We start from the raw sequence: 137440 nt of genomic DNA, 5'->3' as shown, positions 1-137440 counted from the left end.
GATACATTTGCCTATTAAGTGGTTTGTTTTTATTTATTTGTTTTCTCTAGTGCAATACCTCGCTTATTACTTCCAAAGACTAAACAAAAGGAGTCCCTCGGTATCCTCTTAAACTCAGTCCCTCCTGGTACACTTGGTCAAACATGGTGTCTGTGATGAAAGCCCGTCCTTGCTTTTGCCTCCCATTGAAGTGACTTGTTGAGATAAACAGTTGGTAAATAGTCCAGATAATGAAATGTGTCAGTGTGGCAGCTATGTGGACTGAATGTGAATAAGACGATCAGCATTCAGTCCCATACGCCACTCTCCGTCACACCGGCTGCTTTTACATATTTGCAAAGCTGACAGCAACAGCTCTGTGGACAGTGGGAGAGCTGGAATACCAGCAGGAGAGTGCCAGGATGAAAGGACGAGCCTCACACCAGATATAGTGATGGGATGAGGGGACTGAAACCTTAATGTCATTCCCTCTGTCTGTTAGTTTCCCTGTCACTCAGCTCGTTTTTATCTTGTTTAATGGGCTTCAGCAGCTGTGAAGCATTTTCTGTCTTTCATCTTCAATTCTATCGCAACCCTTGCTTAACAACGAAATGTTCACTGTCAACACTGCTGCTATTCTAACAGTAAACATTATGTCAGGTCTAATCTAACTGCAATTATTAGTTACAGCAAAGAAAAGAAAATAATACCTCATTGCAACACTGATTTATTTATTTTTAATGTATTTATTTTGTGTGTGACTCATCATGAAGTGCTTTTTCTGCACTGTAAAGAGCACCGGTGTGGTGTTTGGAGCAGTTTTGGATGCACTTATGTCTGTGCGAGTTCAGTGGGTACTTGGATGGATGGGTTAGAAAGGAGACAGGCTGTGAAGCACATTGACAACGTCCACTCAAGTGTTTCATTTGCAGCCACAACCACATTAATGTTATGTATACTAAATTGCTGTTTTCATCAATAAGAAATTATGTACCGTACTCCTGGCTGCTGGAATGTGGCAAAAGTGAACTTGTAATCTTGAACACACATTGCTTATGATGGGTTTGTATGGACACTCCGCCGACGAGAAAAAAAAAAAAAAAGTTAACATGTATATCTCCTATTTCAATGTTTCTCCTAAATGTGGTTAGAAATTCAAATAGCTTCATCTATCCACTGTGTTCTGATTGGTGTGCAGCATTAGGGACAAAACATATGTAGATTTTTCTCTTCATAAGCAGAAAAACAGTCCTGTTTCAGCCCTGCTATGGGTGTAGATTAGATGCTTCAACATCTTTTAAAATCACGGGCCAAATTACAGACCAATTTGATCCAAACAAAGACAGAACAGGTAATTTCAACATGAATGTGTTATAGTTTGCACTTCCATGTAAACAATAAATAAGGTGTGTGGCACCAACAATATCCAAGTAGGTGACAGATATCAAATTTTCTTGATTTTGCGTCCATTTTTTTTTTTTTTTTTTCTAATTTGAGGGAATATTGTTGAATAGTTTGAGGTAAATGTTCTATCAACAATTTGGGATTCTAAATGATGCCGCCATGTGTAATAAGCATTGGAAAACTGCAAAAATGTTGTGGACTTTAACGACGTTAAAGATTTTGTATTTGGAGGGGCTATCTACAACTGTACTAGTTGTTCATTCATACAATAATTCATGTTTTCTCTGTCATTTTTACTTCCTCCTATGGACCCGATTAGGGCAGGATTTGGACTTTAAACTGACACATGTGGTGTAGATGGTGTGTTCCCATCTACACAGCCTGATTTAATTCTCTCATTTAGACAGAGGCATAGGGTGCGTTGGGAGTCCGTCCAAGTTCTAAACCAATCAGAAGCCTTGAGAGAAAAGCACTTACAGTAGTGTGTGGCTAGTTTGATTGTAATTATCCATAGCGAAGGGAAGCAGGTCCTTCTATTTGAAATATGCCACCAAATGTGACAATAGGCAGCCACACTGACCAAATATGAAAGCTTGTCAACTGTGCACAGTGTGTGCTTTTGCTTTACACATACAGACCCTTTTCAAAAAATTTGAACATCGTTGAAAAGTTGTTTAATTTCCATAATTCCATTCAAAAAGTTAAGCTTTCATAGATTGTAGATTCAGGGCCCACAATTTAAACTAAGTGTTTATTTTGACATAATTTTGGCTTCCAGCTCATAAAACCCACAAAAACAGGATTTCAAAAAATTAGAATACTGTGAAGAAATCATCATTTACTTTTCAGTTTTTCAGAAAAAAAAAATTGGAGAAGAAAGACTGGAATGTTGGCCAGTGGTTGGAAACAATTTTTCCATGAAATTCTTATTTTATTTGAAAGGGTCTGTATGTGAATGGGTTGGTGCAAGGAGGATTCATTATATTTCTACTTATGCTTCACCCTTCCTTGTTTTAAACTCATTCAGTTATTTATTATTTGTATAATGTGTCACTTTTAGTGCAATAATGATTTTTATCAAAAAGTCAACAAATTTGAATCTCGATTTGTGTGTCTCAAAACTGTATTTCATTCTTCAAGTTCGGGGTGAAATTGAAATTTGTCAACGTATTTTAAAATGTTTTCCTTTTACGTATTTATTTGTCATGTTTTTGGACACATCATGACTTTTTAGCGCATTCTATAAACACGTGGTAATAACTAGCATTGCCAGTCACTTTAACTGTAATTCCTAAATGGGTTTTAGGCTTCCGCTTTAAGCCTCGTGTGAGTGTGGATGTCATTACTGTAGCCACAATTTTTCCTTAAGGCAAGTCCAAAAGGCCTGCTATTAATGAAATGCACTGTCTCACTTCATGCTTTTATTTTTAATTTACCTGGAATTGATGTAAAACAAGTTAAAGGAAGGGGTAAAGCAACTAATATCAGCTCTTACTGCATTATGACAAAATCACAATACTGTTAGTAACATAAGCCGAGAGTACTGAACCCTAATGACGTACAATCTGTAGTGCAATCTGTGGAAAAAGCCCCTCAGCTGTTAATGAAACGCCTTAAAACTCGTTGAACCACCAGTTTATACATATTTATCCTGTTTGCGTGTTTTTATGTGAAAATTGGCATATGTGGGTCGAGTAATTGTGCATTTAGTCTTAATTTGTATTGCACATTAAAGCCCTTAGGACTGTCATATTAATGGAGGGAGGTACTGCTGGTACCGAAGCAATTTTACATTGTTTCTCTTTTGTCTGCCTTCCACACAAATTATATTAATGGGCACCATTTCATTTTAAAGTGGTTGAAAAAATAAAGCCATCATAATAAGCTGCGGGATTTCTGTTATCTTTACTTTCCATTGCTGTTTGCACCTTTTCAAAAGACGATTGAAAGAGAGCAGTTGTAAAATACATTTTAAAAAATCAGCTTTAAAATTGAAACTGTGCTGAAGAAAATGTTTGATGAACTCATACTGCCACTTTATGATATTATTATTATTATTACTATTATTATTATTATTATTATAGCGCATGTCCATCTAAAACTGGGCTATCCGCTCACTTTATTTGTTTAAAACTCAAAAGTGTCTTTGCTGGATGGTATTCTGTGGAAATGGAGAACACTTTGTTGGTGTAGGAAATGTTGTGTAAATAGTAAAAGTCTTGTTATAAAAAGAAAAGAACAATCTACAAGCCTTTTTTGGGCATGTTATATTTAATCTGTCTTCTTCTTCTTCTTCTTCTTCTTCTTCTTCTTCTTCTTCTTCTTCTTCTTCTTCTTCTTCTTCTTCTTCTTCTTCTTCTTCTTCTTCTTCTTCTTCTTCTTCTTCTTCTTCTTCTTCTTCTTCTTCTTCTTCTTCTTCTTCTTCTTCTTCTTCTTCTTCTTCTTCTTCTTCTTCTTCTTCTCCTTCTCCTTCTTCTTCTTCTTCTTCTTCTTCTTCTCCTTCTCCTTCTCCTTCTCCTTCTCCTTCTTCTTCTCCTTCTTCTTCTCCTTCTCCTTCTCCTTCTTCTTCTTCTCATCAGACCTGAAAAAAAATTTGCTAAACAAATCAAAAATAAATGCTGGAATGTCAATGACGTTATGCTGTGTCTTCTTTTTCTCACCTTTAGAATGTGATGTTTACTCTTTTTGTCAACAGTCATAAATCTATAGTCAGGTGACACGTTTGCTCGCTATGTTCTCTTATCAAAGTAGAGGCATTCGGTGTCTGTCCCAACATGCAACAGATGGATTCAAGCCTATCAACAAAGAACCGTCAGTGAAAGCTGTTTCTTCAAAGTACAGAACAGTGGGTAAATAGATGAGGAACAAACACAAGACATAGTTAAAAATGTTATGGAATGTTTCTGAGATTGCATTGAGATGAGCTGAAGATAAAGAAACACAGAATTCATGCATGTAGGTGTTGGTTTTAATGCAAACATGGGAAACTGGTGGGCCCCAAAGTATATGCACAAACATTGCAATTCAGTGAGCTGGAATGAATATAAAAGCACCCATGATACAAAAAAAAACTATACAAACATCAGAAAAATGCAATAAATGTCAAAAGTATGCAAAATATCAACAAAAACACATCAAAAGATTGAAAAGATGCACAAAATGACTTTTAAAACACACAAAACAACGAAAATTACTATAAAGACGCGCAAAATGACAAAAAATACACAAATCAACAACAAAAAGACTGAAAATGACTCCATGAAAGCACAAATGGACAATAACAAATCAGACAATGACAGAAAAATACAGATTTGATTACAAAAATGCACAAAAAGGATATTCTAAACAAACAGAACAACAACTAAAACACACAAATCATCAACAGAAATAAAGAAAACCACACAAAATTACTTTTTAAAACACGCAAACCCTTCATACTTTTCTGTGTTAATGCTCAGATTGGTCATTATTCTAAATAATGAAATGATGATGATGTGACTCTCAGATCAGACAGTCACATGTTTGTGGCCCCAGCTGTAATCAAATTTGCCCATTTTTACCCAAATTTGTTGATCAACAATATTTGATCTAATATATCTCATTTCATGCACATTCAGACTAAAGTACTGCCTCTTGAATATATTTAGTTTCCTACCTTTGACCTATCAAAAGAATAGATGCTGAAGAATGTAGCCTTATTGTATTTGTGGTTTAACTTCCTATCCTAAGATCCTTCAAAGGTGTTATAAAGTGCATATTCGTGTGATTTATTAGTTTTCCCACAAATAAAAACAGACAAAATAAGGCTTCATCATAATGTGTATCACAAAAGTCTTTCTCATTAGTTTTCCATCATGGCTGATGATACATGGTACTAAAAATAGATTCAAATTGACATTTTACCATTTTTCATCATGAAATTCATAGACTCACACTGAAAAAATATGACATATGACCAGCTGTTCCCAGTAAGATCTTAGATCATGTATATTAGTAATGGGTTTTTTCAGAATCAGAATCAGAATCAGAATCAACTTTATTGACCAAGCAATGTATGTTATACACACGAGGAATTTGACTTGGTGAACTGTGCTCTCTCTAATAGTATAAACATTAAATAAAAACAATCAACTAGAAAAAAAATGATATTAAATATAAACATAAATATAAACAGTAGTTAGACTAGAATGTGCAAAACTAAATAAATAATAAGATAATAATAATAATAATAATAATAATAATAATTATAATAATATGAAAATAGAAAAAATAAAATATAATAATAATAAGATAATAGTGCAGTAGTGCATTGATGAGGAGTGAGTAGTGAGTAACCCAATACTACAAAAAACCCCTGAATGATATGAATTGTGCTCTCATGAAATAGCTTTGCTCTCAGATTATCATAGTTTTTCTTTTAACCACATCTTGGCCATACTAAAGCACACAATGGCTTATTTGATTATCCTGCAGTATAAAACTTACTCTTCCTATACAGAGAGTTTGACTAATATTTGCTATTAAATGATCAAATCAATACACTTGTGTCTCGCTCTGTGCATCATTTCTTGCCATCAACCTAGGGCTTGTTGTCATTTGTGCAAATAATAGTTGAACAAGGAGCAGTTTGGGACACGGCAGTGTACTTAACATGATAGTTGTCTCTCCACCAATAAAATCAGCCTTCTGCTTGCCTTCAGGTTATATCTTACAGATGACCAACTCAGCATTCCAAGCAGCGACTGCAGCAAGTCATTTCCTCCCCATATGGTATGACCGTGTAATTGTCAATATCACCCTTTGCAGGACTACTACTATTACAGTTTTATATTTCCTGGGTTTTATTGATTCACTAGAATTAACTAACAGAGATTTAGCTCTATATCCATGTGGTTCAACATGCCTGACATTGAAACAAAAAACCAGCTGTCATCATAAGCAACAAAGCACATTATAGTCAATACTAATGTTACTTGATAAAATATTAAAATTGTACATGTTTTTTGTACTGTGATGATGCATCAGGCTGTTGAAATGTAAACATGTATTTTAAATTTTGTGATGCTTGCACAAATTGAATAGAAATGCAATATTTTCATTCTAAATACAGTATTATTAATAGAAATACTGACATGCTTGTTGTGGTCTTCAATGACTCCCATAAAGGGAGGTTACACGTTGAGCTGTAAAAGGGTTCGCAATTCTTAGACTACACTGACATCTACTGGGCATTATAAGCAAATGCTGCTGCTGCTCATCTGCCTTTACACTATTTATTCTGTCTGTGCTGCTACAGCTTTTTATAGACATGACAAAAATCAAAACTGATTTACAAATATAGGTGCATTTATATGCAGAAATTACACTAACGGCATTGATTTTAATTAACTCTGGACGTTCTTACGAAAGCAGAAAACTGATTTTTTTTAAACTGAATTTAATAAACAGGGAGAATGATGACTTTAACTGGCCTGTCAACAAGTAGAAACTATTTTGCTTTAATTCTAAGCAAGGTACATAGATGCATTTGTGTTTTATTTTATTTTATTTATTTTTTTAGTATATTTAGACTGGGGTTATGTTTTTATTCACATTTAAACCAAATATGTAAAAGTGAATACTACAGCAATGAGCAATTGTAGTTTGGGGTTTGTCGATCTCTAAAAATAAGTTTTGCCTAATCACACATAATGATCTAAAGTAAAGTAAAGACTTTTCAAAAATCCAAATCAAAACAATGGTTACTGACGTAAATCAGATGATGCATACTGAAGGGAAAGGTCAACTCAGTAAAACCAAGTTCCCCATTTCAACTTTAAGGAAAGCAAGATTTGATGAAGCACTTATTTTGTTGTTCCATGAAAACTGGTGATAGATAACCAATGATACATTATACATTTAGCACTAATAAATACAAATTAAGGACTTCGGGGCTTCTATTTCCCTATTGTCCACTAAAAATGAATAAACAGCTAACACAAACTTGATTTCTGAAGTCCAGAAACTTCAATTGTCTTTTTTACAATTTGGAAGGGCAACTAAATATATTCACTTGTTCTTATTTTTATTTTTATTTTTTTTACAGCTATAGTAGTAGACACTGAGAAATGAATTCTAATTGAAACAACCACAGCCATCACAGAAATGTAAAGCCTATAATATAAATGACACAACATAATATCTTTGCTGATTCATAGTTATTGTTCTTTTTTGTGTAATTATTGTGACTAGTGCAGTGCCCGTAGGAAGTATGTCTTGCTATAGAAAAGTAGGAGGTTAAATAGATTCAGAATAAAAGTAAAATCCTCTTTAAACTGAACTGGTAAACACTTAAATCCTAATGCAAATGTCATTCTGAATTAAATTTGCATTTAATTAACATACACACACACACACACACGCTCCAGTTCTAAAATTGTGATCAAAGCCAGCAAAGGCTCAATCCACAGTGATGATGTTATCAGTTCTAAAAGTACATAAAATTGCTCGCTCCCGGTGGACAATTTTCACTGCAGCCCAAACAAACCCGACGTTGCACACCTTTGAACCAAGCAGCAGCCATGTTGAAAGTCTCAGGTCAATCTCAGCCTGATTCACAGAGATATTTGAGGAACACACACACACAGAGACAGACAGACAGAGATTCCTTGCTTTATAGATAGATAGATAGATAGATAGATAGATAGATAGATAGATAGATAGATAGATAGATAGATAGATAGATAGATAGATAGATAGATAGAATTTTAAAAGTCATTTAAAGGAGTGGCTCAGATCAACCCAGACTTGTGACCACAAGTGATTTAAACTAATTATAATGCACCTTAGGGCTATGTGCAATACACTATAGCACTTTAAATAAACAAAATTAGAAAAGGAAGCACGTTAGGGCTGTGTGCAATGCACAATAGCACTTTAAATAAAATAAAAAATAGAGAAAGACGCACCTTAGGGCTATGTGCAATGCACTCTTGCAATAAAAAATACATATTCTTTTATTATTATTATTATTATTTTATTTTAATTGTTATTATTTTTTATTAAAAGGCAATTCATTGCTATTTGCAATGCACAGTGGCACTTTAAATAAATTATTATGAAAATGAAACTCAATAATGTACATTTATTGTTGCACTCCTGTGACTGACCAACTCTGAGTATGTGGAAGTGAACTGCTTTTCTTTCCTCTGTCCTTTTCTTCGCCCTACAGCATCCTATTTATTCTCTTGAGGGTGTAGTTGTTCTGGTCCCAGTGTTCCATTGACATGAAAAGTTACTGTGTTTTATGATCCCTATGTTCTTTGTCCTGTATGTAATCCTTTTGTATATTATTTTGTGTCTCGCCATGTCTCATTGTTAAGTGTGACATTTTATTACATCGGCCTGTCTAGGGACAACAGATGCAAATTAGCCGTTGGCTATAATCTGGCATATTTACATTTTTTTGAATGTTCATTAATATGTACTGTCCCTACTTAAATAAAGAAATAGATAGATAGATAGATAGATAGATAGATAGATAGATAGATAGATAGATAGATAGATAGATAGATAGATAGATAGATAGATAGATATTTACAATTGATCAATTTGAAAGAGCTCAAAGTACTTCAATGAAAAATAACTTTAAACATTTTAATCATGAAATTGTATCACAAAAAAGCCTAGAAGCACTATTTTAATCTATATTTCCTCTCTGTCTGGTTTGATCTGGATTATCATTCATCTTGTTTGACCTTGAGCAATCTAATCTATTAATCTTTTTGTCTGTTGATATAGTTAAGTAATTTAGTCATTGTATTTTTTTTCGTCATATTATTGTTAATACACGAGATTATTTTTGGCAACTCACCATAACATTAAGTATATGCGTTAGTTATTAAAGCGCTTTAGAAGAAGAAAAAAAACACTTTCAGACCTTGAACATATATTGCTGATTTTCTGTTTGACCCTGTTACATTTATTTAATTTACAAACTATAGTTAGACTTATATAATACTATTATATCGATATGAACGTTAGGACAAACAACGCACTGAGATCACATGGTTTAATTGCTGTTCCCTTGGTAACAAGCAAACCCTTTTGCCCTTTTAGCCTACTGGTATTCATGTGGATTGTACCACTCTTGGACTAGAGGGGGGGGGCAGGGAAAGTAACTCATTAAATGCACTTATTTGGATAGATTTTGGGATTTTAACACATAAATGTGTGTTTTTAGTTTATTTATTAAATGCAATCTATTAATCTGTGATTAAAAACACCGAATAATAACGCATCCATCGTGTTTAGTCGTCCGTACATCCTTCCAAACCCCTCTATCGCCTCACACGGACGGTCGTACTGTAAGCTGTCAAAAGCTTGTTGCTTAAATCTGTGCAGTGCAACAAAGTGAAGCAGGGCAGAAGTCACAGGCGACGCCGAATACGAGCTTTCGTCGTAACTGAATCCGTATTACACGTCGGAAAGTGTTGACATGCTGTTTAATGTGAGTTAAGCCGCCGTGTCATCTGCCCTGGCTGGTGCGGGAGTGTCGTATCCTTCAGATAGCGGCTCGTTCGTGACGATGAGGTAAGCTTTAGCTACCCGTGTCCGCAGCTAGCGGCGAGGCTAACATAAGCTAATAAACGTGTGCTAATGTGCCATGACAGTGCTGTTCTGAGCCCGCTAAACCAAGGGATGATACTGAGCTTGCTTTAGCAGCCGAAGATATTAATGTTTAATGGTGACTTAACGTTCATTTGTTATCATCCTGTCAGTGTGTTAATGAGGCCCTGTTATTTAAATAGATAAAATAATGTTTTTAAAACGTGTTGTAAAATGTGTACAATATATAGGCCGTATATGTATTTTTAACCCTATCCCTAACCTAGGATACCCTAAAATGTTTTTTTTAAAAAATGTTTTATATATATTTTTAAAGCTGGAATTTGCCGTCTTAAACATGTTAAAATTAAAAAATATATATGACAATAGTGGGATTCGAACCCAGGTTAGCGAAAGGAAGGATCCGAGGCTGATTTCTGGGGTCTATTGATACGTTTCCGTATCAATAGACACTAAGTACACTATATATCCAGTGTGTCTTCTCATAATGTAAATTTTCTGCATTAGGTCATTCGTACATTAAAGGAAAGCACACTGTTAATCGATAATTATGAGTAACATCTTATAATACAAAGTAAGCTTTTTTTAGTTGGTCGGTATCTTACATTATAATGCTTATTAGGGCAGGGTGATATGAACCAAAACTCATATCTCGATATTTTTCCCCAAAATTGCGATATACGATATAAATCTCAATCAACTTAATTCAAATGAAGTCTGACCAGAAAGACAATTTCCGGGTTAAATTTGCTGATGAAAAATGCCACACTGGATCATTTATTAACAACCATTTGCAGAAAATGTGATACTTTTGCCTTTTTCTCCTATAAAGGAGAGCATGTGTGAGTGAGTTCTGGAGTGTGGCTTGTTTCGAGGAAGGTCTGGGTTAGGATGCACTCAGAAATGAATCTAACTGTGCTTTTTAATGCTGTTCTGAGAAGTAGAGAAAGCAGCGACTCCTAAAACAAGTATTTTAAAACAAAATAAGCTATAATATATCTATATATTGATATAGGCAATATTGTAGTTTTGTATATCACCAAAATAGAAAACGCAATTTATCTTGAATTTTGATATCTCGCCCAGTGCTAAGGCTTATACTTATTTTGAACATCAGCATTGCAGTAAAGAAGCAACCAAACTAAAGATGCATCTTCCTTTTACATAGATGTTACTTAACAATACCTTGTGGCAAGTGATACTGTACTATAAGGTACTGTATATCTTGTATACCTCAACAATGTTGATCCACAATAAATACCTAAAGGTGAAAATAAATAAGCAATTTTATTTGGAATAACGTTATCTAAGTTTTTTGTGTGCGTAATAAGTGTTATTCTTACGTGTCCTCTAATAATAACAACAATGACAATTCATTTTATTTATAAGCGCTTTTTAAAAACTTAAAGATACAGTTAAAACAATTACACACACAAGTCAAAAAGGAAACTAACGACAACAAAGGAAAATATGGAACATACTAGGGATGTCGCAATACAACTTTTTCACTTCCAATACGATACTGATATTGCAGCCTTGAGTATTGGCCGATATCAACCCAATGCGATATCAGCACGAATCCTACATACTTTTATTACTTATTTTGTATTGTGGAATGTTAGAAAATGTTTGATCAGGTGATGTTACTGAAACAGAGAACAATAGTCAACAATTCAAGTTCACTTCAGTTATTTTTTACTGTCAGTATATGTGGGAACAACTGAGGGCAGGGACAAAAACAACAAAAACTTATTGTAGCTCTTATATTGGAGATTTTAGATGCAGTTCCATAAAATCCAATATTCGTTTTCTGGCTGATATCGGACCGATATCAATATTGGATCGGGACAGGCCTAGAAAGTACATAACACTCATAAATTAAAAGCTTGTTTAAAAGGGTGAGTTTTGATGTTTGTTTTTAGTTTTAATCTTCACTGTGTTCTCCCATCCATCCATCACTCTTCTTTACTTGCTTATCCTTCATGCAGACAGTACTATATTGATTAAAAGATTTTTAAAAAGTAGTATGCAAATACCCAAATGGTTACCTTAACCTGTGGATAACATCACTTTTTTTTTAAACTAAAACATTTAGCTTTTAGCTTTGGAGTAAAATTGGTTCACCTTGATCCACTGAATGATCAACTGAATTATTTTAATCTGACAGAAAGATGTGCGCATGTATTACTGTGATCTGACTGTTCCTCTCAGCTAATATTACTTACTTGCATTTTTTTTTACTGTATGGAAACCGAAAACTGTACGTTATGGAAGGGCATGCAAACGCAAAGCAAAGAATCATCTTAGAGCAAAAGCAAACAGGATAACAGTTTATGTTTATTTTACTCTCACTAACAAATGTTAGCTACATTGATAAACATTTAAAGCTATTATTTGCACATTTAAAAGCTTCTTGCACTGTCACTTTACATGAAAAAAAAAAATAAAAAAATATATATATATGTATTGATGCAACATAGCAGTCTGTAACATGACATAATGCTACAATCTTCTGTTGTCGTGCTTGGCATTATAAACCTGTTGTCTGTACTTGCAGTAATTCTCAAGGTCCAAATCGAATGTGGAATTCCATCTTTTGCATGTAATCTGATTCTAGCCTGAGATAAAGCATCTGCAGGAAGCTTTTCCCTCTGTATACCAGCAGCTCAGCTCCTATTGGTCCATTTCTGACTGGGAGGGTCTTTTGGAGGCCAGCTCCCAGACAGAAAGGGGGTGGCCGGAAATGTTTTAGTCAGAGGTAGGCAGAGAAACAGGCGGCTTTACTGCGGTGGTGAGAAGATATTTGCTACAAGATCCATGAGACAGGAAGGACGGTATGAACTAGTTATTGCTTTGTCATGATCTGTACATGGAAGCTATCCAAATGCTGTGTATTGGGCCTAGATCTCAGGCCTTAGACAGGAGGGTGTTTTAGTGCTACACGAAGAGGGAGGTAGGTTCTCCTACTCTGTTTCCTGACTTGCGGCTGAAGGAATGTGCTGCACTATGCTGCTGTTGGATCCCACAGGCTTTTATAAGAAAGCAAGAATGGTAGACTGACTCTGTGTCTTTTGAATTGCATTGTGTCACAATGTACTTAATGTCGGTACAAAAACTTTGGAGCTGCGCAGATTTAGTTGGCACATGAGCAAACCTTCGTTTCTGTTTGCTCAGCAACTTCCTGTGTGGCTGCGGGTTTACTGCACTGGTCTTACTTTGTTGTTTTTGGCTTGCACCATGTTTTTGGCTTTGATTTTGTATGTCATTAAATTGGATTATTCATAGTAGAATTGTGTGAAGTAAGTTACAATGTATTTGGAGAATGTAAATGCAAAATGCTACGTCAAAGTTGTGTCTTTTACTGTCAGGGTGGGCTGGGGGATTAGGACTTGTTTGCAGTGATTGTTTCTTTGTTTTGTATAAAATATAACACAAAACATGTTGGATGACTTTTCCTTCAGGATTCTTAAAAATAATGTATTTTGACTTAGAGCTGGGTGATATTTCAATATTCAAGGTCTAGCGAGTTTTCTATTTTGGCGATATATAAAATTACAATATCGCTTTTATTGATATACTTTATTTTGTTACAAAATACTTGTTTTAGGAGTTGCTACTTTCTCTACACTACAGAACTCACTTACACGTGCTGTCCCTTAGAGGAGAAAAAGCCCAAAGTGGGTGTCACATATTGTGCAGCTGGTTTTTAATAAAAATGTGCCCGTGTGGCATTTTGCATCAGCTAATTTAACCCAGAATTGTCTTTCTGGTCAGACTTAATTTGAATAAAAATTATCAAGATTTTTATTGCATATCACCATTATGAGAAAGAAATATTGAGATATGAGTTTTGGTCCATATCGCCCAAGCCCTATTTTGACTATTTTCCAAATTGCAGCTTTTTATGATTGAGAAATAGTATTGGATATATATATATATATATATATATTTTTTTTTTTTTTTTTTTGTTTTTTTATCCAGCCTTATAGAAAGCTATGCCTTATGGATAAAAATATTTTTTTTTGTTTCACCCTATGTAAGGCCTCCAATTTTCTGTAAGCAGAAAACCAATAGAGATTATAGAAATCACTTCCTGAAATGTAAATGGCGATAATGTTATAATTGTTTCCTTTATTATAATTTTTTTAAATCAAGCAGAATTTGCAATATGACGCAGAATATATTCTCCCTCACATGTGTTTTTGGGACAATATCACACATTTACATACAATTTTTTTCCCCATTAGCGAGTGGTTAAAAAGTGAAACTGATCAAATGTTGCGCCGAATATGAAAAGGACGCAATATGATATGATGCACCTCCTAAAATCAAAAGAGCTAAATGTCACAACCTAAACCCTCACCTACATGTTTAGGGTCAATATTAGCATTTTCATAATATTTGTCGCTGTGAAACAAGTGACCTAATGTCCAGCAAGTAGAGCAAAAGCAGACAGACTTTAAATCGTCTGATTTTGGCCCGATAACGATAGTAATTTCATACACTCTACATAACCTTTGGTTTAGCTTTAGCCATAGCTCGACGTGATAGATTTCACAGGACTTGATTAGTCACATTAATAATTGAATTCTAGATTATCATCTTTGCATTCATACAGCATGTGCAAGTGGCCAAAAAGCAGTGAAACATGTTGAGTAATTTTTTTTTGTTTTATTTTTCTTGCAGATTTTTAACAGAAAGTGCCTTTGAGAAGATTCCCCCTACCTGATATCGCGCCATCTGCGTAACCAGCCAATGCTATTTCATCAATATACCTCAGCTGACAAGGCCTCTCCTAATAATTTGCACAACAAAAAAACCCATTTTGCATTTCAAAATGGCGAGCAATGACTCAAGAGAATGTATTGATAAAGAGAGAAGCTAATGTAATTATTTTCCTGCTTTGAATGTTTTATACAATATTGTTTGTGGAATATACAGTAAGTCAATGATAATACAACGCTTACATTTTATTTGAGATATCATAGAAAGCCTTATTTTCTAGCCTCACTTGAAAGAATCATAACAATTTTCTTAAGAGAGAAAAGGACCTTAGCTAGTTTAAGACATTTTATTCCTATAAAAATATATCACACATATTTATTTATATATATATATTAAGGTGTAGGAGTCTTTACATAAATTTTATTCTTCATATTAGTGTATGGTTCAAACCTTTGGACATGGCTTTAAATATTTCTTCAATAAGAGACACCAAATGGCTCACTCTGGAGGTCTGCCGACAGTTTCAGAGAGGAAACTGTTCTCGTAGTGATGAGGAATGCAAATTTGCTCATCCACCCAAAAGCTGCCAAGTTGAGAATGGAAGGGTGATTGCCTGCTTTGACTCTCTGAAGGTAAGACATTGACTGTTCACTGAATATCCTAAGCTGCTGTCTTTGTTTGTGATGCCTGAACCTCCAAAAAATTATGTGTCAATTATTAGTTTAATAGAATGATTAAATGTGTCTTTTTGGAACAAAGAAAGCATCATTTGTAATTTTTATTTTGTTGTTGTTTGTGGTTGTTAAAAACAGGCGAGCCAGTTTAAACATTTTATAAATTAAGCAAAACACGAACACACAAAGAAATACATTTAATGATATTTTACTCAATAGAATAAAATCACGTCATCAGCAGATAAATTGGTTTTCTTGCACAATGCAATATAGGGGATAAAAAAAAAAAGAAAAGCATCTGTCAGTTTGTTGGATTAAATCCTTTTTATTCTCCTCCGAGCTCAGTTGCCCTATAAGAGGCCAGAGCTGTCTTAATCCACTCTCACACATTCACTATCACACCACAATACAGCTTTACGGCCCGGATTACTCTCATGTTGAGCCATGGTTTTATCTCCTCACTGTAAGTCTATACATAGCTATTCACTGCTGTAGTGGTCAAGGGCCTGAAAGTATTAGCACAAAGTAGCCACCTTAATACATTTTCTATAACAAGCTTCATTTTTCAGGTTTTTTTATGTTGTAGTTATTGATTGCATTTGATTTCTTGATTGGTTTACAGTGATAAATTGTTATAATTTGTAATCATGTAGGTATTGTAAGAATTAAAAACAATGCTACAGCAGATAGTTCCCACAATATTTTCAAAAACCAAACATCTTCCACAAGGTTTGTTCCGGAAGTCAGAGAAAGTTGGAATGGAGTCGGGTCGAGTCTACATTCTCTACAAGAGCCCATTTCAGGTTATAAGTTAGAATTAGCTTGTTGATGGATCATGTGAGGAGTGTTAACTGGTTGGTTTTTTTTGCTCTCAGGCAACATTGCTCATCCATGCTTGTGACCACACAGCATTGATTGTTCTAGTCTAGTATGCAGTATCTGCATGCAACTTAGTATTATTAGCGAAGACACCACATTTAAAAACAAAAAGCTGAAATGTTCAATTTGCTACATTTCTATTTCTATTTCTGCACTTAGATTTTATTGGTTATTGCTTAAGAAACCTTTAGTGCTCCAAGTTTGTGTATAAGTATTTATTATCCTCATATTTTGGCCCAAATCTGAGGGAGTTATCTAATTATGTGTCTTCACCTTGACGTCTTACCTAAGACTCAAAATATGTATCATGTCTTTGCTCGTCACTGATCTTATTACCAGGGTGCAGTGTAGGTGAGGTGGAAGGAGATTGAGGACCCACCCAAAAACTGTGGGAGGCAATCAAGGAATGAGACACACCTTTGTGGAGGGCAGCGTAAGCCTCATAGATTAATAAAACATAGTTCATTGGCTTGAAAAAAAGTTGTAAAATCCACTGTTTGTGTTTATTAACATTGTTGGAAAAGTTTTGTGCATTGGAGTCATGGAGACTGATGCATGGAATTGTTTTCACTTGATTCCGATATCACGGGGAATACTGGGAACAAACGAGAGTGAAAATGGTGTCAAGTGAACCACTGACCTTCTTGTTGGGCGAAGAAAAACAAGAATTCACGCTAAGAATGAAGTAAAAACACTTCCCTGCGTCCGTTTGAGACACCACATCCCACAATTCAATGCAGGAAATTGTCAACATCTGATTTGAAAACAAACTTTCGAGCAGCAATTTTTTTTCAAGCGAATGATCTACGATTTTTTGATCTATGAGGCCTGCAGTAGGGACTTAGAATGAATGTCCAGTAGCTTTAAACAGAATTCAGAGCAAATCCCAAATAGTAAAAGAGTCTCAGCAGAGCTCTAAGTAAAGACCAACCTACATTCCTCTAACCCAACCCACTGCTCCAATTGAGTACATGAAATGAAAAACCAAAATACACCCACAAAAGCCCAGACGATGACACTTTTCATGTCTTTTGCTAAATTTAAACCTGTTGCTATGAACAGATCGAAGCAAGTATTTCAACATTCAGGTTTCTAATTACTCCATTATTATGCTGAAGAATGTACACTCCCTATAGTGTGAGAATATTTCATGACTTCTACTACAGTGGCACAAACTCCTTTTGGGGAAAATGTAAACTATTCTCAATGGCATTTGTATGAACTGTTAATGTCATGTTGTGGACTGTGTGTGAACCGTGCAATTTGGTGGCAAATGAGTTTCCCCATCGGAGATTAATAAAGTTTATCTAATCTAAACAATGCCATTATTACATTTAGTTATAATAAAAATTTATAAATAAATCATACATAATGTATAGAGAGAGTATGTTAACTTCTGTAGTTACTGATCCGTCCCAGTTAGGTTTCTTAATGCAATCCAGTTCTCCATCAGTTCCAGAGCGATTCATTGCTATTTGTATTTTATGTTCCATTGCTACAGTGTAATTTCAGGTCAGGTGCTGCTGTGTGTGGATGTTTATCTTTTCACGCCAACTTTTATGGTAACTTGGATCCAATATAAGACAACTTTTATGATTACTTTATGGAATAAGAATGCACATTTCTGACTTTGTTCTCGGCACTAGAGACACGGTGAAGGAAGTCTTTAAGACAATGTGTGTATAATAAGGCAGTAAGATTTAATGTTTTCCACATTTTTCTAGAAAACTTCAGCAAGAGTCTTATGTCTGATCGATTGAGGCCCCTTTTAACTGCTGTAAAGACTAAGGAAATGGGTTTCATGGCTTAATTTGTTCTTGTGTTCTGACATGTGAATGACTTTAATGACTCTAAGTGGAAGTAAAGTGCAGGCAGAAAAAAAAAATCCACATTGGTTGTGTGGTGATAATGGCCCTCATTTATCAACCGTTCGTACATTCAGATCTGTGCGTATGACGGGCGTATGGCCATGTTCACGCAAGTTTTGGTATTTATCAATTCTGACATGAGCGTACGCTACGATCGGATCTCACGTCAGGTCTGACCTTGTGTACGCAAATCTGAGTGTGTGGATTTGTGGTGCAGGGGCCAAATCTGACTGAAAATAAAGTATTAAACAAACCTCAGCTGTCATTGAAGCATAATCAGACTCACTTTCAGAACAGATTAAAACTGATTATTAATGAAAGAATTAAACACAATGAAATTAATTTAAAAAAAAGCCCACATTATTACTGATACCACTTTTTTGGGTTTCCTTTCACAGAATACTGTATAACCCAGCTGGTAAACTCTGCTACCGAGCAGGAGCGCATAGGTTCACCCAGTACGCACACTGGACACGCTGTTATGTTCTGTCTTGGAGAATGAGGTCCTATTTCCTCCGTACAGCCCCCAGTGATGTGCTGGACCTCATTTACGCTTTTAGATTTACATAGTTCCTTAAACTCTTACAAATGCATTACAGTAATCAGTAATATGATGAATTATTGGTGAAATGGCTGGCTGAAGACATAATAAACAGACAAGGAACAATATTTAGTCATTTTTAGGTTTTTTTTTAAGCATTTCGGTCATCAATTTTTTCTTCTGTGATATTTGTTGCCTAAAACGTGCGGACTGAGGTTGATATAAATATCCATCATATCGTGTGTGTCTCCAGGATCTCGGCTGTGAAGTTTCTTGCAGCGCACACGGGGGCAGACGTCACCTTAGGAACTGATCCTTTTCCACAGAGGGTTCAAATGTGCTTCTTTAATTCCAGTTTTCACATGTTCAATAAGCAAATCTTTGTTTTGCTTCACCTCAGTTTTTCATCTTTGAAAAGTTGCTTTTCTTGTTTGACCTCAGTGGGCGGGGCCTCTGAAACGGGGGGTTTTAACATGATAATGAAGATTAATTCAGTTGCTGCAATTTATCGACACTCAATCATTTGTACACTGGGATTGGTCAGATATGAATGTTTCATAAATCACTGTCGTACGACCAAATGGTTGATAAAAGAGGACCAATGTGTTGCTTCTTTTAGGGGTAACTGGTACATTTTCTTGTTCTGGAGAATAATGTTACCAAAAGCTTGGTATTTTATTTTCCATCATCATGTTTTGAATAGTAGATGTTGAAGTTTATGAGAAAGAACAACAACTTCCTTCAGAAAGACTAAGGGTTTCCTTTTGTGTGTGTGTGTTTTCTGTTTTGTTTTGTATATTAATTCAGGGTCGTTGTTCAAGAGAAAACTGCAAGTACCTTCATCCTCCTTCACACTTAAAAACCCAGCTGGAGATAAATGGGCGCAACAATTTAATCCATCAGAAGACTGCAGCAGCTGTTCTCGCCCATCAGATGCAGCTGATAATCCCGGGACACGGCCTGCAGCCTATGGTGAGCTTGTGAGCTTCTCGTGGTCATTCAGGAGCTCCTCGTGTTTGTCATTTGATGGAGTTTGCTCACTTGTTTTTTTTTTCTGTGTTCTTTTCATAGCCAACATTCCCTATCACACAGGGACTTGGCACTAGTACGGGTCTTGGTTATGGTTCATACGTGACACCCTTAAGCCATGGAATGAGCCTCGTTCCATCAGACATCTTTTCCAGCACGCCAGTTCTAGTTCCTGGAAGCTCAGCCGTTGCAGCCCAGTGCTCCTCCTCCACCTCCTCCTCTTCTTCATCCTCTTCTTGTTCCTCATCTTCCTCACAGAAACTCCTGCGTGTAGACAAATTAGAGGTATACATTATCGACAAAGTATAACTTTATAAACATCCCTGAATTTGTTTAAATACGCTCATGTTTTCACACATTTATTTTTTCTTCAGGTGTGTCGTGAGTTTCAGCGAGGAAACTGTGCAAGAGGAGAGACAGATTGTCGCTTTGCTCACCCCAGTGACAGCCCAATGATTGACACCACTGATAACACAGTCACTGTTTGCATGGATTACATGAAAAGCCGATGTTCCCGAGAGAAGTGCAAGTATTTTCACCCGCCTGCACACTTGCAGGCCAAAATCAAATCCAGTCAACAACAGCAAGTTACTCAGACAGGCGTAGCAGCGCAAGCCACAGCTGCAGCCATGGTAAGACACACTTTAGTTTTATTTACCACATTTTTCATGCAAACAATTTGAGTTGTGTCATTGTGTCCATCATAACATCACAGCACATGGAGCACAACCAGCAATCACGCATTTAGCATCCAGACTTCCACTGATGTTCATAATCCTATAAACAATGCGCTTTGTACAGAAAACAGAAACTACTGAACTTCTCTGATCTATTTCTCACAAATATTTCATTCAAATACAACCTGATCTAAAACCTTGGACTCATATTTTTATTTTTATTTATGGAACTCAAATTATATGACCTTCCTGTAGAATAAATGCAATTTTCTGTTTATTTGTTTTTATCAAAGATGTCGAGCATTCCTCGGACCTACATTCAGGTGTGTAAGCCCTGTGTCTATTCTTAATGCTATTCTTCACTGATCCAATCAACAGCAATTTTATTACCAAGTCTTTTTTCTTCCCTAGTCTTGTGATGCCATTACTTAGAACGAGAGCATTTTTCCTATTTATAATTTTGCTGAAAAGTCATTCAAAAGGGTCTAAATAAAAACTATCCATCATGCTTACTTAAAGGGTACGTGTAGTGGAAATGTATATAACAAAAAATGTGTTTAATGTATTACCAATAAACAAAACGGGTGCACCTTTAAAAAAAAAAAAAAAAACACATTAAAAGGACTTTTTAGAATGATTTTATACCTTGGGACATAACCTATGGGAAGTCGCCATTTTGGTCAAGATATGACGCACTTTCCCTGTTAGCTGTTGCTAGGCAACTGTGTTCCATTGGTCTACAGTTTCTGAAAAATGGCGGAGTGTAAAGCCAATGATTGCAACAAGAGAAAAACCCTCCAGAAACATTTCTTTTTTATCTCTAAGCCATACAACGACACTAAGTCAGAGTTAGCCAGACGTCTGCTCCATAATATCGGTACGGGATACACACTTAAAATGTTTTCATTTGGACAAAATTCTGTGGTTAGCGAGGAGCGCTTCAAGCCAAGCTGCTATGAGAGGGTTCTGCAGGGGCCGGTGTCCTCGGAGGTGGTCATGCATCATCTCGTCCATGAACAGATATCCTTTCTCGCAGCTTTCATTGCAGTTGGTAGCTATATTTTTGCACTTCCAACACCTAACTACACAGCTCTATCCATCAAGTAGTTGCTGAGAAAGGAGATATTTAATCCTCTCCTAATATACAACCTGGATGCTGCACTTTATCGCAGAAGGAAAGGTTACGCACTGCTGCTTAACGCCCAGAGCGAACAGAAAAACTACACTTCCCACAATGTAAAGAGACTTGTTACATCTTTACCTCCCACAATGCACCATTTCTTTAAAGCGACAGACTATGGCAATCAACAAACGTGTGTCATATCCTGACCAAAATGGCGACTCCAGGTAGTTTATGCCCCAAGGTATAAATTCATTCTAAAAAGTCCTTTTAATGTGGGGTTTTTTTTATTTTTTACTTTTTTTTTTTTTAAAGGTGCACATATTTTGTTTACTGGTAATAAATGAAACACATTTTTGTTATCAATCAATCAAATTTTATTTATAGACCAATTTTCATATATACAATATAATTCAAAATGCTTTACATCATTAAAACCTTACATCCACCCCTGTACAAACCCCGTCCACCGCACACAGACACACAGGTTAAAATAAGGACAACATTAGCACATGGCTGGGTACAAAGGATCTTGGTAAGGAGACATCACAGGGAGCCGTTTGCACCAGGGGCAAGATACAGACCACGGCCACAGGGCCACACAGCAAAATAACAAAAGGTTTTTACCATCACTGAGCAGCACCACTGCAGCCACGGCCCGTCACAGCCCCTAGTGCAGAGGAAACATAATAATATTAATAATAATAATAGTAATCCTAAAAGATAAACCTAAAACTATGAAAACAACATAAAAGAACGATCCTAAAAATATAAAAACAACATAAAAGATAATGATCCTAAAAATATAAAAACAACAAAAGATACCGATCCCAAAACTATGAAAACAACATAAAAGCCAACAATCCTAAAACTTTAAAAACAACATAAAAGATAACGATCCTAAAACTATAAAACCATAAAAGATACCAATCCTAAATTATATACATTTTCACTACAGGTGCCCTTTAAGTTTTTCCTTTACTACAGGTTTAGGAAACATTTATTCTTTGATGAATGTTAAAGTGTAAATGGGTGCTCCATGTTCTGTGCTGTATGACGTGGGATGCATGGATATTTCAGGTGTTAGTTTGTGAGTTTGCTCTCATTAAAACTAAGCCATCTGTCATTTAACAATAGAGTAGCGTACCTCACTTACCACTGTTCAAAAATGTATATGTACAATTCTGTGTACTGTAGATTTGTATTGAAACTTTGTGTAAAACGTTTAATATCTGTAAATGTAGTCATAGTGAACTTCTGTTGCCAAAGTTAGTCAAAACTTTTCATGATGAGCTATGAATACAAATACATTTCTGGTTAGCCTTTGCTTTAGCCAGCTGTTTTTCTGACTATGCATGTATATTGTGTTTTACGTGGTAAACTACATTCAGATTATTTTGTGTTGTTTTCCCCTTCTCACCTATCCACAATGCTGTCCCCCATGGTGCACCTCTGCTTGCTGTTACCTGTATGTTAATACGCTTGAATCCCATTGGCCACCTGCCATCATGTGCTCGCTGCCTGCTTTTAAAAGACTCAGTCGACTGCCAAAGCAATGAAGCGACCCCTCGAGGCGACTGTAGACCTGGTATTTTCACATTTTGCTTTGCATGTAGCTAATATTTGTGATGTAGTAACTAATTTTTTTGTCCTTGTGGTTAAAAGCTTGTCCAAATTTCATATATTTCTTTTGTGTACATTACGAGTCACCATGTGAATCTTTAAAGTGTTTAAAATAACAAAAATGTGTTACATTTTATTGAAAACTTCTACCTACTCCTGTATTTTCATTTTATCTTTATGTGATAATTTTTCTAATTCAGAACTAGAACTAACAATAAGTATGTTGTATTATACAATCTGATATATTTGCAATATTTTATTGTACCTTTTGTCTCTCTTTTTTTTTTTTACAGGCCTTTCCTCACAGTTTGCTCCAGCCCTTACCAAAAAGACCAGCACTAGAAAAAAGCAACTGGGCCAGCTCGCTCCTCAGTCCCAGTCTGCTGCACTACCAACAAGCTCTGGCCAACGCTCAGCTGCAGCAGCAAACTGCTGCCTTTTACCCCACAGGTGAGCCACAAACATGTCAGCTAGCACTTCTACACAAATAAGATTTTCTTGCACCATCTCTTTCTCTCAGAAACATGCATTCATCTTGGCATCTACAGTATTTTCTAGATTTCAAGCAAAGCAAAAAAAGACAGAAAGAAAAAGTAGCTGAATTACTAACACTGACCCTGTGTTAAAGAAGCCTTATGTCTATATCATCTTCTGTTACCTGCTTATTCCTGTACAAGCGAAAGGTCAATGCCTGAGGTTTAGCAACACATAGCGACAGGAAGATTTACATGGGTGAATACTCATGTAAATGGAGAGAACATGCAAATTCCACACAGAAAGGTCCAACATAAATCCTCGCTAGCAATTGAACCCATTAGTTTGTACTTCTTGCCTTACGACAGAAGTTTTAACCACTACACTGTGCTACATATTTCCTATGATTGTCTAATCGCACAAATCCCATTTTTTCAGTTTCAGTGGAAAACCACTGCAGGAATGACATCCTTGGTCAGTGTCATGAAACTATAACCCAAGTTCAAAGTGTTTTTCTTCTTATGTGCATTCAGAAAACCAATGTCTGCTGCGATAGGCTCCAGCATCAGACCAAACGGACTCATGACTTAGCAAAACCTCCATCAGATGAAAGCAAACACCATCAAATGAAATGGCCTCAGGCTTCAAAATAAAAGTAGTCAGACTTAACGGCCTCAGGCCATTAAACACGACAATACCATTTTATTTTGAAGGAAGCACACATGACGAAGCAAGTTGATAAGGCGTAATTTCCCAGTTACGATATATAAACGTGTTGTTTGATGAACAAATACATAGTTAAATGAAACGTTGATATATCTTAACCTTTAAATAAAAATAGAAAATAACGGCTTTCAACGTACTCTCGTATCTGAAGCAGCACATATTGATAACGTTGTGTATTTACGGTTTCTTCACAATACGTCATGTTGTTTTACGCCGTGAAAGGCCATTTTATTTGTTTGATGACTTTTATTTTGAAGCTTGAGGACATTTCATTTTGTCTTAAAATGTACACCATACCTGCAACCCTGTACAGGATAAGCAGGTATAGATGACCCTATGTGCAGGGTATAGAATTGGATGGATAGATAACCTGAATTTAGCACAAATAATTAATGTAATTCAGGAACAAGCTGGTGAGGTGATTTAATGTAATTTTGAAGTCATTGTATCTACTCTGTATAGTGTGTAGTTCAGCCATTAATCAAAGCATTTGGTTTAAATGGAAATTCTTTCCACAATTTTATGTTCAGCATGCATTTTATTTTTCTTAGTGAGTTTGTTGTGGTTGTCTTAAGTTTCTCCGTTTGACTTCTCTGCTTTCCAAAAAACACATTTTGAAGATGTTGTGCCTCTGTTGTGTGTGTTTAATCTTGGATCACAGCATGTAAACTGATATGTGCTCGTCACCTTAAGACACCTTTGCTCTGTGCGTTTCATAATCCCACAGGTTCTGTCTTGTGCATGGCCCCTGCTAACAGTGTCGGTAGGTTCACACCTTTTTGGTTATCTATGACATAAATGTACTTTATTTAATGGTGAACACACGTGAATAAGATCATAAGAAAATATGATCAAACTCTGCAGAGAAAAAAGAAAAAGGATAAAACTTTTAAATAACTTTCATTTTAAAGGCATTGCTTGCTTTGTGGCTTTTTATTGTACTGTTTAGACCCCAGTTTTCTGTTAATATAGTTGCTTGTAACATTTGATTTGAAGCACAGTTTAAGTTTCTCAGCACTTGGAGACAGAATTATCATGCTTCATGAAGGAAAATTAGGAAATTTGGTCGGTCAGCATCCCCAGGGTTAGTTTTATACTCACGTGTTGTTGTGAGATAAAATATGTTAAAATGTTACAGAAACATTTTCTGGTCTTCTTTGATCACTTGTGGGATGTCAAATAATGAACAAATTTCCTAATTCTAATTTTAATCAGCAGCTCCTCTATGTTCTCCCCTGCTGTCTCGCTTCGCTGTGTGATTACATGCCATCTGCTGGTCTAACCCAATGATGGCTTGCTGCTAATTTCATTGTGTTTTTGCTTGGCAAGAGAGAGAAACATTGCTATGGTTACCATAACGCTCCACCTCCCTTTTCATTGCTTTCATGGTTCCCTTCCTGAAAAAGTCCCCATGATGTACAGTGCTACGCCTGCTACTGTCTCTGCAGCAACTACTCCCGCCACAAGTGTCCCCTACGCAGCAACAGCACCAACCAATCAGGTTTGCTCCTTTTTAAAGCTTTCCGTCATAAAACCTTGAGCTCTGAGTAAGTGCTTCATCTCTGAATCAGAGGAGAGGCTCTGTCAGCTTAGAGGTGCCCTGCTTGCATTGCCATCTTGCAGCTTTGTGTACGAGTAGATCTTTACTAGAACGACTAGACTGCATCGCATCTCCTTTCTTTATGACAACGAGCAAGATTTCTTCTTTTTTTATTTTTAAGTTGTAGATGTTTTAATGACTTAAAAGTTAACGTTTTATATATATTTTTAATTGCTTGTTCTTTGCTTTGTTCAATGTCTGTTTTTTTCTTGTCACTCAGGATCCAAGCCTACACGTTATGAAAGTTACATAATGTGTGTTGTGCGCTTATGCAAGAAGAATCCGATTTTTTACAATAAGATTGGTATTAGTGATAGGAAGATCACTTAATCCTTGAAAATATACATCTTCCATCTGGTTATCAAGTCAATAGTTTACTCTCATTTACAGTTTTATTTGTTTTGTGTGTCACTAATGGAATGATTTACACAATATTAACCATTTCAGATTAAACTGTTCTGTTGCTCATTCAAAGTAAAACAGTGGAAACAGTTTAAAAATAAGACTTTTTTTTTTTTTTTTTTTTTTTAAAGATATTTGCATTGAGGGATGAAAGTCATGGTTTGTCCCCTTTAGATGTAAAACTGTACCTTCTGGCCTTTAACAGGTCATTACAAGCTAAAATGGACCTTTATTATCATGGTGACAGTGATTACAGTATAGTTAATTAATAATTAACAAATAATTCACTTAAAAAAAAACAACAAATAATTAATTTGTTGTTTTTGTTTAGCACTTTTCGAAAATAAACTCAAATAAAAGTGGAGGAGATGATTTACTGGTAAATGCCTGTGTGAATAGGTGTGGTTTTACTGTATTTTGAAAGACTGTAGTTAGTTAAGTAGTTACACCTGTTGTTTATTATTAGTGTGTGAATTTCATGTTAGAACATCTCACTCTAAAATTAAACTTGTATGTTGCCTGTTTGAACATAATTAGGTTTAAAATCTAGTCTTTTAAAATAAACTTCCTTTCTTTACATGTTCACTTTTAATTATTTTATGTTACAGGTTGTTCAGAAAGGAATGTACTTATTACATCCTGTTTAATTCTACATAAAGTTGTAATACTGCGCTATAAAATCTGCGGGTGTTTTGATTTTGTTTTCATCAACATTTTAAGACATATTGTAATAATATTGTGAGTGGAATCTTTCTTGTTTTAATGCATATCATTCCATTACAGCCAAAAGCATATCTGCCCTTTGTGATGCCTCAGTGACTGTGTTTTGCTTTGAAACAGATCATCCTCAAGTAACCAGCAGAACCAGAAGTCATTACTGCATCGCTGCTGTTAAAGGTTCCCAACAACCAATCTGTAAATACTCTGTCAACACCACCACACACAATATACCACAGACTGCATGCTGAGTAAAATCACTGCCCACACAGCTGGAATCCCCCTCTAAAGATCAGCTACATTTTACAATTGGATTGTCAGAATGATTCTGTACTTTGTGACCCACGAGACTGCTGTGTATATTCACCTTTGCTCCTGTGTTGACGTCCATATTCAATGATTAGTGTGTTGTATTGGTTGACTAATTCACAAAGTAGAAATGTACATTCATTAGAATCTCAATCACGATATTGAACATTTGTAAAACAAATTTCAAAACAAAAACACATAAGAACTAAAACCATAGTCATACACAGTTGTATTTTCCTTTAAATTAAAAAAAGTATGCCAAACAAAAGGAAAATTTCAGACAAACCATTTATATTAAATTGATTTTAAGAGAAATAATCTGTTAAAAATTAAACCATTTGCATTCTGATGTCAGGTAGGAAGAAGCTCTGTTTTGGAGATTGTTACAGTATAGATGTATTTTAATTGAATGATGGTCACATTTCATCTTGAATGTTTTTTTTTTTTCTTTTTAAACCAGGTAAAGCATTTATTTTGGCTCAGTAATGATTTTTTTTAATGCCAGAATATATTGAAAAAAAAAAAAAAAACTGGTGCAAAGCACTTATTTTACTTTGACGTTAGATGTGATATTAATGTGTTTTAATCGCCGGTTGATTAACGACCCTTTAAAGCCCTTTGGATGGTAGTGCATCTCCACACCTGTTATCCCACAGAACTGAATCAGTGCTCCATCTGCTGTTGTGCCTTTGCATTGCATATACAGGCTCTATGTTAGAATACGTGTGTTTGATGCTAGTGCTAGATGCTAAATGACTCCCCCCTTTTAATGTTCTGAGGACAGTGCAAGCAGACTCATCAATGAAATCTCAGAGTAGATTTCACTTGTTCACTTGAATGCAACCAATCTTACACTGCAAACCGCACTTTTAATTTGAGCGCCTACAGCCATCAAGTTTATGAAACAACTCTCGCTTCTATTCCAACTCATACCCTGGTGACCGTGCTAAGCTAAGCTAAGCGTTATTAGTGTTATTGTGAGCAGTCTTTATTGTTAAAATCACTTGTGAGTGCTGTATGATTTAAATGCATCAAGTGCCTAAAGAGCGGTGCATGCAATAACATCAAAGCATGTTTAAAAAAGCTCACTGTGAGACTCACTTAATTTGAACTCTAAAACTTCGATCACAGACATGAGAAATAAATGTACGTGTTTTGCATTAGCGACGTCAGTGCTTTAGTCTTTCGCACATGCCTCAGCAGATTTAGTCCTGAGATTAATTTATACTGATTCCTAAATGTATATGTGTATGATATAATTTTAGTTTGTTTAGTACATAATTTTGTGTACTCTAAGGTAAAACACTTTTATTGTAAAGTAGAAAGAGGTAAATAGTTCGGTGAATGATATTGTATACGATTAATGCCGCAATTATGCAATTTTTCATCTTTGTTTGAAACTTATGGCAGACAAAGTGTTTGTTGTGTCTTAAAGAGGAAAAAAACAAGTGTGGTTGATAAAATCTGGCGTTGGGGAAAAAAGTGTTTATTATATTTTACTTTCCTATTTTGTGAACAGCCTGTGCAAAGATATGTTTTTGTTTTTTTATTGTTTTCATTGAATTTTAATGAGTTATAACATTTATTCTCTATCTTCACTATGTGCTTTCCTCGTAAGATGTTTTACACACAGTTTATAGATAATGAGTATATTCCCACATCTTACTGTTTTAGCATTAGCTAAGAACACTTTTCAAATGTGTATGCTAATATTTTGACATGAATGTAATTTATTAAACTGACTTTTGCTCAGCCGAGGGGGTCCTCGAAGGATCTCGTGTGCAGGGATCAAAAGAAGAAAGAAAGAAAAGAAAAAGAAGCTAAAAGCATTTCACCCGTTTCGCTGCCTTGTCAACCCGTAAAGGAAAAAAAAAGAGCACTTGCATGAGCAAGGCCACAGAGTTACATTTTGCTGACAAAAGTGCAATATACAAGCTACATATCCTCCAAAACGTGGTTTCCATAATGGTGCAGCAATAGCTCCTCATTAAACCATTTGCTGAAACAATCTGGATGTGCTGTAAGTAAAACTGCATTTTTGTTCTTTTTGATATATTTCTCTGAGGGATAGTTTATCCGGCTTTCAGCATGCTGTGGTGAAACATTTTGTGTGATTTATTACTTAAAGTCGTCTTGGGTTAATTCATTCTTTTTTTTTTTTTTTTTTGAAAGTGGATATTTAATAAGATATTGATTTTAAAAAAAAAAAAAAAAAAAAAAATGCACAAATTGTTTGGACCATTTGTTATAGTTGATTAATAAAAATGTTTTTCAGTTTGTTGTTTTTTCACAGTTGGCATCTTTTGGTACCTGCTTTCGACTGCATAATCCAGTTCTGTCACAAGGTTCCTGATAATTTATATTAAAATTTGAGTTTTTTATTTCAGCGTGGGAAATATTTTGCCACCTTACCCTGGCCCACGTGTATTGATTTTAGCCCAGCATACAGTACCAGTAATAACCACAGTCAAACACTGTCAAATTCAGTTTTTCCCACTATATATTTTGGCCGCACATCAAAGGCATATTCCTGAATGTTTGTGCATCTTTGGGGCTATAATCTTGAATGTTGAACATGGATGTAGTTGGAGTTCATGATCACGCAGTCATAAAATAACCTGGGCAAGTAAAGAATGTTGGCTGTGACTGACAAAGAGAAACATTTCTCTTGAGCACTTTCTCTGACTGAGAAGACATGCTTTATGTGAACTTTGCCTTATCTTTGCCCTACTCAGCTTGTATTTGTTCAAAAAGAAAAAAAGTCAATCATTGTTGTCTAATAAGCGATATAGAAGTATGATAGGTCAAACTTACCTGCTGTGGCTGACATAGCACAATTATACAATTTGTGATTAAAATCTAAATGAAATGAGAAGATCGAAGCTTCTAATAAAGAATTTGAGACGTAATAAAGGGTCACCTGTATTTCTTAAGAACATTGGTGGATTTGTGACTCAATAACTCTACATTTCATGTGGCTCTTTTGCTCCTGTTAAATTCTAAAGTGTGTTAAATCTGACATCGCAATGAATAAATGTTGTGTAAATACAATAGTTAGACTGTTTGTCTTTATTTTGCATTTTAAAAAATTATATCAAGGACATTTTGACATTGTTGAACAAAAATAAACATTGATTCTTAGTGATTGGGTCATTGGCCTCAATCGTACAAATCATACTTTGTGGTTTTTAATGCTTTGATAAAAGATTTATGTAATTTTTTTATTTTCCAAAGAAGATAGTCACCTTAGCTGGAATATTGCAAATCTTTTTGTCACCATTTGTATTGTTTTATTGACATGTGACACGAAACATGTGAACATGAAAATACATTATTTAATAAAGGGGGGGGGGGGAAAGAGTAGTTAATAGTGAATAATAATGACCCAGTTACAACTTGTCCTATCAGACTCATGTAAATCTAGACCACGTGTCAAACTTAAGGCCCCTTTAGAGCAAAATTTGTGTAAATCCAGTTGTAATCCAAATTCTCTAATTTAATAAAACTCCACATTATTTTTAGGGGCTTGCATTATTACTTTGTATCACATGAATGCAGTCAGTTTTAATTGCAAATTGTGGAATTAACTCGTTTTTTATGCAAGTCTTGCAATTTCTCAGATAAATCCACAAAATTCCTCTAAATTGTACAAAATCAAGAATTTTTGAAGTGAATTGAACTGATATTGAAAACTAGGGCACCATGGTGGTAAAATTGTTCTAATTTGTGGCCCACTTGAGATCAAACTGGTCCATATTTGGCCCTTGAACTGAATGTTTGACACCCCACACTAGCGTCCAGGTTTTGTATAATATAGATCAGGGGTTTTCAACTGGTCTCACCCTGGGATACACACTTTGCCAACTTTTTTTTTTAGAATTCGACCAACCAAACTTAGTATTTAAAAAAATAGCTTGCATATATATATAAAGTTTTTTTTAAACATAAATCCATATTTTTTTATGTGCAACATGTGCCTGTCAAAAGAAAAGTTTCTTTCAAAATAAAAGACAAGTCCATTATGAGAGACATTAAATATTTATTTTTGACCAGACGTTTCCGACCCACCCAGTATAGGTCTGTGACCCACTTTTGGGTCACGACCCACCAGTTGAGAATCACTGATATGGATGATCTATTATTATTATATGATATGTATTTAACATACATTTACATTTTCATTCCATGTTATTCTAGTTACACTAATTTGGACAAGACTAAAGTTAAGTATCTATTATAATAATAGATTATATAATATTCACACAAATAATGAAAAATTCTAAAAAGCAGTATGGACATCTTGTGTTTCCGGGGATAATTTTTTTTTTTTTTAATTCAGCGTTTCCATAGCAACAGCATCCCGGTGCATTTTTCCTCCTCTTGGATACACATCCTGAAGCGAGCCCTGTGATTGGCTGAGCCCTCTAAGGATGTCACTGGGGCAACCGAACGATGGGAATCTTTAACACATGAGCGGAAATGTCACCGCGGAATCTCACCATTCACACGCCAGCGGAGGGCCCAGGCGTCCATTGGGCGGTCCGCGGATCTATCTGACGGAGGAGGATCCCCATGCAGGCTTGTTTTTTCCCCTTCTCCTCCTCCTTTGCCTCGCTACGGTAGCCGAGCGGGGACCGGCTGGTCACTCAGCGGGGCCGTCTCCACCCCACAGAATGGCGGGGCCCGCGCAGCAGAGCAGAGGACCAGCTAGAGATGGTGGAAGAGAAACAAAGAGAGCCCAGTTGTCCCAGTACGGGCCCTCGCCTCCGTGTAGCTGTCAGTGTGGGGCCTCCGAGGGGACATTTCTACCATGAAATCCACCAAGTCTTTGTGCGCTGCCAGGACTGATAGTGACACGCGGTTTAAAATGAGACACGGGCTGTGATTTGTGTCGTCAGGACGTTTTTTTTTTTTTTTTTTTTTTTTTTCATTTCAATGACGTTACCTTACGGTGGGTTTTAAAAATCCACAATGCGCGAGTATAAGGTGGTGGTCCTGGGCAGCGGTGGGGTTGGAAAATCCGCCCTCACTGTGCAGTTTGTCACCGGGACGTTCATTGAGAAGTACGACCCGACCATCGAGGATTTCTACCGCAAGGAGATCGAGGTGGACTCGTCGCCCTCGGTGCTGGAGATCCTGGACACCGCTGGGACGGAGCAGTTCGCCTCCATGCGGGACCTGTACATCAAGAACGGACAAGGGTTCATCCTGGTCTACAGCCTGGTCAACCAGCAAAGCTTCCAGGACATAAAACCAATGAGGGACCAGATCATAAGAGTAAAAAGGTGAGAACTATGTCTCTATACCTGAGGAAGATTGTTGCGATTTATGAAAAACACGAAATTGTCAAATAAATTTACTTCAAAACATTTGTTTGTGTCATATTATTTGGTACTAAAAATGTCAACAATGACGAGACAGATCTTCAACATAACAATTTGGGTCGTTTCTCAATCTATTTTCGCCGTCAGATGACAAAAAGTGACACAATAATAGTCAAAATAGTTTGACTTTGGGAATAATTTGCTCAAGATTGTCCATAACATTGTCAATATACATGACAGAGTATTATTTAAGGTCTTAAAATCATCCTGGTCCATTCCCCAAACTTAGAAAATAAAAAAAATTGGCAAGAAGAAACAATTATTGCGTTACTTTATAGGGGTGTCCCGATCGGATATCGGTCTGATATCTGAGTATCGGATTCAAATTTCCAAATTTACGATTTTTTTCCCCAATTTTTTTTTATTTTATTTATTATATTCAATTGTATAATACTGTAGATATTATGTTGTCATCTATAATTTCCAAGATTTTCCACAGTTGACAGATTTCTGTGGCAAGTAATGCAAAGTTAAAAATAAATACATTGAAAGAGTTCTGGTTCAGACTACACAGTGTGGGGGTGATTTAGGGAGCAACAACACAAACAAAGCCTTTTTTTTAACCCGTAGTTTGAGAATAAAGGCTCACGGGTGAACAGGATGGGATCCATAACTAGATCTAGATCATTGTAATACTTTTAAGTCTAGGTTTCTCATGAGACAAGAAGTGGTGATCAGTCCTGTCCTGGAACACTGTTTCTTCCTGTCTGTCCCAGCAGGACAAGCTGCTGTGAAACGTCCACTCTGCACAATGCTGCAGCCTCTCAAGAATTACCACCAACGAGTCAGTGTAACACAGGTTCTGCAGAGAGCTTCAGGAAAGCAAAAGGACTGAGGGGTGACACACTTAGCTGAGTTCACACAGATGATCCATAGTTGAGGTCAGCACAGCGTGCTACAGATTGATCCATGAGAGGGGGCGTAACGGACTTTGTGATGGCCGATGAGCTGTGGTGGCGCACCAAAGCTTGCTGTATGTTCACCTGCTAGCATGGAATGAGGGGGGTGGTCTAAGTGTACACTGTCATACCGTACGGACAACCCCCGGTGCTATTGGTACGGTTACCGAAGTACAAGCACGTAGCGTCTTAGAGTTAGGGTTAGGTTATAACCCAATATCGCAACAATTTTTAGGGTTAGGGTTAGAGTTAGAGTTAGGTTTAGAGTAGCGTTTAATCGTAGTCACGCGACCTAAACTGGCCAATGACTGACATATCACGTGCCCTAAACTGGCCAAATAGGGGTGCTGCGTACGGATAGAATGCTGGTATATTCATACGGATAGCCATTGGTAATGGAAACACCTGAATTTTTCGAAATAGCGCGAAAAAGTTTACACGCTTTCATGAGGAGAAATTTCAAACATTTCACTATTGAAATGTGTCGCAAAAGTGCTATGGAAACACTTTTCCCGCAAATACACGTCACAGGACATGGCCACCTCTCTCCGAGTAAACATGAGGTGGTACGTGTAGACAGAAGAAACCGGGACATTTCTTAGCATTATACTTAAAAATGATTACTACCACATTAGGCGAGAAACAACAAAGGAATATGGAGTGTTATAAGGAGATTTGGAGCGTACATCATCCTGTGGCGAGATTTCACGGGAGTTGCGAGGCTCCTCCCCAAAACAGCCTTCAATGGAAACACGTTCCAAGCGCAATTATACTTTGTAGACATTTAGAAATATCGCTTTTATTTTGTGAAAATCTGTAAAAGCCCAGCTACTGACTACTTTAGATCTTAACTGGCCTTACTTTAGGATCTACCATCACATCACCTCCAAGTTACAAAATGAAACCCAAATGAGGAAAATGTTTACTTCCATTTTGAATCAAATCTAAAGTGCATCTGAATGTAAATGTCAATGATTATTTTGTAACTTCATCCTTTTTAAAACCCAGACTTAAAAGGTATAGTTTGTAATCCTGGTTAGAAACACTTGTTGTTATTCTGGATGAAATGGTCCTTCCATTCTGAGTAGTCAATATATTATGTATTTAGAAAAGGAACGAAAAAAATCAGACCTCTGTAGCAGCTTGTGTCCTGTGAAAACTGTAACCAATCACTGCCATTTGGTCCCAATGGAAAGAACCAATCACCGGCCTTCATGTCTCGTGTACTGAAAAGGCTGAGTCGGCTCTTGTCTCTTCCACAGTCCTATGCGCAATCAACATTGTGGGGGTGTGGCTTTAGATGGAGCAGTGATGGGAGCATACAGGAGGGTGGTGGAGCTTAGAGAAGGTCTTGCTAGCTAAAATCATGCGAGCTTTCCAACATTGCGTACTGCACCTTTAATACTGCTGTCTTGCATACAGGTGTAACTACAGCTCATGTAGAGTTGTTTTAAAGGCTTAAAGTAAAAAGAAAACTTTTGAGCAAACTTCAAATCATAAAGATAATTATAATAATAATAATAATAATAATAATTATTATTATTATTATTATTATGGTTCTTTATGTCTGCTGTTTTTGTTTTGTTTCCTTGGACTAGATTCAAGCTTTTTTTCCCAACGCGCCCTCTAACCAATCTTATACATGGCACCAGATGAAAGAATGAGGTCACTGTGTTTTCCCCATATGAGTTGAGAATAAAGCGGAGCGATGCTTCTGTCTGCTCTGTATGTGAGTGTTTTTGTGCCAAAGTCTTATTTTACATCTCACACCGTCTCCGGTGTTGTTGACTGTTATATCAGTGCAGAATTTAAATCCTATTGCAGGAAAATATCACAGTTTAACACTCAGGCTACTCCCACACAGCTTACTTTAGATTCTCATTTGGCTTCCTGTCAGATTCAATGGAACGTAGCATTAGAAACTGTGTATTTCTGTTAAAAAGGTGTTTGCAGTGCTTGTAAATTAAAAAAAAAGGTTACTTGTGATATCTTTGCTTTATGAAGGCAGAAATGAAACTCCTTTAGTCCTGAGGAAACTTCCGGTGCACATGCGGGTGTAAAATGGAAAAATAGGGAATGTAAATGGATACTTTCTCATTATAAATCAGACTAAACTTAATTTTCTTTAAATGACTAGTTTAATCTATGACTAATTAACGTTGCTCACACAGTAAAATCATAATTATTCGTGAAAAATAAAGTTGCAATATTTCGAGATTAAAGTCTTAATATTTTGTCAATAGAGTTGTGATTTTTTAAGGATAAAGGCGTAACTTCAAAAAAAAAAAACTTGTAATGGCATAGCGCTCAGAATTCCCTGTTGAAGTGAACGCAACTAACACCGAACATTGTAAACTATTTGGGGGAAAAATAGATTTTGTGTCCTTTTTTGTACAAAAAAACATAATATATATTCTTTAAACCTAAATAAAATCCTTCAAACACTAAAATCAAGTTTGTTCACTTTTGTAGAAAACAAAACACTTCTTGCAGGTGATGTGTCTTTGCTCTTGGCCTTCATCATCAAACCCAAAGTCTTCCCATATAAGAGAATTTGTCTTGCCTTGCTTGTTTACTAAGTGTTTTTGCTGCATTTCTCTTGCCATGTTTAAAGACCAGTAGCAACAACTTTCCTCGTGTTGGCCTGCAGGCTAGCTTTGGCTTTGAGAGGGGCGGGGCAGAGGGGAGGAGTTTGCATGAGCGTGAATTAAACAACTCAAAGTTAGTATTAATAACATGTGTGCCAAGCTTTATTACTTGTAGGGTGTAGATAGTGGGTTTGTTTTATTTAGTGAATAAAACATATGTAAAATATATATATACAGTATATATATATATATATTTTTTTTTTTTTAAAAATAATTGTAATTGTTGGGTGTAATTATCAAAATCGAGAGCACAAAGTGTAACTATTTAACATAGGTAGTTGTATTGACACAATAGCAATCAAAGCAAGAGTTTACAGCTATTCTCAGCAATTGAATCCTCAGCAATTAAACATTTAAAGGAGTTTTCATCTTAATATTTTAGCAAAATATGTTTAAAATACAAAACAGGTGAACTTGTCAGTTTTCCGTCCAAATCTCATTGAAGAAGTCATTATTTGCAGCTCTGTTTGCCCCCCGTCTGAAACACTGATGAGCCGTCATAACCACATGGGCCCGCCATGGCCCATGTGGTCAGAGGTGCTGCTCTGCATCACTCACACTCTCCGCCCTGTCGGCACCTGTCAGGAGTCGCTCATGGCAACAAGATGTCTTTGATTACACCTCAGCACTGCTTCATCTTTATTCAAGCCTCAGTGAACTCAACAACTGGGAGCAGGTGCTTTCAACTTGTGATTGTGCCTTTTTACGGAAGATCTAGCAGCAGTTCAGTTCATTTATAATCTTTTTCTAAACTAGAGAAGTCGGACGTATGAAGAAATGAACTGTTAGCAAAGCTTTGGTTTCACAATATTCCCCAGATACACAATGACTTGGAGGACAGTGACCCTATCAGCTGCATGCCATTAAAAAATGGAGAATAAATAAACAGCTCAGTCCATTTATCATCCAGACGCACTAGGCTGGTCCTTCCCCTGTAAACAAAATGTCTTTTTTTGATAAGGAATGTAAACATCTCTCTGGCTCTCAGCTGCCTCGGGTGTTATGAAACTAGCGGACATGATGCTTTCAACTGACCTCATCTGACTGTATGTTATATTTTATGATACACTAAGTTTAAATACAGCCTAGACCATCTGTCCATATGGTCCCACTGCCATGACAGGAGAACTTCCATAAGGGTACGATGTTTCCCATAGTGTAAACAGTTTGAACTTTATAAACACTCTCTGATTAACAAGAATCCAACATGGCAGTGGTGTAGCAATTTGGGAAAATGTAGCCTACAAGTGAACTGTAATCACTAGAGGATTTTTTTTTTTTTTTGTACTGTAAATTTGTCACTGATGTAGCAACCCAAATATGGACTCATTCAAGATTAGGGATGCAAAATTCCAGGAATTTTTCAAGTTGGAAACTTTCCATGGAAAGTAATGGAATTTTATGGGAATAAATAAACAGGGGATTTACTAAAATAATGGTTGACCCTTAACATGGATGTTAAATATAGTTGGCAAAATATATCTTCACTCAAACTCAAAGATTAATACTCAAGTATGCACATGTAACTCTGCTTACTGCAGTGTTATTGAGGCCACGCCCCGTGCAAATAAGAGATCAGGCAGATAAGTCATATTACATATTTAACATTGATGTTTTATTGTGAAAGAATTGATTGTTCAATCAAATAATGTCTGTTAAAACAAACACTGCTCTGTTTGTGCTTGAAGAGCAATTATTGGTGTCAGTGACGCTGTGTTTGCCTCTGAATATTTTGGTTATAAAGGTACTATTATTATAAAGGTTTTGTTATGTTTTTTAATTGTTTTATTTTGCATGAATGCGATACAGTTATTTTAAATTACTACCAATTTGCGGTTATTTCCATTAAATAACGCCCAAGATGGCCATACCAGTCTGTCATTGCCCAATCCCGTTAGATCTTGGAAGATCCAGGTGCCACAGTGGGGTGGCAGTCACCCCAGTGGTATCTGTCACTGTGTCCTTTGGCAAGGCACTTCACCCACATTGCTTAGCATGAATGTAGCGAGCGAGTGAGTGTTGGTGGTGGTCGGAGGGGCCGATGGCGCACTTTGGCAGCCTCGCTTCCGTCAGTCTGGCACCGGGCGGCTGTGGCTACAATTGTAGTTTACCACCACTGTGTTGAGTGAAAGAACAATCCTTTAATTCTGTAAAGCGACTTTGAGTGTCCAAAAAAGCGCTGTATAAAATTGATGCATTATTATTACCTGAAATCTGCAACCCTAGTTTCGAGTATTTATGCCAACACAGCATGACTCACTAAACCTAAAAGTGTTGTTTTAGTTTAGCAACAAAACAAGCCTGTGAACTATTTTTGTCGAGGAACATTAGGAACCCCTGTGGACTTGCAGCTGCTATCAAAGATAATGGAGAGGAGGAACGAGCAATTAATAAACTAACCAGGGACCTGCCGAGACATCGGCGCCTGATAGCTTTCCTGTTATTTACCAAATCACACAGTGAGTGTTTATGCAGAATTCCCTGGAGAGCAGAGGCAGGACGTTAATAAGCTGCTTTATGCATCTCAATCAAAAGAGGAAGTGTTTTCGGAATGTATTCATACATTATGAATGAATCCTAAATGAAACATTGTCTTGGTTTGTAGTCCAGTGAGAAGTCTAACGCAACACTTCTCAGTTTAATCAGAGTTCATATGTAAATACTGCTTTGATGTTATGGTAATAGAAAGCATCGTTTTGGGACATCAGAGGGATGTGTTGGTTACTGATTGTGTGATGTAGAGTTTAAAAGTGTTATTATGAGTCTATTTTTTTTTTCATGAGGATAAAGTTGGAAAACTACGACAGTGTATTAGGGCCACATTAAAATCAAAAAGAAATCTGAGCACTACGAGAATAAAGTCGCAATATTTCGAGAAAAAAGTCGTAATATTTTGAGAATAAAGTCGCAATATTTCGAGAATAAAGTCGCAATTTCATTAGATTGAAGTTGTAATATTTTGAGAATAAAGTCTTGTAAAGATATAGCGCTCAGAATTCCCTGTTGAAGTAAACGCAACTAACAGCGATAGCCATGAAGTCGACCACTTCCCGCCAGTTCCTTCTTCACTAAAGAGGCTTTTTGCTCCAAATCAGTTTGGTTCTTTTGCCGGAACAAACGCAAACGTATTCATAGTATCTTTAAAGTTGTGAAACTGATAACAGTGTGGTTATGATGTGCCAAAAGGCTCAGAATTTCACCATTTCTGGAACCTAAGGAGACGTATAATCTGACTAAATGCTCCACATTCTCCATAATGCACGAGTGACAGCAGCACAGACAAGATACTGTTTGTATTTCAACTTTTTCTCACTTTTTTCTCAAAATATTACGACTTTAATCTTGAAATGTTATGACTTTAATGTCGTAATCTCGTTTATTAAGATATGACTTTATTCTCATCTTTAATCTCTGAAGGTATAGATTTTTTTTTTATTCCTGTCGTAGGAAATCTGCTGAAAGTGACCAGTTGGTAATGTTCATTCCCATTTTATCTGCTCTGGTCTGATTTCTCTTGCCCAGTTATATCGGATTCAGATTTCCGAATTTCCGTTTTTTTTTTTTTTTTTATTATTAATTTGTCATTTATTTTATTCAATCGAAAAATACTGTTGAAATTCATGTAAAATTCATGTAACCAATTGGCTAATAATAAATGGGTCAGTTTTTTCTCATACGTACTGTTGCTGACTATTGTTCTCCGTTTGAGTAACATCACTTGATCAAGTCTTTTCTAACATTCCACACTACAAAATAAGTCATTATTTTTTTTTAATTAAAGAAAAAAAGGTAATAAAAGTATGTACGATTCATGCTGATGTCGGACCAATATTGGTATCAGCCGATACGCAAGGCGGCAATATCTGTATCATACTGGAAATGAAAAAGTTGTATTGGGACATCTACCAGCCGTCAGCGAGCTCAGTGTGAGCTGGTCTGCATTATTCATTCTAGATAAGATGTGTCTGAGCGAGCTTGAATGAATGTTTGCAGTCATGGTGCTCTAGTGCCATCGGCGTCAGGCTAGCCGGTTGGTTCTGTTTGAGTCACAACAAAAACTACGTTTACTCATTTTTCTCTTTGAGTTGTCTTTTAGATGAGCCCTTTTCCAGAGCCGTTCACTCCCTACCAAGACATTTGAAGCCTCGCTATCCGTGGCAGCCACAGCCTTGCACCTCCTGGGATTGCTAGTTTTCCCCTCTGTTATTATGGTTATATATAAATATACAGTATAGACCCTGGCCTTTAGTACCAGATGTCTTTGTCATGCATTCCGGTTATGATGAGACCTCAACGTCTTTACATCATGGCTTTAAAGCACAACCTTTATTAAATGTATTCACTTTTCACAGATTGTTTATTGTTTTTGCCTTTTACATACAGGCAAAATTTCAATGAAATTTTGTATTAGTATATAGCCTAGATCAAGAAGTTATATAACATTTGTTAAAAAAAAATGTAAAAGGTTAAAATTACCCCTCAAAACTTTGTTTTCATCCTCTCTTATTGACATTTTGGGAAAGGTTTTACACATTGCATTGTGGGATGTGGAGCTCCGTAAACGGATGCATAAAAGTGTCATTCTTATCGTCATTTCTTGTTTCCCGATATATTTCTGGTGTTTTCACAGACTGAAGGTTGTGGCAAAACAATGGTGAACGTTTATTTTGGGGTTTATATGGAAAGATATCACAGGGAATACTGGGAACACACTAGAACAAAAATGGTGTCAAACGAATCTCTGGTGACACAAGGAATCACAGTACGAATGAACTAAAAATACTTGCATCCCTCTATGAGACTCCACATCCCACAATGCAATGCAACAAACTTTTCTGAAAATGTCAAAAAGAGAGTGTTTACAGTAGAGATAAAAACAAACTTTCGAATAGGGCTGAGCGATTAATTGCATTTGCGATATTATCGCATTGTCATAAAATAACATTTACTAATTGCAAAGGCTGCAATTTTAAATTTTTTTACATTTTTTAAATTTATTTATTTATATTTTTTCTTGTTCTGTCCTGTTAAGTTCGTTAGATATGTTGAAGAGGTAAAGCCACAGATTTGTTTGCTTTATTGTTGTAATCTGTGCTTTGAAATTTATATTTTATATTTATTTAAAGTTTAAATAAATCTGAAATTGTTTACTATGAAACAGATTGATTTATTGCTTGTGTTCATTGAAGAATACATGACAAGAGTCCCTTGAAAAAAAATAATCGCGTATTAAATCATAATCACAATATTCAGGAAAAATATCGCAATTAGATTATTTTCCAAAATTGTTCAGCCCTACTTTCGAGTGGCAATTTGAACCTTTTACGTCGAGGCTTCAGGATTCAAGCTGCACCAAGCAACCATTCTTTGCATTACTTCCTGCATCAGTTTTATCTGGAAAAGTTAGGCTTAGTTAATTAGACGGTTGGTCTATATCACAAAGTGCATTTCAATGTTGTGAGCTGCCCACATGCATCCTCAAGAGATTCATAGTAGAGGACACGAGGGGAAACCACAGACTGGTAAATAAAGACTTCTAGAAGAGCTTTAGAGATGGCAGCCTGTTATCCTAACCCTGAACCCCCTGTGGCTTCTTCTAAATGTGCACATCTATAAAAGTAAAGGATGGGCTTTTAGATTTGCTCACCCACAGCTGTGTTTAGGGGCTTTTTCAGAGAAGGTGGGCAATGTAATTTACAGTTTGTGATAAAAGCAGCCTCGCCTTACTAAATGAGGTCCAGAGTTCTCAGGGAAAATCCCCATCTTTCTGTATTTATTGACATTTTCATTGCAGTAAAGGGGACTTGGTGACATGTTTTGCTCACGTTTGCCATTTTTTGTATCACGTTGATGAAAATCCATGGGGTTTTCTGTGAATTATTTCAGATTATGTATACCTCATGGAGCAGTGAGAGCAGCATTTCAAACCCCTAATGATGCTGGGTGGGTGTTGGGTTTGACTGAAACATGCTGCCCATTGATTGGAGTGCTTTTCAGTTCAAACAATAGAGTCGGTCCAACAGATGGAAAGTACTCTCCTGATAATCTTCTAAACATACAGCGATGAATGGGCCTAATCTGCTATTTCTGTACATGTACAGTATCTACGATCAAAAACATTGCCCTGATTATTTCAGAGAACTGCTGTGATGCTGTTTCCTTTCAAAACTGTCTAACTTGTGATCAAAGACATCCACGTTTTACAGTGATACAGCTTCAGCCACAAATAAATGAAAAACACAAAGAAAAAGCTTGGTTGTCTAAGGCAGTGGTTGTCTTACTTTTGAATGCAAGTATCCCCTTATGTCCGACAACTACAGTTTTGCTCAGAATATTATGAAAAAACAACAATAGAGCATAATGGTGGATGAATAAGTAATAACACATATTTTAAAGAATCCTAAATAGATTTATTTCTATAGTTTTAATCATTTACGGTCATTTCCCTCCTGATGTGAGACCAAGACTGAGCCTTGTATTTTCTGCTCATGTTTTAATCAAGTTCATCTCTATCATCATTTTGTGTATTATGTTGTTGTTTGTCTGTGATTTTTTTATTATTCTGTATATTTTTTGCTCTTATTATGTGTGTTGTTGCTATAATTTATATTATTCTGTCTCAGTGCGTGTGTGTTTTTTGGTGTTGTTTGGTTGTATTGTTTCTTTGTTATTTGTGTGTATTTTGTAGTGATCTTGTGTATTTTTCTCTCATTTAGTGTGTCTTTGTTGTTGTTTTGTGTGATGCTGGTAACGGTAAGTATTTTTCTTTCTTAGTATGTTGGTTTTTGGTGTCATTTTGTTGTTCTTTGTCTATTTTTCTCTTATTTTTGTGAGTTTCTGGTAATATTCAATAAACATTATAAAACCTCATATTTATAATGCTTTAATTTGTTAATTTCTCTCTCTCTCTCTCTCTCTCTCTCTCGTACCCCCTGTAGTGCCATTGCATACCCCTCGGGGTACACATACCCCCATTTAAGAAACATTGGTCTCGGAAATTGGCAACAATAATAAGTACTTGAATCAGTAATATTATTGCTGAAACTTGTACTGGAAAATTATTTTTAGATACTTTTTGTGACTGCTTCCTTTTATTCCTTTGAAGAACCGTTCAAAAAACACAAATATTCTGCATTTAAAGTACAGTACAAGGTAAAGTATACAGTAAAACATGTATTACTGCTCAAAATCAACTCTGATTATTCCTGTATTTTGGTATATAAAGGTGAGGTAGAACGACAAATATTAAAAACAGGACGTAAAACAAGAACAAGTAAAAAAAATATTTCTGCTCTCTGTAAATAATACAGATCGGCGTTTTAATTTGAAAAAAAAACGCAAAAATTGGCCAATATTATTGGCCGGCCGATGTATCGGTCTATTACTAACATGCTTTGTGGTTCGTTCTCTGTTTGCGGTTCGTATGTGGTTCATTTGTGGTTTATTCAAACCACAAAGGAAGCAGAAACCAGGACCCACAAACAAACAATTTATGCATAAATCTGTAATTCATTATTTACGATCATTGCCTTTTGGCGTTAACTTGTTCACATGCCAAAGAAAGTTAGTCTTTTTGATTTGTTATTTCAAAACACCAAAGAACTCATACATTTGTGACTCTTTGAGAAGTCTGCACCAGCATCTGATTATCTATTTGTGTTGCTAGCAACTTATTATGGGCCTGCGTGTGCATCCGTAGGTATGAGAAGGTTCCTGTAATCCTGGTGGGGAACAAGGTGGACTTGGAAAGTGAGAGGGAAGTGTCATCCAGTGAAGGCCAAGCCCTGGCCGAGGAGTGGGGCTGCCCGTTCATGGAGACCTCGGCCAAGAGCAAAACCATGGTGGACGAACTGTTCGCTGAGATTGTTCGGCAGATGGACTACGCCGCTCAGCCAGACAAGGACGACCCCTGCTGCTCCTCTTGCAATATACAATAGCCCCCGTGGGCCGTCCAATAAGAGGCGTGGGGAAAGGACACGTTTAGAGGAAGCTCTACTGAAACAGAAGATATCTTTATGGTTAAACCCAATGGATTTTTCACTTTTGGGAGCATACAATTTACTGTGACATGATTATTAATGAAAACATATGAGTATTGCTGAGGAATGCTAGAATTTTTTGCCTCAAGACAAATTGACAAAGTTAAAAAAAAAAAAGGAACCTTTGCCTTATGTTACTCTGTTGTTATTTATATCCATATTTCTGAGGTAAAAAAAAAAAAAAAAAATCACCTGCAAATAGTTTTTGAAACAATCTGCTGTTGAAAAAGTATTTTCTTCTGTTTTTTTTTTTTTTTAGTTTTTACAGGGTTTAGTCAAGACACAAAGGTGTTTGGTGTTTCTATGACTTCATTCCAGGTAGCTAATTTGCACTCATATGAAACGAGGATTTGGTTCATGATGGTATTTTTTCTGATTAAAGGTTATTTTCCTACTCATCACCAGGCTGAACCAAAGAGGTGTTGGAAAAGCACCTCCGTTTTATTTCATTTTAGGCTGCTAAGAGACAAATGGAGAGAAAAGGAAGTTAGTCGTTCTTAAAACTTTGGTGCAGTTACTTCCTTCCTTTTTTCTCACATTAGAGTTACAATAGTACATTTAGGAGACTTTCACATATCATGCTAAGTTCTGATGTCCTCTTTGGAGGAAACTCCAGCAGCACTTTGCTGACCAGTGACAGAAAGAACAGTTGGCAAACAGTGTTTATCATTTCAAAGTGAAAATGCCAACATTTGTCAGAGTTTGTTTATTTCCCGTTCATTTGCTCATACTTATTGGCTCCAAGCATCAAAATACATTGTAATGACGAATTACAACTAAGGTGACAGTGTAAGGAATATTAAATGGAAGTGTAAATATTTTGTATCAAAAGTGCCAGCGATAATGAAGACTCTGACTAAACACATGTGGAACTGTCAACTGTATGCATGGCTAGTAAACAAACAAGGACTCATGTTTGAGATTACAATAGGCAGAGGAAATGTGCAAATCAAAAACACACATCATTTTCAATCCCCCATCTCAACTGTACATCTATGTTGCCAAGGGAACCAGACTTCCCCCTGTGTGATTATTTCATTGTTGATTTTATATTTTTTTTGAATGTGACCATTTACTGTCTATCTCCTTCTGCGAATGGTGACACTGTTACATTTGACACCTAAACAATAAAAGTGTGTTTAACACTCGACTGCGGCTGCCAACAGTGGAACTAAGACATTGAATGGATGCACCTTGAGGATTAGTTTTATAAATGTACGGTAATTTTCCTACTTCTCTTTGTAAGGGGATAGACAAACATTTTTTTAATGATGCTGTATTTTTTATTTTGCTTCATACTGCTGAGCTTTTTCTTTTTTTATCTTTAAAAAAAAAAAAAAAACATTTTCCGTTAAACGTAAAGTTTTACCACTAATTTTTTCGCATCAATAAAAAGCGGACAAAGTTAAAAGTAAAAACTGTTACGTATGCGTTAAAAGTTGTGTCTTTTATTACTCTTTTGAATTGTTTGTTTTATCTATAATCAAGTTTGTAATACATCATACAGAAAAAATGATTGTCTACATCAGTGGTTCTCATATGAGGGTACGTGTACCCCTAGGGGTACGCGATGGCACTACAGGGGGTACTTGAGAGAGAGAGAGAGTGGAAAATTAACAAATGAAGTGTCAGACGGTGAGAGAAAAACTATAGAAGTAAATCTATTCAGGAGCCACTAAATCATTGTTTTTCAACTTTGGGGTCAGGACCCCATGTGCGGTCACCGGGAGTTTAAATGGGGTCGCCTGAAAATTCCGAAAATTGAAATAGATTTTTGAATCTTTTAAAATGATTATTCTTTAAAAAAAACACACACACCCAATCTTAAAGGTAGAGAAGATGATTTTCCCGAAGTTTAGAAAAGAAACGCCCTCTGCACATGCGCAACACTCATAAACATATCATCAGAATGCTTGACAATAAGAAGGACCAATAGTTAAGATGATCCCCTGGAAGTTGAAGCCAAAATGACATTGTCCACAATGCCTTTAAACAACTGTATTTCTATACTTTCACTTTTTATGAAATATAAATCTAGTTCAACTAAAATGCAGTAAAAATCATCATTATGCTCTATAGTTGTTTTTAAATAGTTTTCTAAGCAAAATGAACCAAACGTGAACCACGTGGTCTACCTAAACAAACATAATACACGTTATATCAAACTTTAAAGTTGTTTTGTAACATTAGTTTGTGCTTTTTTAATTGAAAGCTGAAGATACCAACAAGTGCAGACATAATCACAGTAGATCCAAATGTATGTGCACCCCGATTTTTTCAATAAATTGTGACAAAATGCACAATCTGTATCCAATCTGAAATAAACTAAGTTAGATAACATTTCATAAAGATCGGTCAAATATGAACAGACATTATTTTTTGAAATTTTGCCAACAATTAACGATAAAGACTTTTTAAATGATTGAAACTGATCTATAAGATTACCTACAAAATATAATAGAATCTTCCATGATGTAAGGTCTATATTTAGTTAAAAATGACATAATCCTGCAAACAGACAAGAGAAAAAAATAAACGCCGGCGAAAATAGCTCAACTTTTATAAGATGGCCCTAAATCTGGAGGGAATGAAAAAAATACCCCCAGACTTTTTTGACCAAACAAACTTTTAGTGATGTCAAAGGTTAAAAACAAACAAACTTAACTAATTCACTTAAATGTTAATGATTACTTTGCTTTAGCTTAAATTTTTTGCAGAATGTTTCTTTGTTTATCAATTTTAGTGTGTGTGTGTGTGTGTTAGGGGTGAGTATTGGCAAGGATGTTGCAAGTATCACTACTTGGGTCACGATACGATATTATCGCGAGAAATCGCGGAGTCGCAATACACCGTGATTTTCTACCCAGTTAATATCAAAATTAAACGTAGAGATGGAAAATCAAGTTGCTGTATATGTTCATCAGCTGATCAACATGCCCAGTAGTTAGGCTGTCTCCAGCAGTAGAAAACACGTCCACAAAAATGTGAAAAGCACAATAAGAAAAATATCGATTATAGAAAAAATAGATACTGTATAAAAAAAATTAATCAATTAAAAAAATGTAGATAAAAATTTAAAAAATAAATAAAATCGATTTATAATCGGCACCCAAAAAATCGTGATATATTGTGAAATTGATTTTTTTTTTTATACCCCTAGTGTGCGTGTGTGTGCGTGTGTGTGTGTGCAACTTTTTTGTCGGCTGCATATGATGTCAAAGGTTAAAAACAAAAACTATTTTTTCATGTTTATTTATTCGTCTTTTTTTATTTGAATTAATTTTTTTTTAATTGTATTTTTACTCATTTCCAGCTCATATGCATTTTTAATTAGCCTTTTGTTTGAACTTATTAATGGAGCTTAACTGTAACCATGCAGAAACACAAGTCAATTGGACGTTCGTCTTCATGCATCGAAGGTTCCTCTCTGCTTCTATCTTCATCCTCTGACAGGAAGGGGTAGCAATATGAAGAGCGTGTTTTGGTTTTGTGCCATGCAGCTTGATGGGGTGATATATCCGCCCTGATTGGACAGAAGCAATCGGCTGAAGGACTTAATGTTGAAAGGTCTCACTGGGGTTCATTAGGAGCCAGAATCCCTCAGGCATCCCTCCTTCTTCAGCCGCTGCATTTGTTTGGGGTAATTTAATCTCATGAAGCATAATGTTCCTGCTGTTTGGGGATAAAGGTTCATTGAGAATAGAGCAGCACATGCTTCACCATAATGAGCTTGAACAATCCATAAAATTATTGTTTTTAATGGATGTGATTTTAACTTATTATTGTTTCTCCTTCCAAATTCACAGAGCAGAAGCAAATGTTACTACTACTACTTACTTTAATGGCATCTGAAGTGTTTTTTTGTTTTTTTTTTAAATAAAGAAATACATTTCAAAACCTTTTGTGTCTGAATTAATCAATTAAAGTGTGCAGACACATTTCTGGACCAAAGTGCCCTGTTGCAGTCAGCCAAATATCAAGAGAAAAGAGGATTAAATGCTTTCCACAGCTATGATATCACAGAGGATATGCGTTTGAAACCCTTCTGATTGAATATTACTGTAGCCAGTAAGAAACAACTAGGTATAGGCAATGGTTCAATGAACTACAGCACACATGTTTGGTAACATAGTGGCTGCAGGTCTGAGGAGTTGAGGAACACCCTGTTCCAATAGCAGAGCATTAAGGAGACTCCGAGGCACAGGCTGCACAAAAGAGCCTTTCAACTATTTTAATCTCCTCATTGATCAGTGGATTATTAAAGTCTCATTGTGGTCCAGACGAAGGCCGTTAGTTAAGTTTAGTGCAAATGAGGCATTTCCTCCTGTAGGACATCACTGGGGAGCAGAGAAACAGTTTGATAAATGAGAGACTTACAACAACTTAGTATGCTAAGTTGAGGTTTTGTTTATTCAGACAAGGTTGTACGTTTTGATTTGAACGTTTCGACTGTCAAATGCCAGTCTTCGTCATACAGAGGAGTTCTGCTGATCGCCTTTGATGTTTCCTTTGAAGTTTAACTTGACTTCCATGTAATAGTTCCAGCGAGATTAATTTTGTCTTCTTTTCTAATAGTATGTTAAGTTGAGGTTCTGTTTATTCAGACAAGGCTTTTCCTTTGAAGTTTCACTTGACCTCCATGCAATGGTTCCAGCGATATTCATTTCAAAGGAACCATCAAAGGCGATCAGCAGAACTCCGCTGACAAAGACTGGCAGTTGAAAGTCGAAACATGTCAGGAGACACAAATTTGCTGAAAAACCTTGTCTGAATAAACGAAACCTCATCTTAGTATACTTTTCAAAAAGAAGACAAAATGAATCTCGCTAGAACTATTACAACAACTTACTCTAAATTTATATCTGGTAAATTGAAGCTTCTATTTCTTGTCAATCAAACAACCATATTTGGTAATTCTGCATATTAAGAGATTTTATATCCAGCCTGCACTGATCCTCACTTGAACATCAGCAACGTTGACCACATTCTCAACTTTGATGCTACAAAATCCAAAACCGTTTTTAGAAAAGTGGACAAAAGCCCATTCTCATGTATGTATTTACATAACAGTTATGGCTGCAACAATTCCTCAATGTCCTTAAATACCTCCAGTACAAATAATGATCCATTAATTGTTTTTCATACCTCGAATGCTGGTTTATAAAAAAAAAGAATTAAAGAGTAAAATTTAAAATGATCTTTAGTTCATTTTTTACGCCTGCATTTGTGGTCTTATGTTAAACGCCTCATGTGGGGGAATGTTTTTGCGACAAAAATGCATGTTTTTTTCTACTATACATAATGCATATGTAGAAAATAAATATTTCCTTGAAACAAAAACAACTATTAGTTGATATTATTTTAGGTGATCTGTCTAGATTTATAGTTGAGCTTGAATTAAGCAAAAGTGTTTTTATTTTTTATTTTAATCTGATAGACAGAACATGTAAATACCAAAATATTTAATAGCTGCAGCACTAATAAAATGAATGACAATGTATAACACGTTTTATTACATTTAGGCGTGATGGTCTGTGTAACGCTGCTATCTTCACACAATCAAAGACAGAAATTGAGTTTTACTTGGGCTTTTCCTTGTTTTTGTTTAAAAAGGGCATGTGATGAGCTCCCTCCTGCTGCTTTCCTGCACTTGTGGAGGTTAGGGTGCACAGCAGGAGCTCCGCCATGCAGCAGGCCTCTTTAGAAGGAATGCAGCCTCATCCCAAAGTCAACTCTTTGCTCAAAACTGATCCCTTTTATCTGCGTGAGAAGCTTCAACGACATCCGAACCAACCCTGTGCACATTTTCAGTCAGGATGTTTTTGACACTGCAGTTTGAGGCAATGTGCAGCTTTACTTTGCTATTGATCATCAACAGAGAGCAGGGCGGGGAACGTCCTCCTGAACGCAGCAGTTTTATTAAAAACAAACACTTAAACTATTTGATATATCCTCTTGAAGAACATATTGTTTACTGTAAGTTTGTAAACGTGGCAAATTGAGCTTAATGAGCTAGAACCTTGATTCCCAAAGTGGGGTACGGGTACCCCCAGGGGTACGCAGATTGTCACTGGGGGTACATGAATAAAAAAATTTGGAAACACTTTAGTTAGTTGCTTATTAGCATGCAAATTAGTCACATATTGACTCTTATTTAGTCATTATTAAGTACTTATTAACGCCTTATCCTGCACGGCCTTATTATACAACCAATAAGCCATTAACTAAGAGTTTTTCCTCAATAACCTCAGAATTATTACTTATTAGTAGTAAGTAAGGAAGTTGTTGGATATGAATTATGAGCTCAACATGCTAGGGTTAGGGTTAAAGTTAACCCTTATCCTAAACCTAACCCTAACCCTAACCCTGTTTGGACTGAGACTGCCATTAAGTGTATAATGAGGCATTAATAAGAATAAGGCATTAATAAGTACTTATTGATGTCTAATTAAGAATCAATATGTTATTAATGCTAATAAGCAACTAATTAATGGTTAATAGGTGTTCCCTAAACTAAAGTGTTACCAAAAATTTAAATTGGAAACTAGAATATAAATGGACCAGCAGTCAGGAGCCTCCATGCATTTTCACAAATGACACGTTGTTCCTTAACAGGGTAGGTCAAATTCTGAGACAAATTTTACTGTAGGGTTACTTTTTCTGTGACATTACATCAGTGATTCCCAACTTTTTTGGGTCGTGACCCCATTTTGATATCATACATTTTTGGCGTCTCCAGAGACTTTTTTCTTTTTTTTCTAGAATTAGCTTTAGATCGTGTTTGTTGTTGCCAGGATTAGTGACAAAGTGACAAGATGTGCCTGCTCAGATATTTTTATACTGCATTTAATATGAACTAGATTTATATTTCAGAAAGTGAAAGTATAGAATATTGTTTAAGATAGTTTTTTGTGTGTGGTGTTATAATTTGAAAAAATAATAATAATTAAAACATTTTAAAAATACATTTTTAATCAGTATTTTTCATATTGTTATAAATTATTAGACATTTCAGGGGACTTCATTTGAATTCCAGGCGACCTCACACGGGGTCACGACTTCAAGGTTGACAAACACTGCATTATTATGTTTTAAGTGTGCAGTGGCTTCTGGTTATATGACTGAAGGGGTACAGGACTATGTGAAACACTGAGCTAGAATAAAACGAGTCTTCCTGCCTTAATATCAGGCATACGTGTGTTTGTTCCAAGTCTAAACGTTTTGTAACCTTATAACATTAAACAGCGTTTTCATGCCATATTAGTGAATAGATTATCAAGCACTAAAACTAATCAGACAAGAGTTTTGTGTTTGCCGTTAGCGCCAAAAGATAAAGAAATGAATTTAAAAGTGTTAAATAATCTACTTGTGTAATCATTTTAAATTAATCTTTTAACCTATTAAAATTAAACAATCAATTACTAGACATTCCAGGTGACCCTGATAAATGGGAATAAGCGGGTATGAAGATGGATGGATGGATGGAATTACTAGACATTCCAGGTGACCCCACATGGGGGTCACAAATCCCAAGAAATGAATAACCCTGAATTAAAGCATTGTTATTTTTCAAACTGCCCTTTTTTCAAATGCGTCTTTTTTATCCCTTTCCAAAAATATCGTCCTGTATCGTTATCGGGAGCCCAGTATCGTATATCGTGTCGTGACCTTTAGGACCTATAGTCCCGCCTCTAGTTTTTAGGTAGTAGTGTTGAACGCCTGCTTTAAAGTAGTTCTCCGTGCCGCCTGTAGATGGCGGTGTTGCTCCTCGGTGTCCCGCTGCTGCTGCTGAGAAGGTAGGAGTGCTGCACCGCCTTCATTGTCTGTGTGAAAAGCACCGGGAGTGGAACCAACGCTCGGTTCACTCTTGTAATCCCGTCTCTGCCCGGTTCACACGCTCAGTCGTCCGCCATGGCGACTGCTGGAATCCTCTTTCTCAGTGTGAGCCGCTTGTAAAACTCCACTCGGGACTCATTCCTTCTGTGTTCGCCCCAACTGTGGCTCGACGTGGATGTTAATTAACCCCCATATCTTCCAGCTGGGAAAGCCTTGAGTGTGGACAAGCCCCGCGGTTTGGATAGAACAGAAGGGTAAGTCGTGCACTCAGAGGATAGAGCTGCTCTTTAAAGGAAGTGATTCAACTTGTTTTAGGAGATTAGAGTTAAGTCGCAGGAGTCTTGTTTTGTGATCCTGTGGGGGTTTTTTTTTCCTCCAGGGAAGGTGAATAACTATCAGTGTGTTAAAGTGTCCTTTCCCTGCTGCTGCTGCAATGTGGCTTTGCCCACATATATAGATACACCTTGGCTGGAATTATGGCTGCATGCAATGAGTCCAGCTGTTAAAAAAAATAAAATAAAAAATAGACTTCTGAGGGTTAAACATGTCTAATGGAAATTAGTCTTAATTTGGCACAGGGTGCTTGTTCCAGGTAAGTTCCCTTCCATCTGCAGCAATGTCTGCTCTATTAACCCACATTACATCAGTGGTGGGGGACAGACCTGTGTCTGAATGCTTGCTTTCAATCTGAGCTCCTGTTGTACAGCAGGCGTGTCCTGCATGGTGTCACATCATATACACATGTCACAAACTGCCAATAACACACTGGGAACTCAAAACCTTTTCATGCACAGCCAGCCACACCCAGGTATCAGTGTGTGTTGCTTTTTTTTTTCTCTCCCCTTCTTTTAACGTGTGTTTTTGAGGCTTGTCCCAGGTAAGACAGCTGGCTTTATGAGGCACACACTGGCCCTAGGGTCAATCAGCTGTCACTAAAGGGTTCCAGCTGTGCCCTGGTGGACTGGCCCCTTCACACAGAGGAGCCACTGTTGAAAGCCAACAGGCCAGCAGTCACAACTCACATTACACACTTGTGGGGAATTTCAAGCAAACAAGTTCAAAGACAGTGTGGTTTACCCTGAGAAACACTCGGGGGTCTGTAAATGTGTCTTTAAATATGTATGTATGGCTTCTTTTAGATGGTGGCTGTGTTTTTTGTGTCACACCCTGACCTGGGGAACAAGGTGCAATCTGTTTAGTGTGTTTGTAAGGGCCAGAGGAACACAGATCCATAGACTCATGGCTGATTGATTCAAGTCACTGTGGATGGGAGGGTTGTGGTTTGGCTGATATAATAATTATCTATGGCCTATGTTTCACTGGAGCTTTGTTTGAAGAGTTTCTGGTTACGTGGCGTGCATCTGTAGGTCATGGAAGTCATTAATCTACGGACCCAACATGCAACACTCACCAATATCTGAGGCGAGGACTCGGGAGTGTTGACGATGCGAGGATCAGATGTCGTAAACGACTGGGCTCCAATTTAAAAGTGGACCAAAACGTTCATTTCACGCCCCAAGCAACAGCATCAGGTCTGGTTTTGATCAGCCATAGAAGGGTGTTTTTCTGCACTCTGACTGGAAAACAACAATATCTTTGATCCACTGATCTATACTGACTTGTGTAGAAACTGGTGCAAATAATGTGTCTCGTTGTATGTTTGTTAGTTAGGGACGTTAACTTAGTTTTATCATAGAGCGTTTTTATTTGTTAATCAACATGACTTCAACATCCATAAAGCTGCCCAGTATTAACTTTAATATCCCATCTTACACACTCAAATGACTTAGATAATATTTGTGTATAGTTATTAATTATATTTAGGTTTAGTTTCAGTTGAGTAGTTAAATGATTATAGTCAACCAAATGATGAGCAATAGCTCTTCTATTGAATTATGGGAAAAAAATAGCTGACAAGTAGTAAGACCGTTCTAGATAAAGGACATACCAATTTATTCACAAACGTGCTCAAACGTCATGATTCCTCTCAAATTCATTAAAGTCTACATATTATTTTTTTCAGTTGGAGTATAATAGGCGAGAACCTTTTTCTGTCTTTAAGTTGAAAGCTTCCCAAAGTGCATTGTTGTATTTTTTTGTAGTTTTTGCTGAGTGATGAAGTATAAATGATAAAGTATGATTAATTAATAAGATGTAGCTAATCTCTACACACACTCCAGATAATGAGTGCCATACACATAGTCATTTTTCTTTGAGATTGAGCCTTATTTTACACATACTTTAATCACACCTGTATTGTTGTATATTATTGATGTAATTCATATTTTAGCCATTCTATAATCACTTAATATATGAATGACTACAATGTATAATAAACTGTTATTGGGGATGGGACATGATCTCCCATGATGAGATTTTGTGGTTTTTCCCATCATATTCTGTAGGGATGTCTCGATACAACTTCTTCACTCCCAATACGATACCGATATTACAGCCTTGCATATTGGCCGATACCCATATCGAACGATACAATATCAGCACAAATCATACATACTTTTATTTCTTATTTTGTAGTGTCGAATGTTAGAAAAAAGGCTTGATCAAGTGATGTTACTCAAACAGAGAATAGTCAGCAACAGTAGCTAATTAGGTATGAGAAAAACCATTTATTATTAACCAATTGGTTACATATATTTTAACCTTCAACATAATATCTACAGTATTCTACAATTTAATTAGAAATATATATTGGTGATTTTATATGCAATCCGAACGATGATATTCGTTTTCTGGCTGATATCTCACCGATATCAATATCTGATCGGGACACCGTTAATATTCTGAAATGCTGACTCTCTTGTCGGTTCTGTTCTTCTACTAGACTAGATACAGCAGAGGCATGTTGCAGCCCCCATAGGTCAGCAAAGGAATTGTATGTGATCTAGAGCTTAACTTAATCGCGTCAAAAAAAGAAGATCCGGCCCGAGACCGACAGAACACGGCCCAACTCGTCTTTAAGCTCAAACCCCTTTCTGCCCTAAACTATTCAAATCCGTGCACACGCTGATAGAATGATCCATATCAAGTTTGTTTTATACTAACTCAGCTTTATTTCCTTGTCTCTCATTCTGCATACTGCTATAAATATGACAAACGGCTTCATGTGATGCTACATGGTACGAACCGGTTTACTTCTGTTGTAACGCATGTGGTAACACTGCTGTAATGCACACAACTCTGCAACCTGCTCTCTGTGATGGCACACAGCTCCACAATGAGTTAGCATCTATTTTTGGTACTTTCTCATGCTAATCGAAAATTCACCTGACCTTTAATTTACCGGGCAGCGTCCAAATTCGGCTCGGGCCCGTGGTATGACAATCAAAATTAAGCCCGAACCTGACAACTAGCTTAGGCAGGAAGAGATATGATGGCATCTGATTGGTTCCTTTCACTGGGACTGAATGGCAGACATTGGTCAGAGTTTTTACATGTCTCCAGCTGCTACAGAGCCTTCATTGTTTTTGTTCTTTTTTCTGAATACATAATGTATTGACTTCTCTCAGGATAGGACAGTTTCACCCAGAATGATTAAAAAGTCCACCTTTAATGACCATAAATTGAATCTTGTCTCATCTATCACATGGCCAATACAGAGAGGCACACACATACAGTACTGTATAGCAAATGATAAATAAATGAAATTGTTCTAAGTCTCAAATTGGTAAGAATGTTTATTTTGCTTTAAACTAGACACTAAAGATGCCAAAGTAATGATTAGGCTAATGAAAAAAAAATGTATTAGTTAATTGATAATTTTTTGATATAAAAACCACACATTAAATAGTTGGAAATCTACATTGTTGAACTAAAACATATGTCTGAGTTTAAAGTTACATATAAGCAGCTTTATTCTAAACATGTCCATTGGCTTTGGTATATTTCCCTGAGCTTACTGTTCTGGATTTCATTTCCCACTTTTCTAAAATGCCTTATTCAGCTTTTAGCTCAAACTTGGCCGCAGTCGCTCACCTCTGCGGTGGCTGAACAACTGCCCGCTGGCTTCAGTCTCCCTCCGAGCCACTTGGTGAGATCTCAAGATGACATCAGTCAGCTGGAATGTGCAATGAGAGAATTAGGCAGGACAGCAGGGATGAGAGAGATCATGAAGTCTCTTGCTCGTGTGTCAGCTCCTAACCAAAATATATATACAATTACCACCACATGCTGGTCACAAAGTGACAAAAATCCATCATTGAATAATCCTGAAATTAAGACCGTAGAGTTAATTTCTGATCCTTCACCCCTCATTTAAATGTCAGCTATCATACCTTTCATCTAAACTCCAAATACTCTTGGTATGCTATTTTTTTTGACCCTGTGGTAAGTAGGGGTTTGTATGTGGTTGTACGTGTTCCCCTGTGAGATAATGATCACACTCAAGCACTTTTGTTGTCATTGTTATGTGGAACAATAAAACAATGGCCATGGTTACACAATGTTTGTTAATTTGCAATTTGTTATTCCGAATTAAATTATTCGGAATTAAAGTGTTCTGCTTTGTGTTTGCATGGAAATAGTAATTCCGATTTGAGGTTTACATGGAAAACCAGTTTATTCGACTTTATTAAATTCCGCTTTAGGTCTGGGGGTTTGATAGGGGGAGAATGCGATGTATTCACGTCTATTGAGAAAAACACAAGCGTTAATGTTAATGCAGCAGCTGTTCTACCTCCGCTATACAGGACGTTGAGTGAAAAATGAACTTCATAATGATTTGTGCATCATTAGTGAAGCTCTGGTGCTCCATTTGCCGATGAAGCCTGTTCTGTTTGCTGACGTGTGTGTAATACAGACCCTTTCCAAAAAATTAGAATATCATGGAAAAGTTTAATTCCATTATTCCATTTAAAAAATTAAACTATTATAGATTCAAGGTCCTCTTTTCCGATGAAAGTAAAGTGTCTTTCATTGGGGAATCAAAGTCCAAGGGTTTGGAGGAAGATGAGTGAGGAACAGAGCCCAAGCTGCTTGAGTTCCAGTGTAAAATATCCACAGTCAATCATGATTTGGTGTGCAATGTTTTGTTCCACATCCATTGAAATCGTTTAAATTGTGGGCCTTGAATCTATAATTTATGAAAGTTTAACTTTTTGAATGGAATTAAGGAAATTAAACATCTTTTCCATGATATTCTGATTCGTTGGAAAGGGTGTGTAAGTGTGTCCGTGTGAATGTCCGCATGGTTATGGTTCCGTCCATCCACTTTTCAATATATCCATGTCTTCTAAGGCTATTATTAATTAAATAGTCTCGGCTCCATTTTGGATGGCCATCCTGGACTATGTCGTCGTCGCGCATTTGCAGAATAACCGGAATTAACTTGGAGCGGAATTAAGTGTTTACAAGAAAGAGGAATAATTTAATTCGGAATTAAAATCAAAATAAACCAGCCACTTAATTCTGATTTAAGTTTAATTCGGAATTAAATTTGCATTAGGAATCAAGTTTTTACATGGTCAGTTTAAAGAGGATTTCACTTTTATTCTGAGTTGAAGAGGAATGAAAGCTCCCATGTAAACGTGGCCAATGAATAAATATTTAGGTTGATGGGATAAATCCCAATAGTGAAAATAGTTATGTGCAAAATTCTGGAGGGTGGGAGGTGTTAGACTGTTGTACACACACAAAGTGCGAGTCCGTGCAGTTTTTGTTAGGCTCTTTCCTGCACTCAGTTTGTCAGGGATTTAATTTATTACCACAGCCAATTTTATAAATGACATAAAATTAAAAGGCATGTTGTTGGACAGAAGAAGGAAAGTGGAGTAGCTGAAACATTAAACTATATAACAACAAGAAAAGAACAGGCAAGACTGTCTCCGATCAAAATTAATCCATTAAAACCTGCCTTAACCACAAATAAAAGTTTCATCCTTATTTCATTTTTAAGTTGTTCAATCTCAATCTAATTTAACCATAACTACTTTGTTCTGGTAAGAGGTTACATCACCAAAAGACTTGAAATCTAAAAAGTTTAAAAAATATTATTTCTGAATGCATAAATTAAATGAATAAAGAACCCATTTTAATAAAAGCTGAAAGTTAATTTATGAAAGGCTGCGATGATTCTTCGATATCCCTGAATACCTTGATTACAAATTAGAATTTTCCCTGTCTCGAAGCCTTGTTTATTAACAAAAATGTTTTTTTTTAATGGTTTTTGTAAATTATTTTTTTTATTTCTATTTTTAATTACCATGCCTTCATTTATCTGTGTTGGCACCACACAAATATGCATGTTTTTTTCTGTTTTTACTTTGCATATTTTAAATCTTACCCAAAAAGAAAACAAGTTGGTTGGATATTAGTGATTTGTCTTTTCATTATATATTTAAAATTAAGCTTCAATTAAGCCAAAGTATATTTTATCCAACTAATCGATGGAATAATCAATATAATTCTCTACTACTAAAATATATGATATAGCTGAAATGTTAATTTTTGTACAAATCCGCTTTACTAGCCAGTACCACTCAGTAATAGGTTTATTAAAGTCTCTGAAGCTGTCCTTTTGTCTCTCTAAATGCTCTTGACTTAAACCTAATGCATTTAGTGAAAGATAAATCTGTAAATGTTTAAAAGCAGCAGAATAACATTTGCTTATCTTAAAATGATGGTCTTAAGTAGTATTTAATTGGTTTGCACCTCCTACTGACTACATGTCGAGCTGTTAAATGCCAAGTAAACTTGTTTGTGTCCTCAGCCTCATTTTGCACAAACCCACGGATCAGTCGTCCGTACCGACTCTGTTGTTTCACCTTCAAGGCTTGTGATTCGTTTGTCAAATCAAATTAGAAAAGGCCTCATTTGTGCTTTGAAGTCAAGAGCATGCTTGAATCCTTTTTCTTCTCTCGATTGGACTCCCACAGGCAACAATTATTAACCATTAGTAGCAAGTGCAAATACTGCATTAGCAGTTTTTCTCTGTTAGCGTGACAGAAGGTTGTACGCTTGTCCTCTGGGTTCGGCTGCATTCTTGTTGTTGTTGTGGTGCATTGCACCTTCACTTAAGTGTTTTTATTTTCTGTAAGTGTATGAAGGCGTTAACATTATTGTGTGTCTCACAGGCTGGACAGTGAGCAGTGCTGTGCACCATGGCAGAGCCTGACCCAGAGCCAACTCCCTGTGGAGCAGGCCAGCGTCTTGGAGCTCCGGAGACTCTTGGCATTAGTACTTTGGACCCCGGGTCCAAACCACCAGCCATGCCCCCGGGGCGACAGGTTCCAATCAGGGTCCGTATGTTGGATAACACCGAGGAGCTGTTCGACATCTCGGTAAGTTGCTTTTACCGTCTCGGCCAAATGTGGTTCCTTGATGGATTTGGGAATGGGATGCTCAGTAATTCATAGCAGACAGTGAGCACCTCCAGTTTTTCAGCAGCAGCATCAGTCTGGTAACAGGTTGGCATGGCAACCACAGAGCGAAGGCATGAATGAAACTGCAAGTAAGGGGATTGCGTTTGTAGTGTCAGGGTTTCTCAGATATGTTTTGGTGTTTAATCTCAGTTCACTGCTTCACAATCCTCTCCGCTCCCCCCATTAAAAAAACATTTACTCCCCGACTATGACCTGCTGACATCTTTTTGGTAAATATTTGAAATTAACTTCTTTTGCTTCCTTAAATGTTCTAATAAAAGCCGACTGATGCACTGAACAGCGATTAATTTTTCCCCCTTTGAATTAAAGACGCTTCCATTTATATATATTCCATTCATGACTTCAGGATTTAGAGGATTAACTTTCTCATCCCACAGATTTAAATAGGCATCAAAGTCTAATCCGTCTGTACAGATTATGTTATCCTGGAGCTAAATTCAAATACTGATCGTGACTTACCTGTTAACAAAACTTTAAAGCACAAATATGATGCAGGAGTTGGTTCTAAATATTGTGAGATAAGGGGAACTATTTCAGGTAATTAACACTGTAGGTAAGTTAGATAAAAGGATTTTAACTTGCTCCTGTAAATACTCTGGTTGTGAAGAGTTACCCACAGCTTTACATAGCAGCTCTGATAATGGCTGATGCACATAATTTAGAAAACCATATCAATACAAGACATGACGAAAACAATATATGCGTACATGTTACACAGAGATGGTGTGTGTTTGTGCAGTCAATGCATTCTGAATTTCTTCAGTGACACAGATTGTAATGTATTGTGGATGAAATTTTTTGCATTATAACGATTATTGCTGTATCGTGATATTGTCATTGTGGGCAAAATTGAGTATCGTATCGCGAGGTACCTGGCGATACCCAGCCCTAGCTTTTATTATGAGCTTTTATTTGCTTTAATTTCAAAAACCATCATTGACCATCACATTAGTGTTTTGAAGATTAATTTAGTTATAATAGACATTATATCTGTGTTGTTCAATTTTTTTTCCTCATACAAGAGGTGAAGCTATTTTTCCCGTACAAATGTAAAACAAAACAAAAAAACTTTCTGCATTTGCATTTCCTAAAATAGAGGAGCAGGATAAGCAGGAGGGTGAGAAATTTTTATTCAGCCTCCTTCAGGGCTTATAAACTATAAATACCTTTGGTGAATCTCTACTCTCTGAGGTTATTATAGCCTCAGAATTTAAGCAGCACATTATTATTTGAGGTCTTTGCGTGCAAGTTGGCGTCTAACTGTACTGTGTTCTGTAATGAAATGTTATTTACAGTAGAACTTTTCTTTCAGTTGCCATTGTCCTACTCCTTACAGTATATTATATGGTGAGAAGAAGTGATACAATTCTGAAACATACCTTCCAAACGGGATGAAAAAAGCCATGACACATCAGGCAGTGCACAGAACGTCATGTTTTATTGAGCACACGTTGTTGTTGTGTTCCATCATCAATGTTCTGCACTTGGAGATTTAAGAAACAGCCTTTGTCGGTTTTGTTATTGTTTTGGCCTCGAGGTGTTGAAGGAAATAGTTTGTCCTAAGTGCTTTTTCACGTTTTAGATGATGATATAAATGTTTTACTGTTTCCTAAGGGCTTTGGACTTAAAAAACATTAAAACAGTGTTGTGTGCACCTTTAGAATGCTATGATGATGCGGGTAAATCCCTTGCATTGCATATTTTGCAGGAGCCAAACAAATGAAATGGTTTCTTGAGACGTAACATTACAGTGGTGTTACACATGAGGACAAAGGAGCTTAAATGATCATTTTAGTCACATTTGATTGCCTTGCTCCTCTTGGGAACAATTTAATCTTTATGTAGATGTTTGTTGTACAGCAATATATTTCAAAAAGAAATCTCAGCATTTTCCTTTCACATCGGCACCAGCTTGTTTCACAACATGGGCCACAAAACACGTTTGTCAAACTATTATCCATGCTGTTTTTGCGCAACAAAAACATAAACATTTCCCCATCCCACAGGAGCAGCCGTTCATTTTAGGTGCATTTATAGACAAAGTCAATTAGCGAGGAGCTTTTATGGACCATTAAGAAAATATCAAATCTCTTGTTACTGCTACCAAAAGCTTGGGTTTCCATCCCCTTTTGAGAGGAGTAAGATTCCACCTCGGCAGGCAGAGTATCAGATGGTGAAGAAACAAAAAAAGAGGCCATGGTGCCATCACATACCATGCTGTGGCCTACTTAGCACGCTGGCTGTGAACACACTTGTGTTGGTGCTGATGATGCCTGACCTAAAAAATTTGCACAAATGGACAAGTGGCACAAAATATGTGAATCACACTTGACTCAAAAATGAGCCTGGTCCAATCACACTTCTACCTATAAAAGCAAGAATGTTCTGTTTGTGCGTGTGTGTGGAGTGAATATCTCGCCTACATACATTACAGAAACATACAACAAACAAAATATGAAAATGACTCAAAATACACAAAACTAAATATTTATACAAAAAATACACAAAATAAGAATCACAATACAGTGGCAACAAAAACAATAATTATACAAAAATACACATAATGACTCCACAAAACATACATTACAGAAAAATACACCAAACGAAATAAATGCTGCATGTCCCATAGAATTCAACCAGGGAAATCAAACACGCTATTTTACTTTGCACCCACAAATATACCCCTTTATAACACTACAGAGTATGTACCCGTCTTTGTACATCCAACCTTCAAACACATACTTATTTGGCCATAATTGACAACTCTACTTAAGCCCCCCTATATGAATACATACTTCCAACGGGCACTGTACTAGTAAATAACAATTCATAAGACATGCATCTGATGTAAATAATAATCCAATTTAAATGTTATCTTTTAATTTACGATTACTATACTTAATTTTATTGCATTGATACTTTGTTTGCCTAGTGGTAGAATCCATGTAGATGATGTCTGTGTGAATGTTAAATTGAGCTTTGGGTTAGGATGTGGGGGGGATGGGATGATGAAGGCACAGCAGAGTGAGGAGTGTTATCCTTATTTCTATGAATAACAAAGACGGTAAATGCTAATGAACATCACCTCACTGGTAGGAGCAAACTAAGTACAGCTTTTCTTTGTGCTTTGTGTTTGATATTGGCTTAAGTGAACCAGGCTTCACTATTAAAGATACTCACATGTAGCCTCCTGTCTCTCTCTAATGCTGTTTGAATATTACTGTTTCCATAATGAGCCACCAAGGATCAGTCTGTGTACTCCTGCCACCATAGTGCCCTTTACAGACCTGTCAAAGGCCTCTTTAAAATCCAAACATTCAGTGAAAAGTCCTTTTTTTTTTTTAAATCTTTTTTCCTCCATATGTGACCTTTTTAGCTAGCTAATTAGGCTTTTATAAGTGGCTTTGCTGCCCTATATACTGATAAAGTATTAAGACTTGTATGCCTAGATTTATTGCCTCAAACTCAATAGCTCTACAGTTGCAATAGGTTGACATTTAATGTAGACATTATAGTCCCTAATGGATGATTCTGGCTCTAAGATGTGAACTCCTTAAGCTTCCTCAAGCAAAGCTCCCATAAAATACTTGCTAGTTGTGTGTTGTCTATAATCATTATTTGTGGTAACTACAATCAGGATACTTGCCTTGCTAATTAATAAACATAGAAATTAGTCTGTATAGCACCAAATATGAGAAAAATCATATGATAAAGTGAAATGAACTTCATTCACTACCAATATTACAAATTACAGTTCAATCTGTATTTTATTATTTTTTTTTAATTTAGTATTCCTTTAAATCGGGTATCCCGTCTCTTCCAATGCAATATTAATATTGCAACCTTCTGTATTTACCAATATTAATTAAACACAATATTTGTTGATGTATTGGAGCAGAGTCTGGAATGGAGTGCTTGCATCGGAGTGATCATAAATTTTAGATGCATATACGGTAATTCGATTCTACTTTGTTTTGGGTTTTTTTTTGGCAGATATCAAATCATTATTCTCAGGACACCTCTAGTATTAAAAGATGCTTTTTACAGCCACAGTGTATTGCAAAGTACACTACAGATTACAAAACAATGAGAGAGTCAGAAGGTTTTTTTTTTTAAACCAAACAATGAACAGTGTTGAATTTACCAACATCAGCGTTGGGCCTGGGCGATATTCTGAGTTTTGTGTTATATTAAGATTTTTGTCTCAAGCAATATAGGAAATTAAAAATATTGCCTTTAATTATATTATTTTAAGCTCATTTTCCGTTAATATAGTCGTTTCAGAAGTTTATGCTAGCATGTTAGCTGCCTTTCATACTGACTGACAATGAACCAAGGAGTAAAAACATTGCCGTCTACAGCTGAGAGAAGGCAACTACATGCTGCCCCCCACCACAGAAAAAACATTACCTGAAAAGTAAAAACATTAACTTAAGGACAGCCAATGTATTTTTTGACTGGTGTGACTTATACGCCGGTGCGACTTATTGTCCGGAAAATACAGTATAACATCCTCAGTTACAGTTACACACTCGCTGTATGAGTGGTAAGATGTTGTCCTACCACTCATACAGTGACTACAGTTACTGTAACAAGATGTAATCGTCTCTTATTGAAAGGGTGGCCAAGCCTATAAGCAGGAAAGCCCTCATAAGTCTGAAATTTATTAGTATTTCCTCTGCTATATTTCTGAGAGATGTTCTTGTTTGTGCATCCAACCTTTTTAACCTATTTTGAGTTCCGGGAAAAATATCTGATGCTCTGAATATTGTTTTTTGTTTTCCCTCCCAATATCCCTATTCCCATAAATATAACATGTTAACTGCCAGAAACCAGGACAGCAGGGGCCACCCAGGCTACAGAGGCCTGTGCCATATAGAAGAGGCCTGCATGATTTAGAGGAACACTCCTAACATCAGCCCACAGAGTTTACGGAAAAGCCCAGAGCTCCTCCACTTTTTTTATCCAATGCTGTCATTCATTCATGGTGATTAGAATTAGCACAGCCGCAGTTTGCCTTGTCAGCAAAAATTGTACCATAATGCTGACTTAATGAGCAGAAACTGAATGCGATGAGGAGCTTCTCTTTGCAACAATGAGAAACTCACCAACAGTGTGGAAAATGTGACACTAATGGATCAAATCAATGGTCTAATACACACAAGTCTGTGATCAAGGTGAAATCTATAGTAAATATTAAATATGCAGGTTTTATTAATGTTTTTCAGGCATAATCTGTTCTTACACTGTCAAAGGATATTAAAACATGGTGTACTTGATTTGAAGAAAATGTATGTTTGGTCAGTCAGTGTGAATACATATCATCACCAAAAAACATTAGTGGGAAGATGCTTAAAACAGTGGAATGGAAGGCACTTTAAAAAGCTGTCTAAATTTTGTCAATAAGATATTAGTGCCTGCTGGATCTTTCTGGCAGAAGTTTTGATGGTCATAAATCAAAGAACATCAACATAATTAGTTTGAAGTGTTTGTGAAAATGTGCTTTCAGGATTTGTGCATTTTAAGGTGTTGGTTTGGCAGTGTCACACACTCCGTGCTTAAAGTGGCATTGAGTTCAAATGGCTTATTGCTGGGAGGATGAAGCAAGGGCTTTCCTGATTGGATCAGCAATATTGGATCTGAATCAGCTTTTGCTGTTTTTTTAAGATTGTAGAAAATCAAATAAGATTAAAATAATGGAATAAATTTTTTATTCTTCAGATAACAATCCAGTGTGCCCTTCTAATAATTCTCTGTGACACAAGCATTTTTGCCTACTATGAGAATACTCAAAGTTTTTTTGTTATGGTATTTTTGCAGCTGACATAGGTTTCAGTTTAGACCCACATTATATGTATGTAGCGACCAACTGGTGCCATGTAAGTGGCAGCAGCGCACCTTTGGATGAGAGATTAGCCATGATGGGCAGAGGTCAGAGGAGGGGGAAGGTGTTTACAAGACAGAAAAAGGCGCTACGAGAGTTGATGGTGAAGCTCACAGCAGCGCACACCTGACCAGAGCATGTGTGAAACTAAGTTGACTATTGAGTGTCGCAATTGTGAGAGAAAACGATCAACAAACCGGGGCAAGCGGTGACACTTGGCATGTCGGGAGTAGGAGGAAGTTGAGTGTGTCGAGACTGACGGGGGAGAGACTTGGAGGATGGCCAAAATACATTAAGAAAACCATTCAACTCTGACCCAGATGTTATAGAACAAAACCAATGTTGAGGTTTTCTCTAAAGGAAAAAAAAAATTGCCTCAGTCACCTTTTTTTTCAGCTTTTTGTCAGAAACTTGAGATTTGTGTGAAACTTGCCTCTATTCAACTGCTGATTACGAAAGAACAAAACAAGCTAGAAAAAAAAAACATTCCGATGAAAGTAGAGTCTAATCTTTCAGAATCTACTTTCAGAATTTTAGATTGTCATTGTACAAAATATTCTGTGGTCTTTAAAAATCAGTCAAAATGCTCTAAAATGGCTGGCAGTGAGGGGGTAGCCGATCTGAAAATGGCTGGTAGTGAATTAGTTAATTTGGCATCATTGGAAATCAACCAGTGTTTTCATTGTGCATTAATGATTTTAAAGGCTTCTGAAGTTTAAACTTGTCTAGCATTACCATTTTGTTAAAGGTTCTAATATTTAGGATTCGATCAGCTGAGAAGGATCCATCTTCTGCTTTTGCATGTCATTGAAATTTTTCTAAATTGGTGTAACTCTCCTCCTGCTAACTGGAGTCATGCATGAGTAACAATATCATGTAGTTTTACCATCTGAGCTGAGACTTGGTATTTCTCAAACATACACAGAAGTTGTCAGGTTCACATGGTGTGACATTTCCTATAAGCAATTTAGTTCCATAAGTGGCTATTGGAGAAGATATGGTAAAGAGACATGGCAATCTCTCCCTCCTCCTTTAAAGAAAGCTCGTCTTTTGATTTATGAATGAAAGGAATCATTACGGACACGGCATCTCTCATTTTATCTTCAATGTCACAAGGGAAAGTGTTTGCTATCTGGCTGGGGAAAAAGCAAAGAAAAACCTTCAATCGAGCAGACAGAAATGAGAGCTAAAAGCACCCGCGCATCACATTTTAGTCACTGCTGGGTGATCTGGGGATATATTACCTTTGTTCATGTGTGGGAGTGATATAATTTAAACTTCAGATTTATGGCTTTGGCCTTTGCTCTGCACAAAGCATTACTGCTGCTAAACCAGCCATTTAAAGACCATTGAACAACCACTGAAAACTGTTGTACCTTTCTCTTGTCATCCAAGTAAAATCATTGACTTTTAGTGTTGTAGAAAAGTATTAAATTCACATGACTCATTTTGAGAGCAATCAAGAAATTTATTTACAATAAGATACTATTTTTTTGTTTTTTTTTACTGTTAATCAGTTAGTATTCATTCCTAGACACACACACAGCTACTTTGAGGTCTCCTGCCATGAAAAAGAATTAAGGAGCATTTATCATCCTTCCCTCTGCTGTCAGAAAAGCACCTTGTTGACACGCCTGCCATGACCTTTGAGCCACAGGGTGTACTCCTTCTTAGGCGGTGGTTGGAATTGCTGTCATTACATGTAGCTCTGCCTTTTAAACCTTTATAGTCTTGGGAAAAAAGGTGCATGAAATCACTGGTCTATGTGGAGGTTGCTATGACTACACAGAGGTGAATGAGTAGCATAAGAGGCGGTTGCTGTGCTGCACAGCTCTGTCTTCCACTGTCTGCTCACAAGAAGAAGTAGGCGGTGGAGGCTCACTGGTGTGTGGCATGCTGAAATAAGGATATAAGCTGCTGCTGATCATATAACAATTATCAGAAGACATACACCTTTGCTCCAGAGTTTCTTCATTGCATTTAATCCCATTATGCAAAAATAACCCCAACAATTCGTTTTAAGGCATTAAGACTGTAACCAGTTTTGATTTGACTGGTACGTGACCCAGTTTCTCAAAAATCATGGCATTGTGTTTGGATGGCAAGGATTTGGGGGGAGGGGGTCACATCTTTACTGTCACCATGAAAGCTGTGTGTTGCTGCAGGAATATTTTAAAGCCCGTCTTAATTTTTTTGCTTCTAGTGAATGATGCATATTACAGCTGGAAACATGTCAGTGTCGTAGTAACATACTTTGCATAATTTTTTGCCTCGACTGACTATTACCAGTCCAGTCGAATGCCTTGCATGAACTCTAAACCCTTGATTGCCTTTCTCCCATGGCATGAAATTGAAATCCTGCAGTAAAAGGAAGCGGGGGAAGCTTGTTTTCCCACGTAGAGCCGTCCTTCTCCTCTGCATCCTAAAATGTAATTGGGTTGTGAAGGATGAAAGCTACAAAGTGAAGCAACAGTGGGGAATATATCTGATGAAGGATGGCTTTGAATATTAACTGGCTGCAAAGAGTTTAAAGTAATATTCTTAAGAAAAATACCCCTCAGGCAGATTGCTATCAAGGTCACCAATAATAACAAGGTTGACAAAATTTAAAGTAATGAAACGAGGAAGCACAAGAGCTTTAGAATCCAAAACCTCAGAGGAGCTTCATCACAAATGTGTGGAAATGAACACTATTTTTGTTTTTTTAGAAAAAAACATTAGTTTGATGATGAAAATCCTTAGTTTTAGTTGAAAACAGTTACTTTGTTTCTGTCGCTCAGTTTTCCTAACACTCATAAGCTGTCAGGCTGATATTATCAGAACTGCATTCATCAATACCTCATTCACACTCCACAATGGAAGTATATACAGAACCAGCACCGAGCTACATATTAAAACTGTCACAAATTCAATGCGGCATCTGCTTGACAACATTGTGTGTTGGATTTTCTATACTGTGCACATGTGCTTTGGGAAGAAGAACGATGCCTTTATAATAAGTCTTGTTCCCATGGTAACCAAGATGGCTCCGCTTGTGGGATATTTTAATGGTTGTTTAACTTGGAGCAGTAGGGTCAACAACAAAATAATCCCTTGTTTATCTGTTTGTGCAGAAAAATGGTCAATGTAAATACAAACATAACCTTTGCTTGTTTACGTCCAGCTTTAAAAAAGGTGGTTTGGATATGTGCACGGAAGCATGCGTTGCACACCCTCTGTTCTACTCTTTTATTACGGCCTTTTGATCCTTTTATTAGGCTCTTGAACTATTGTATGGGGACCAACTGAGCAGCAGCAGGACAGGTAGACATCACAGCACATTGTGGGTGTGGCAGCTGCGCCCCTGCGTGCTAACATGCACGTTTTCTGTGATGTCCCAGTCCGAGAGAGTTTTGAATCCTCGTGGGAGTTGGTTTGACTGTGCAGCACAGGAGCCTCACAGCAGTGCACTGCCCCTCTTCAATAACTTATGAATTTCTCTTTGAGATTCAGAGGGCTAATTAACATGTTGGAAGCGACTAGCAGTGTGATAGTGTGGGATTATCTTTATCCTATGGTGCCTTTTTTCACTCTATGGCACTCGAGCTGCACCTCAATTGCTCTCGTACCCTGAAATGCTCTTATCAGTATGCTATTTTTTTTTGCAGTGGTGATGGAAAATGAATACAGAATTTGAGTCTTTTTTCCCCTTAGGATTGTGTAAGTGGTTTCTCTGCTGATAAGTCTCTACGGTGATATAATCTGTATATCAGAAATCCTATTTGTACCGAGGCTATGTTTGACTTTATTGTCTAAGAGATGTTTGGGTAAAGGACGCTGAAGGATGAAAAGAATTATGGAAGGACATTATCTTGTTTTTGATGAAGAAGCAGGAAAAAGAAGCAAGAATGAAACTTGAGCTGTAAGTTTACCCTGACAGCTGCGACTTTTCTTAAGTGGAAACTGTTGCATCACCCATCATGGTGAGTCGTAAACCAAATGAGTTCATCGAAGTAATAGTACAGCTGAACTCAAAAGACTTAGACATCCGTTATAATGAACTATAGTCAGATTTTGGGTTTGTCACATGAATAGCAACAAACTCACATTAGCGCTAAAGGCAAGCATGAGCAGAAAATACACTTATACTCTTAGAATATTTACTTTCTAATCGAGTTTGTAAGCTACAACCTTAGTTGAGAAAAATGGAGGTCAACTGCATTCACAGCTTGTGAAACTCTCAGCAGTTCTCCATTTGGGGAGTGGTGGTTAAGGAAGCAAGCTTGTAATCGGGGGGGCAACAGTTTGAATCTCACTCAGGCCATCACTGTGGGATGTTGAGCAAGTCCCTTAACCCCCAACTGCTCCCCGCTGCTCCTCAGGTATGGGTCAAACGCAGAGAACAAATTTCATATACTGTATGTGTAAACATATATGACAATAAATAAAGGCGAAAGCCCCTGATTTAATTAAGTCATTAATTAATATACATTTCAATGATTTGTGTTCTATAACAGCATGAATGCACTTGTTCTCTAAATGTTAAGTCACTAGTTGGTTATAGTATCTGTATCATCTCTAACACCCAGAGAAATGGGAGAGGATTTTGTTGATCTTTCTATGTCTGGGGAAACTCGGGGTCATGGGGTTTGTTTATGACTTCCTTGCTTGATTTAATTTACAGCCATTACAAGTTAATGTCTGGTTTTTAAACAAGGATGGCCTCTTTTAAACACAGAGCCACAGATAAACCGTTAATCTAATATGTAGTTACTTGTAAGTGAAATCACACTCTAATGACGAACACAGTCAAACGGGAAGCACTTGGTTGTCTTCTGTTATGAACTCCTGTTTTCATGCGTGTCCATCTCCACTAGTGGATAAATTATTTTCAGAGCTCAAGCTGTCAAGACTTTTCATGTGAACCTGGAAATGGCTCACAGACCGCAGTAATCATGCCACATGCATGGGGTTACCATGGAGATGTTTCTTAGTTTAATAGTGAGCCAGTTTTGAGAGGTTGGAAACCACTTCATAGCTCGACATTTAAACAAAAAGCTTTTCTGAAATTGTGCTTTCCAGTTTTTCACCATGAGAATTCTTCATCAGTATTGTGGGTCATGTATGTTTGGTGCATACATCATAAACAGCATAAAACCTTAAGGAACAACTGATCTCATTATTATCTAAGAGCACACGTTATACTGTACATTAGAGAACTAAAATGTTTCTTTTATTGTGAATCTATTTCCTTACTTTTCATACCTAAATACAAGCTTGTATTTAAGCCTTTCCTCCCTCAAATCATGAGACCTTTTATAGAGTACTTCAAGGTTCACCAAATGAGCCCTCTGTAGTCCTGGTGGTTTAAATTCCAATCCTCGGACTGCAGACACGCAGCAACAGCTGCTTTCACCAAGGCTCTTCTTGTTCTCTCTGTTATATGCTGGCTTTTGTTTGAGCTGTAATTTCACTATCAACAACCTCTAATGTGAGATATCACCTCAGGACACAATTCGCTGAGACATTCTACATTAAACCAAGCTATATACTGTTTATATATTAAACAAATCTTTTTATTCATTCTTTCATCGTCCAGGCTTCTCATGAATGGGCATAGGACAGGTGTGCACCAGTGGCTGAGAAAAATAATATCACTTAAATTCTGAGAATCCACCAAGGAAAGGGAGGATGTTCATGAGAGCAGAGGCAAGGGAATTGCATTGACCAGTACTTCTTACGAAACAACCAGTAAAATCAGTCGACTGAAGCACAGCGATGGGAACAAAACCACAGTTCTCAGTGCCTGTGTACCCACCTCAGTCGAGGCTGGTACAACCGCAGAAATGACAGTGGAGGACTCTACCCAGTCACAGAGAACAACATCAAATCCCATATCTGTAACACAGCTCCCACGCCACTCAAATGGTGAACCTCTTGTGACTACAATTTTTTTGGCACAAAAGATCGTTTACATCATGTTCTGTGTTAAATGATTCTGACTCTACAAAGAATTAGCTATGTATGTTGATAATTGCTTCATCTTCTTCAATTAACCCGAACCGCAGAAAATATGACAGCAGCGCCTGTAGAGAAAGATTATTTTAGTCCCAACAGCAGCCTGTATTGCTAAATTAGCAGCTGCTCAGTGCTTTAGCTGCTTCTAATGGGACATATAAGAGGTGTGCAGAAGGTGCTCTGCCGAGAACAACAACCTGACAATGAAGCCCCCCTCCTCCTCCATTTGCTGTAAAGATTTAAATATAATCTGTGTGCATAATTCTTGTGAGAACAAGGGACTATCAGGCATATTGTTGGATGGATATGCTTTTAGAGGCCTGGAGTTCAGCCTGAGACATTTATGGTTTTACATTAATTATTTCATTTTACGACTTCTACAATCGGTTTTCTACATTCACCATAAAACATCTGTGTCTTTAGGTGATTTCTTTTAAAACTGAAATTTAGCATTTATTATTCTCAGTAATATTATAAATGGTGACTGTAAAACCCTGATATTTTTAGTGTAGCAGAGAAATCTTGGTTTCACTTATCCAGGTCTTCATGCTCAAGCTTAGGGAATTGACTGAAGGTTATTTGTTTTTCATGTTTTTTCCTGACACCAGTAGATTATACTATATATAATATATATAATATATATATATATATATATAATATAGTACTATATATATATATATATATATATATTTTTTTTTTTTTTTTTTTTTTTTTCTTAATGAAAATGAGTAAATAATTATTAAAGTAAAAGTTGTAGTATTCTGTCATTATCTTCTTCAGAATGCCAAGAGCCCGAGCACACGTTTGAAGCAGGCAGGCATTGTATTGTGTGCTATTGAGCTCACAGACACGGTTGGTGCTTTTTTAACCTGGATGAGATCCAAACTGTTTCTTCTCTCCGACCTTAATCCAGGTCTTCAAGCAGCACAGAGTTGTTCTTAGGCTCATGGTTCTTCACCTACATGCTGTTAAAGTCAGCAAAGTACTGACAGGAGAGTCTCAGCTGATCTGCCAACAATCAAATAGTAATTCGTTGTTGATATGTTAAATCTTGTCTTCTAATTTTTTTGAAGGATTTTCTTATTAAGAAAGGAGGATTGTTCTTGTTTTGAGCTTGATTGTCTGAAACCCATAATGCTGTGACAGTTCCTGCATGCATGGTTAATCTGATTTAATGTGCTTGTTGGATGAATGTAAACTGTGCAGCTGTTTATTAGTTACCATTTAAAAAACAAAAAAAAAAAAAAAGCAGTTTTCCTATTGTGTGGAAAAAGATCTGTGAGATTTCAAGTCCCAAGAGCTATTGTCAGCACAGCGTTCTATATCACGGCACAGAGGGCCTTTGGATTTGAACTAAGTAGTTTAAGGCTAATCCTGGAGAAGGCCAATTGATTGGCCTCAGCAGGAACACAGCATGTGCTGCTGTCATTATTTGTTACTGATGGAGGTTACAGGTGAAGCAAGGAACCGGTAACGAGATGGTACCAATGTAACACTCAAACAAAAGCCTGCTCGGGTCATGGGACAAATCATTCGCTTGAATTTGGATTTCAGGAAAATACAAGCTTTTATTTAAAGCTTAAAGCCGATATCCAGAGTTTGAGAGTTCTGGTAATGTATGATTTTTTTGAAATGCGAAAAAATGCGTAACTAGTCTTTTACTCTGATCAACTGCCGGTGGTCATTCATAAACGTCAATGTATGTGAGTCCCGCCTTCGTCCCATAGACCCCTATACAAATAGAAAATTGCACCGCGATTGCCCTGCCAATAGACTTCGACTTCCTGTAGCAAAGACTATCAATCAAAGTGAATGTGGGTGCGTAAACTATGCACGGAAACAAGAACGCACGTCACAACAGGAAACGGGTATCACTCTGAGCAGCGTAGCATCATGGAGTGGTCTTAAACTCCAAACCTTCAATTAAAAAACAAAAGAAAAGTCAGGGTCCAAAGCTTGTAGATAAACGTCTTTGTGACTGCAACAAAATTGATCTTAGAGCTGTTTTTCAAAGTTGGAGAGGCTTGCGGCTTTTAAAAGGATTCCGAATGGACCCTGATTAGGCGACATTTGTAATGGACAGGTAATAAACACATTTTAATCAAACTACAATCAGTGTTTTATTAGTGAAAAACAATACTACACGTGTTGATGTTAAACATTGTTGTTATGTTCCGCTATGCGCTTGCATAAAAGTAGAGGCGTGGCTTCAGGTAGATTGGAAGAGGCAGGGGAGCTGTTTAGAGAGGGACATAAAAAAAATTCAAAAGCGAACGTCTAGATCTTTTCATCCTCCTTTCGGATAATCGCTTTAAGGTCAACTCTTCTCCAGTTTGACTCTTGATTCTCCAAAATGGTCTGAATTGTTGGATGGATGTTATTTAAGTTTGCCAGCTCAGTAGCTACACCTTAATTATTCCCATGATAACGGCTTTGGCAAAATGTGCTAATAAAAACACGTTATTGCCTTACTTGTTTACCAAGCGTATTTGCTGCCTTTTTCCTGCCATGTTTAAAGACCATTAGCCACAACTTTCCTCGTGTTGGCCTGCTGACTAGCTTTGGCTTTGAGAAGGCAGGGCATTGGGGAGGAGCTTGCATGTGCGTGGATTAAACTCAATTAGTATTAACGTGTATGCCAAGCTTTATTATGTGTAGATGTCCAAAATATTGGGTTTGTTTTATTTAGTGAATAAAACATATGGTATGTTAAAAAAAATATATATATACTGTATATATTTTTTTTTTTTGTAAACGTTGGGTGTAATAATCGAAAACCTTATCGAATTTCGATTATTTGAGCAGCCCTATTCAGTGGTTAGATTAAATCACTCATCAAAAGATCCTTCGTACACTTCCACAGGAAAATGTCTCAGAATGTCCAAGTGATTCTGGTCCATGCTTGTATTTCCAGCAGTCTGGACTATTCCAATCATCTCTTAACAAGAAACCCCAACATAAACATTAAACAGCTACAGTTGGTTGAGAACAAAGTGAGAGGTCCAGTTTTTTAGTTTTTACATTGGCTCCCAGTCAGCCTCAGAATGGACTTTAAAGTGGGGCACAGAGTTCAAACCAAACATGGTGAAGCAGTTTTTAGTTGGTCTGTTGCAAAGAAGCAAGGTCCCTCAGAGGTCAATTCATGTCTTTGTCATAATCATGTTTGCGTGGTGAGTCTTCACAGATTTTTTTTTATTTTGTTGATATCCTCCAAGCACTCCAAAGTAGAGGGGATAATCGTGTTTGCTTATTGTAACTGATGTTGTCTGAACACTAGTTGGCCTTGGTGATCAAGCAAATCATGACCGACACCAAATCTCTCAGAATCGATCCTTTGGTATGTTGTTTTTAGTAGAGCTGAAATGCTGGTTTCTTATTTGACCTGACCTTGTGGGATTTGTTCTTGCAATTCCACTTCATTAATCCCCTAATTAACCTATTGATTGCCTTCAGACATCCTTATAGAGTGCTACAGTATTCACAGCTACTGTCCTCTCACCCATCCTGGTGGTGATCATTGACTTTACACAAGAAATAACACAGAGGAGGAAGAACTTTCCCTGTACATCAGACATACAGTATTTCTTTTTACACTTCATGGCTTAAGCTAAACCTGTCCAAGTGTTAGTATCTGTTTCCCACAAGATTGCATCAATTGCGTAATGTGTGGAGTGTTGTCTGAATATAATACATGCACTTTTCAAATCAATTCAGAAGTAGAAATCCATTCACGAAAATTATGCTGGAACTAGTAATTGTTGAATAAGAGTAGTTCTTTTCTGATGTATTTTGAAACTTTACGGTCTCTGGCATCAGTTGGAAAGATTGCATGCACATACAGAGTAATGGGCCCCATTCATGTATTGGCATGTGTCAATAATTTAGTACCATCAACTGTCGCAATATTTGACTCACAAATTAATGACAAAACGACTTTAATGGAATATGCCAAAAAAAAGGGGGGGTGGGCCCTCAGGCCCCTAATCAAATTGTGTGAGGCATAATTGTTGAATTTACCTTTGACAATATATATCACACGACCATGTTCCCATGAATTTGAAAATTACCAGAAATGGGGGGGGGGTGGGACCCCGGGCCTCATTTAAAAAAAAAAAAAAAAGGGCACCAAGCATCTCATTATATTCATTCAGAGAATTCATACCAAACTGCATTCCGATCTAACGAGAACTAACGTAGGAGTAGTCATTTGAGTACTCATTACGGGGTAATGGGCACTATTTAGACATTGGTATGTGTCAATGATTTGGTACCACTAAGTGTCGTAATATTTGACTCGCAAATAAATGAGAAATCGACTTTTGTTTTTTTTCATTTTGGGACCCCAAATTGAAAATCGGGCTTCAAACGTTGATGCGTGCACATCCATAAATTATACCTACCGAATTTCAGCCCGATCCATTCACGAATAACAGAGGAGTAGCGATTTTAACTAGTGTACACAACAAAAAGAACAACAAGAAAGTGAGTGGCGTTTTGAGTCCGGTAGCCTGGACTGAAAATGTAGCCAATTGTTATGGTAATTACGCCTGCCCTAAAACCACCTTGTTGTTGAAATTATATATATATATTTTATTAAAATGTGTTCAAGGTTTCAAACCATTTTGCACCTAAATATTTGTACCATACATATCACCACAGGTTTATACTGTATTTGCAAGCATAGCTGTGTGTTGCCATAATAGGTGCATATCTCTGCTGTTCACACTCTCTACACGATGCACACACGCCCTCAACTGTTGGATCTGTCACCTGATTGATGGCAGTCTGGCTAACAGTGGGTGGCCTTGGCATTGACACAAGTGCACAGTGCTCTTTCCATGCAGTTAAAAATTCAGATGCACCACAGTCACACCAGAGCAACTAATTATTCTTTATGCTAAATCAATATGTTTGTAGCAGCAATGACTCTTGGGAATGTCTGTGCGCAAAGTAATGGAGGGATGGTAAAACAGGAGGAGGAGGAGTGGGTGTTGGTGGTTGAGGGTTGGTACCTCCAGGTCTATTGAAATCAGAGGGTCTTATTTTCATGGTTGTCCGTTTAGGGGCTTGGAGGGGCTGATCTTCTGTGACGGAGCGAGTCTGGCAACTGTGGCATCCCAGTCACTGCTTTCTCTTTTTGTCTACAGCCTTCTGCAGAGTGGTAGCTTTGAGGAAAAAAAGACGTATTCATATGAAAACATTGTAACATTGCATTTACAATTGTTACATAGATACTTAAAATGTGCCTTGCCACTCATGTGTGCTATTGTGTAGTATGCAGGTGATGTTGAAAGGATTATCGGTGGGGTTGCCTCCCTCCTCTAGTCTCTCTTCGTCAGCTTCCCGCGGTAGATGAGTCACCCTGGGAACCTCTGCAGTGTGTGACCTGAATCCTAATGAGCTTTACTGACCTATCTGTTCTGTCCTTCACTCACAGTGCATAAAGCGACTAACACAGACATACCGTAAATAAACACAGAGCACCAAATGTGGCTTGAAGTACAACAAATAACTGCCGTTTGATTCATTGCAATTTGCAAAAGATCTCATGGAGGTTTTGCGGCTGGTATTTTTTCACATTGTGCAAAAGGACTTGTATATTCCTGAAAACAATGCACGTTTAACAGTGCCAGCCATTTTCAGAATTTCTACCCCCCTCAGTGCCAGTCGTTTTTGAACATTTTGACTGATTTTTTAAAGACCCACAGAGTATTTTCTACTATGGCAATCTGAATTCTGACACCATATTCCGAAAGATTAAGGTCTCTGATTTCATCAGAAAAAATAATTTTGTAATCATCAGTTGAATAGAGGCAAGTTTCTCACAAATCGCTAGTTTGTGACAAAAAGCTGATAAAAATGGCTTTTTTTTTTTTTTTTTTTTAAAAAAAAAAACCTATTAGTGATTTAGAAGCATTTTTTTTTTTTTTTGCTTTAGGGACACCTCAACATTGGTTTCCTTCTATAAAACTACAAAAACAACACTGAGACCGGGCTTTTGATGGTAAAATTATTATTATACTATCTAGGTCAGAGTTGAATGGTTTGCTTACTGTATTTTGGCCGTCCTCCAAGTCTCTCCCCCCGTCATTCTCCACACACTTAACTTCCTCCTCCCGGACATGCCAAGTGTCACGGCTTGCCCCGTTTTTTCATCGTTTTCTCTCACCATTGCAACACTCTCAATAGTCCACTTAGTTCCACACATGCTCTGGTCGAGTATGCGCTGCTGTGAGCTGGTGGGAACTTCAGCATCAACTCTTGTAACGCCATTTTCTGTCTCAAACTCCTTTCCTCTCCCTCTGAGCTCTGCCCATCACGGGTGATCTCTCATCCAAAGGTGCACTGCTACCACCATACATGTGACTATTATTTTGGTGTCTGGCTCACAGTTGAATGTTTTGCTTACTGTATTTTGTATCTGCTCCCCCCGTCAATCACACAGACGTAACTTCCTCTTCCTCCCGACACGCAGAGATGACCCGTTTAGCATGGTTAGTTTATGGTTTTATCTCACCATCGCAACATTATCGATAATCCACTCAGGTCCACACATGTTCTGTGTTAGTATGTGGTGCTGTGAGCTGCTGGATTCTTCACAATATCACTCTGTAGCGCCATAATCTCCCTCGTCCCTGCTTCTTCCGCCTTAGTTAATGGTAGCATCCGTGGCTAATCACTCATCCAAAGGTCCGCTGCTGCCACCTTCAGGGCACAATTGGTCACTACATCAACAGAGAAGCCTGATATTCACAATAGAACTCCGTCTCAGTGTATCCTGGCAACTTCTGTGAAAAAACATAATTGACATATCACGTCTTTGGCACTGAGCGTTTGGATTTGAAATGATGTAATATTATGTCAATGGCAAAATCCTTGAGGGAAATCAAAATACTTTTCATATCTCTTTACTACTCTACATATTTCTTCCCTATGCGAGAAAGTTGGTTTTATCTGTGACCTCGAGCAATGATGTTGCTTAAGTGTCAAAGCTGAAAAAATCGCACTAAGAAACAACTACTCCATCTCTAAAGGTGAATCCGATGAGACCAATGGACTGAAATGACCAAACACAGAGGAAGCTGAAACAAATTCATAAACAGTGATGCCACAGAGTTGTGATTTATATTGCATTAATGCATTTTAAGCAATAAAAGGAGGAGCTACTTAAGTGAAGACACAACTGTCTTTATTCATTTGTCAACGAGGGGCCTGAAGGTACAGGCAGCATGTGCAACACACAACACCTCCCTACAGCCGCCACAACCTGAGGAGATATTTGACGATCACTGCCTTTCCCGTCTGATTGGTAGTGATGTCGACCATACCAAGTAGTCCTGTGGGGTGGGGGTGGAATCAGTTGAGGGACACAAACCTACTTTACACCTGACCTTTATGGAGTTATTTCGCTGACAGGAGCTTGCAAGCAGTGGTGGGGGTGGGAATCATTCGGTATACCCTGGAGTGGAACCCAATCGTTGTGTGCTGACATCTTTATTTAGCCTTCTTGTGTCAGCCGGAGCATGTGGAGGTCAGTGAAGTGATGCAGGCAATGCTGGCACTCATACACATGTAAACGGTAGTAGCATCCTCTGAGCCTGTGTTGAAAGCTAATGAGCCCACATTTCCCTGCATGTCTGTCCTGGGAATGAGACAAGTCATTCTGGATGCATCATCTCCTCTGGAATTGACTACTGCTTTGTAAACCGGCCCTGCTGTTTTATAGATGGAGGTCGTAAAAAAGGGAGATTGGTGACATTTACTTGGCATGATGAAAGAAATGTCAGCAGCTGAGCACAATGTTTCCTTCGGAAATGCAACCTTTCTACTGCGCTTCATGGCATATGCTTGGTGCTTTCTTTGTGTGATGCAAAACGTCACAAGTGAATGGTTTAGTAAAGTAATTATCTACTGAAATTGCTACAAGTCAGTCATAGAGCAGCAAAGCTCTTAAGGAGGACAATGTCCAATATCTTCCCAACTAAAAAATGGATTTGCATTTTTAATTAACTTTAATGGTTCCCATGAGATGAAGCATCATGATTTAAGCTCTTCATCAAGCATCACAACCTGCATTAAAAATCCTAATCACATCCCAACATTATTTTATTTTGATAGGTGGGTAATTATATAGCATACTGATTTATGCTCGCAGTATTAACTACACATAGCTCTACTTACCTACTGATTCATTTTGTTTGTTTGAAAAATACAGACATTTGGAATAACTGTGAAATACAGGAGGAGGAAGCCTCCACACAAATCTCAATTGTGGCTAAACTGTATGAGTTTCCAAAAAAAACTAGAACATTGTAGGAATCCTGACGGATGTCTCTATAGATTTTTGTAATTTAAAATTTGTGACCAGGAGGATGAGAGAGAAAAAGTAAATGTCTTTTGCTTAAAAGGTGGTATTGTGAGTGACCAGACAAAAATGTGTCACCCTTTTGATTCAGGGTTGAGTAGTTCAGACGTTTTTTTTTTGCAAAAGTTTTTGGGTTGAAGCTAGAGCTACCTCACTCTGGCTTAACAAGCCTCTCACTCTCAAAGTGCAAAAAATGCTGAAAACTATCTGTATTTGAAGAAGCACAAGTCAAAAACTGTTTAAAATAGAAAAGTTAATGATAATTGCTGAAATAGCTATAGGTTATTTACATAACACCGATTCTATGATGTAACATGTGTGAGATGTCTCATCCTGGAATTTACGCCCCCTGCGTTATGTCCAGAAGGTATATATTCTGCCAATCTGATTTGCTGATGAAATATGTATTCATCCGCCGTGCTAGTCTCACCTACTGTTATGGATCGCACAATGCAACGAATCGATGATGAATTTTGTTGCCGACACTTTTAATAGTTGATTCATTGTTGCAGCCTTAATCACCTGTTTTAAATGTAATGTGTGAAATCTACTCTTCTATTCAACCAACCATGTTTCCACACCATGGAGGACTTTGTGTGTAAGGAAATAGACAGTAGCCTAGCGCTAACTGTAGACAGTTGCCTATCTGTAATTGCACATTAATAAGCAGATAGAGGTTAGAAACATAGCTATCTAACTGTTATCCTTGTCGATTACACTGTTTCTTTATTGACTAGTGACTAGTCTATTACACAAGGTTTTTTCTAGAACAGTTAAATTTGAACGCAAAAATAATCTACAAGGTCAAAACCTTACAAATATTGTATGTATAACATTTTTCTGAAAACATCCTCTGTATAACTAGTTATTAGTTTAAATACTAGTGAGACGTTCACACGTGAGAGATGAGCAGCTGAACTCTGCTGAACATCACAGTATTTCCTCAGGATGAATCAAAGGAAGCAAATCACACTAAAAACAAACCAATGAGCTCTGGAATCAGTGTGCCATTTTCAAGCATTTCTTTAGTTTAAAGTGTACAAATATTTGGACAATAAACAGTCCAAAATGCGGAATCTATAATATTGATCAAGAATCAATGTGATCAACAACTGCATTAAAATGGCAACTATATGTGTGTATGTGTGTGTGTGTGTGTATGTATATATATAGATATATATATATATATATATAACAATTAATTAATCAGTTATCAGAATTACTGTTAAGCTCTCAATAACAACATGCATGTTCAGGCATTACATTTTAATTGAAGAGTGAAATGTAGAATAAGAAGTGTGTGATATGTTACTAAATATAAAATAAAGCTTTGATTACATCATCATACAAACGGAGCAGCCATGGAATCAATAGCATGTAGTAAAACATCAAGTTAAAAACACCTGCAATTAAATACACCTTTTCACACACAGCGTCTGCGCGCACACACACACACACATACACCGCCATTTCCTAAGTTAGCCGAGTTATCTCCTCCATAAATAAATTGTTTTCTGCTCTGACATCATAACATCATTTTCCAACATAATAGAGAAGTTAACGTTAGCATGCTAGCTGTGATCAGCTGTGTGCTGACAGTTGCCTGGTTGAAATATCCGCGAAGTTTATCAAACTTTGTCACTCTTCAACGGAAAGTATGTACAGACTGAGGAAGTTTTTATACAGCCATCATCTCACAGAATCCATACCTGCTCTGTGCTGCAGAGACCACTCAACAGAGGCTTCCTTACTGGTTCTGGCTCCAGCTCCTTCTCCCGCAGTTCATGACAGACCCAAATAGTTTTTTTTCATATTTACATTGGGGCTTCTGGGAAAAGCATCACGTTGCCATGTTAAGAGTGAATAGACCCGCGAAACTGAGAAGTAATTTTGTGTAATCCATTAATTTTAACAATGTACCTGTAATCTGATTACCAACAATTTTAACTGTAACGGATTACAGTTACTCATATTTTGTAAATCTGATTGCGTAAACCCAACACCTGGTGATCGCGTGGAGTGACGAGGGTGGCGTCAACGCCGAGCCGACAACAAAGGTAATGGGGCAGCCATGGGGGGCTTCGGAGCAGTGTAACTTCCAAGTGTGAGGGTAAGGAAGGCACTGCGCACCAAAAAGCGGAAAGAATACACAACAGCGCCCGGCGGCGGAATCCAAACACGAGGATCCACCTGTGGACGGTTGAGCTGCTTAGTAGAAAGCTTCCAGAAGAGGTGTAAGAATGCTGATGTATCCTCCGCCTCCCCTACTTATAGTAGGTGGGACTAACACGGTGTATGAATACATCTTTCATCAGCTAATCAGATTGGCGAAATGAGAAAGGTCTTCTGGATTTGACCCAGGGGTCGTATATCCCATAGTGTGATGTTGAAATGGAACTTAATATTTTAAAGATTGAATGGTTGAAATTGGTTGAAGCGTGAACATTTGAACTTCAAAGTTAAAGCAAAATGAGGCTAAAAATTGCAGAAGTGGATGAGGAAATTAATGGGAAAATTTTAAATGAAAAATTAATTATTAATTATTTAAAGTCTAAAAGCTATTTCTGCACAAAAATGTGCTGAATGTTTTGATACCTTACTTGTCCAATTGTTGCTTTACATCTTTACCAATTAGAAAACTGAATGCCTTGCTCCTGATTGGCTGCTGAGCACAGAAACGGAACTTGAATCTGATTGGCTGATAAATAGAACCTTTGGCTGCCGAGCTCATCAAAGCATATAAAGGAACCCAGCAGTCTGAACTGGAACCAGCATATGTGACGCTCGTTATCATACAAATAACCAACATTGGGCGGTAATCAACATGCAGTCTGAAGGAGCTCATCACAACACAGATGTGGGAATGGAGAAGGAAATTCAGAAAGATGCTATTGCTGAACATGCTTCACAAAGTCATTCTGACGTTCAGCATCAACAAGAATTGTCCTATGAGACACTTAAAACTTTTAACTGGGAGGACCCTGTTCAAGGACTAAGCACCATCAATGGTGCTTACCAACCTGGGAGTTTACTGCCAGTTGCACAAGAGGAAGTATTTCAAGAATGGTCAATGCTTGATTTGCTCCTACGTCCTGACCAACCTGAAGTGCTGGCATCAGTAGCTGGACCAAGCTACATCAATGGTGCTTACCAACCTGGGAATTTACCGCTAGTTGCACGAGAGGAAGTATTTCAAGACTGGTCACTGCTTGATTGGCACCAATGTCCTGACCTACCAAACGTAGTGGCTACAGAAGCCCACAACCCTTATCAACCTGTGATTGCACAGCTAATGGCTCCAGAAGCTGGAAATTCGCTCGTTGATGGAACTTCATCACTTCGGTGTCCAGGCTCTGTCGCTGCCTCAGCTCCATCTAAACAGAAACAAAATAAGAGGAGCAACCAGAGGCCAACGGAGGAAACTCCAGAGAGGAAAAAACAACGCTTAGAGAAAAACAAAGATGCTGCCCGTATGTATCGAGGAAAGCAGAAAGAACACATCCGAACTTTGAAAGATCGTATTGCCAAGCTGACAGAGGAGAACAATAGTATTAGGGAGGAGATTAAAGCCCTGAAGCAACATTTATAAATGCTGCGTACGTACAAAAGAAAGCGTACATCACTTATAAGCAACTTTTGGGACTTATAAAAAACAAACTTGGCGAGATAATGTGCACACCTCATCAAAAATCATGAGAAACGGGAAACTGCAATTAAAGACGGCTCTGTGAAATTGATACATTTGTGTGAAATAATTGAACATTGCACATTTCACTACACCTATCATATATAAAGGATCTTTTATACATCTGAAAGTTTTTTTGCATATGCACTTCCTGGTTTTTAGCGTACGCCAGCTGAAGTGATTTTTACCTATGCACAGTTTGGTAACATGGTGACCACGGGTCCTTAAAAAGTCTTAAATATTTTTTTACAAATAAAAGTCCTTAAAAACTCTTAAATTGCCTTAAATTCACATTAGATAGGTCTTCGATGTGCTTTAATCACATCACCACGAGAATTTCTGGTGAGCATGGACTGAACGCACTGATTGTATGATTATGTTTCACTGACTGACGTGCAGCCATTTGCTTCACCTACAGAGTTTAGTCAAAGTTTTTGTTTAAAAAAAAAAAAAAACCTCCCCCTGCCGAGGAGCTAGTCAACAGAGCGAGTTGGATGCAGAGCGGAGGTGGAGACCAAAGTGAATGCAGGAGCTCCACAACAGGTAAATCACTACAACATCCTAATATTGTTCTGTTTGGAAGAAACAAAATGTATCGTTAGCCACTCTGGAAGCTAGCCTGATGCTTGTGTGTGCAAACAAGTGTTTGTGTGATTTGCGTGTGTTTGTGTGAGATACTTTTTAATTTTAGTTTTATCAGCTTAAGCAGGATTTAAATGTGCTTTATATATAGACGTGTAAACAAGGGTGGTAATAGTTTAAAGATAAAGTCTGGTCTGTAATGGAGTGAGGCTGGATTAATTACATTTAGACTGGGGTTAAAGTAATTTAACACATCTACTCACATTTGTTTGATTTTTTTTTTTTTTAAAGGGGACATATCATGGTTTTAAATCCTTCCTTTTTACATATAAATCATACAGTTATGGTCTATATTAAGCGGAACTGCAATGCTTGGGTCTGAATTCCTCATTATTATAGCTCCACAGACCCCTTTTCTACCCCTTTTCTGATGTGCGTCTGAGAGCAACTCGTTTTGGTGCAGTCTCTTTAAATGCAAATGTGACACTCCATACCCCGCCCCCTCTTCAGGTGACACTCGGTTCAACTCCACCCTGCTCGGCCATTTTTGTAGTTTGATAGAAGAGATACGGCTATGTAGCGGCGCAGAAACTTTTTATTCAGAGGTTATTTACAAAATGTCAACAACGGAAGACTTGTCCATCCAGCCTTACATGTTCGAGCCAGAGTCGGACCCGGCGGAGCGAGATGAAAATGAAGATGATGAACCTGCAGAACCCAAACAAGTGAGCTAACACAAGCACCGAGCTAACGCTAGCGCCAAGCTAACGTCACAAAATGCATTTTAATACAGTCTTTTCAAAGACAAAAACGGCAAAATGAAATGACTAATGAAAACTTCAGACTTAAATTAAATCACGTAGGCCATATCAACAAGGATCTAAAACGAGCACACAGCGCTAACATATGAAGTCTGAAGACGGTGCAACTGCTAATGCTAACAAAACAATGACAGGGACGTCTTATCACACTTTTTAGCGTTATTTACAGCTTACCGAAGTGCTCTGTTCATCGTGTCCAAAGATAGAAGGAATTGAACCCTCAATCAGACAAAGTCTTTCGGCAAATCCTTCTTTATACTGGCGGATGTTGCAGAAGTTGTCATCCTTGAAGTGCTTCACACACACAAAAATGACCTTACCCACAGATGTGGGTACATTTCTGTGAAAAATAAAAATCAACCAGGCACTTCGAAAAGGTTCTGATGCTGGGAGACGGTGTAATGAAGCGTGTGGGTTACTACATCCAACAACCAAACATTTTGACTTAACCTCTCGTAACTTCAGCATCCTTGAGCTTGGACTACAAAATAAAAGCGAGAAATAAAAATGGCGGATTGCTCGAAGTGTTGGACCTGGAGTTGATGTACTAATTTGGCAGTTCCGCTGCAAATACTGTGATGTAATAGTTCAAAAAACGTAATAGAGAATAGAAAAATCGAAACAGATTGAAAAATATGAGCAAAACAGAATATAAAGATACAGTTGTGTGCGAAAGTCAGGGCACCCCTTTAAAAACAGCATATTTTATATATTTAAAAAGTTATATTCATATTTACTGTCTCTCTGGTATATGGGAAAAAAAGACAATATTGTCAGGAAACATTAATGCATAGTTACATTTTATTTTATAATTTGAACAAAATTACAAAAATGAAAAACATAATTTTGGCATGTGCAAAAGTCGGGGCACCCTGAGAGTTTCAAAGTGTCAGATTCTTTTTACAAGCTCAGACCTCTACCAGCTCATTGGTCCTGAAGCATGTGTCAACAATTGTCATTAGGGAGTGCCAGCTGGTGCCAATTTGAGGGTTTCTTAAATACGGCGACTCCACAAACCTTGTACAAACACTCAGCAACCATGGGTTCCTCTAAGAAGCTGTGTAAGACAGAAAAAATGAAAGTAATTGATGCCCACAATGCATCAATTACTTTGGAGGGTTACAAGAAGATAACAAAGCGTTTTCAGCTTGCAGTTTCCACAGTGCGAGGCATAATTAAGAGATGGCAGGTGAGGGGAACTGTGGAGGTCAAGAAGTGATCTGGAAGACCAAGGAAACTCTCGGAGAGAACAGCTCGTAGTCTGGTCAGAAAGGTAAACCAAAACCCACATTTGACTTCAAAAGACCTCCAGGAAGATTTAGCAGACTCAGGAGTGGTGGTGCACCCTTCCACTGTGCGCCGATACTTGCACAAACAAGACCTTCATGGAAGAGTCTGTAGAAAAAAACCTTATCTACGACCTCATCATAAAATACAACATCAAAAATATGCAACAGAACATCTACAGAAGCCTGATGACTTTTGGAAACAAGTGCTGTGGACTGATGAAGTTAAAATAGAACTCTTTGGCCACAATAAGCAAAGGTATGTTTGGAGAAAAAAAGGAGCAGCATTTCATGAAAAGAACACCTTGCCAACTGTTAAATATGGGGGTGGATCCATCATGCTTTGGGGTTGTGTTGCAGCCAGTGGGACAGGAAACATTGCTCGGGTGGAGGGAAGAATGGATTCAATTAAATACCAGCAAATTCTGGAGGCAAATATCACAGCATCTGTAAAAAAGCTAAAGCTGAAAAGAGGATGGCTTCTACAACAGGATAATGATCCTAAACATACCTCCAAATCCACCATGGACTACTTCAAGAAACGCAAGCTGAAGATTTTGGAATGGCCTTCACAGTCTCCCGACTAAAACATTATCGAAAATCTGTGGGTAGATCCTAAAAGAGCTGTGTATGCAAGATGTCCTAGAAATATTGCAGAACTGGAAGACTTTTTGCAAGGAAGAATGGGGAAAAATCCCAAATAATAGAATCCAGAGACTTGTTGTTGGCTATAAGAAGCGTTTACAAGCTGTGATATCTGCCAGAGGGGGTGTTACTAAGTACTGAAGGTACTGATGCTGTAGGGTGCCCCGACTTTTGCACATGCCAAAATTGTTTTTCATTTTTGTAATTTTGTTCAATTTATAAAATAAAATGTAACTATGCATTAATGTTTCCTGACAATATTGTCTTTTTTTCCCATATACCAGAGAGACAGTAAATATGAATATAACTTTTTAAATATATAAAATATGCTGTTTTTAAAGGGGTGCCCTGACTTTCGCACACAACTGTATCTACGGAGCACCTGAAGAGACTAATTTGATTTTTTCTGTACTTCTAAGCACTCTAAATATACAACAAAATGCATTTAAGGACTAAAAAAGTGGATTTAGCACGATATGTCCCCTTTAAGGTACTTAAAAATAAAAATAAAACAAGTTAATAATTTAGTTGTTGTAAATTTTGCTATAATACATACTAATGCTGTACTATATTTATCATTTAATCAGAAAACATTAAACAGTGACAGACTTCATGATTTCAAACACATGACGTAACCACAGAGAGAAGCTGTGACTGAGAACATCCTCTACATGATGTTCACTGACATGAGGCCTGTGTCCATGGATGAAGATGAAGCTTCACTACAATCATCCTCATCTTTAATCCAGGTCACATTCTGTCATCGACACATTTTATGTTTTACATTTTACAAAGCTCATGGAGAGAAAATATGAAGAGACTTTAAAGGAAGTGAAGAATGCAATGAACACAAAGAGCAAACATGATCTCACTGCTGCTATATGGACACGTGTAGCTAATGAAGTCTACGTCATTAGCGAATAAAGACGAATAAAGAGGCTGAAATTAAAAAAAAAAAAAATTGATCCGATTCATTGAATAATTCATTGAGCGATTAATTGATTATGAAACTAATAATCTGCACTCAGACACATGCATTGATGTCCAGTCAGGCATTTTCTCTTTCCCTTACCTTATCACCTACCTCAAATCTTTGCAGGTGAAGCTAATAGGCTCTGCATTACGGTCAGTGACATGGATCGCACAACGCAACGAATCGATGATGAATTTTGTTGCCAACACTTTTAATAGTTGATTCATTGTTGCAGCCTTAATCACCTGTTTTAAATGTAATGTGTGAAATCTACTCTTCTATTCAACCAACCATGTTTCCACACCATGGAGGACTTTGTGTGTAAGGAAATAGACAGTAGCCTAGCGCTAACTGTAGACAGTTGCCTATCTGTAATTGCACATTAATAAGCAGATAGAGGTTAGAAACATAGCTATCCAACTGTTATCCTTGTCGATTACACTGTTTCTTTATTGACTAGTGACTAGTCTATTACACAAGGTTTTTTCTAGAACAGTTAAATTTGAACGCAAAAATAATCTACAAGGTCAAAACCTTACAAATATTGTATGTAGGGATGTAACGATTCACTCAACTTCCGATACGATTCGATTCACGATACTGGGTTCACAATACGATTCTCTCACGATTTATTTTACAAAATGAGACTGTAGACAAATTTTTTTTTTTGGGGGAAAAAACTAGAAAATACGGTACTATTTTCCTTTTATTTTTCATTGTCAAAAGAATTCCTTGATAAACTATTCAAAACAATGCAATTTAACTAAAAATAAATCTTGAATTAAATAAATAAAGGAATAATACAAATGAAAATGAAGCCGATTAATTTAAATTCTGGTTCTATAATAAACAATGCAAAACCGCATAGTAGTTATTTTTCTTTTTAAAAGTGCAACTGAAAATGTATTTTGTGCCTTAACAATTGGACTTTAAAAAAAAAAAAAAAAAAACCATGATTGCAATGATTTACGTCATATTTGTTTGGACCAGCAGAGCGAGCTGGTAACACAGTGGTCGGTTGGCATGCAGATATCTTGCAGTGAAGAAGAGAAGCTATGCTAGCAGACAGAGCTAATAGAAAAACGTGACTTTTACAGATATTCAAGTAATATTGCAGATTTTCTTTCTGTGCTAAAGGGGTAATGAATCATTTATTAACATATTTAAGAGTAGAAGGTGGCCAGAAAGAAACTATTAGCAGACTCCGCCTGACGCCTACACTTATGGATAGCGCCGTCTGCTGGTTAAAAAAAGTACTGCGATTCAATTTTCAGAAAATCGATATCAACCGTGATACCTATGAATCGATTTTTAACTGCCTTACGATTAATCGTTACATCCCTAATTGTATGTATGACATTTTTCTGAAAACATCCTCTGTATAACTAGTTATTAGTTTAAATACTAGTGAGACGTTCACACGTGAGAGATGAGCAGCTGAACTCTGCTGAACATCACAGTATTTCCTCAGGATGAATCAAAGGAAGCAAATCACACTAAAAACAAACCAATGAGCTCTGGAATCAATGTGTGCCATTTTCAAGCATTTCTTTAGTTTAAAGTGTACAAATATTTGGACAATAAACAGTCCAAAAGGCGGAATCTATAATATTGATTAAGAATCAATGTGATCAACAACTGCATTAAAATGGCAACTATGTGTGTGTGTGTGTGTGTGTATATATATATAAACAATTAATAAATCAGTTATCAGAATTACTGTTAAGCTCTCAATAACAACATGCATTTTCAGGCATTACATTTTAATTGAAGAGTGAAATGTAGAATAAGAAGTGTGATATGTTACTAAATATAAAATAAAGCTTTGATTACATCATCATACAAACGGAGCAGCCATGGAATCAATAGCATGTAGTAAAACATCAAGTTAAAAACACCAGCAATTAAATACACCTTTTCACACACAGCGTCTGCGTGCACACACACACATACACCGCCATTTCCTAAGTTAGCCGAGTTATCTCCTCCATAAATAAATTGTTTTCTGCTCTGACATCATAACATCATTTTCCAACATAATAGAGAAGTTAACGTTAGCATGCTAGCTGTGATCAGCTGTGTGCTGACAGTTGCCTGGTTGAAATATCCGCGAAGTTTATCAAACTTTGTCACTCTTCAACGGAAAGTATGTACAGACTGAGGAAGTTTTTATACAGCCATCATCTCACAGAATCCATACCTGCTCTGTGCTGCAGAGACCACTCAACAGAGGCTTCCTTACTGGTTCTGGCTCCAGCTCCTTCTCCCGCAGTTCATGACAGACCCAAATAGTTTTTTTTCATATTTACATTGGGGCTTCTGGGAAAAGCGTCACGTTGCCATGTTAAGAGTGAATAGACCCGCGAAACTGAGAAGTAATTTTGTGTAATCCATTAATTTTTACAATCTACCTGTAATCTGATTACCAACAATTTTAACTAACGGATTACAGTTACTCATATTTTGTAAATCTGATTACGTAAACCCAACACCTGATGATCGCGTGGAGTTACGAGGGTGGCGTCAACGCCGAGCCGACAACAAAGGTAATGGGGCAGCCATGGGGGGCTTCGGAGCAGTGTAACTTCCAAGTGTGAGGGCAAGGAAGGCACTGCGCACCAAAAAGCGGAAAATATACAAAACAGCGCCGGGCGCTGTGTTTTGTTTTGCGGAAGCCAAACACGAGGATCCACCTGTGGACGGTTGAGCTGCTTAGTAGAAAGCTTCCAGAAGAGGTGTAAGAATGCTGATGTATCCTCCGCCTCCCCTACTTATAGTAGGTGGGACTAACACGGTGTATGAATACATCTTTCATCAGCTAATCAGATTGGTGAAATGAGAAAGGTCTTCTGGATTTGACCCAGGGGTCGTATATCCCATAGTGTGATGTTGAAATGGAACTTAATATTTTAAAGATTGAATGGTTGAAATTGGTTGAAGCGTGAACATTTGAACTTCAAAGTTGAAGCAAAATGAGGCTAAAAATTGCAGAAGTGGATGAGGAAATTAATGGGAAAATTTTAAATGAAAAATTAATTATTAATTATTTAAAGTCTAAAAGCTATTTCTGCACAAAAATGTGCTGAACGTTTTGATACCTTACTTGTCCAATTGTTGCTTTACATCTTTACCAATTAGAAAACTGAATGCCTTGCTCCTGATTGGCTGCTGAGCACAGAAACGGAACTTGAATCTGATTGGCTGCTAAATAGAACCTTTGGCTGCCGAGCTCATCAAAGCATATAAAGGAACCCAGCAGTCTGAACTGGAACCAGCATACAAATAACCAACATTGGGCGGTAATCAACATGCAGTCTGAAGGAGCCCATCACAACACAGATGTGGGAATGGAGAAGGAAATTCAGAAAGATGCTATTGCTGAACATGCTTCACAAAGTCATTCTGACATTCAGCATCAACAAGAATTGTCCTATGAGACACTTAAAACTTTTAACTGGGAGGACCCTGTTCAAGGACTAAGCACCATCAATGGTGCTTACCAACCTGGGAATTTACTGCCAGTTGCACAAGAGGAAGTATTTCAAGAATGGTCAATGCTTGATTTGCTCCTACGTCCTGACCAACCTGAAGTGCTGGCATCAGTAGCTGGACCAAGCTACATCAATGGTGCTTACCAACCTGGGAATTTACAGCCAGTTGCACGAGAGGAAGTATTTCAAGACTGGTCACTGATTGATTGGCACCAATGTCCTGACCTACCAAACGTAGTGGCTACAGAAGCCCACAACCCTTATCAACCTGTGATTGCACAGCTAATGGCTCCAGAAGCTGGAAATTCACTCGTTGATGGAACTTCATCACTTCGGTGTCCAGGCTCTGTCGCTGCCTCGGCTCCATCTAAACAGAAACAAAATAAGAGGAGCAACCAGAGGCCAACGGAGGAAACTCCAGAGAGGAAAAAACAACGCTTAGAGAAAAATAAAGATGCTGCCCGTATGTATCGAGGAAAGCGGAAAGAACACATCCGAACTTTGAAAGATCGTATTGCCAAGCTGACAGAGGAGAACAATAGTATTCGGGAGGAGATTAAAGCCCTGAAGCAACATTTATAAATGCTGCGTACGTACAAAAGAAAGCGTACATCACTTATAAGCAACTTTTGGGACTTATAAAAAACAAACTTGGCGAGATAATGTGCACACCTCATCAAAAATCATGAGAAACGGGAAACTGCAATTAAAGACGGCTCTGTGAAATTGATACATTTGTGTGAAATAATTGAACATTGCACATTTCACTACACCCATCATATATAAAGGATCTTTTATACATCTGAAAGTTTTTTTGCATATGCACTTCCTGGTTTTTAGCGTACGCCAGCTGAAGTGATTTTTACCTATGCACAGTTTGGTAACATGGTGACCACGGGTCCTTAAAAAGTCTTAAATATTTTTTTACAAATAAAAGTCCTTAAAAACTCTTAAATTGCCTTAAATTCACATTAGATAGGTCTTCAATGTCCTTTAATCACATCACCACGAGAATTTCTGGTGATCACGGACTGAACGCACTGATCGTGTGATTATGTTTCACTGACTGACGTGCAGCCATTTGCTTCACCTACAGTGTTTAGTCAAAGTTTTTGTTTTAAAAAAAAAAAAAAAAAAAAACCTCCCCCTGCCGAGGAGCTAGTCAACAGAGCGAGTTGGATGCACAACAACAGGTAAATCACTACAACATCCTAGTATTGTTCTGTTTGGAAGAAACAAAACGTATCGTTAGCCACTCTGGTAGCTAGCCTGATGCTTGTGTGTGCAAACAAGTGTTTGTGATTTGCGTGTGTTTGTGTGAGATACTTTTTAATTTTAGTTTTATCAGCTTAAGCAGGATTTAAATGTGCTTTATATATAGACGTGTACACAAGGGTGGTAATAGTTTAAAGATAAAGTCTGGTCTGTAATGGAGTGAGGCTGGATTAATTACATTTAGACTGGGGTTAAAGTAATTTAACACATCTACTCACATTTGTTTGATTTTTTTTTTTTTAAAGGGGACATATGGTTTTAAATCCTTCCTTTTTACATATAAATCATACAGTTGTGGTCTATATAAAGCGGAACAGCAATGCTTGGGTCTGAATTCCTCATTATTATAGCTCCACAGGCCCCTTTTCTACCCCTTTTCTGATGTGCGTCTGAGAGCAACTCGTTTTGGTGCGGTCTCTTTAAATGCAAATGAGACACTCCATAACCCGCCCCCTCTTCAGGTGACACTCGGTTCAACTCCACCCTGCTCGGCCATTTTTGTAGTTTGATAGAAGAGATACGGCTATGTAGCGGCGCATAAACTTTTTATTCAGAGGTTATTTACAAAATGTCAACAACGGAAGACTTGTCCATCCAGCCTTACATGTTCGAGCCAGAGTCGGACCCGGCGGAGCGAGATGAAAATGAAGATGATGAACCTGCAGAACCCAAACAAGTGAGCTAACACAAGCACCGAGCTAACGCTAGCGCCAAGCTAACGTCACAAAATGCATTTTAATAGTCTTTTCAAAGACAAAAACGGCAAAATGAAATGACTAATGAAAACTTCAGACTTAAATTAAATCACGTAGGCCATATCATCAAGGATCTAAAACGAGCACACAGCGCTAACATATGAAGTCTGAAGACGGTGCAACTGCTAATGCTAACAAAACAATGACAGGGACGTCTTATCACACTTTTTAGCGTTATTTACAGCTTACCGAAGTGCTCTGTTCATCGTGTCCAAAGATAGAAGGAATTGAACCCTCAATCAGACAAAGTCTTTCGGCAAATCCTTCTTTATACTGGCGGATGTTGCAGAAGTTGTCATCCTTGAAGTGCTTCACACACACAAAAATGACCTTACCCACAGATGTGGGTACATTTCCGTGAAAAATAAAACTCAACCAGGCACTTCGAAAAGGTTCTGATGCTGGGAGACGGTGTAATGAAGCGTGTGGGTTACTACATCCAACAACCAAACAATCAATCAATCAATCTTTATTTGTATAGCGCCAAATCATAACCAATGGTATCTCAAGGCACTTTACAGTAGAGCAGTCTTAAGGACGGACTCTTCATTTTATGGATACACACATATGCATATATACGTATATACACATACATATGTATCCCACACCCAACATGAATTCATCAAACATTTTGACTTAACCTCTCGTAACTTCAGCATCCTTGAGCTTGGACTACAAAATAAAAGCGAGAAATAAAAATGGCGGATTGCTCGAAGTGTTGGACCTGGAGTTGATGTACTAATTTGGCAGTTCCGCTGCAAATACTGTGATGTAATAGTTCAAAAAAACATAATAGAGAATAGAAAAATCGAAACAGATTGAACAAGATTCAAGATATTTATTGTCATATGCACAGTAAAACCAGACAGTTGCACCACACAATGAAAATCTTATTTTGCGAGTCCTCCCTTTCACAGTAAAAAAAAAGCAAACAAAATGAAGAGGTAGATTAAAAGAACCCAACTATTCCCAATTAAAGATAACTAATAATACTAAATACTAAGAATACTAAAATACTAGACTATAATACTAATAATAAAATATAAAATATACAAAATATAAAGTGAGCATGTGAGTGGCAGAGTAGCAGTATACACATTTTTGATTCTAAAGTGCGATCGTGCGTTGTTGCAGATTTGCAGGGGAATGGCATTAGTGCAATTGTCAAAATAACAGTTATTACAATGCAGTAGTGCAAATGGTTTTCACAGTCCAGCAGTTTAATCAGTGGTGTGGTGGGGTGGTAGGGCAGGGGGCTTTGTGAGAGAGTTGTTCACAAGCCTGATGGCCTGTGGGTAGAAGCTGTTTGTCAGTCTGGTGGCCCTGGATTTCAGGCTCCTGTAGCTCCTGCCTGATGGCAGGAGAGTGAAGAGTCTGTATTGTGGGTGAGTGTGGTCCCTGATGATGTTCAGGGCTCTTTTTGTGACCCTGGCGTCGTAAATGTCCTGTAGTGAGGGGAAGGCAGCTCCCGCGATGTACTGTGCAGATTTTATCACCCGCTGGAGAGCCTTCCTGTCCCGGGCTGTGCAGTTTCCGTACCAGACTGTGATGGAATTGGTAAGGATGCTTTCCACTGTACATCTATAGAAGTTGCTGAGGATTTTGGATGACATGCCAAATTTCCCCAGCCTTCTTAAGAAGTACAGTCGCTGCTGGGCTTTTTTAATGTTCTGATGTGTGTTGTGAGACCAGGTGAGATCCTCACTGATGTGGGTTCCGAGGAATTTAAAGGTTTTCACCCTTTCCACCTCTGTCTCATCTATGAATAGTGGTGTGTGCTGCACACTCCTCTTTCGTGGATCAATAATCATCTCCTTGGTCTTGTCTGCATTCAGGGAGAGATTATTGTCCTGACACCATGCCACCAGAGCCGCCACCTCTCTTCTGTACGCCGCCTCAGCCCCCCCGGTGATCAGTCCGATGACTGTTGTGTCGTCCGCAAACTTGACGATGCTGGTGTTATTCTGGGAGGCCACACAGTCGTATGTGAAGAGGGTGTACAGCAGGGGACTCAGCACGCAGCCCTGTGGGGTCCCTGTGCTTACGGTTCTTGTGCCAGTTGTGTGTTTTCCAACTCTGACTGACTGAGGTCTGTCTGATAGAAAGTCCAGTACCCAGTTACAGAGAGCAGGTGTCAGTCCAACAGTGAGGAGTTTTGTAGAGAGTTTGTGTGGGATAACCGTATTAAATGCTGAGCTGTAGTCGATGAAGAGCAGTCTGACATATGTGTCCTTACCCTCCAAGTGTGTGAGGGTGGTGTGGATGACCGTGTTGACTGCGTCGTTCGTGGACCGGTTCTCACGGTACGCAAACTGTAGAGGGTCTAAGGTGTCTGGGATGGTCCTCCTGATGTGCATCATGACTATCCTCTCAAAGCACTTCATCACTATCGGAGTGAGTGCGACGGGACGATAGTCATTCAGGCAGGTCACAGTGTTTTTCTTTGAGAGGGGCACGATGGTGGTTGTCTTGAAGCAGGTGGGCACCAAAGCTTGTGCCAGCGACAGGTTGTAAATGTCAGCCAGCACCTCAGCCAGTTCTGATGAACAGACCCTGAGGGCACGCCCGGAGATGTTGTCTGGGCCGGCCGCCTTCTGGGGGTTTATTCTCCTCAGAGCCGTGCGCACTTCTGCTGATGTCACCGTGAGTGACGAGTCCTGTGTGTGCTCCGTGGTCGAAGTCCCTCTCTGATGGTAGGTGTTGAGTGCGTCGAAGCGTGCGTAGAACTCGTTCAGCTCGTCTGGCAGTGTGGGTTGGCTGGTTGTGGCCCTCCGCTCCTCTGCTGGTAGCCTGTGATGTGTTGCAGGCCTTGCCACATTCGCCGGGAATCTGTGGTGGAATAGAATCCCTCCAGCTTCAGTCTGTATTGCCTCTTGGCCTCTTTGATGGATCTCCGTAGGTCATATCTGGCCTTCTTGTAGTCCTCAGCGTTGCCTGAGGCAAATGCAGTGGAGCGGGCACGTAGCATGGACCGAACTTCACAGTTAATCCAGGGTTTTTGATTAGGATATGTCCTGCAGCATTTTGTGGGCACAATGTTTTCAACGCATGTGCTGATGTAACCTGTTACACTGGAAGCATATTCCTCTAAGTCCACAGTAGAGTCATTATCCCTCAAAGCAGCAGTTTTAAACACATCCCAGTTTGTACTGATAAAGCAGTCCTGCAGTACTAGTTCTGTTTCCTCGGTCCATACTTTAATATCTATACTCACTGGGGGGGCTTGCTTGAGGCGTTGTCTATACGCTGGATAGAGGAACGTTGAGATATGGTCGGACTGCCCGAAGTGTGGCCGGGGCACAGCCTTGAAGGCTCCTCTCACGTTGCTGTAGACTTGGTCCAGAATATTATTCTCCCTGGTCGGAAAGTTGATGTGTTGATGGTATTTAGGGAGGACACTCTTAAGGTTGCGGTGGTTGAAATCTCCGGCTACGATGAGTGTGCAGTCTCGTGTCTGTCGATGACGTCATGCAGCAGCCCCAGTGCAGTCGCGGAATCCGCTCTTGGCGGGATGTAAACAGTCACAATAAACACTGCACTGAACTCCCTTGGTAGATAGAACGGTCTGCATTTCACCATCAAAAGTTCAACATCAGCCGAGCAATGACTTTCAACAACCTGTACATCCGAGCACCATCTGTTGTTTACGTAGGTACACACGCCGCCGCCTCTCGCTTTTCCCGAGGCTAATGTGCGGTCCCCGCGGTAGACAGAGTGTGTCTCAAGCTGGATGGTAGAGTCTGGAATGCTGTCCGAGAGCCAGGTTTCCGTGAAAATAAGAGCACAGCACTCTCTCATCTCACGCTGGGTTGTAATCCTTGTCCTCAGCTCATCCATCTTGTTGTCAAGTGAGCGGACGTTAGCTAGCAGCAGACTAGGTAGCGGTGGTCGCGTCGCTCTAGCCTTTAGCCTAGCATGTAGCCCACCTCTCTTGCCACGTATCCGCCTTGGCCGCTCTCTCCGTCGGCTGCGTTGCTCGTCCACGTCCGGTGCTGGGGGAGCTTCCCGGTCGGCGTTAGCGGGGTCCCGTCGTAGTAGGAGGTCGAGGTCTTTTAAGTTGAAAATGAGCTCATGGTGAGCTTTGCCAATATCCAGAAGTGATGCTCTGTCGTAGCTCACTAATGCGAACGAGAACTTTGCATTTAGGATGCATACTAACACTATAATGAGTAATAAACAACGTTGGTGTCGGGAGGACAACACAAAGACGTCAGCCACGAGGGGCGCCAATATGAGCAAAACAGAATATAAAGATATCTACGGAGCACCTGAAGAGACTAATTTGATTTTTTCTGTACTTCTAAGCACTCTAAATATACAACAAAATGCATTTAAGGACTAAAAAAGTGGATTTAGCATGATATGTCCCCTTTAAGGTACTTAAAAATAAAAATAAAACAAGTTAATAATTTAGTTGTTGTAAATTTTGCTATAATACATACTAATGCTGTACTATATTTATCATTTAATCAGAAAACATTAAACAGTGACAGACTTCATGATGTCAAACACATGACGTAACCACAGAGAGAAGCTGTGACTGAGAACATCCTCTACATGATGTTCACTGACATGAGGCCTGTGTCCATGGATGAAGATGAAGCTTCACTACAATCATCCTCATCTTTAATCCAGGTCACATTCTGTCATCAACGACACATTTTATGTTTTACATTTTACAAAGCTCATGGAGAGAAAATATGAAGAGACTTTAAAGGAAGTGAAGAATGCAATGAACACAAAGAGCAAACGTGCTCTCACTGCTGATATATGGACACGTGTAGCTAATGAAGTCTACGTCATTAGCAAATAAAGACGAATGAAGAGGCTGAAATTAAAAAAAAAAATATTGATCCGATTCATCGAATAATTCATTGAGCGATTAATTGATTATGAAACTAATAATCTGCACTCAGACACATGCATTGATGTCCAGTCAGGCATTTTCTCTTTCCCTTACCTTATCACCTACCTCTTTTACCTCTCTCCAGAATTTCTGTTTTCACAACATTTCAAAGGAAAATTATGTGTTCACATTATGTCTGAGGTGGGCCCATTATATAAATATAAGGTTTCATTAGCCAGGACAGACATTAAGCTGCTAATGTGGGTAGATCAGTGACAAGTCACATAAGCAAGTAGTGGCTTCTTTGCTGGAATTATTTTTGTTATTTATTGATAATTTATTTTTTCCTTCAAAAGACAGTTTTAGTCTGGTTATTACCATTTTCTTAGAAGGCCTAATTTTTGATCAAAGATCCACATATAGCATTACGCACTGAAGGACCTGATAAAAACATTTTGGTGTTTGGTTTGCTCACAGGTTTCAGTCAATTTTGATTTCTGGGTTATTGCCCACTGATATTAAATGTTGTGAGAATTGTGTTGCAATAAATATAATTTAGGACAATGTCAATATTTTTGTTCTCTTTCAACATTAATAAACACATTTGAACAATGTTCTTGAACAACTGATTATGTCATTTTTACGCATTTTACATTATTAACTGAGATCAATGCCTTTAATTGTAAAATAAAATATATTTTCCCTTTGGTCTATATTTCCATCGTAAGTTTGGTCTTAAATTTTCTTTAAGGTGGTATTAAAAAGGTCTCAAAAAGTCTTAAATATAACTTATTCCTACCTGTAGTCACCCTGGATAATGGAGGCCCCTGAAGGGCACATTTTGTCACCAGACTAGCTTAATAGATTACACCCTACAACACATTATGCACAACTGTAGCATCACATTACACTCTCAGCACAATCATAATTGACTCTTACCCACCCCTTATATTGTCCCACCCTAACTCCCTCTTCCTTTCCCCCCCACCAAGGTGCAACACTGCCCTCTCTTTATATTCTTCCTTTAATGGAGTTTTTCTTACCCTTCCTTGGGGAGGGCTGGTGATGGTCACAATTATACAATTAAATTCAATTAATTAATTAATTAAATTTGACTTTTGGACTTTATTGGTCATATATAAATGTTGGTACACATACATTGAAATTTGTCCTCTGCATTAAATGTTTATTTTATCAGTATTAAAACATGTTTAGCTGTCATAAAAAGATTGCACTACATGTAGTGTCAAGCCTTGGGGCTGGCACTTCTCCTTTCTGTGTGGTGTTTTCATGTTATCCCTGTGCTTGCATGGGTTTGGCCCGGGAACTCAGGTTTCCTCCCACCATCCAAAAAAAAAAAAAATTCCATTCCTGACAAAAGCTGGAGACCCTTGTAACCTGGAAGAAGGATTCATAGGCTGGATGATGGATGGATATTGTTCTTCTATATCAGCAACAATGGCTTTGTGTTGATCACAAATTGTTTGTTTTTTTTGTTTTTTTTTTTCAGCAAAAAGCCTCGGGTAAGGTGCTCTTTGACCTTGTGTGTTCGCACTTAAATCTCATCGAGGGCGACTACTTTGGTTTGGAGTTTCAGAACCATCAAAAGATGATTGTAAGAAATAAAACAATAAAAAAGATGTTTTCCATTGACATTGTCACTTAATTTTGTTTCTGTTGTCTCCAGGTTTGGTTAGATCACATCAAGCCTATTTTCAAACAGCTCAGAAGTAAGTTTGGCAAGTGCGGCACAAACTTTTTTTGTTTTAACAAGTTTTGTTTGGACCCTTAATGTGCCTGATTTCTTGAATCAAATATGCTGAGTCATTATGTTTTCCTTGTTCCCTACCCTTCCTGTCATTCTCAGGACCCAGACACACCACGCTGCGGTTCATTGTAAAGTTTTTCCCCCCTGACCATGCCCAGCTACTGGAGGAGCTGACGAGGTTGGCTCATTTCCCAATGATTTATATATTCTAATCTCCACAAGATGTTTACCTTCAGTTTACCACTGTGATTAGCATGTTTGATGTGTTGAAATGAAGGATTATTGGCTTCGAGATTATTAGGAATTCATTATGCATGCCCTCTGTGATTCCCAAAAGATTGTGTCCGTTCGTCTGAGCAGAGTGGAACTAAAGATGTTCTGGTTAATCAAGTCACAAGTCATCCTGGAGCTGACTCGTGACTTGTACACAAAAGCTTGAAATTGTTAAAAATAATCAATGTACACAGATTAGGCCTCTTGCAGATGCAATCATTTTGGTTGTTTCTTTTACATGCGTCGGATCTCATACACTTTAGGCCTGATATGTTTACCCTTCACATCTACAGACTGTCAGCCTCCGCAGCTAGCTGCCGTAGTTAGAGACATTTATGTGCTTCAGAATGTATAGTTGGGAAAGAATCAATTGGTGCAATTTTACAGCTACAGGTGCAAGCAAGATTGATCAATCCTGCAGACATCTTCAACAAACAAGCGATGTCCTAGTACAGGGCAATTTAAAAGTAATGCCATAGGGCTGGGTGATATGGACCAAAACTCATATCTCAATATTTTTTCTCAAAATGGCAATAGAATATTAATCTCGATATTTTGAACTCAAAGTCTGACCAGAAAGACAATTCTGGGTTACATTTGCTGTTGAAAAATGCCACACAGGCACATTTATAAGCGAACGGATGGACAATATGTGCCACTTTTTTTCCATTAAGAGACAGCACAAGTGAGTGAGTTCTGTTGTGTAGCTAACTGTGCTTTTCATGCTGTTCTGAGGGGTGGCGAAAGTAGCACCTCCTAAAATTTGTATTTTTTTTACAAAAAACATTTGTCATAGGAAATTAATCTTCTCTTTTTTTTTTAGACTATTGATGAATTTTGTAGACCACATTCCAGAGAAGCAAGCAGCCCAAACTATTCAATAAATCATTAAACTAAAATTAAATTTGCTTTATTATTAAAATGAATCTTTATTTGGCATGTCAGATGATGATATTGGTTAAAAAGCAGACGTGTGCGTGTTTTTTGGATTCTATGGCTCATTGTAGGTAGTAATTATGTTGCATTTTTGTTTTCCCTCTGAATACAAAGCTGTATGCTATGTTCTAGCGATATAAAGGAGTCACCCCATCTTTGCTGTTGTACGATGTCAGGGTTGTGTGTGTTTGTGTCCAGGTACCTGTTTGCTCTCCAGATCAAACAAGATCTTTCCTCTGGATGTCTGACCTGCAACGACAGCAGCGCCGCTCTGCTAATCTCCCACATTATACAGTGTAGGTTCTCTGTCTGTTCCCACAAACACGATCGTACAGCATACATTGTAAAATTGATTTGATGAGCGTTGCCATGGATACTTTGACATTGGATGCATGAGTACAGTCTTGCTTAGCAGCATCAAAGTGAAAAGGCTGTGAGGCTTTGTCAGGATATACTAAACATTTAAATAGTGTTTTGTGCACCATGATTTAACTATTGTTTTCTGTATACTTTAACAGCATCCTCACTGTTGTTATCCATTTTTTCTGCCATCTGTCGTTATCTCCTCCTATACCGATTTTGACACATACAGTAAGCTATCAAAACGTTCAGAAAGTTCCCAAGTTTTATGCTTGTACTTTTATAATTTGTGACCTTTAAACGTTTTGACTTAATACATTTTTTGTGAAACTGCATTGACCACTTTTAGAGTGGACAGCTCTTTAAGCTAGAATGGAGCTGCTCCAGTTTTTACCTTCAAATCTTTGCAAACAAATGATAAACCTGATGATTCAACCTTTAACATGTTCAACTAAACCGTTCAACCCTTTCAACCTGTTTCAACCTTTTTGCTTAAGCTATTGCCAGGTTAATTTTAACACTAATGCCAATGTTAAGGTAGTGCTAATGCTAATGCTAATGCTTGGTTAATGCTATTGCTAGGCTAATACTAACAATAGGCTAATGCTATGATAATGTTATGTTAATTCTGTTGTTATACTAATAGTATGTTAAGGCATGCTAATTTTAATAATAACGCTAGCTAATGTTAGTTCTAATGTTAAGCTGATGCAGTGTGACGCGGGCCAGCACCTGCATCTTCAACTGGCATTTTCTTCAGGAAATGCAAATATTATTATTATTATTAATATAGAACAAAATATGTCAGCTGACTCGTCCTGCAAATTTAGTCAGATATTAATAATTAAGGTATCTAAACGTTCAAAATACCCTCTACTCTCTTTTGGAGGTCTCATAAGTTTAACGGTTAATGAGAAATTGGCAAAAATCTATTCAAATGTTACCCATTTAAACCTATTGGTGATGAGTTATACTTTAACTTATACCGACTCTGAGGGCTTCTTCTTTCTTTCTTGGTTATTGGTGGGTTGCAACCAACCTGAATAGGTGCATAATGCCACCTACTGCACTGGAGTGTGTAAACTTAACTCCTTCCTCTGAGGGCTTTGTTTTTTGTTCTTCTTTCTTGGTTATTGGCGTTTTGCAACCAACTTGAATAGGTCGCCATCTACTTTACATGCTTTGAGGGCTCATACTGAGAGAGAGGTTTAAATGACTATGAAGGGTTACCATGGCAATGATGTGCCATCAGTCAATCAGGAGCCAGTTTTTTTCCTCTGTGACATCATAGGACAGCTTCTTTGAGATCATGTTTCCCGCTCTTGATTTGATGATGACTTAAATAATCATTTCAGAATAAAAGGTGATTCTGGGGTTTTCATTTTAGTTCACTCTTTATGAAAGTAACGAAATAAAACATGCACAGTCGGTGGCGATATGCACCTATTGAAGTTGGTTGCAGCATGCCAATAACCAGGAAAGAAGAAAGATGATTCTGTGAATGTTGTAGATGGTCCCTTCAAAATAAAAGCTGACTTTGCGAAGATTACCTTTCTTACCTGTCTCACATGCGTCCTCATTAGCATTTTCTCCAGGAAATGCAAATCATCTAGTTCAGTTTGTTTGTTTATTTGATATATAATCAAATTCAAGAGAAACCTCAGTGTAATATATGTAATGTTGTAGGTCAATCCTGTCATCCTGCTGTCTTTTTGTACATCAAAATGAACTCCCTCAATTTGAACCATAAACCCTCCCTGTGGTCGGAAAGGATTTCACCATTGTCACTTTAACCTTTTGATTTATATTTTTAAAGCTGAGATTGGGGACTTTGAGGAGAGCCAGTGCCGGTCACATCTCCTAAACAACAACTACATCCCAGATCAAATGCCTCTGATCGACAAAATAATGGAATGTCACTCAAAGAATCGGTGAGTGTCTCGGTTGGTAGAGTCCTTAATTTAAGACTCAGTGAAGTTTTTACAATAGTTTATATTTGATGCAGTTTCAACTGTCATTGACAACTAAATAATAGTTGTTTCATTGTTGTGTGATGCTATAAATGTATCAAATAAGATTTTTTTTGTGGGTGTTGCGATGCTTTGTCTTGTATTTCACTTCTGTAATTGTCCCAATAATCGCCGTCTGTTATGTAAAAGGCAAAAGAGAGACAAGTCCTCTCAGATGTCTAATGCAGTGAACCGCAAGAGTAGGGAACTAGATTATTGAATTTTGATGCTTTCAAGAGTGTGATTTGCCTTAATCAATCTGTTTTTATCAGTGATATGAAGCTGGGGTAAATCCTGAGACTTGGCACTCTGTACTCATCAGCCATCAGCCTGCTTTCTGAGACTTGTCCTTTTTAAACCCAGGTCTCTGTTTATTCATAATGAACTCAATCTAAAAAAAAACACTAAAGCAAATCTCTGTGTTCTGGATTTATTGGGCGGGTCAGAAATCACAGCCGCGTTACGTAATGAAGCCGTCATTAGCAAAAACCCGTCCCGGCTGCTGTAGCACACCAAACTTCTGCGGCCTCTAGCGGGCTCAATTTGGCCCCTAGCCGAGAACAAACCACATATTCGGACTCGGGGGAATAAAACGTGTTCGCTGGTGCCTCATTTTCCATAAAGTGAGCACTTTTATACACCGCAATTTTGTTTTTCACCTCTAGCGGGGGTTTTGACTCTACCCATGAGAGATGCACATATTCGGACTCGGCCGGAGCAGACCTTTCCGCTGATCCCTCGTTTGGCCCGATCCGAGCACTTTTGGAAGCACTATTGACGCTTTCACATTGCTCACTCCCATAGACATAGTACAAGGAGTCGGCGCCCTTCCCATGCATGGCGTGGTTCCAGCACCTCTGACACGCCCCCAGCGTCTCAGAGCAGAGAAGTGTTTGTTTTTCCATGATTTTGAGACCTAATTTTATATACTTAGCAATTTTTTTCATCTTTCAAATTTGGCTCAGTGGTCAATGACACGTTTCTGTGGTGTGACAAACTCATAACAGTTATTTCTGCTTTACACAAACTTTAATCTCACCAATCAATCTTGAGTGTTTAGAGGACCAGATTTTTCTTTTTAACCTGTGTTGAGATTAGTTTTGTAGGTTTTTAAGATGAAAAAGACTTCAATAATAAGCCCCAGTTACACTAATCTCAGTGAGGAACTGAAGCAAAAAAATAATAATAATCAAATCTCTTTTCCTTCTTTGACATTTTTGCGATTTTAGTTTGCAGGTGTAGATGATATAAACCTGTCATTTGATGACTTTTTGTTCTCCTTGTTGCGGTGAAGAGGTCAAACACCAGCAGAATCAGACTATCAGTTACTGGAAGTGGCACGCAGGTTGGAGATGTACGGGATTCGACTGTATCCTGCCAAAGACCGAGAGGGTACAAGGTTAAGCTTGTCTGTGGCTCATACTGGTGTTCTCGTCCTACAGGTTAGTCGTAATAGTTTGTAGGTCAGGCTAATGTGAACATGGCAACATTTATGTTCAATGAATCTTTTGTCCTCCTACTCCTCAGGGACAAACCAAGATTAATGCCTTCAACTGGTCCAAAATTCGCAAACTGAGCTTTAAGAGAAAGCGTTTCCTCATCAAGCTGAGGCCAGATCTCAATGTAAATCCCAAAGTAAATCACAGCGAGGTGTGTATTGGCCAGTCTTAAAAGTTATGTTTTGATTTCCCATCCTAGAGTTCATATCAAGACACTCTGGAGTTTCTGATGGCCAGCAGGGACTGCTGCAAAGTCTTCTGGAAAATCTGTGTGGAATATCACGCCTTCTTCCGTCTTTTTGAGGAGCCAAAACCCAAACCCAAACCTGTGCTCTTCACACGGGGCTCCTCCTTCAGATTCAGGTTCACAGTTATACATCAGTTATTCAGCTGCTCTCTCCCTCCTGGACCACAGGCACACACATTTCTCTCCTCATCACTTAACAGTCTGCTGCAGCTGCTGTACAACAGCTCATTATTACCTCTCTTGTACTTATCTCCACAGCGGTCGCACCCAGAAGCAGGTGATTGATTATGTGAAGGAGAACGAGTTTAAAAAGATCCCCTTTGAAAGGTAATTGCCTTAGACGTGTTTGACACATTTTGGCAGAAGTTGGGGAAGCCTAGACATCTGAATGCTGACCTTCCACATCTTGTCTGCCAGGAAACACAGCCGAGTCCAGCACAACAGTCGCCTGTCACCGTTGCCTTCCCCAAGCCACCATGAAGTGCCAATAGAGGTGAGAGTCTCTTTACAGGACACAGCCTCTAGCTTTTTTTATCACTGTTGCTTTCTCATGTGTTAACAGAGTATTTTAAATTTGGACATGTCCATAACAGTCCTATTTACTGCGGGTCCCACATAATACCTAATTCAAATTTGAAAAGCGTGTCTTTGAATCAGTTTTTTGGATAACATTTAATTTGTTGTCCATACAGTGTCTGAGTTTTTATTAGTGGACCTATACCAAGTATGAGTAACTCTCGAAGTACATTCATTGTGACCCTTTACCAATTCAACAAAAAACGTTTGGCTTTACAGTAAGGCAATAACAAAGATAGTAATAAAATAGCTTTACTTCACAAAATTTGGTCCTCAGAGAGTTATAAATGTGAACATTTTGAGAGATAAAAACAAACTTGCAAGAAGCAATTTCAACATTTTGATTCAACTTTTTTTAAAAAGACTTTTTCCTCTCTTTTTTGCCTTCAGCGTACTGCTCCCAGTGAACGAGTCGACTCCCCTTCTCGCCATCACTGGAAGGAGTCGGTGCTGGTGAGCGCAGAGGACCCCTCGACTTCATCAACAACACGGATGAGCCCTCACTACCAGATAAATGGCCACGATGACAGGGCGGGTTCTGTGTCCAGGACGGTGGAGACGAGGACTCCAACACGACAGATCCACTTGGAACGCCTGACCACAGGTTTAACAGCTCAGGATGCCAGAGGCAACAAGACCTCCATACCTTACATTAATCACACTGAGGTTGATGGCATGTACCACATTGGTAGAGACCAGCATAGAGGGTCCTCTGTTAGCTTTTCAGACCAAGTCATGCTCAGACACGAACCCTTTGGTTCTGGAGCGGTAATTGAGGCTTTGCAGGCTCAACAGGAGCATTTGGTGAGTAGGATGCTGCACAGCGAGACAACTTCTTCTTCTCCTTCTTCCAAACAAATATTCATCATGAGCTATGAGCAAAGTCCTGTGCATAGTAACGTAAGGGACAGCAGTGTGGTGGTGGGAGAGAGGAGCAGTAGCCCTCTCACAGACGCACATATGATGGGTTCAAGGAATGTCATGAGCACTTCTTCCTCAGACTTCTACCAAGCCTCCCCCTACAGTCATGCTGAGCAGAATGGCTACAGCCCCTCACCCACTCACTCCACTGATGGCAGGTTCTCCTCCTTGCCATGCAAACATCACAAACCCCATCACCACACTGACACCCACCAAAACCAGGGGCAAGGAACGCATCCCACCCTGTCCCGGGACGAGCACATGGCAGCTCTAGAGTGCCGCATGATGGCCAATGGCCTCACCACACCTGGCAGAACCAGGGCCGGTCTGAGCCACAAACGTTCTGGACCAGCTGGACTCATGCACAGAGGAACAGTGCAAATGAACGAGTGCTCCATGACCAGCGGCTCAGAGTCCAGTGAGTCGGAGGTGGAGGGTGACAATAGGGACAATAGCAGGGGCGCTTTAATGTTTGGCTGCTCGGTGGACAGTAATTCTAGGTCTTTCATTCCCAGGAGCAAGTTCTCATTTGGCAGCCTGCAGCTGGATGAGGAGGCAGATGAGGATGCGTCCCATGCCTTCAGTGATGAGGATGGGGGGCAGGTGTTTAGCTGTTAGTGCTTGAACAGGGACAATTTGGCCCGCAGGAGAAAGTAAAAAATAAATTAAAAATGACAGAAAAAACATGATGAATCAATGTGTAAATAACCAACTAATTCGGTTATAGATATCGGTCCCTCAAAATACACAAATGAAATTAAACTTCACAATAATGGCTATCATTTTTAAAAGCACATTTTTTTTAAATTACTGCAATTTTTTTAAAAATTATTCTACAAGATTTCCCAAAATTAAATAAAAACGAGTGCAGTGTCCGTAGGAAATATGTATTGCTATAGAAAAGTGGGAGGTTAAATAGCTTTTTCATGGATGGCCAAATGAGATTGTGTTTGAAGTTGGGACGTCAGGGACATTTAGGTTTTTTGTGAAAGAATTTTTGAAATTTTTTGCATTTATAGACATAATTTATTACCGGTGTCATTGCAGTCCAAACAAATCCGATGTCGCACACCCTTGAACCAAGCACCAGCCATGCACACGTTCCACAGGCAACAGTCACTGTTGACATCATCACTGTAGAGCTAGGACTGATGTTCCAGTGCTCTAATGTTCTGATGACATCAATGTAGAGCTAGGACTGATAACATCGTCAAGCGAGGATTAATTACATCACTGAGTTTGTCGACTGGGGTGTCCAAACAAATCCGACGTTGCACACCCTTCAACCAAGCAGCAGCCATGTTGAAAGTCTCAGGTCAATCTGAGCTTGATTCACAGAGATATTTGAGGAACACACACAGACGGACAGATTCCTTGCTTTTATAGAGATGAATCACAAAATCATGTAAATTTAGGTGACTCATATTTGTCATTTGTTATATTTTCGGTGCTTTACATATTTTACATTTCATTTAAATGTGGAAGGGCAAATTAGTGCACATTATTGATGAAATGTCTTTTTTCTTTCCGCCTATAATCTGCGCCCCACTGGTGATTAAACTGGTCCGTAATTGGCCCCTGAACAAAAATGAGTTTGACTCTCCTTTTTAAAGGCAGAGTCAGGAGCAGTGGGGTTTCTATCACTTGACAGGTTTAATTACTTGTTATAAATGAGAACTTATCAGAAAATATCAGTTTGTCATATACTGTTGTTCTGTGAGGCACAACACGCTGCTTTCAGCTTGAAGCACTTTTGAAAACAGCTTTGTTTTGAGGACATCAATGTCTTTGCACACAGACATGTGCCTTCGCTCTGATTCCAAACGGAATTACCAATAATTCAGTGCAGCAAAAGATATTTTCCTCATTCAGATGTTGGGTATTGGATCTGTTTTGCAGTTATTGATAGCTTTGTACCTTCTGGATGCCTTATGACTTTGGAAATCACAAGTTTTATCGCCATTATTAAGGGACTAATGCAAGCTGGGTGATTTGTGTACTGTTTTTTCCTTAAATGCTCTTATTTTTGGTGATTATCTTCTTTGTGGAGAGATAAGTTTGTGATCTATTTTTTAATTAAGGCAGTATTTGTGCACATTCTTGACATTTAAAACCAAGAATCTCATTTATTTGCAAGTCAGTTGATGCAGCATGTGACGTGATTGTTGTAGTTTTGTTGATCATCCTTTGATGTTTGAATGGATAATAATCCATCAGATGAGAATATTCAATTCAACTTTATTTATATTGCGCAGAATACAACAAAGTCATCTCAAAGCACTTAACAATATAAAATTCATTGTAAGAAAGAAAGAACCCAACAAGATTCACATGAACAAGTATTTAGCGACAGTGGGAAGAAAAAACTTCCTTATTTTGTTTTTATAACAAGAAGAAATCTCTGGCAGAACCAGGTTCAGAGGTGGCAGACATCTGCCCTGACTGGTTGGGGTTTAGTGAACAGAAGGACAATCACAACAGGATGGAGGGATAGGCCATCAGAGTGTCCCAGACTAGTTGAGCCATGAACCATCGACCAGGAACTGCCAGCTCCAGCGTCAAGATAACCTGGCAAGAGCCAGATTGACGTGTAGCCCTCCCTCTAACTCAGTTTCTCCACATCGATATGGATCTGTGTTTGGCTAATTCTTTCAGAACCAGGGATGGACATGAACAGAATGCTTGAAGCTGATTGGGCGGACCATGATTTGTTTTCGCCAATGACACGGTAACAAATGATGTCGTCGTCATCGACATGCGCTGCAGAGACGCTGCTACAACAAGGCTCCGCTTTGCCGTCTTTACCATCCAAAAATGCACAAAGCGCCTCTCGCTATTGCTCTTTCCAAAAGGAAATGCTGGATTCTCCTAAAACTGAGTTTATAGCAGCTTCCACGCGTTCATCCTCCTGCGTCGACATCATTCTATTTTGCTTCAGAGTTATGATAATAGCGGTAGCCAAGCTAGTTCCTCTCCCCACAACTGTGCATGCCTTCGTCACACCCGGATGTCCCCCCCTAAACCACAACACTGCCTCATGATTGGTTCGAACCGGTTTGGGTTTAAAAGGCAAAGGCGTGAGCAGCACAAGATGGATTCTGGTGTTTCTGATCACCAGGAGAATCCATCTTGCAGGCAAGGTTAGCATCGAGACACCTGAAACAGAAAAGAGAGCAGAGGGCGAGGAGAAGGCACAGACTGCAGGAAAAACATGATACACTTTGATACACTCAATCCTAGTGGTTAGGTTAATATTAATATTAGACGTTATTAGATATTGTTTATGGTTCACTCTTTTCATCATGACTTAATTGCACTGTAAAATGAACAGAGGGCCAATAATACAAGATGTGGGCTTATTTTATCTTTATATTAGCTTTATAAGAACCAGCTACACGTTGGACAACAAAATCCTACTGACTAGTTTCGACATAACCGGTCTCCATAGTGCAATAACGATATGGCCCTGCACTATTTTTTATTTTCCTTCATAGTTTATTTCTATTGCACTTTTTTCTGTTAGCCCAACTGTTGCTTTTGTCTGTTTCCTTTTCTTTTGATTGAAAGCATGTGTCTGAGTGTTATTGTGTCATTTCTTATTGGTTTTATTGTAAAACTTTTACTTGCATGTAAACCAGATTTGCTGTTCTATCACTTACTTTGTGTTTGTGTTTCGGGGAAAAGCAAGATCACCATATGTCTGTGTTTTCTGTGCAGCTGAAAGGAGAGGGGGAAAAACATATTGTTGTATAATTACTTCAAAGCACTGAATCTAAAGAGTTAAGCATGGTTTTTCAAATTATTATAGTAGTCACTCATACTACACAAGCCTTCCTCACTTGTATTATCTGATTAATAGTAAAATGATGTATCATTTAACATTTCACTCTGCACTTCAGGCTGTTTTTAACCCCTGTTGTTTTTGTTGCATGATGTTTAAACTCTTTTGTTCTGCCTGCTGTATGCATGAACTCTGCTGATTGTATTCTAATACACTTTTGTACTATATGCTCTTTCATTTCACTGGACTTTCAGTTCATCATATCACAGTTTTCTTGGTCCTACAGTGGGTTCTGAGTGTGCAACAATTATGTATAGACAGTGTATATTGAGAATGCTCTTTTTAAATATGTCAGTAACATTTGTACAATCCTTAAACACCTCTGTAAAAAAAAGGTTTCTTCACTTTTCTGCATGAATTCTTGCTTTTTCTGCACCCTCTCTCACTGTTCACTTCTGCCTGTTCATGCTGCTCAGTTCTGTTCATGCAACAGGAAATACGGTCATATATTGCACATAGACCATTAAAGACGATCCTTGTTCACTGTGAGATACCAGTATTTTATTTTCTAAAGGCAGGTGTTTGTTGGGATGTCAAAACTGTCTGCTGCGGTTTGGTGATAGTGCTGTAGTTCCCGTTCATGTATGCCATTGTTTCTACTTTTCCCTCAGTAGTGTTAGGACTATGCTTTGTGCTAGTATGGTTACACTGGTGTTTTGTGTGTTACCAGGAAAAGCTGTGGTTATTTTCTAGCTGAAAGTTATTATGGGTAAGCAGGATAAATGATATCTTAGTCATCGTTCAGTCTGTGTCTCACTTTGTGCATTGATTGAGGTACAAAACATTTCCAAAGCTGAACGAGCAATGGAGCAAGTCGGCTGACTTTAGTCCAACTCTGAGGTTTTTATTATGTGGCCGTAGAAGAACCTGGAAGAAGGTGAAACAAGTGTTTGACGTAGCTTGTGTTTTCTACTTAGTCAGGTGTGCTGTATAGTTACTGTATAGTTTAGCATTTTAGACTCAAACGTCATTGGATTTTCAAATTAAAAAAATAAGATTGACATTCAAGGCATTTTTCTTCATCAGGATTGAGGAGAGATGAACAAAACTTTAAAAACCGGTTGGCTGAAAACAAGAAAATGAAATGTTAGTAAATAGAAACAGAAAATATGAAAAAACAGACCTTTGTGTGTGTGTGTGTGTGTGTGTGTGTGTTTCTGTCTTTTAACATTTCTTTTTTATTTACTTTTTAGAAACAGAAAATCAAAATAACCAGTTTGCAAAGGTTTGTTCATCCCTGCTTGATCCTTGTAAAGAAAAATGCCTTGAATTTCAATCCTAATTTTAGAATTTTAAAATCAAAACGATCACAATTTTTTTTTTCTCCCAATATCTTATTCTGAACGGAAAATCAAAGGACCAAAATATACACTGATATTTGTTTGCAAATTTGTTTTTTCTTTGTATTGTAGCTAGTGCTAAAAAAGGTTTCCTCCATGCAGGTGCCATATCCAACAGTCCCCATCTGCCCCCCTCCCCCGAACACTCTAACGGATTGGTCAATGGCCAGAAGTCGCTGAACCTGTGCAGCCACAGTCCTGATGGCCAGCAGCCATCCCCACTCACCAGCCCGCTGCTCAACGATGCCTGCAGCGTTCGCACTGATGATGAAGATGACGTCCGGAGGAAGGTTTGTTGATGGGATCCTCCTTAGCATGTTGCTTTTCTGTAGAAAATGCTTTAATAGCATAAATGTTGTTAAAAGATGCTTCATATTTAAGATCGTTTTGTCCTTTTCAGAGGTTTCCAACAGACCGCGCTTACTTTATTGCCAAGGAGCTGCTGACCACGGAGAGGACATATGTGAGAGACCTGGAGGTGGTGACGGTGGTAAGACGAGTCACTCTGCTCCTCCCTTCCTCCTCCTGATTATTCTGGTTTGCTGGCAGCTTTTCATGTCGCGTTATCTCAAGGTTTATACAGCAGCAAACAGGATATTAGGCACGCGGTGTGACCTCTGTACTGACCGCGTCTCACTCTGCACATGCAGAAAAAGCATCACACCCCTTCACTGGCAGCTCTTAGCTTTTAACGTCCTGCAATTTTTAAGAGTAGCTTTTTACACACCTCATGAATATTTGGGTAGGCGAGGGTGTGCCATTCTGATCCTGACCAGTGCTGCTGCTGCTGAGGAGGAGGAGAGTGAAGTCATGTAAATGACAGCTGCTGTCTCCTTTTCTTTGCCACAGCTCATTTACTTTCATCTATCACATCAGCTGAACATGTTTCCTTTTTTCAGTTTGCAAACAATATTTTTTAGAAAATACAGGATTTTTTTAGTTCCTTTGAACCAGTTTGAAGTTTTAGGAGAGAAACTCCGATAAAAGGGGCTTGAATTTAAAATTTAAAATTTTACCGGAAACTCCATTAACGTAGAATATTCCTCTGTCTTAGAGGGAAAAAAAGGAACTATTTTAAAATACCTCATCGGCAATGTGGCTTCACTTTTAGCAATTGATGTTTTTGTACTTTTGCCTTAACATGAAACATTGTGGTAAAAGTTTGATGGAGGGGATTAAAGGCCTGTAATATTTGTGGTTCTATTATTACACTCAGCTGTCACACAACAAAGAATAATCCTGGTTATTGTATTAAACAATAGGGGATTCACATTAGTGGAGCATACATAGACAACATCTATGAGTTGGATAATCTTCAGTTATCTTTGAGTTAATTTTCCCGTAAATATTCAGGCAGGTGTTATCCTTTGTGGATGATCCATTAAACTGACGATCAAATAAACAAAAGGTTTTGATTTTGGCTACTTAAAGCAGATGATTTTTTTTCTCCTCTCGTCAGATTACGTACTTCATAACTATACAGCAAATTATTCAACAGATGACATTTACAGGCAGTGTGTGCTACAGCAAATCTTCCATGTGCTCTCTTAATGAAGAGCCTTCTGTGGCCCTGTATGCTGCTGATCATGTGTGTTGTTCCAGTTTAGATATGTGATGCAAAGTCTGGATTTTACATAAAATGATTAGATTAAATGTTTTTGGAATGCAAACCAACTGTGCTGTAATAAGGAATCATACTGGATTTGGGTCTGAACATGTGCACACACTGGAAATGATGGAGGTAATCGAACCATTTAACGTTTGCCTGAGATTTCAGTTTTACTTTGAATTTTAACTTTTAGATTAGATGAAGGGGAAAGTGATGCTATAAATAGTTTGTTTTTTTTTAGGATTTTAACACCTGAATATTTTGACTTCTTTATTAACATTTTGAGATCCTAGTTGACTGTACTGTGTGTTTTGGTGTCAGTCTTTTCAGAGGGCTGTAGTAGAAGATGAAGCGACTCCGGAGACTTTGAAAAACACCCTGCTCACGTCTTTCAAACCTCTGCACAAGTTCCACACTGGATTTCTCAGGGAGGTGGAGCAGAGGCTGGCTCTGTGGTGAGTGACCTGCTGTCTCTGTGATGTCATGCTTGGGTCTAGGTCCAATTTATCATGAGTCATTGTTCAAAATGAGCGGATTTGGCGTGTATATTATGAAAGGCTCCTCCAGTCCCTTTAGATGTCCCAAGCAGCTCCCGTCTCCATGGAAACTGTCACGCAGCACCACGACCAGCCTTATCTCGCCTGTGGGTTTTTACTGTCTGATCTCTTTAATGATGCTATGCTTCACCGAATCTCACTTTTTCACTCCCGCAAACACACCGAGGGATAAAAACCAACCAATCTGTTGAAATTTACACCCATTAATTCCATGCTATTTTTATTCCCAAGTCTCCGCCACCTATTCAGTCTATGAACTCTGAATTCTAGTTGAGGGTGATATTGTTCTTTAGTTTGCTGATAAAAACACGTCATTCCAATAGGAATGCAAATGTTCAGGCCAGCGTGTCATGTGTCTACTTTGGCTTTGCATATGCACAGAATCACAGTGTCTTTCTTCTGTCAAACATGGGTTCACATGTTTCTTACATGTGTGAGGGAGGATGTTACAGACTGAAAGAAGCTCAAGCCATAAAATACTTAGCATTTACAAGGCATGCTTATTGGCAGTCCACCACTCTGTGCTTTAATCAGTTATTCCATGCTCAAGGGAGACACCTGCTGGTGGAATATGGTTTGAAAAAGAGCGATGAAAAGCACAAATATCATTTCTTTAATCACAGATTTTACTAATATTGATGGCTATGTAATACATAACATCATCATTGTCATAAAGATAAGGTGCAGAATTACATTTGTATCATCAAAAAGCTCTCAATAACTAAATCCACTGTATACCAGTGCTTTTCAAAGTGTGTGGGATAGGTGGTGCATGACAAATGAGGACATTTTCAATTTCATGCCAATCTTTTAAAAATTCTTCATTGACAATAAAGAACATTAACACTAAACAAAATGCCTACACACAAATAAAGTATTAATGAATAGCCTAAAAAAATAGCAGAAATTAAAAGAGCGTTAATTTATTAGATTGCATTAGATATGTGACATGGGGACAAAATGTAACGAGGAGCTAAAGGGCTAAAAATAATGATTGGAGTTTGCATGTGAAGTGGAACAATAATAAAAAATAAAAAACTTTCAATAGCTGACTAATTTCCTTTTTTGTTTTCTTAAGCTTTTTGGCACAGATTGCTGACACCGTTTCATTATTTTTGCAGGCAATTAGTTTAATTTAGTTTTTGAGTTTTAAACGTGTTACATTAATTCATCCGTGCACTGAATTTCCTTTTTTGTTTTCTTAAGCTTTTTGCCACTTTATTTAATTAGTTTTTTTATGCAGGTGATTATTTTAATCTAGTTTATTTATTCTGTTTTTAATTATGAAACATGTTACTTGTTCCCTGTTAGTTCAATAAATTTACAAATGTGTTATTTGTCAGGATTCTTTGGGGGGCATTGAGCACATGTGGGGCTTGATAGCCCCTCCTTTGTTCAAAATGGGGAATACCAACTAAGTTTGAGAACCACTGAATTATTTAAGTGTTATGGATTTAGAAATCAAAACATCTAAGAGAAGATTTCTCTGTTTTAGGGAGGGACGCTCTAACGCGCACATCAAAGGAGACTACCAGCGCATTGGAGATGTCCTGCTGAAAAACCTACAAGCACTGAAGGTAAGGTGTGAAAACTTTCATTCCCGTTTAGTATAAATTCACACATGTATCAATTGTGTGTCTGCAGCCTCTGACCACAAACCTGAACAGGCAGTCTGAAGTCCTGCTGGAGCTGGAAAAGGCGTGCCGGGCATCCCGCAGGGTGGAAGGCTTGTGCAGAGACTTTGAGCTGCAGAAGGTTTGCTACATCCCGTTCAACGTCTTCATCCTGCGTCCCCTTCATCGCCTCGTCCACTACAAGCAGATCCTGGAGCGCCTGTGCAAACACTACCAAGCTACTCACGAGGATTTCAGGGACTGCAGAGGTATTATCGGACTGGCTCAGGGATATTTCACTGCTTTTCCAGAGCATTTCTCACCCACTGTCATTGTTCAGCTGCTCTGGCGGACGTGTCAGAGGTGGTGGAGCAGCTCCAGGGTGTGCTGACCAAGATAGAGAACTTTCAGAAACTTCTGGAGCTCAAGAAAGATTTGATTGGCGTTGACAATCTAGTTGTTCCTGGTCGGGTATGTTTCCAAAAGAATTCCAAGGAGTTGGATTTAAACTATTTGTTGGCAGTTTTTTTTTTTTATTCATTAAAATGTTTCACTTTCTATTGTAGTTCAGCAAATTGAGGCTCATTTCCTTGTCTTTCAGGAGTTCATCAGGTTAGGCTGTCTAAGCAAACTGTCAGGGAAAGGCCTGCAGCAGCGAATGTTTTTCTTGGTAAGACCTCACACTGGACTTCAGCAGAACAGACCAATCAATGAGGGAACACTTCATCCTTTTGTTATTTCCAGATTTGCATCACAGGTGTTGGCAGATATTGAGCAATACATTGAGCAATGATTACTTCTATGCTTTAGACTTTGACCAAGCTATTTAAATGTGGTGTTTGCTTTGGATACTCCAGTGCATCTGCACTGACAGCTTGTTTATTGGATACATAAGTTTTAAGCTTTACTGAGAGGTTAATTCACTTTCTTTGTTCTTGTTTTGGGACAGTTTAATGACATCATTTTGTACACAAGTCGGGGGATGACGCCGACTAATCAGTTCAAAGTGCACGGACAGCTCTCCCTCCGTGGCATGACAGTAAGTGTCTTATTGGTTTCCAATCTGCTGTCACCAACTGGTCATTATTACTAAAATGAACTGAATGAATGAACCTACACTCACTCCATTTACATTCTCAGTCTGTCTAACATGACGCAGCAATGTGATGGATCTTCTGTGTGTGTGTGCAGATCAGGGAGAGTGAGGATGAGTGGGGTGTACCTCATGCCTTTACATTGGTCGGACAACAGCAGTCGGTGGTTGTAGCCGCGAGGTGAGTGCATGTGTACAGCCTGAAGCTCCAACAACAAACTCCATTCATTGTTTTCTCTCAGTTACTTTTGTTGCATTTTTAAAAAAGCTTTTAAATGAGCAGTGTTCTATTATTAGGAAGTTTGGACCATGGAGCCAAACTTCCAAGGAACCAAAAGATACTTTGTGATTGGAATATGGACTATTTGTAGATAAAGGGTCATTAAGCAAGGCCATTTACCCTTAAATATTCTAAATGTCTTTGATCTAAAATAAGTAAACGGCAAATATGTTGAACATTATTTTAAGCAAGAGCACTCAGAGTGCAAACCTCCACCAAGCGCCAAATATCCTGATCATGGTACCGTGATCATTCACACGTTAAAGACTTGGAAAACATTTTTATCCCCATTAATACCGATACAATAGGTCCAAATGTATGGGCACCTCTAATTATTTGAAAAATCACAATGAAACATGCAATCCTGATCAGATCCAGATGAAACTCTGAGGAACTTGAACCAACCCAATATAAGTGAGTGAAATTTCATAAAGATCAGTCAATTACGAATTGAGATAAGAATTTTTTGCCAATGATGAGAGAGAGGTTGAAACAGATCTAGAATCAGTATATTGATCCAGATCCCCTCCAAAATGTAAAGGAATATTCCATGGCGTAAGATTTATCTTTGGTTAAAATGTTGTCAAAGTCCGTTTAGTACTTTTGATGTAATCATAACAGACAAACAATAAACGCTGGTGTCAAAAAGAAAAGTGAAAATGAAGAAAAGTCTCATTACATTATACTTGGGCAGATTACAGACAACTTTTTATTGTTTTGTTACAAAACAAATGCAGGTGATGCATCTGTGATGTTTATCATTGTAAAGCAGAAGTCACCAAGCATTGCATTTTACACTAATGAACAGGAAACCTGAGCCTTGGGAGGTCAGTTAGTATTAACAAGCTAAAGACATGCTGTTGCACTGCTACCACATTCTAACCGGTTGGCATTACAAGAGTTAACGTTCTCATTTCCTACACTGGTATATGGTTTTGTCTCCAGCTCTTTGTGTGAGATGGAGAAATGGATCAGGGACATAAAGATGGCAATAGAAATGATCAAAACCAGCAACGGGCCTTCCTGTGACCTGCTGAGCAGCACGTTGACAGACAGTAAGTGAAATGCTTGAACGCAGCTCTCAGCGTGAAACAGCTGGCTTCAGTTTGTTACTCAGTAACTTGTGGAGAAAGGTGGAGACGTTGACATTCCCACCGGCTGAAACCGCAGTAACACTCAGACTCGTGAGTGATTTAACGCTGTTTGTGCTTCAGCTCCTGCCCCGCCTGTCCTGTCCTCACTATCCCACTCACTATGTAGCAGTAACCACCTCCTGACTTTCCCAGAATGCCCAGACGACGGCTCAGCTGAAGCAGATTCCGAGGACGAGATGGCGTCGCTGGGCTCAATGGAGAAGGCCGCGGCTCACCGTGGTAACACCATGGTGCACGTGTGCTGGCACAGGAACGCCAGCGTGTCCATGGTGGACTTTAGTGTATCTGTGGAGGTATCAGCCATACCTACAACCTGCCCCCCTCTGCTCTCCTCTCTGTTCTTCTAAGTGTGTGCTGTACTTTGACTCTCTGTGATGGTTTCTCACTGGGAACAGAATCCTCCACACGTTCTCCTCCCACTTGTATCTGCTGTCCCTCCAACACTTTGCAGTCTGTCCTGTTCTGTGAGAGAGCAGCACCAAGATGAACCAAATGTCTTCATCTCACTCTGACACAGGGGTGTCAAACTCATTTTAATTCAGGGGCCAAATACGGACCAGTTTGAACTCAATTGGGCCGCAAATAATTTCCAACATTAATGTTCCTTTTAGTTTCCACTTCTACGTAGCAATGATATGTAAAATAAATAAATAAATAAAATCCAAGCAATAAGTGACGGGTAATAGCCCCTGCAGGAACTTCACTTTAAATTCCCTTGATTTTTTTGACTAATGTCGGCATAGGAATTTGCAGGATGGCATTTTTTTAATTTTTTTTTAAATCCACAATTTGCAATTAAAAATTACTAATCCAGTGGTTCTTAACCTCTTTCAGGTCGTGACCCCATTTTTATATCAAGATGTTCCAGCTTATACTGCATTTTATTTGAACATTAGTTTTTGATTAAGAAAGTGAACATATAGAATACTTTTCTTTGAGATTGCGTGTGGTAAAGAATAACAATTAAATAATAATAGTTTAATAATAATTTAAAAAATACAAAAATATATTTTTAATCAGTAATTTAGTATCGATTACTATATATTCCAGAGGACCCCAAGGTTGAAGAACGCTGGACTAATTATTTTATGAAAGCATGGGAAAACTGTGTAAATTCTGTAAATATTGTGGAGTTTAATTAAATTTGAGAGTTTGGAGAGGCTGACATATCTACAACTGAATTATTTGGTGTTTTACACAATGATTATTGTTTTCTCAGTCATCTCAGTCGTTTTCCTGCGGGCTGCATTGGATACTCCAAAGGGTCGGATTTGGTCCCTGGGCCTTGGGTTTGACACGTGTGTGCTCTAACAGAACAAATGTAGCGTCTCCACAGCCCAGCTCTGTCCTGATCTAGTTCTGCTTTTCCTCTCCGTTTGTAACTCTGTCCTCTTCACAGCCCTGCCTGGACACACACGCACACACACACACACGCACGCGTTTACCCCGGTCACTGCATGCCTGTGTTTCACCTGCTCAGTCTCTGTGTTTCTGTCCTCCCTGTCTGTTTCTTCTCTCTTTCACACGTCTGTGACTTCCTGCGTGCTAGAAGAGCCTAGTCCAGTCAGGGAGAATAAAGCCCCTGTGGTGGGGGCCCCGAGTGGCCAGGGACCAGTGCCTCTGTCTATAATCTGCTGGTACCGTGTTCAGAGCTTCTCCTTTAGTGAATCCTGCAGGAATCTAGAGGTAAATTGGCCAGGCAGACAGGAGAGGAGCCATAAGCCATGATTATTATTAATAAACTGCACCGCAGGAAGTTTATTCCAAATAATTGTAATTGTAAAATAATTGTATTGTAAAAGCTTGATGCTTAATATTCTGGCAAACCAGTCGCAATCCATCCTTGCATCACTCATCACCATAGCTAAAAAAAAAGGAAAAAAAACAGTAATAGTGAATTAAAAAATATTTTTAAAAATCCTTAAATATCAACCACTGGCAGAATCTCCTCATATAATGAATTTCCATTGAAAAGATGTCTGCACTCAGAAAAAATAAAAAAAAAACCTGCTTTGAGGAATGTTTACATTTTTTAGATATTAATTTAAAAAAAAGAGTATTATAATAGGATAAAATAAAAAGATAGGCTTTATTTAGAAAATATTCTAATAAGTAGATTATTATATGAATGCACCAAAACAAATCCAAGCTGTTGTCAGTTAGTGATTTTTCTATGGTATATTATTGGGCAAAATAGTCACTGAGTAGATAATTTTATATTGTAATATTATCCACATTGAAATGTAAATTAAAGTTGGTGTAATCTTGTAAATTTTATCAGTGATTAAGTGCTTTAAAAATGTAGTATAATGATGTATCTCATTATTTAAAGCACACTTAGTAGTGCGTTTGTTAACATTTGTTGTGTGAAATCTTGAGATTCAGGCTTGTTTTGTCTTTGCAGAACCAGCTGTCAGGAAACCTGCTGAGGAAGTTTAAGAACAGCAATGGTTGGCAGAAGCTCTGGGTGGTTTTCACCAACTTCAGCCTGTTTTTCTACAAGTCCTACCAGGTGAGTCCATAACACTCACACTCTGCTGTCTTCCTCAAACCGCCACAGCTTTTCCACGGAGCTGCTGAGCGTCACATGTTAGTGTTAAATACCAACTGTGTGTGTGTTGCGTGAGACAAACACATTCCCAGACACGCTCTTCATCACTTTAACAAGTGTTGCTTTTAAATTGAATAATAAATCTACTAAGAATTATTCAATCAGCTACCTACATACTCAATGCGAGCCAATCTGTTTATACTATTTCTCGACGATGCTAAAATTAACATTTTTTAATCTGTAGCTATGTATTTCATCCCAAAGTTGTCATCCACTACTAATCCCAGTGTGATGCCAAAAACAATGTGAAAGCAACATTTCCCACTTTGAAAGTTGACAAAACAATGGCAGATGTTGATTTTTAATTTTTGTCTTATTCCAAAAAACCCAAATTCAGCTGAAATCAAAGTGACCGCATGTAACAAGACACATTATAAAGAAAATGGGACAAAATTTTCTGTTTGTCGAAAAAAACACAAGAAATCATGGTAAGAAGGAAGTAAAAACACTTCCTAAAGAAACGTTTACATTCTTAGTATTCTTCTACAGGACTTCAAATCCCAACATGCAATGCGCAAAACTTTTCCAAAGTTTAAGTCGGATAATGATTTCACAACAAACCCATTTTTTTTCCCGTGGAATCAATTAAAAAAAAAAAACCTTGTTGTTGGTGCAGTATCATTTGTTTACTGTGTAATGTTTGTGTAATTGTTCCTGTAAAAAAAAAGAAAAACTGTAATAAACAGAATATACAAAAAAAAAAAATACCTGCAAGCGCTAATTTCAACCTTTGGGTACATTTTCCTGGTTTTTCAGAAAAATGCCTTTGATTTTTGGATCGATGAGGCCAATACCCACAGCTTTAATAAGTAGTTGAGAGTTCAACCCAGGAAACTCTCGTACTTAAACCTGTAGTAATACAGGGTATAACTGTGAGTCAGCATTTAAACAGGAAGTTAGTGTCTAGCAGCTAATGATGCCAGAGGATAAATTGTTCCCTTTATTCCTGATGAACTGCCTTTAATCCATAACTGCAACATGCACATTTGAAGCACAACTTTGGCAGTAGGTTCTATCTAAATGTTGCTCTAAAAAAGACATTTCAAAGTAAAAAAAAAAAAATGTACAAAAAAAGAGATACCTGTTTTTACCTTTATAAAGTCTGCACTCTGCTGCATAAATATTTACCTTTGAAAATAAAATAGAACCCATTTTTTTTTTTTTTTTTTTACTTTAAGTCCAAAAAATCTCTCGCAACCCATAAAGAATTGGTCAATAACCCACAAGTTGAAAACTACTGCTTTATCCAATCCCACAGCTAATCAGCTCTACTCCTACTGAATATTTAAGGAGTGCTTTATAAGGATTAGTCAGTATAGAATACTGAGCTAACCAAATGTCAGAGTAGGTCAACCAGCAGATAAAGTTTATTGTGCTTTATGCCAGTAATGTTTGAGTTAAAAATAAAAACATAAGGCATAAAGACTTGTTCAAATATGCACCGCAGTTAAAATGTCACTTGTAACCTTTTTATCACAAATATTTGTGAATCCAGACATTTAAAAAAAAAAAAAACATTACTTTTTGATCATGTTTGTGATGTAGTGTTACGTGTAGCACTACCATTTTTATACTGTATTTTATTTTAACTAGATTAATATTTGAGGAAGTGAAAGTATAGAATAAAGTTGTTTGACATTGCTTGTGGTGTTTTATTTTGAAAAAGAATAATCTACAAAATTACAAAAATATAATTTCTTAATCATAAATATTTTTTAATCATTTATTAGATATTCCGGGCGACCCAAAGGTTGAAAACCACTGCACTAATGGATAGTTTGTTCAAGCAGAACTTTAAAGGCTAAACCAATCGAACAAATATTTTTATTTTATTTTTTAAAATGGGTAAAATGTATTTTTTAATTAATAAAAATAGAATTAAATTAGTTTTTTTTTTAATCAAAGTTACGTTTTTTCCCCCCACATTTACCATTTATTTTGGTAGGAAAACCTACTAGTTTTTTTTTTTTTTTTTTTTTTTAGCTGCATGGTCTTATGATCAGAGAGAGCGATGAAATGATTCAGTGACCTTTACTAAATTCTCTCCACCATTTTCAGGACGATTACCCTCTGGCCAGCCTCCCTCTGCTGGGTTACTCAGTCACCATCCCCACTGAGTCGGAAAACATCCACAAGGACTACGTGTTCAAACTGCATTTCAAGTCCCACATCTACTACTTCAGATCGGAGAGTGAATACACATTTGAGCGGTGAGCAGCTTCTCTGTGTAAAGTTCAAATAAAGTTTTATGCTCCTCAAATGTGGGAGGTGTGATAGTTGCGTCTCTCTGCAGGTGGATGGAGGTCATCCGCAGCGCTACGGTTCCTTCCAGTCACACTCGGGCCCTGAACAACAAGGAGCCCCACCCTCACTGAAGTTTGCTCTAAACTCCGTCTCCTTTTAGTGGCATCAGCCCCCCCCTCCTTCCACCCTGCCCTCATGGACTGTGCTTTTTCTTTTCTACGCATTTCTTGGACATTTGTCCATGTGTCCATGCACATTTGGTGCTTTTTAAGGCTTTAATGGTGACACGTCTGCTGGTTTTGACTGCATCAGAGACTCGTTTTTTGGCATTTTTACTCTCAACTCTGAAACCTCTTTTTAAGGATGTAATTTTTTTACTGTTTTCTAACGCTCCGAGCCACTTCCTACTTTTTCTGCTTTCCCTCACGTGTTAAACTGTGCAGCAGGAACATTCAGACTTCTTTTCTTTTTTATCTAAATCATCAGCAACTTTTTTCTACTCCTACATTTCAAGTGAAAGTGATTGCTTTGAAAATACTCTAGTGCCAAACTGATTTTTTTTTTTTTAATGTTGTGTTAAATGAAGACTTGGTTTGTCCCTTCCCACTTGGCCCAGTGCCATGAGGTAAAGAACAATCGTATTGTTTTGTTTTATCCTAAACACAGGTCTAGAATTGATCATAGTGTAGCTATAGCTGCCATCACCACCAATGCTATTTCAAATAAATGAGATGTGTTTTTTTTGCTGATCTGTTGTACGAAAGCTCTCCTAGAGCTCTTTTTTTTTATTATGCTGCGTGGGACATATTCATAAATATTGTATTATGAAGGTACGTGTAATGAAAGCTTTAAGAATTCTGTTTAAAAACAAGAGAAACTTTCAGTTCCAAGTGCTGTAGCCCTCACTGAACTAGGCTGCCTCCTCTACACAGATCCTTTTATGGCTCTAAATGAATGGACATATGCATTGGATTGGATTTTGCTGAGTAGTTTCAGATGGAAATCCCTCAGTTCTGCCCTGGACTGTGGCTATTTCTTCACAAAAAATACAGAGAGCTCTTTGGAAATGGAAGCAATAAAAAACAGACTAAACAAAAATCAAATTTTCTGACTTTTCATGCTTAGAAATGGGTCATTTTCAGTGGTTTGATGAATCTTACCAGTGTCTTTACAGCTGTTACCAACAGAGGGCGCCATTGGTCAAGAAAGCTACTTCAGTAAACCAGTGGCTCTGAACCTTTTCAGCCCACGACCCCCAAAATGAAGGTGCCAGAGACCGGGGACCCCCACTGTACCTGAAGGTGGTTGAACACAGACATGAACATTGAAGAACAGTCATGTGGAGACGGGGAATAAAGGGGAGAGCTTTTTAGGGCCCATCCATAAAGTCATTAACATGATGGTCCATTGTTTTATGAATTAGTGATAACCACAATTATGTATTCATTTGTTTGACTAATATCCACTGTTATCCAGGAAGTTTAATATTATTTGTGCCATAGTGTATAGCAGGGCTGGCCAATCCTGGTCCTCAAGAGCCACTATCCAGCATGTGTTAGATGTTTCCCTCTTCCAACACACCTGATTCAAATGAATAACTCATCATCAAGCTCTGCAGAAGCCTGATAACGATCCTGGTCATTTCAATCAGGTGTGTTGGAAGAGGGAAACATCTAAAACATGCTGGATAGTGGCTCTTGAGGACCAGGATTGGCCACCCCTGGTACATAGTCTTCTTAAAGATGTAAAAAAAAATTTAATCAGAAATAAAATTGGTTCTATGAAAGTTTAACTTTTTGAATGGAATTATGGAAATCAAACAACTTTTTCATGATATTAAATTTTTTTTGGAAAGGGTCTGTATGTAACCTAAATTTCAGTGCTAAATATTATGCTCTGCAGAGTTCATTTAATCGATTAGCTACAAGTTAGTCTGTTTATATCAGATGCCAGATTTCAACCCATTTGAGATGATGTTAGCTTTGTTTGTTTTGAATTTTTATGCGCTGACAATGACATGAATAATAGACATTTTAAACTGTTGCCTTCTCATTTCAAATTCACCAAACCCTTCTGAGCTGTGACTGTTAACACCATTCACTTTCAATACGGCATACGGGGCATGTTTTGGCCTGGCAAGTGTGTGTGTGTCAGAAAGTAGTAATTTTTACACTGAACAGAAGTTATGGACACTGCTTGGCAAATATTACAAATTGCTGTCCTGCCTTTGTGAAACCAAGACGGTTTATTGCCTGTTCTAAATAAGACATCGCCTTGGCAAACTGAGTAGACAGGAACATGTCAATCACGCCTAAAGGAGTAGCCAATCAGATTGTCTCAGATCAGATGTGCTCACTTTACATTTTGTTGTGTAAAAAAAAACACTACCTATCTGTTACTTAACTTGAATATGTTCAAAAGTAGATAGAGTATTTTTTTTTTTTTTAAAGATTTTTTTGGCTCTAGTGGCCTTTATATGACAGTTGCTTGACAGGAAAGGGATCAGAGAGAGCAGGGAATGACATGCAGCAAAGGGTCCCAGGCCAGGAATCGAACCTGGACCGGCTGCAGGTGAGGAACTACAGCCTCCGTTCATGGGGCAGGCGCTCAACCCACTGAGCTAAACACCACCCCAGATAGAGTATTTTTAAAGATAGCCAGAACACTAAGGAGTGTTGCCTTAATCTACAGCCGAGTTCTGTAATTAACCAGTTGACATAGTTACTGATGATAATAGTGGTGAAGTTACAGCAGACAAATTAATCAACTCTCAACAAAACACAGAGCCTCTGCCTGGCCTGACACGCACGCACGCACACACACATACACACACTCCTCTCTCTCTCAGCAAGCTGCAGATGTATGCTAGGCTTTTTTTACAGGACTAAATATTAAACCTCCCACTTTTCTATAGCAATACATACTTCCTACGGGCATGGCACTAGTGTCAAACTCCAGGCCTGGGGGCCAAATCCGGCCCTTTAGAACATCTAATTCGGCCCGCGGGAGAAAGTAAAAATGGCAGAAAAAACATGTATCATTGTGTAAATTAGAAAATAATTCAGTTGTCGATATCTCAGCCATTTTTTAATCTCAAATCGATGAAAAAAACTAAATCTTTATAAAATTCTGCATATTTCTTCAAATTATTCTACAAAATTAAATAACAATTGTTAATAATATCAAGGGAATATAAGTTAATGTAAGTTTTAGGTCATTTAATGCTTGGATATTGTCAGTCTCATGTACTTTGTGGAATTTATTGCAAAATAGAGCACAAAAACCTGTGGTCCACTCGAGATCAAACTGGTCCGTAAACGGCCCCTGAACTAAAATGAGTTTGACACCCCTGCTTTAAGGTGATGTTTTGGATTCACTTGGTGGAGCTGTGTGTGACCAGTCTTTTTGTTCTCTCTCTCTGTCTGTCTGTCTGTCTGTCTGTCTGTCTGTCTCTCTGTCTCTCTCTGTCTGTCTGTCTCTCTGTCTCTCTCTGTCTGTCTGTCTGTCTCTCTGTCTGTCTGTCTGTCTGTCTCTCTGTCTGTCTGTCTGTCTGTCTGTCTGTCTGTCTCTCTGTCTCTCTCTCTGTCTCTCTCTCTGTCTCTCTGTCTCTCTCTCTCTGTCTCTCTCTCTCTGTCTCTCTGTGTCCACTTCAGGTACTTCAGCTTTTGCAAAGTCTAAATTGTGTGTAGTGAATTTATTTGTACCAATGACTTCTTGTTTGGTTAAACTATGACAATGGTTCGGAGCCTGGATTTGATCGAACCCTAGAGGTCAGGATGCGCTGTCAAAATGTGTTACACAATGCATTTCAATTATAAACTTGTCCTTTAAAAGATAAATTACAATAACAATGTTACATTCTATTTTCAAATAATCTCTAAAAAAAAGAATGTGAGTACAAATAAGATATAGTCAGTGTTTTAAAGATGTATATAATTCCGAAGGGTTCAAGGCAGGGTTTTTTAACCTTAAGATTGCCTGGAAATAAAATGGGGTCACCTGAAATGTCCAGTAATAACAATAAAAAAAATACTATATATATATATTTTTTATTTAATTTATTGTTTATGTTTTGCTATTTGTATTGATTTATTAATTTGTGTGTATCTATTTTGCACAATTAAAAACCACAACACCACAGAAATAGACATAGATGTTGTGTATAGAGCTGACAGAGCTTCCAGGGGTGGAGGATTAGTGACATATGTCTCTAGAAATCTTACATGTGAACTCCTTATGCCAATAACTGAGCCTGTAAACTTTGAATCACTATTTACGAAAAAAAGTTTTCATGAAAATAAACATAATAATTAGTAATACTAGTACAGTGCCCGTTGGAAGTATGCATTCATATAGTGGGCGCTTAAGGAGAGTTGTCAATTACGGGCATAATAATATACTCTGTAGCATTATTAAGGGGTATATTTGCAGGTGCAAAGTAAAATAACGTGTGCACTTTCCCTGGTTTAATTCTATGAGACATGCGCATGATGAATGTGTTGATTTTTTTTACTCACTTTTTACTTTTGTGTTTATTGTTTGTTGTTGCCATTGTAGTTATTCTGGAGTCATTTTTTTTAATGTAGTTTTGTGCATTTCTGTTGTCATTTTAGTGTATTTTTTGTATATATATTTAGTTTTGTGTATATTGAGTTATTTTCATATTTTTGTTGGTGTTTGGTGTCCGCTAAAGGTATTAAATTTAGCAATATGATGTGGAAATATATATTATTATTTTTTTATTAAACATGACTTAAATTCTGTTTAAAATCACCGTGGGTTGAAAAAAATGTAACGTTAACTCCCACAGTGGCTGTTCATACGGTCGGCTCGTTTTTTTTTTCTCCTTCCAAATAAACTGGTGACTAAACAAATCCACGAGTTAATGAATCATGTTACATTCAGAATTTTCCTGTGTTGGTTTGGGTATTTGCTAAACTAGTTAACGTTCGTGTTAGTTGTTGTGAGATGTGTCTAAGGTAGGGCAGCTCAGTGCGTGAATGTGAGTGGCGCGGGTGAGTGACGTAGGTGCGCGCGTGCGCGCAGGTGTGTGGAAGAGAGAGAGCCGCGGAGACGAGGGAGAGTCCTACACGGCGACTGGGAGATAGCTAGGCGAGTTAAAGTGTTTAAGAGAGGAATAAAGTACAGCCTTGAAACAACGACACGGCCTGGTTCTTATACGCGGACGGTATCAACTCTGCCGAGCGGGTGTTAGCCCCGGAGGAGTAGCAGCCTCCGGCCCTGGAGAACGCGGATCTCCCCTGTGCCTTTCGACCACGGTTGGGAGGCTTAACAGGAAAGGTTTAACATAGTTTAACCTAGAAATTAGTTTGAAATTACTTGGCTGCATAGCTTTAGACATTATATTCTACCTACGGTAAAGGATGTGATGTAAGGCTAAGTTATGTTCGGGTTGTGGAAAGCAGTTTGCACGTTTGGGGAAAAAATTTACCGGGTGCCTCCCCTGCGGCTTTGTCTGACAACAGGCGGCTTGTGTGAGTGTTTTCTAGCCTCCGGTAAGGTTACCGCCACAGACTCGGGTGTTTTTAATTTGAAGTATAAAGGGAAGTAGTCCGTGTGAAATGCTGCTAACTGTTGGCAGTGCATGATGTACAGTCAGCTGGAGCAGCTGGTGTCTCCGGCCCTTTGTTTTCTCATTTGCGTGCTGGCACGTTGCTGAAATCACAAACGTTGTCTGTTGAAATGTTAACGGTGGATGCAGGTGGAGCCTCATAAGCTCACGTGATTAAACGGTTCCCTGCTCGTCATTGCTGCAGAGTTTTCCTCAGTAGATGCGGGGGTCTAAGGGTATGTTATGATGCCATGTAAAGCCCTTGAAACAAACTTTGTAAAAACGACCTAAATAAATTAAACTAGCCTTGCCTAGCTGATAATTTGTCTGCTGTTTGATGGCCTGAAGCAAACAACTCATCTTATTTTCAAATCTAACATAATTCATAAAAGTTGGTCTTGTTGACAGCTCTGTTGAAAACGGCGTTGTTGATGTTATATTTGATTTTTTGTTATAATAAGCATACTCTGTTGTGACAATGAGGAATTATTCTGCAGGAACCATGTTGATTAAGGCCAGGCTTGGAGATATCCAAAAATTTGTGCGAGTAACAGAGCCGCATCTGAAGGAGTTTTTGATTGCAGATAAGAAATTATCATTGGAATTAGGTTTTCCACCAGAAGCTTTAAGGTGCTAAGAGTAACTGTTATGGTTACTTTTTAGTACAAATGTTACCATCTCACATTGAATTATTCTGAATGCATGCTTTGCTTAAGACGTAGTTATGAGTAGTTTTATTTCACACTTATTTATTGATGTTTATTCAAAAGTAATGTTCAAGATTCATTGGATATTTGTGAGTATTAAACCAACATGAACTAGGGATGCACTCCATTATCCGTTTAACCATTAACCGATAACAGGAACTTTGACCGATTTTAATACTATCGGTTAATTTTTTTTATGATGTCATATCATGGGGGGTTGTCAACACGTGCCTTCAGTCATATTTGCCAGCAAAAGGTTACACAGGACGACTGACAGTAGCCTATGTGCCGTGCAGTCTCTGTGAAGGAAGCTCAGACAGCAAATGTTAACCTCCAGCTCCACAGAGGAGCCTCAATCTGCTGTTCCCCTCTTCAGTCTAGTGTTTGGCTGCACTTTGTTTAGAAACAGTTAAAAATTGGATGATCTAACCCTACTTGTGTAAAAAAAAACGTGATTGCCCTGCAAGCGTTGTAATCTTGTCAGTTATTTACCAGCGATACCAGCAAACCAAAACAGCCACAACGCTTACAAACTTGTGAATGCACAGGTAATGGCACCAGAAGCTGGAAATTCACGAGTTGATGGAACTTTATCACTTCGGGATCCTGGCTCTGTCGCTGCCTCGGCTCCATCTAAACAGAAAAAAAATAAGAGGAGCAACCAGAGGCCAACGGAGGAAACTCCAGAGAGGAAAAAACAACGCTTAGAGAAAAACAAAGAGGCTGCCCGTATGTATCGAGGAAAGCAGAAAGAACACATCCAAACTTTGAAAGATCGTATTGCCAAGCTGAGGGAGGAGAACAATGGTATTAGGGAGGAGATTAAAGCCCTGAAGCAACAGGCACCTCCATGGCAGCGCTGACCCTGCCATACGCACACAAAATCATAAGAAATGGGAAACTCCGACCCCAACAGGAGAAAGATGAAAGTAAAGACGACTCTGTGAAATTGATACATTTGTGTGAAATAATTGAACATTGCACATTTCAAAACATCTAACCCTACTTGTGTAAAAAAAAAACGTGATTGCCCTGCAAGCGTTGTAATCTTGTCAGTTAACAGTTAATACTTGGTTAACGAGCATATGCTTTATTGGTCAGAAATGTGCATCTCTAACATTAACTCATAAGTCATTTGTCTTTTACTCTAGCATTTGCTAAGTTTGGTGTGCCAGCTGTGACAGAAGGTGTAAAGGTTGTTGACAGTACGGGGACTGAGTTGGACGATGATGTATTTGAGGATGTTGTTAAGGATCCTTCAGTGGGAGTGCTAACCATCAAATATGACACTGGTTTGTCTCAGTTATAGTTGTAATTTATAGTGCAGTATTTAATGGACATGCTAATTCCTGGTGCTTAATGTTTTTCCTTTCATCTGCTTCTCCGATCGTCATCAGAAGAGTCTGTCTCCATGGCACCATCTCGTGAGCAGTCAGACCTACAATCCCGTGATTCGTCTGATTCTCAAGATACAATCATCCTTTCAGAGAGTCCTTCCGCTAAACAGCAGAAGCTGGATACAGAAGCCAAGAATGTAAGAATTAACACACAAACACCAGAGCACAACGGGAATTATTTTTAAGGCCACCAAGGCTGTAAAAAAAATAATATAGCGTCATTTTAAAGGAACTACCAGGAGTTTTGGAAAGTGAAGTGTTTTCACACCACGTTTCCCATGAGCCTCCACGCGCACAGTCAGTGAAATTCTTGAATCGGCGCAAGACGGGTGAAAGCATTTGCATCAAGAACAAAAGTCAGAGGTTTGAAGACTATCAGATACCATTGTAGTTCTGACCATAAACAATGCCAACTAGCGATCCGGTGGTGTGAATCCCATGATCCGTCGTGCAGCATCTGGGAAACCGAAACTAGGGAATGCTGGGCAGGTCAACCACTAAATAAAAACAAAAATAACTATAAAGAGAAACCGATATATTTATCGAAAACTGATCCATTAACAAGTGTTGGTAACGTAGATTCTTCTACATTGAGACTTTTTTATAACCAAATACAAATACCTCAGGGTCTCTTTTAAAGACCATTTGTTTACTTATTATTGTGTGTTCTCAACATGCTAAATTGTTTTGGTTTTTTTTGTCTGAAGTTGGTGGAATCCATTCTTACCAAGAAACCTGGTGGGGAACGCATAATGAATGAATACAATCGAAGCAAGTCCCTGATGGATGAAACCAGGAGGAAAATGGTGAACATACTGGCAGCTGACATGACAGAAAAGAACAGGTAATTTTACTTTTTAGTTTACTCACTGTAGCTTTTACATTAAATTCAAAACTTTAAATCCAGTGCAAATAAGAAATCTTTACCATTTTATATTTCGCAGTACATCACCACCCAGACAGGTGAAAGAAAAGTATGCCAGAGGAATTGTGAGCTTATTCCCCTACCTCAGTGATCCGTTCTCCAGGACTGGTTATGTAAGTCACACACTATAATGGCTGTAAAAATAATAAATGCAACACCAAAACCCTTTGATTTCTACTAGAGGATATTTTTAAAAGTTGATAAATCACTTGAGTGCACCTTAACTTAAAAAAAAACCACTCGTGAATGGATTGTCTGTTTTTGTTATTCTTTTACCCTCCAAGGACCATTATTATGATGGCGAGAGTGGCACTGGGTACTTGGCCTGGAGGATTAAAACTATACAGAGATCCACTGCTAGAGACAGACGATCATCGTATGGAGGTAACACAATAATAATACTAGAAAATCTGGACTGATTTTTTTTTTTGCTTGTATGTTTTTATATGGTTCTCAAAATATGCTATTTTTCTATATTTTGCAGCGTCATCTGAAGGAACATCTCGTGAAGTTAACAAGAATTGTCCTATGAGACACTTGAAACTATAAACTGGGAGGACCCTGCTCAATGACCAAGCACCATCAATGGTGCTTCCCAACCTGGGAATGCACTGACAGTTGCACGAGAGGAAGTATTTCAAGAATGGTCAATGCTTGATTTGCTCCTACTTCCTGACCAACCTGAAGCTTTGGCATCATTAGCTGGACCAAGCAACATCAATGGTGCTTACCAACCTGGGAATTTACAGCCAGTTGCACAAGAGGAAGCATTTCAAAAATGGTCACTGCTTGATTTGCACCAATGTCCTGACCTACCTAACCTAACCCAACCCCATGCTGAACAACATGTTCATGTTCATCCAGACCACTGTGTACGGCATAGATGTTGGCAAAGTGAAGGAGAGTCCCCGTGTGGCAGAAGTTCGGGCTAGGTTGCTTCATTAGTACTTGAACAAATCTGTTTGACATGAAGTGTTTTGTTTGTCAGACTCAGTTAACTTCTGCAAATACACTTGTTCAGCATTTACGTGTAGTTCATGGTTACTTAGATGGAAAAAATCTTCGCCTTAAATGTGCTCAGTCTGGATGTGGCCGTGTGCTTGGAACCTTTTCTGGGTTTAGGAAACAATTAATCACCAAACACACTGACAATATCGACCAACAAGTTAATAATGATGTCAATATAAGCAGAGCAGATCTTGGTGATGCAGGAGAGCTGGTGGCAGCTAATGTAGAGGAGACAGCCACAGCATCTACTCCACTGACAGTCATGTAGCAGCACGTTAGATATGTGCACTACTGCTATTGCACAACTCAAAGCAGCTGGATTAAGTCAGTCTAATGTTAAGAGCTTTGTCTCATCCATGGAAGAAGTGATTTTTGAGATTCACAATCAGGCTAAGGATGTAGCTCTACAGTGCTTCTCTCCACAGGATACCGAAAAGAGTCCTTCCAAACTTTGGAAAATCCATTCACACCTTTAAATTCAGAAGCAAAACTAAACAAACACATGAGACAGAAATGGGGACTTGTTGAGCCTGTTCAAAAAGTGCTCGGCACAAGATTCGACAGCAGAAGAAACAAAACTACTGGGACATATGACCAAGTCTTTGTAACCGATATGTTTTCATATGTTCCAATTTTGGAAACACTGAAGAGTATTTTACAAAAAAAAAGAATATGCAGACATGATCAAGCCCAGGTATAGTCCCAAGGACGGTGTACATGCAGACTTGAGAGATGCCACCTATTTTAAAGAAAGTCCCCTATTTTCAATTGAAAAAGATGCCTTGCAGATTCAGCTGTTTTATGACGACTTTGAAACTGCAAATGTCTTGGGACCCAAAAGGGGTTTACATAAATTAGGCGCTATTTATTTTACTTTAAGTAATTTTCCCCCAATCTTTAATTCATCTTTGATTAATATTCATTTGTGTGCGCTATTCCATGCACAAGACATAAAGCGATATAGTTTTAATTTGATACTTGAACCACTTATTAATGATCTTAAAGTGCATGAGACAGAGGGACTTCAAATTCCAACTTTTGAACATACGATTCATGGTACTGTAGTTCAAGTCACTGGCGACAATCTTGGCTTGCACGGTCTATTTGGCTTTGTAGAGTCATTTGGGGCACGATATTGCTGTCGTTTCTGTCTCCTTGAGAAACACTGTTTTCAAACTATATTCTGTGAAGATGAGCCAGAAGTTGTTTTAAGAACAGTCGATGCGTATGCACAGCACTGTCAGACTGTACAAACAGATCCTCGGCTGCCTCATGTATATGGTGTGAAACGCAGTTGTCTGTTGAATTCACTGGAGTATTTCAAAACAGCCAACAACTTCTCAGTGGATATAATACACGATATTTTAGAGGGGGTTGGTCAGTTTGAGGTGAAACTAATTCTGAAGTACATTCAAGGCAACTTTCTAAGTGCTGAACAAGTGGTTGGTAGAATACATGCTTATGACTATGGTTTCAATCAGCAGCAAAACCGTCCACCTCTGCCATCAGACAAGTTAATGGATGGAAGTAATGATTTGGGGCTGAATGCCATACAGTCTTGGTGCTTGTTACGTAATATGCCTTTACTATTTGGTGATGTAATCGAGACCGATGATAAACACTGGCATCTCCTACTTTTGCTTCTACATATTGTTAACATTGTATTTTCACCAGTCCTGTCAGAAGGCATGACCATATACCTCAAACATTTAATCATTGATCATCATCGGCTTTTCAAGCAATTATTTCCTGAAATAAATCTCTTGCCCAAACATCACTTTATGATACATTATCCTCGAAGCATAAGGTACATTGGTCCGATTTTGCATACATGGTGCATGCGTTACGAGGCCAAACATAATTTCTTCAAGCAACAATTAAAAAGCTTTAAAAACATCACAACAACATTGGCCAAAAAGCATCAAAATTATATGGCAATGTATCATGAATCTTTTAGCAAGGAAAGATTAAATGTAGGTCCAGGAAAAATGATGACACTTTATGAGTTAAACCAGGGTGCAGCAATTGCTGAAAAACTTGGAACTGTTTTGTCAACCAGTGTGTTTTCTGCCAAATGGATAAAATATCACGGTACAGAGTACCGTTGTGACTTCATTATATGTACTGAGGTAGCATGCGAGATGCCTGTGTTTTGTAAGATCAACACAATTGCTGTAAAGGCTGACTTTGTTTTGCTCTGTGGAAAATTGATAGAAACTGTGTTTTGATGATCATTACCATGCCTTTAAGGTCAAACTACATCCAGACAAGGTTCTAAAAGTGTTGCACATAAATTATCTTTTTTACTCCAAACCATTTGATGTTCAAATGAAGTATGGTACGACAGATACCGCCTTATATATTGTTCCATATTGCCATTTTATGCAGACTTAAGGTCAGTGTTCTCAAGTGGTGGCATCGTTAGGCTGACCAAAAGTTAAGTGTTTTTATGTGATGTTTTTATGCAGACTTGAGATCAGTTGCTTGGCACGGCAGGCACAATTAACTCATGGATGTTGTATTTACAGTTCAATTGGAGCCCTGTACACTGTTACATGACCTTACTGTAACTGTTTGTGTGGCATATGTTTTTCTGAAAGTGAATGTTGTTGTATTGGTGCCTGGCATGGCAGGCACACCCATTGCACAACTATTCACTTTTTATTTTTTTTCTAAAGTGCAGAATGTCAACAGTTAAGTGCTCTTGTACAACTAAAAGTTGATTTACAAATGTTAAATACACTTTGAAAAGGTGCTTTTGTGAAATAAAAAGTGAGAAGTTAAATGCATTTTTGTGATAACTTCTTTTATTCAATGGTAGATTTTCAATTATTGATTGAGCCAATTTGACACTACACAAGTGTAAAAATAGCACTACTTATTTATCTGTGTAGTGTTAAGAATTGACTGAGTTGTTTTTTCACTGCAACAGAGTAAATCATTAACACATAAGTGTGTTAAATTATCACTTTTCTGAGTTACATTAGCCTCCAGTGTTAACCTTCAATAACTCAATGCAGTGTTAAAAAGCACTAGAATCAGAGTTAAATTGTCACCACAGTAGAGTAACTTTTCTACACTGCTGGGAGTCATATTTACTCTCTCCAGAGTTATTCAACCTGTAGTGTTACGTTTCATTAACACTGTGCAGTGTTAGCCAGTGTTAATTTTTTACTCAATTTTGAGTTAATTTTACTCTAAAATTTTAACACTATGGAAAGAGTTAAATTAACACCAATTCTGATAAGGACCAAATACACTCGGACACAGTGTTAAATTTTACTCTAAGTGTTGATTTAACACTGCAAAATTTACTGTGCAGGGTCAGCGCTGCCATGGAGGTGCCTGTTGCTTCAGGGCTTTAATCTCCTCCCTAATACTATTGTTCTCCTCCGTCAGCTTGGCAATACGATCTTTCAATGTTTGGATGTGTTCTTTCTTCTTTCCTCGATACATACGGGCAGCCTCTTTGTTTTTCTCTAAGCGTTGTTTTTTCCTCTCTGGAGTTTCCTCCATTGGCCTCTGGTTGCTCCTCTTATTTTTTTTCCGTTTAGATGGAGCCGAGGCAGCGACAGAGCCAGGATCCCGAAGTGATAAAGTTCCATCAACTCGTGAATTTCCAGCTTCTGGTGCCATTACCTGTGCATTCACAAGTTTGTAAGCATTGTGGATGTTTTGGTTTGCTGGTAAATAGATGGTACTGGGTCCAGCTTCTGATGCCAACACGTTAGGTTGGTCAGGACGTAGGAGCAAATCAAGCATTGACCATTCTTGAAATGCTTCCTCTCGTGCAACTGTCAGTGCATTCCCAGGTTGGTAAGCACCATTGATGGTGCTTGGTCCTTGAGCAGGGTCCTCCCAGTTTAAAGTTTCACGTGTCTCATAGGACAATTCTTGTTGATGCTGATCTTCAGAATGACCTTGTGAAGCGTGTTCAGCAATAGTATATTTCTGTTTTCCCTTCTCCATCCCCACATCTGTGTTGTGATGAGCTCCTTCAGACTGCATGTTGGGTATTTCTTCTTCTTCTTCAGTGTATTTTTACCAATGTTGGGTATTTGTCTGATAACAAGCTTCTGTGGACTGCTGTTCTATTCAAATGAAAGTCAGATATGCTGGTTCCACTTCAGACTGCTGGGTTCTTTCATGCGCTCGGCAACCAAAGGTTCTATTTAGCAGCCAATCAGATTCAAGTTCAGTTTCTGTGCTCAGCAGCCAATCAGGAGCAGGCATTTTTTCAGGAAATTTAGTTTTCTAATTAGTGAGGATGCAAGAAATTTGAAATTTATTTGAGGAAAACCCCTTGAGATTTAGCATCTCGTTTTCGAGGGGGACCCAAAAAACAAAACAATTCACATACAGCACAATACGAAAGTAAAACAACTAATAAGGACAAATAACACAATATTGCTCACAACCCCACATCTCAGGATAAACAAATACATAGATATACAACTACATTTACATTATATAGATCCACATTCATAATATATCCAAATAGAGCATACATATACATACACAGCAATACACATACATATACATACACAGCAATACACATACATAAGCATAGCTATACACACAAAGGCACATATAGCTTATGAACATAGCTATACATTACACATCAATCTCCTTCTTTCTATTGACTGTGTTGACAGTCTGTTTTTAAGTACCTATATAGAGCTGTTCTAAAGGAGCCTAAGGTGGTCAGTGACCTGAGTGATGGGGGCAGATGGTTCCA

The 137440-nt window shown here is 38.0% G+C and overlaps 4 protein-coding genes across 15 annotated transcripts; all 4 read left to right on the top strand.

Moving 5' to 3' along the window:
• The first annotated feature begins 9709 nt into the window (after window positions 1-9709).
• On the top strand, window positions 9710-29632 carry LOC114455633 (muscleblind-like protein 2a). 7 transcript variants are annotated; one of them, XM_028436986.1, is made up of 10 exons: window positions 9710-9954; window positions 14677-15347; window positions 19485-19649; window positions 19749-19991; window positions 20081-20338; window positions 20677-20706; window positions 23038-23091; window positions 23420-23576; window positions 25054-25089; window positions 27169-29632. In XM_028436986.1, the coding sequence occupies exons 2-10, from the start codon at window positions 15174-15176 to the stop codon at window positions 27294-27296; spliced, it is 1245 nt and encodes a 414-aa protein (XP_028292787.1). In that variant the 5' UTR covers window positions 9710-9954; window positions 14677-15173; the 3' UTR covers window positions 27297-29632. The 7 variants fall into 7 exon arrangements, with proteins under 7 accessions (XP_028292787.1, XP_028292789.1, XP_028292788.1 ...); XM_028436988.1 differs by lacking the exon at window positions 20677-20706 and adding an exon at window positions 25733-25827 and having other exon boundaries at window positions 27169-27315; XM_028436987.1 differs by lacking the exon at window positions 20677-20706.
• Window positions 29633-31708: 2076 nt separating this feature from the next.
• LOC114455634 (ras-related protein Rap-2a) lies at window positions 31709-45274 on the top strand. Its single transcript, XM_028436994.1, has 2 exons — window positions 31709-32639; window positions 43985-45274. The coding sequence occupies exons 1-2, from the start codon at window positions 32326-32328 to the stop codon at window positions 44220-44222; spliced, it is 552 nt and encodes a 183-aa protein (XP_028292795.1). The 5' UTR covers window positions 31709-32325; the 3' UTR covers window positions 44223-45274.
• Window positions 45275-52127: 6853 nt separating this feature from the next.
• On the top strand, window positions 52128-124196 carry LOC114455735 (FERM, ARHGEF and pleckstrin domain-containing protein 1-like). 6 transcript variants are annotated; one of them, XM_028437130.1, is made up of 27 exons: window positions 52128-52414; window positions 59249-59455; window positions 99673-99777; window positions 99850-99892; window positions 100030-100108; window positions 101338-101435; window positions 103316-103430; window positions 104803-104950; window positions 105036-105131; window positions 105207-105370; window positions 105513-105581; window positions 105672-105747; window positions 106221-106458; window positions 112035-112222; window positions 112333-112422; window positions 113863-113996; window positions 115594-115675; window positions 115743-115980; window positions 116052-116182; window positions 116313-116381; window positions 116661-116750; window positions 116903-116985; window positions 118030-118139; window positions 119791-119924; window positions 120643-120750; window positions 122908-123059; window positions 123143-124196. In XM_028437130.1, the coding sequence occupies exons 2-27, from the start codon at window positions 59276-59278 to the stop codon at window positions 123222-123224; spliced, it is 3102 nt and encodes a 1033-aa protein (XP_028292931.1). In that variant the 5' UTR covers window positions 52128-52414; window positions 59249-59275; the 3' UTR covers window positions 123225-124196. The 6 variants fall into 6 exon arrangements, with proteins under 6 accessions (XP_028292931.1, XP_028292930.1, XP_028292928.1 ...); XM_028437129.1 differs by having other exon boundaries at window positions 119788-119924; XM_028437127.1 differs by lacking the exon at window positions 119791-119924 and adding an exon at window positions 118371-118531 and having other exon boundaries at window positions 52129-52414.
• A 4015-nt stretch (window positions 124197-128211) lies between these two features.
• LOC114455736 (uncharacterized) lies at window positions 128212-135487 on the top strand. Its single transcript, XM_028437132.1, has 7 exons — window positions 128212-130301; window positions 130524-130664; window positions 130770-130906; window positions 131477-131613; window positions 131714-131807; window positions 131979-132078; window positions 132179-135487. The coding sequence occupies exons 1-7, from the start codon at window positions 130223-130225 to the stop codon at window positions 132241-132243; spliced, it is 753 nt and encodes a 250-aa protein (XP_028292933.1). The 5' UTR covers window positions 128212-130222; the 3' UTR covers window positions 132244-135487.
• Window positions 135488-137440: the final 1953 nt, after the last annotated feature.

This window comes from Gouania willdenowi, chromosome 21 (assembly GCF_900634775.1).
Source record: "Gouania willdenowi chromosome 21, fGouWil2.1, whole genome shotgun sequence".
In the NCBI taxonomy this organism is placed as follows: Eukaryota; Metazoa; Chordata; class Actinopteri; order Blenniiformes; family Gobiesocidae; genus Gouania; species Gouania willdenowi.
This window is presented reverse-complemented; position numbering and strand designations above follow the sequence as displayed.

Excerpts from the sequence above, each read along its gene's own strand:
- LOC114455634 (XM_028436994.1), top strand. The coding sequence starts at position 32,326 with ATGCGCGAGTATAAGGTGGTGGTCCTGGGCAGCGGTGGGGTTGGAAAA. Across the intron at positions 32,640-43,984 it reads CAGATCATAAGAGTAAAAAG|GTATGAGAAGGTTCCTGTAA; the intron begins GTGAGAACTATG and ends GTGCATCCGTAG.
- LOC114455735 (XM_028437125.1), top strand. The coding sequence starts at position 59,276 with ATGGCAGAGCCTGACCCAGAGCCAACTCCCTGTGGAGCAGGCCAGCGT. Across the intron at positions 103,431-104,802 it reads GAATGTCACTCAAAGAATCG|AGGTCAAACACCAGCAGAAT; the intron begins GTGAGTGTCTCG and ends GTTGCGGTGAAG. Across the intron at positions 118,140-118,298 it reads GAGCAGCACGTTGACAGACA|CTCCTGCCCCGCCTGTCCTG; the intron begins GTAAGTGAAATG and ends TTTGTGCTTCAG.
- LOC114455736 (XM_028437132.1), top strand. The coding sequence starts at position 130,223 with ATGGCAGCGCTGACCCTGCCATACGCACACAAAATCATAAGAAATGGG. Across the intron at positions 130,907-131,476 it reads TGGATACAGAAGCCAAGAAT|TTGGTGGAATCCATTCTTAC; the intron begins GTAAGAATTAAC and ends TTTTGTCTGAAG. Across the intron at positions 131,614-131,713 it reads GACATGACAGAAAAGAACAG|TACATCACCACCCAGACAGG; the intron begins GTAATTTTACTT and ends TATATTTCGCAG.
- LOC114455633 (XM_028436986.1), top strand. The coding sequence starts at position 15,174 with ATGGCTTTAAATATTTCTTCAATAAGAGACACCAAATGGCTCACTCTG. Across the intron at positions 20,707-23,037 it reads TTCCTCGGACCTACATTCAG|ACTCAGTCGACTGCCAAAGC; the intron begins GTGTGTAAGCCC and ends TGCTTTTAAAAG. Across the intron at positions 23,577-25,053 it reads TGCTGCCTTTTACCCCACAG|GTTCTGTCTTGTGCATGGCC; the intron begins GTGAGCCACAAA and ends ATAATCCCACAG.